Here is a 102,909-nt window from a genome sequence, read left to right as displayed (position 1 = left end):
TCAAGGAATACAATTATAAAATTGTTTTTTTTGTAGATGTTTTTACGTGTATAATTTTGTCTTCATGGAATCAATGCAAAAAAACTGGACTGTCTATCGCACTCAGGTGGTGCATCGGGCTCTATAATCTCACCACCAACCGTCGTCACACTTTGATTGGTTGTGAGAATCTTTATCTTCGGAATGAGAAAACTTCTTTGAGAGCTTAATCCTGGAAGTTCCACATACCTACAGAAGGTAATTCACGAGCCTCAGCCACCGAGTCTGAGTGAAGTCTCCAGTTGCTGTGAGTCATTTCATAAACTAGTTGCCGCTGAATGAAGAGCAAGCCATGACATGCTTCGCCCAAGCGCACACCCCGAGAGTCGAACCAGCGCCGCTTGATCTTGAATTTTATTCGGTAATAAAATCTGGCGCTTGATCAGAGCTACCACTTAACCACGCGCTCATGTAGAGTGGCATCCCTCTGTAGCGTTGAATAATAAACAACAAGTCAAGAGCTGTAATATTTGTCGTTACTAAATGGATGCATATCGTTTCGAGCACACTTTAACATTCGTGTTTTGTCGCTTCTACTTTTTCCCAAACCGGTGACGTAATCAGACTGGATGAAGACCAGGCTTCTTTGAAGCAAACTCGAGAAAGAAATTTTGTTTTGCATCTCTCTCGGCCATCGCCGACAGGTGAGACAATTTTCCACACAACAATTAAACGCTTAACTTTATTCCAATAATCACTCAAACAATGGCACAAGCCTTGCTGTGTACAAAACTGGCAAACAACTTGCAACCGGTGGTCTACAAATAACTAACCATTGAAAACGACATTGAAGTTTCAAAAATATAGCAAAGGAACAAATCGTCCAAATCTAAGACACAGGCTTCGAGAGCTTCCATGCGAAACCTACAGTTAGAATGCGCATTCCCGCGCGCGATGCAAACCTTCAAGGCAGGAATTGAATAGAGTCAAAACGTCAAACTACGTATTTTCATTTGGCTATTTCTCAACATTTTACAATCTAATGGAGCAAACAGCAACAGACTTCTGTAGAAACCACGACCACAAAAGACTCATCATTAAGAAGTCGCTCAAAGTGCAGTTTCCTTGATTAAAAGTGGACCTGCTGTTTTCCATGAGTCATGACATTACTATCCATGCTTATTAGAATATTTACATAAAATATGACGACATTTATGGTAAATCTCTGGCGACCGCTTGATTTATTTCGTCATCAGAGTTGCCAGATGGATCAAAAATATGCAATGTGTCTGGATATCATAAAATCACAACTCAGTAAAAAAAATAGTAAATCTATTATTCTACGTAACATGAGACACAGAGCAATTTTTTCAATCCGTTAAAGCTGTTTTTAAGACTTTTCGGACTTAATATAATTATATCATAACAATGGTGGAAACTACCTACTGAGAAAATAACTGTCACTCGGTGGCGGTAGAGTTGTGGAGGCGTTTAGAGGACTGGCAAAAATATGGAAACGTTAAAGCGACCACGTTTTTCAAGTAAGTTATATGCAACAAAATGTAAGTTTTAAAACAACAGTGATGGGAAATAGTAATTTGTGCTTATTTTAAACCTATCAGTCTGTATGAAGTAAATTGAATTTTGTTCGAAAATTAAACAAGTTATAGAAAAACATTTACCGCAGTTTTAAGGCTACACAGAGTACAGTATTGAATTATTTTTTCAACGTTGACTGTGTACCCAACTAAGGCATGCCGCCAATTACATGCAACTTCAACTAAACGCACGACATAATAGACCACTAACTATGCAATAAATTATTAGGCAGCAAAACTATCAGCCGATTTAAAGCACTGTGGGTTAACAGCACGAACTGTTGAGTTTAATAAAAAGCACAATTTCTGAAAGTGACTGATAGGTTCCACAGGGAATGCAGATTCCCACAGGGAGCAATCAATCTCATCTCAAAAAGATAATTCTCCCAATCAGCACTCAGAAGTCGCATAGTTAGAGAACAACATTTTATGTTATGTAAAAGCAGAAATTATTCTCTGTCTACTTCGGTGACTGGATCTGCGTTAGTAGTTCTAAACCTCGACGGGTATATGAAACCGCCAGGATAACATTTTAGGAATTGGCTTTTTTAACTGGAGAAACACATTCTCAGTCACAGATGCAAAAGTCTCATTTAGTCATCCATACCTCACATGGGCAATGGTAAAAATGGGAGGCTACAAATTTTCTGCGAAAACATGAACGCAATATCATTGTATGTTGAAAGAATGCAACTTTGCCATACGAAGTTTTAAAGATATAAAGTCATAAGGCGGCTCTTTCAATTGTAATGTTCCAAAATTGCTTCTCCAACCGTTACCTCGTACTCGGCAGCCGTTCCCATTGTTTCAATATCTTCCTCCTGAGTTTCAATGAAAGTGATCGCTCTCTGGGTCTCCATTGCATCTTCTTCCTCCTCCTCCAACTGAACTGGGACTTCAGTATGGTGCTCCTGGCGATGCTCCATGAGTCTCTTCTGGTTTGCAAACTGGAGGTCACACTGAGGGCAATCTATCAGCTTATGCTTCTCATGGCGAGGAATATGATCCTGGAGGTTCTGCTTCAAAACAAAAGCCTTGCCACAGATCTCACATTTATAAGGACGCAGGCCATCATGGAACTTCATGTGTCGGTACAAGGATTGCCTGGAACGATAAGTGAATAATTACAACTGTCCATCTCGAAGTACAGATAATTTTGCTATGTTCAGCAATGTTATAAAAATAACTAAAAATACGCTAAGATATGAGCAATCCTCATTACGCTAGTGCCTGACTATTCAAACTGAACAAAATATTTTGACTTTTGATGCAGTACTTCGCAAATCTATTTACAACTTTTTATTTAGATGTCACTTGTTACATAAAATGCTCTCTGCAATTCTGACGCTCTTGTCAAATCGTCGTATTTCAAATGTGCCACTGGCAGCTTGTCGTTAACAATTCTTCGCAACAGCATTATCTGTTAACCGGGTTATGGTGAATATTCTTGAATTGTTTGTTTTGGCATGTATGGTAATTAATAAATATGGACTTCTTGGTCTGACGCAAATAAAAAAATTACAAGCTTTCAATGAACAATGCCATCAACCAAATGGTTGTCAACAAAATTTTGAATACATAATAGATTGAAGAACTTCAACGTCTTGATCAATGGTATTGGTTCATTTAAAGATGTTGTTTAATTCCTACAACACTTAAAAATGCTCCGTCATTAGTTCTTGATCGTGCATATAACTGGCTGTAGCATCGCAAATACAAACCTAAAGGCGAAATCTTTTCCACAGAGAGTGCATAGGAAGGGACGTTCCTTTGTGTGAACTCTTAAATGATTCTCCATGGTTTTAATTTCCGAAAAACCGCGTCCGCATATGGAGCAAAGGAAAGGCCGCTCGCCAGTGTGAATCCTGGTGTGGAGTGCCAGCGCCGCTTTGCCCTGGTCGACGATAAACCACCAATGTTAGAAACCAGACCACAAATTGCAAAAAACAACTTCAATTCTACATTGATGTTCTAAACTCATAAACCATCGGGATGAGGTACTGATAAGAACTAAATCGGAGACAGCAATCTTAATTTCCAGAACGAAAGTAATCATTTATTATTTCAAGTAGTTTCAACTTTCATTACTTCATAACTCAAAAACGTATCTTCGCTTAAATCTAAAAAAAATACATACATTCATTTCCTTTCCGCAGTGCTCACAAATGTAACGCTTGATGGAATTATGGATCACTCGCAAGTGGGTCAAGTGGTCCCTCCTCTTCGTGAACACAAGTTCCGGACACAAGGAACAGTACCATTCATCAATCTTCTTCCTGGGCTTCTTAGGCTTCGGTACTTTGGGGACTTTCGGTTTCGGAGATTTCTTGGGCTTTCGTGTTTTTTCCTTTTTAGTAGAAGTCTTCTTTTTTTTGACAGAACCTTTGGTCTTTTTGGCAGGTTTGACTGCATCAGCAGTCTTTAATTCCAAAGCACGAACTAATAATTTTTTGCTACTTGTCGATTCATTGTCGGCTTTGTTTGATTGACATTGCCTCCTGATAATTTAATCAAATAATTAAAGCTAGTTACAACGCAAACCGAGAATGATGTTTCTTTTGCAGAATCAGACCTTGAGGTGCGAGGCTGCCACATTGACGATCCCTTACCAATGCCATCTTTGATAGCTTATAATGAATTGCATAAATTGAAGGTCAGCTGTTGTGCCCAGACATGCAAACTATAGCAGGAAAGGCTGACAGAAATTTCGGAAAAACCACAAAAAGTTTTCAAAAAAACCTGAGATGCAATATATTATCGGAATGGCCCGATTCGGCTAGTCCGATTCGGCTAGTCCGATTTGTCTAGTTCCTTATTCGGGTACAGTCTTTCTCGGCTAGTTCCCTATTCGGCAAATTTTTGAAAATCCAACCATAATTCTTCTGTAATCCAACAAAATCCTTAAGTAAATCCAACAAACCAGCCGAAAAAGACTGCAGCCGAATCAGACTAGCCGAATAGTAGCAGACCCATGTATTATAGCCTACGCATTACGCAAAGCATGAAAATGTGCAGCATATATATACTAAAGTTGATAATGTCTTATATATATGATAAACTATCAGTCAATAAATTTGTTGTCACAATCCTTCAAATGCTGCACACTTATGCGTTTGTTGTAAAATTACATTAGCCATGCATACCAGGTTCAAAAAAGCGGGCATACAAATTGTTGAAAAGTGAGGTTTAGCAGGACCCAGGTTTTGAATTTTAAAATATCAATGATCAAAAATATTGTGACTAACTTGAAGTTGAATTCAGATTTTTTTTATAAATGTTTTGATACTTATCCTGGAAGCGTATCATACTCAAACAGTTCTGACGAGTGTACTCAAATGGAAGTTTAATGCATTATAACTACTTTATTAATGATGCCAGGTGAGGTGATAGTTACATTCAAAATATTGTCTTGTGTACTAAGTTATTTTTGAAAACTTCCAGGCTATGCCTCAGGTCAAAAGCTAATACTAGTTCTCAAATTATTGATAAAAACATAAAACAAATAAAGTAATGCTTCGAAACCATACCTCATGTGAGCATTCAATGACTTTTCAGTAGGAAGCTTTTTCTTGCAATACTTGCATGAAAAATTCTTTTTGAACATCGGAATGCGAGCATTCTTTTTGATGGTTTTGGTTTTCTTACTGTGATGATTATCATCATCAGAATAATCATCATCATCATCCTCCTCGTCATTTCTGGATCTAGGAATCAATGACTTGTAGGTTTGTTTAACTTTAGATGATGCTTTGCGACGTTTGACGCCTTGGCGTGAAGTTATTGTTGGTAAGTCACTGCTAGGGACATCCTTATGAGTCTTCATGTGTTCAACCATCTCTTCACTATCTTCAGCATCAAAGTACTTTCCACAGAAAAGACAATATAGTGGAGCTTGGTTCTTCGCAGCCTCCGAGTAATAGCTGGTTAAACTTTCCATTCCTGCTGAATCAGAGCTGTCGTTATCCGCAAATGTATCCACCATGATAATTGTAGAATTAGTTGGAGAATCAATAGCATGATCTTCAACAGCATTTGTAGGAAATTCAGGTGACTCACCATCAACAAAACTCATTGACATGTAATCTTCTGCAAGCTGAAATATATATATACATAACAAATCACACTGACTGGTAAAGTGGCAATCGAATAGCCTTGTGGCAAGAATATGGTGCGATACTGATGAGCCCAGCCTCATGGGCAAAACACGGTGTCTATCGCTGTCAATTCTTACTACAAATCGGTTGCCGAGAAAACATATATATATGATCTTAGTTTGTATGTACAACAAATATATACACAATTGACACATTCATATTGACATTTGAGCCAAAACTAAACTAAGACAAGATATTATTTTCCAGAAGAGACATTATTAATTTGTAATGAACTTTATACAAATTTAAGAAAATGGTTTTAAGGCATTTTTTCAACAGCAACTATAAAGTATAAATGCAATATGTCAATCACAAATTCTTACACATTCAAATGTTACAAGTTATTAATTAATGTAGGTTATATGTTTACATGTATGTGATTTACACATGCAGTTACATACAATAAAGGTAGTATCTGGTTCTCGACGGATTTCAGGCCTCGAAATTCACGGCGGAAACGGCGGACATGTCCGCCGTCACAGCATGTGATGTCCGCGAGAAGTACCTTCTAGATCGGTCATATTTGTCCGCCGAGAAATATCGCAGAAACTGGCGATACAAATCGTCATTGCATAGCACAAACAACTGTTGCAAGAATATAATTTGCGCTGGAAATGCGAAATTATTGCATTCCAAGCGCGCATCTAGAAATAGTTAATACTGTATCTCTTAGCTTCTATTCAAGCAGAAAAACTTTCGAATTTTACATTGCTTCAACGATTGATGACATTGAATCAGCGTAACAGAGGTGAATTCTTAGCTAAGAATTGATGGGAGTAGGCCTACCGGTACTTCTACACTAATCACGCGCAACTTAGTTCAAGTCTTATGTCACAATGTCTGGCTTTGATCTCCGAGTAATATTGATAAGGCAAGGTTGGTTACAAAATTAGATTATAAGAGTAGGCTACTACAGCAAGATGCCGCAAAACGTTTTGGTATTACAGTAAGAAAGAAAAGGCCCAGGGAACTACTAGGAAATTTAGTGGTGATAGACGCATATATTAAAGGAACAACGAATGTAAGGATTAGCTCTGTCAAAGATCACAACACATCGTTTACCCCAAGCCATCAATTTCCGATCATCAAGGCCATCGACAATATGAGTGACAACAAAAAAAAAGTAAAATTAAGAGGTTGTTTGAAATCGCTAAAGGAGAGCTCGCATTTACGCTTTTCCCTCAACTAGCCGGTCTGGAGAAAAGACACGAAATAGATCTTGGTATCACGTATCTTAACGACAAGCAGTGATCTTGTGGAGATTGGCGCGACGTCTTTGAAGATCGATGTTATTGAAGCTCTTATCATGCGCATATGTTTGAATGGCCTTGACTGCGCTGATTATAACTCCGAGCCTGCCGTGGTCTCGTGGAATATTGATACTATTTTGGAGAGGCGACCGCATCACGGAGAGGGGAAAAAATAATTGTGCTTTTTCTAATGTTTTGTTTATTCATTTCGTCGCTTTCGCTCACAGGACACGCAAAAATAAACTTAAAGAAAAAAGCCTAGTGAAACTTTGCACATCAGAAAATAGTAGCGTTACGCGTTAGTGTAGAAGTTTTCTGACTCATGCTCAGAGCATTGTGACGCAAGAAGCTACACGACCTCGTTCGGTGGAAGTTAATCAGTTATGCGGTGGATTATTTTTTTTATTATTTATTTGCATCAGACACAAAAAGTCCATAGAATTTAGATTTTTAACAATCATCATATTATCATCATCAATCATCATCATATTTAGTAATAGTAGCTACACGGCGTCAAGCGCACGTTGTTGGTCTGATGAAAGCCTTTCAGAGTGACTTCGCTGAAATTTTAAAAAGCCTAAACCGTAGCTATGGTTCTCAAATGGCGAAGACTTTTCAAGATAAAGGGATTAAGTATGACGATCGACGTTAAAACTGGTGTGTCCGCCGTGAGACTTAATTTGTCCGCCGAGATAGCTGCTCAGACCGGACACGTTTGTCTGCCGTCAACAAAAACGAATTTCGAGGCCTGGATTTTACCAAGTATCCATGTAGGATTGGATACTTTCACACATTTAAATTGTCTGAATCTGACACAATTATGCTGAATGAAATAAACTGTAACATACCTGGGGAAATCCGCACCATTCTGCAGAAGCTAAAACATCTTTTGCTAATTCAGGTGTCACTTTTTCCCATTCAATTACGCCCAAATAGATGTAAGAAAGTATAAATTCAAAAGTTTTGGCAGTTAAAGCAGTTTCCTTCAGCTCAACTTCAATGGACGGCCTTCCTTTGATGTCAACCAACTTTTTGTTTTCTTCCATTAGTTCGTACAACTTGGGGCTGGCAGCAGCAACGATGCAGCCATGAACAAAAAATTCATCATCTTCAATTTTGATGACTACATCACAAAACGTCTTGCTTAGATGTTGTTGATACAAAGCAACTTGCTTTGACAATGTAAATTCTGTTTGAGATGTTTGAGACATCTTGCTAAAAGTTTTTATTTTAAATATGTGACTCTGACAATCTGAAAATAACAAATAGATTATATTTTTATATTCCAAGAAAATCATCATCATCCATAGAGTGTTAAGGGTTGCAGCTGACACTAGATTGCAAACTTTGTTAAATAGTTATGTCAAGCCCACCCACAATAACAGATAGGATTTGGTTTGGAATATCAGATTTTGATGCGATAAAACGTTTGATGTGTCTATCGTATACGTTAAAGCAGTATAGTATGCAATGAACCGATTTTGTCTGTAATCATAGGCTACCCCAAAAATGCATCAAAAAAGACTGAGGCAATAATCTCTTCATTATTTGAGCATGAACCTCAACTTGCACTTGATGCCATAAAGAAGAAAACCAAACAGTCAAAAATACACATGAAATACTTTCACAAAAATCAATATATACTACAGGCCTGCAAGTTTCCAGCAGACATGATTGCCAAAAAATCAATAAATGGTCTCTAAAACGACTGCTCAAGTAGGACATGTTTGGTCGCCCACTTTTTTAGTTATATAATATTCTCTATTTTCCTTGGTATATATACAAAACTTTTTTCTCTACTCATGTTCGCATATGAAACTCAACTATTATTTCAAGATGGTTAGCGTGGTCAACTGTTTTGGCAACTCCAATTAACAACTTCGACGCTTCTGTATTTTTTTCTTGATTTTTTCAAGGAAAAGTTTGCGCCAACTCTAAGTAGCGACTTCGGCTCTGTTGTATTTTTTTTTCTTGATCTTTTCAGGGGACGAAATAAGTTGCACCCAGCAATATTGCTGAGAAAAGTTTCGTAAAAAGGTCGATAGTCATACAATAAAAACTAGACTAGCTCTGCGTCTCCACTACTAGAAAAGCAGTGCATTTAAATACAACTGCAAATATTTTTTATTGCCTTGTTCTTACCTGAGCAAACGCAAAAACACAATACGGTATTAAGCAGTCTTAATGCACATTGGTATAAATCATTTTTGTCACTTACTAGGCCCTCACATTGAAGTAAAATGATTAAACCAAAGTGATTCATGTTTATCGACAGCTTTTGCAATTCCCTGGAGTCAATGTAGGCAAATTTCACTGATTAGTGTCAGTTTTGCATCACAAATTTTCATAGCTAGAGTATATGGTGAGTTTATAAAGTATGATCACTAATTTTAGTTCTACGATTCAACAATCAACAGGCATACAAAACAATGCTGTTCACTTATGTGTGCGTATCACTGTTGACTTCAGTGTTGTTATTATCTTGATTAATTTGTTTACTGTACCGGTATGTGATTGAAAAATGGATCAGCTCCCTGCTTTACAGCATCTCATTATTCTTACCTGGTTTCACACCTAGAAAAATATTCAATAAAACCTAGGCTACCAAAAGAGTTAAGTAAGTCAGTTAACTGATTTCCGAATCACCTCTTGACACAAACGATGCAATCTTTTTCTCTTCAAAAACCAACTTAGGTGAAGAATACAAATTACTGAATTATGCTTCCAATTTCACAGTTTTCGCGGATATTTTGTTTGAGTTCATCAAGGAAACATCAGTGTTGCCAAAATTGTATAGTTGGATAAAGCTAACAAATCTTGAGTGGAACCTGAGTTGTATTTGCACAAACAAACAAACCATTTATTCACGAGCAATATGCAGCATCTATACCAGTGCACTGCAAAGGTAATAGTTGAGCTTTCAACTCCCAAAATACTTAAAATTTTATAGGCACCGACGCTTCAAAACCTTTTAGGCGCGAGAAGACGGCAGCCATGTTTAATTTTAGAAGGTGACACCTGGCGGAAGTTTTGTTTTCAAACGTTAGTAAACTTTCTAAGATAGTGAAGGGACTGCAAAATCAAACTACTTTATTTCAGAACGTTGTGTTTTGACCAGGAATCGACCAATTACAATGATCACATTTAAATAAAATAAATTTAAAGCACTGTAAGCACCTATGGCTCTGAAATAAACGTTGCCAATGTATCTGCACCTGAAAATGGCACCGAAGTTTTCAACTGTAGGCCTACTTTTGCTGGTGTAGATATCTTGCTATTGTTTGGTTTGGTTTCAAATCTTTATCCTCGGACTGCCAAATCCTTGATAGGTTATTCCTGGTAGTTTCGCATACTTGTAGAGGTTTTTTGATGCAGGACCGGTTACTGAGATCGACAGAGTAAAGTTTTCCGATTGTTGAAGTGTTGTTGCATTGGGGTGATTCATGTCGTCCACCTCCACGTGGTGAATCCTAGCAACTGGAAACTTTTCCAGGCTAATGATGACAACCAGAAGCAGAAACTGCAAAAACTGCAGGTCACAGACAAAGAAGTCTGATATGCGTGACGCGGCTGACGCCTCCCCTGAGCATGTGCCCTTGTTAGGGAAGGTATATTCTAGCACCGTAGGGGAATCATGCTGCTACAGCTAAATGTAGTAAATTCCCCAACGAACGACGTTGCATTGGGGAATTATTCCATCCAGTGCTGCTGAATGGAGAGCAGTCCTGAAATGCGTTGCTCAAGCACACACCCCGAGAGTCGGACCAGTGCTGCTTGATCTTGAAGCTTTTTATTTTTAGTCAAGCGCTAACCTACTGACGAGTTATCGGGCGGACTATTTAAGTTTCATTACAGACATGCCTACAGTGTTTTGAATTAATTTCATTCAAATGTGACTTAGGTTAGGGTTATTATATGTCCTCTATGAATTGTTCAAGGACGTTTGAAAATGCTCAAATGTCCTCATTTTCACATTGTTAAGCTTCTTCGTGCAGTTCAGTATATTTTCATTTCTGACCATTACCGTACATCGAAAAAAATATAGCTTATAGCCTAAGTCAAACAAAGAAGAGGTTTATAAAAAGGTAGAAGCGACAAAACGCGAACGTTATAACGTGCTTGATACCGAAACAGAGTAATCAGTTTAAAATATGACATGGTAGAATATGGTAACGCTTTGATAGAATTTTAAAAATTTAGAAAAATGAAAAGAACAAAAAAAGTGAAATTTTTAAAGGGGACCTGAAATGAAAAATTTTTTGGTGATTCTTTAGTGTTTAAGTATTATATTTTTCGAAAAAAATTTTTGATATAAGTTACTTTTTTGTTTGGGAGATATAACCAAATGAAAATCGGCCACCTGATGGCGCTATGTGTCTTGTGACGTCATCGGCGGGCAGCCAAGTAAACAGTTTCACGCATTTGCCTTAGAAACGTCGCGTAGGTCATTGTATATTGAGTGATAGAAGATCAGCACAAACAAGATGTCTGAAACGAGACAAGGATTTCTCTTTGAACCAAAAAGACGGCGACTTGACAGCGAAGAACATCATTCTGATTTGTGCTCTGACAACACCAGTTCGGACAGCAGTCGGATGGAAAATTTGCATTTAAACAAATGCAGGAAAATAATTTGCTGAAACCAAGTGGTTTATGTCAACTAAAAGTAGCCTATGTATTCAGAGTTGCCTACCCTGCCAATGTTTTACTGTCCTACTGACCTGTTTCAAAGTCTTGTTGTTTTCTCGCTTTGCTATTCGATCCAAACGCCAGATCGTACTCACAGACTTGTACCTAGGTCGATCAAGTTTTGTGGGTACTGCATTGACAGTGGCTTTTACATATCTTGAAAAGTCAAAGACAGAAGAAACAGCTTCAGGGACAGGGGCGTTGACAGGGGGGTCTAGGTGGTACTTTTGGACCCGGGCCCGGAATATTTAGGGGGCCCGGATTTAAAAGATTCCCCGCGACTTCAAACATTATCAAGATCTTAATATAATCAGATCTAAAGGAATTGCCATCAGAGGTTAAAACAGCCACTTCAGCCGTCAGATGGTAAAGTACCGGCTCCCCTTCCGGGTATAGTGATTTCCCTAACCACAATTTTTTTTTCAATAACACGAAATATTTTTCTTTACCCACTCTTTAATTCTGAATATATATATTTTTTGGTGGTAGCCTAATCACTTCTAGCTACTTGCAAATCATAGCCATAGGAGGTGGGCGGGCAGGGGGTGGGGGTGGTTGCTCCCCCGCTGAAAAAAAATATCGCAAGTTTGGGCAAAAATGTCAAGTTATTTGGGCAAATCAATCTTATCACAATGTTTCGATGCCTCACCAGTTAAAAAACTTTACATAATTGTTGAAATTTATGAGATACCGGTAGCCTACATTAATATTTTCCAATGACTGTAAATGTATTATCACCGACTTTGAAAACTGTTGCATGTGGTATTGTAATCTGGGCAGAATAAGTTTCGATTCGACAACTGCAAAATAGAACACTCTTTAAAAATACAGTTGGGAAACAGAGGTAAGCTTATTACTGATATTCACAAACATGTAGGGCTGTAGGCTGCATTTCTTCATGGGTAAGATTTAAAAGCCTTGGCTACTGTGTACTGGTAACTTTACGAGGTTTTTTGTTTTTTCTCAATATCCTACTAATGTAGTTGATTATAAAAATCATTTGGGCAAAAATGTCTAGTTATTTGGACAAATCAATTTTTACCATAAGTTTTCAACATTCTACCAGTTTAGTAACTTTATAGTGTTGCATTTGGTATAAAAAACATTTTGCTTTGAATGTAAAACAGAGTATCGACAATTTGAAAACTTTTATATTTGGTATTAAAATTTGGACAGAATAAGTTTCAATTCAGTATTTGCCGAAAAAAATGCAAAATAATGCTTCGACAAGCTGAGATAAGCTTATTACAGATATTCATTAGAATGTCACACTAGCCTACATTCCTTCATTGGTAGAATTTTGAAACCTTGCTGGGTTCTGGTGAACTTATGAAGTTTTTGTTTTTTCTCTATATCCCACTAATGTAGTTGTTTGTAAAAATATTTGGGCAAAAATATCCAATTATTGGATAAGTCAATTTTACCATGAGATGCTATGCTCGCAAAACTTGACTTAAATACTACAAAGATAGCTTATCATTTCTAGATATGGTCAAACAAAATAAGCATTTGTTATAAACTTTAATAAGCAACAGTTGTGAGGCCACATACTGTATACACCACTTTTGTGAGCATTGATCTCGGCCACTAACTGTAGTTATGTACAAAGTGAAAAAGTATATTAAATGAAAACAACTTGTGAATTTTCCTGGATTTAATTTCATGTTTTTGTGAGCTATATTTTAACTGTTTTCTGTATTGGATTTTTTTGTATAAACTGCTGTTTGTCTTTGCCAGTCCCAGGGTTGATATGCTCAGCTATTTACTATCTATGACACAGTATTAGAGCAACAACAATCAAATATAAAGACACATGTTATGTTGTTTTGTCATCCAATTCATGCAGTTAATATATCAGGCAATGTAAACAGTGCTATTTTTGTGTCATGTTTTGGTAATGTGGTCTGTATTTTGTGGCAACGATTGAGTTTGAAGCTATTATCTGGGAGTCATTTTTCTTCAGTGCTTGTGATTTGAGTAGGCCTAGCAGCTTCATTGTGAAGTAAGATTATCTTTGTAATGATCTTCTGAAAAAACATTGACTATGATTATATTGTAATATAATATCAATATTTTTGGTATCAAAACTAGTTTTGTTCAAAGGTGGAAGTTTGATGCACATAGCATGGTAAACTGTCTAATTCTTTTTAGGCTGTAAGATTTGAAGCAGCATGGATTAAGTAATGTTACTGGTTTGATACGTAGGCCTAAGCGGATTGTCATTTTAGTATTTTTCAATGCAAATTTACAAATATTGAGTCTTTGGACTATCTTTGAATTGAAAAGATTGACCTACTTTTGGTCAGGCCTTTTATTGAAGTTGGGCTGGAGATTTTCATATAATCTGGTGACATGAAAATTCAGCAATTATTGTTATCCAGTTATTGCTGAAGTCTCAGTTCAAATTTTTTTGAATCCAGATAGGCTTAATATACTGTATATTTTTTGTGATACATAAGAATGTTTTAATTTGATGGTTCATTTAATTGGGACACAGGCAGGTTTATGAACGTAGATTAAAGTAAGTTCAGCCTTGTTTTGCTGTTGTACGTGTTTTTGTTTTGCTTGTATTTCGTACACGGCCAAGTTGATGACTCTCAGAGGTTGTGAATAATTTTGTATTTTTGAAAATATATATACAAAGACAAAATTTGGGAAAATTATTTTCGCCCCCCAAAAATGTTTTACTCTCCTACGGCTACTCTACTTTACAAAGAATTAATTTCAGTCGAAAACTCCAACAATTTTAAACATATCGACGAAGATCGTGATTGAGAGCAAGGATTTTGCAGTTTATGGAGAAATCCCTAATGCGTAATTGCACAGTTGGGGAAATTCGTGGATACAACAAATCTTTGAGAATATATAAATGATATTCCTCTTAATTTTCTACATTGAACGGCATGTGTCATCCTCATTTTAACAGCACATCAATAAAATTTTGTACACAACCTTTATATTCATAACATTGTCAATAAAGGGGGCCCGAAAATAAATGGGTACCGGGCCCGAGAAATCCTGTCAACGGCCCTGTTCAGGGATGAGCAGGTGTTTGGACTTGGTGCCTTGTTGCTCTGCCTGTAGGTCACGTTGGTAATCGCTGGTCAGAAAATGATTGCTGCACACACGGCAGTGCTTGTTTACAGGTGGGTTTTTGAGTTTTATCGCCGAGATCCTTTTCTTCAGCTTGTCGTCATTATTCAGAGGTAAACGATGAAAGGATACCCCTTTGACGATTCCCCGGTTAGTACAACCGGGAGCCATACAAGAAGCCACCGTTTTAAGGGCGTAAAAACTCCCTTAGCACAAAATTGTTCGATGTTTCGGTAGCCTGTGACGCGATTTGTTCCTTGTGTTTGCACGCAAAACAATAGACCTTGAATGAGGCTTTGCCAGCCAATGACGTCATCAAAATTTTTGACCAATCAGAATCATTAAATTCAAAAAAGTTTTTTTTAGGTTTTTTAATTAATGGTAACACAAAAAATAAAAAAATTGTTGAAAAACGTTTTATTTCAAAAAGATCAACAAATACAAAAGCCATGTATTTTCGTTGCAGTGCACCTTTAAAATTTATACAAGTAGGCCTATAGGCTAACTTACAAGAAAAAAACAAACAAATAATAGCCAATAGCGTTATCAAAAGTGCTGATGGTCGTGAGGGGAACGCATAGTCTACTTGAAGCGTAATTAAGCTTAAAGCTATCGTCACGTCCTCTAGAGGATTCGTCCTCTTTTCTCAAGAAAAATGACTTTTCTTACGAGTAGGCCCTACAATCGAAAATGCTTTAATGTCTTCCTTTCTAGCATTTTTAATCGTCTTGCTTAAATTTTCAACAGGAAGTTAGCTTCAAGTGACTCTTCGGCGAAAGCTAAATATTAAATAAGGCTAAGCAAGACCACCTGGAGATGCGGCCTGATTTGTCACATTTTGCAGATTTCGATTACCGCTACTGCTGGTGTCTGACTGACATTTTCTGAGATGTTTTTCCTTTTTGCTGTCTCTTAATGGTATAAATGCATTTTGTTGGCTTGGGGAAGCAGTAGCAAATGAGAAAAAATAAGTTGAAAAACGCTCAGTCAGACTGTTCGCTCAGTCACTCAGTCAGACTGTTATTGAAAAATTAACAGTCTGACTAAAATCTTCGAAATCAAATTGTCTTTGTTTTTCACCATCTGATGATGTTAAAACCTATTATGTCGTCTGAGGAAAACAGTAAATAAGGCAAAAAAATATAATTTTTGGAAAAATTCATTTAAACAGTCGCCCAAAGTTGGCATAACCTGGAAATTTCTGCAAAATGTGACAAATCAGGCCTTATCTTTAGGTAGCCATGGGCTAAGCAACAACCAAAAATAAGAATTATGTTTTCCGTGACTTGCAGCAGAAGAATTCTTGTTTAAGAAAAGGGCTTATTGACTTTGGAGTTGAATGCATTACTTGTGGATATATAGTAGGCAAAAAAGGCTACATTTATTTCTGTGGCAAAAAAAGGCAGTGCATCTGCAAACAATCTACAGGACTTATTAAATTCTGTTGTCAATAAGAGCAAAGCAATGGGTTTAGAGATTCAAGAAAAACAGAATGCATGACGGTATCAAAAAAGAAAACTTATCCAAATTGCAGCTTTACACTGAATGGTGTTACAGTGAAACCAGTTGATAAGTTGATAAATTTAAATATCTTGGGTACATTATAACTTCCGATGGCAAAAGTGACACTGAAACTAAAAAGAGAATCGCTATGGCAAAGGATAATTTCAGTAAAATGAGCACAGTCTTCAGGAATCGCAACATGACAATAAAGACCAAAATTGGAGCTTTCTGAGTTCATTTGGAATAAAGTGAAATAAAAATGTTTTCTTGAGCGTATTAACATCCAAGTTGAAAGTAATTTATAAACACTAGAAAAGCATTAGACCTAAATGTCTGAATAATCTCATATTTCATCAAATTAACTGTTTGTCTGTTGATGTTGTAAGATCACAGTTTTTCCAAAATTATTATCCGTAGTTTTGCTTGTTGCATATTTACTGCAGTAGGCTATGTGTTGAAAATGTTTAGTGTTAGAGAGATAAATATGCATGGGTTGCAAGGTAGGCTACAAAACCTACATTTAGTTGACAAATGATGATCGACGATACATTATTAAGCTTACAGTATACGTTTATTAGTTATTGCTTTGCTATGCACTGAATGGTTATTTCAGCAACTATAGTGGTGACGTGTCTTGTAGCATAAAATTATGCATTTAAAGGAAGAAAGACAACACATTACAAGTTAGGAACTTAGGATGCTTTATTAGGCCTATCTAAGGACCAAAAGTGCTATAAGAAGTAGGTCTAATCAGCCAGTATTGTATAATCACGGTTGGAAGAAACGACTAGTTGTCACTATTCGATAGCTTTATTTGTGGCTTTCTGAATATCGAATGCTTATACCCATTCCTTTAAAAATAAATATAGAATGTGCGTTATTCACTGTTTTTTTATGCAATCAACGAAATCATTAGCCTATTCGTTTTTGACGAATCGATCCTTGAGAACTGCTGAATCATTTTTTTTAATAAATCTATTTTGTAAACTACTTTTCCAAACAGAGTGAATCTGTCGCGTAGTGAAATACTTTTGTAATAAAATTTCAGACATAAAATTATCGTACTTTGAATCTGTATCTGATCTAGATATGAGATGTCTAGAAATGGCCGGATTCGGATCTCAAAAAGCAAAAACATGATCTTAAAAATCTTAAATCCGTAGGCTACACATCTGCTATGGCCTACTTGCAAATTCATGATTTAAATTTTTTATTGAAATTATTAAATAAAAAATAATAATTTTTGGAAACAAATTTTGCTTTTAATGAATGTCTTTAGGCTCCCAAGTTGAAGAAGGGGGGTCAATTTGCAACACCAGGTGTCGTTAAAGAGACAGTCAAACAGAAGTAACCCCAACCCTTTGTTAACTGCTGCACATTGAAACTGCAATGTCGACAGTATTGGATTTTATGTTGATACAACGTCGTTTATCGTTGATATTTCGTCATTAAACAAGCAATCCGTGTAATGAACAATTAACAGATAACATCAATGTATTAAAACATAACATCAAATAACAAAAATGTTCAATCATTGATTCTTGTGCGTGAGGCAGTTATCATCCCAGCCGACCGAGATCTTCAACTTCTGTAAAAGACAATGCAAATAATTGAATTATAGAAATTTCCATTCTTGGAATGCTTTACAACCCTTCAACTGTTTAATTTGCGTTGGTCACAATTAAGCTGTAAAATCAATGGCTGTGGAGTCTGGGGGATTTGGCATGTCCGGTGTCATTAAAGAGGCCAAATCTGACTTGATGCAAAATGACGAACAATAAAATTTTTGCAACAGGTTGAGTTTTGCTTTTAGCAGCATGATCGTTGCTTACTTTACAATGTAGATTTTAACGACCTGCTTTAGCCTGATGCTACGAGTATGCTGTGGTAATAGCAAATTTGCACTTGCTTTTGGAACACTGTTCCCTAGCCATGTGCTATGGCGCAAATAAAAGCATGATTATTATTACTATTATTAAGTAGTGCAGTACTGCAAAAGTAGACTCCGTGTACAAGTGACAAATCCCTGGAGAAAAACGATAGGCTACTGATCTGGTATTACAATAAATTAGAGTAGGAATGCTGCAACGCTGTCAAGAAAGCGTGTTCAACAGCGGCCAATTAAGAGGTTATGGAAAACGCGTAAGGGAACGTTCAAATATTACGTAACGCCTTCGAGGGGAGGGAGAGTTTATGCAAAGCGTTACGTTAGGGTCACATCGGGGGGGAGGAGGTTCAAGCAAAACGTTACGTAACGCTTTCGAGTACGGAATGGTAGTTTTTTTGTGCTGAATTTGTAGTGAAAAAGCGTTACATGGGGGAGGGGGGGATTGAAAAAAGCGTTACGTTGGCGTTACATGGGGGAGGGGGGGTCAAAAATTCGGAAAAAAAGCGTTACGTAATATTTGAACGTTCCCTAAGGCAAATGTGAAACACAAGATACAAACTTAAAGGGCAAGTTCTTACAAAAATTAAAAGTTTAAAGACACGTTTCAAATATTACATAAAGAAGGGAAAAATACAGTAGATCATAATTCTTGATGAACAATTTGAGTTTAGAATTGTTTAGAGTTTGATAGAAGTTGCGTTAGATAACGTTTATACAACAAACGTATTCTCACCTTATTATCAAACCTATCCAAGGCTTCCTGCAACCTGACTAGTTCCTCCATGTTCGGAGATCTCGACCTCATCCCATCTCCATCATCGAGGCAATTGAATATTTCAACTTTTTTCTTAACTTTATCTAGTATCTCGATGACGTCATGAACGCTGGATAGGTAGTTCCCATCGAGATACATTTGAACAATCTAAACACAATAATTATATTGTTATAATTCAACAATTAAATAATAATTATCGTTTGTGACGTTTTGTTTATTTGTGACAAATTATCAAGAATTGCCGAAAAATTATAAAAATTAAAAGTTGGAATCTCATTGGGACTCCAACGATAAAATAATGTAATCCAAAGTTGAACCAACATAACAACTCATGTTAATGTAATCATAGCTTAATTAAACGTTGGTTTAAAAGTTAAACATGACTTACTGATCCAGGCATCGATTTGATCGCCTCGATCCATGGACGGAATCGGTTGGAAGTCATTTTGCATCCTGACAGATCAAGGATTCTAACTTGCGTGGGCATCAGCTTGAGAAATGACGTCACCGCATGGAAGTCATTCTGAGTGTCGGTGGGTTTCATTTCTATTATCCCCCAATCAAAATGACTTCCTGCGGTCACAATCACTTCCTCATCGTTGCTTTCTCTCAAGATCCTGCTGATTGCGAGAATGAAACGATCATCATAGTGATCTAATAATGCAGGAATAACATCAATCAATATCATCTCGGCTAACCAAGCTGTAATCTAAAACACAGTTTGGTTTGTTCTAATCATAAAAAAATCAAACATTCATCACAAGTTGTTTATTCAGAAAAAAAATATTAATTTGTTTAGGGCTCTTCCACGATTTGCCTTGCAGGCCAACAAGAAAATGACATCACCAAACGTCAATGTTGGAATCGACCATTAAAAAAGAGCAGAAATGGTGTGACAATGCACTACTAATTTAGACCAGCCATTACAGCACTAATTATTTAAATTTACCTACTTAATTTATAGCACTGCTTATATTTCATAAGAATAACAACAATCTTTCTCTTTTTGTTTTGCCTAATCTTTGTCGTTTCACGAACATTTAATGTTGGACAAGTCTTATGCTATCAACCGTTGAAAGTCATTTTCCAAAAAAGCGGGAGGGTAATACTAATATTCTTCCTTCTGTAAACTCTAACAATATACTGTAACAGAGACTTAGGCTACCGTACTGGTTTCTCTGCTGTAAAATACTGTAGCATTCCAAATGATGATTAACAATACAAAACTCTATGGATGCAGTCTAAGCTATGAAATTGAAATGTTCAGGTTTTTGTAGCAGTATTGTCACATTTGGTATTTCAAATAGCCAAAAAACACTGTACCAGCCACATATGAATAGGCTATTGGTGGACCCCTAAACAGAGGTGGGCCTCCCAACCTGAGGTTTTGAAAGCGGTAAATACGGCCTTACATGATGAAAGTTAGTGAATACAGAGCTTCTGTACCCAAAAACATTAAACAAACTGAAATCCCTAAACAATCGCCTCCCTCCCGGCCGGTGAGTTTGGTGGAGGGCGGGCAGTAAGGCCGGGCTACCTTAGACCCAGGGGGGTCTAGGTGGTACTTTTGGACCCGGGCCCGGATTTAAAAGATTCCCCGCGACTTCAAACATTATCAAGATCTTACTATAAACAGATCTAAAGGAATTGCGACCAGAGGTTAAAACAGCCACTTCAGCCGTCAGATGGTAAAGTACCGGGCCCCCTTCCGGGTATAGCCTAGTGATTTCCCTAACCACGATTTTTTTTTTCAAAAACACGAAATATTTTTCTTCACCCACTCTTTAATTCTGAATATATATATTTTTTGGTGGTAATCACTTCTAGCTACTTGCATCTACAATTCATAGCCGTAGAAGATGGGGGGGCAGTCGCTCCCCCGCTGAAAAAAAATGTCGCAAATTTGGGCAAAAATGTCCAGTTATTTGGGCAAATCAATCTTACCACAATGTTTCGACGTCTCACCTGTTTAGAAACTTTACATAATTGTTGTAATTTATGAGATACATTTATATTTTCCAATGAATGTAAATGTATTATCACCGACTTTGAAAACTGTTGCATGCGGTATTGCAATCTGGGCAGAATGATAAGTTTCGATTTGACAACTGCAAAATAGAACTGTAAAAAAGCACAGTTGGGAAACAGAGGTAAGCTTATTACTGATATTCACTAATATGTAGGCTGCATTTCTTCATGGGTAAAAATTAAAAGCCTACTGGTTACTGGTAACTTTATGCGATTGTTTGTTTTTTTTCAATATCCTACTTATGTAGTTGATTATATAAATCATTTGGGCAAAAATGTCTAGTTATTTGGACAAATCAATTCTTACCATAAGTTTTCAACATTCTACCAGTTTAGTAACTTTATAGTTTTGCATTTTGTATAAAAAACATTTTGCTTTGAATGTAAAACAGAGTATCAACAATTTTGAAAACTTTTATGTTTGGTATTAAAATTTGGGCAGAATGTTAAGTTTCAATTCAGTATTTGCAGAAAATAATGCTTCGACAAGCTGAGATAAGCTTATTACAGATGTTCATTAGAATATCATCACACTAGCCTACATTTCTTCGTTGGTAGAATTTTGAAACCTTGCTGGGTTCTGGTGAGCTTATGAAGTTTTTGTTTTTTCTCTATATCCTACTAATGTAGTTGTTTGTAAAAATATTTGGGTAAAAATATCCAATTATTGGATAAGTCAATTTTACCATGAGTTATGCTATGCTCGCAAAACTTGACTTAAATACTACAAAGATAGCTTATCATTTTTAGATATATATACTGTATATACAAAATAAGCATTTGTTATAAACTTTAATAATAAATCAACAGTTGTGAGGCCACATATACACCACTTTTGTGAGCATTGATCCCGGCCACTAACTATAGTTATGTACAAAGTGAAAAAGTATATTAAATGAAAACAACTTGCGAATTTGCCTGTATTTAATTTCATGTTTTTGTGAGCTATGGTTTAACTGTTTTCAGCATTGAATTTTTTTGTATAAACTGCTGTTTGTCTTTGCCATTCCCAAGGTTGATATGCTCAGCTATTTACTATCTATAACACAGTATTAGAGCAACAACAATCAAATATAAAGACACGTGTTATGTTATTTTGTCATCTAATTTATGCAGTTAATATATCAGGCAATGTAAACAGTGCTATTTTTGTGTCATGTTTTGGTAATGTCTGTATTTTGTGGCAACAATTGAGTTTGAAGTTATTATCTGGGAGTGATTTTTCTTCAATGCTTGTGATTTGAGTAGGCCTAGCTGCTTCATTGTGAAGTAAGATTATCTTTGTAATGATCTTCTGAAAAAACATTGACTATGACTATTTCATTGTAATATGATATCAATATTTTTGGTATCAAAATTAGTTTTGTTCAAAGGTGGAAGTTTGATGCACATAGCATAGTAAACTGTCCAATTCTTTTCAGGCTGTAGGATTTGAAGCAGCATGGACATTAAGTAATGTTACTGGTTTGATAAGTAAACGGATTGTCATTTTAGTTTTTTTCAATGCAAATGTACAAATATTGAATCTTTGAATTGAAAAGATTGAGCTACTTTTGGTCAAGCCTTTTATTGAAGTTGGGCTGGAGATTTTCATATAATCTGGTGACATGAATATTCAGCAATTATTGTTATCCAGTTATTGCTGAAGTCTCAGTTCAAATTTTTTTGAATCCAGTTAGGCTTAATATTGAATATTTTTTTATGATACACAAGAATGTTTTAATTTGATGGTTTATTTAAATGGGACACAGACAGGTCTATGAAAGTAGATTAAAGTAAGTTCAGCCTTGTTGTATATACTTTTTTTTTGCTTGTGTTTCGTACATGGCCAAGTTGAAGACTCTCAGAGATTGTGAGTAATTTAGTATTTTTGAAAATATATACGCCAAGACAAAATTTGGGCAAATTATGTTTGCCCCCCCCCCAAATGTTTTACTCTCCTAGGGCTACTTTACAAAGAATTAATTTTAGCCGAAAACTCCAACAATTTTAAACATACTGACGAAGATCGTGATTGAGAGCAAGGATTTTGCGGTTTATGGAGAAATCCCTAATGCGTAATTGCACAGTTGGGGAAATTCGTGGATACAACAAATCTTTGAGAATATATAAATGACATTCCTCTTAATTTTCTACTTTGAACGACATGTGTCATCTTCATTTTAACAGTACATCAACAAACGTTTCTACACAACCTGATATTATTATATTCATAACATTGTGGATGAAGGGGGCCCGAAAACAAATGGGTACCGGGCCCGAGAAATCCTGTCAACGGCCCTGCTTAGACCACTCTCAACCTATATCATAAGCATGATACAAACCCCATCTTTCCCTCGTACGCCACTGATAGCACCGATAGGCTATGTGACAAACATCATCTGTTTTTATGGCTGGCTCGACAAAAAACTCTGTCAGTTAATTTTACATTTAGGCTACAAACCAGAATGCAGTCTTGTTACGTGGTTGTCTTATCCAAAGTAAACGCATTAGAGTAGTGGTCAAGACTCATACTGTCAGTTTCGACGTTTTCAATTAACTAAAATACAAAAGTGAAACTCTTTTTTTTTAATTCAACGTTTGCGACGTGCAATAGTAATATAACTTCCAAGACAACATTAGACGTTGTTGAACAGCACAGTTTGTTTTCTAGTAATTATCATTAGAAAGTATTTAACAAGTAAAATTCCAGCCTCAAAAAGGTTAAGTTTTATTTTTACAAAATATTTGTCTTGTTTCGCACAGTTTGATCAATCTGGACCGTTGAGAATCTTGATCAAGTGTATCCCTTCTTGATTCTTTGTTTTCAATAAAATGGTTGCTTAAGAAAAGTCACTCTATTCTAGAACCTTCGTATTTAGGCTTTTTGAGGTTCATTGCAAGGAATTTTTAAACAAGCCTAACTTCAGCCATTTACTTACTTGCGGCAACTCTCCAAGTTTTTTTATACAGCTTCTTGAGAAATAGTTTCTTTTTTTGAAGCTTTTCGTCTGGAATAAATGAAATCCTCATTAAAATTAAATTACGACATTCAAATGTCGCTTTGATACGATACAGGACTACAAAACATGCATTTATCTAACTAAACCTTAAAGCTTTGATTTGAAAGAAAAATGAAGAGCATTGGAAAGATGAAGCTGAAACCAACGTGAAACAATTATAATGTTTTGAAAAATCTTCAACTTGTGAGAAGAAGAAGCACTGATTCAACAACTATCGCAATCATCATTATCATTTTCAGCCTGTGGTAGCCCAATGCTGAGAGAAGGCCTTCCCCTTTTCTTGCCATTCCAGTCGATTGTGTGTTTTTATGTAGGCTACCAGTTTGTTGCTCCACATTCTTTGTCAGTCTCGTCTCTCCATCTCATTTTTGGCTTTTCTTCTTTGCGTTTGTCTTCCCAGGGTGTCCAAGTTGCTTAAGAAAATTTGTTTATCTGTTGTCCTGATGTCTTTCTATGGTTGCTTAAACCCTTTGTTGGGCCAGAAATGGACCAAAAATGGACAAAGAGCAGGATATATTGATATTTAAATTAGTTTTTAGTCGAGCGGAGAATACTGTATGTTTAGTAGTCAGATTAAATAAAACTCAAAAAGTTTTAGGTTGTTAGCAGAATGGATTTTTTAAATTTGAAAAATAAAATTGCAAAAGGGTCCTTGACCCGTATGGTAGTTCTAGAGTTCAGCTAACAATTAAGTTACATTTTAGTTTGTTGTTCAGTTCAGTTCAGTTGTTTTTATTTCTGACCATCATATCAAAACAATACACATCAGCATAGCAAAGGTCGAGAAAAGGGTAGAAGCGACAAAACGCGAACGTTAAAACGTGCTTGAGACCGAAGTAAGTTATTGAGTTGTAAGAAATTTGGCACGGTCGCAACACCTTCAGAAAAATTTAAGATATAAAGGGAAAATAAAAATAGAAAATGTTACAAAACAAAAACAACATATATTTAGGCTATAGCTTTATTAGCCCACATAGCTTTAGCTAATATATTTAAGATTTGTATGGACAGTTGCTATGAAGATCGGCCATGGTGCGTTATCAAGAGTGCTGATAGTCGTAAGGGGAACACGTCTTGATGCGTTTAGCTGGTTTAGCTCATAGCAAAGAAGAGTTGTTCTTTTGTTCTTTGTCACTTTGTCAGTTGTTCTTTGTCACTATCGAGAAACGCTTTACCACCACAATAAACTTCAAAAACAGCAATGAGATATCAGTGTATAATTTGTCACTTACCGGTAGGCTTACGTGGAAATACTTTTGTCATAGTTGGAAAAAAAGACTTGGGTTGTAAGAAAACTGAGGAGTTATGGGAAGATGAAGTTGCTGTAACAAATTTGAAACTCATTTGATATGAAAATTAACGAAGTGAGGAAATCCAGAACTTGTAAAAGGAATCAACAATTCGTTAAAAAGAAAAAGCACTCGTTTGACAGCTTTTGTACTGTTGCATCTTTCTATCGATAATCACTAAATGTGCCAGCAATAGGTTCATATTTATTTTTTATTTGATAACATTACTAGATGTGCTTGGTTGGTTGGAAGATGATGACGTTTGAGCGGAGGTAGATGCCCTTGAAGGTTGCCGGATTGCTTTGGAGGCTGAGTTGTCTGTAAAATTGTCATTTTATGATTTAACGACATTTTTTTATAAAAAGTCTTAAGTTGTTTCAGCACAGAAACATTCACTCCATCAATATTTTTATGAGCAATTTTCGAGACAGAATGAAAGAAACGAAATATACTAAAAAATGACCTGTATTTTGATAAAAGCAAGATAAAATATGACCAAAAAACAATAATAACTTATTTCTAAAACATAACTACCTTTATTCATGTTTGAGTCCAACAGAAGTCCAGACAAAAATTGAATGACGACTGACCAGTGATGAGCCAGTAGATTAGTTTGAACGAATGATGCAAAATATTTTATCGGCATTTGATGAATTATATATAAAGCACTAAAAAACTCTTGAAATGTTTGGTGTGAAAAATACAATCGTCGGTTACCCTCCAAAAGACCACACTTACTATTTGAACCAAATAAAGTCACAACAAGTGCTTGGACTTCTTCACTTGTAAGGTTTTCTTCATCAAGATCGTCGGTTGTGATTAATACTGTTTTATTCTTGGTAGCTTGAAATGCGAGTTTTGATAAACTGATAACGATTTGATCCGAAAGAGAAACGGCGTGATCTGATGATTTGAGGTTTTCCAGCACACGATGAAATATTCTTGTTACTGTCGAGATATTTACAATTTCATCTGATGAACCAAGAGCAGCTCTTAAGTACAATTGTAACATCAAAGGATTGTGACACATTGATTCTAGATGAGGAGTTTCTACATTTAATTTGTCTAACATCTCATGTGATTTTCCTTCATCATTGATCAAGGCATCAAATAACTTTTTCATGTTTTCAGACGTTAAGTCTACAACAAAATACGTTTGCTTTGGGCGACATCTTTGAGGAACTTTAATCATGGCGTGTGGTCGTGAGGTGAATACAATGTGGCAATTAGGTAAAAAAATTCCTAGACAAAGATTCGACACAAGCTCCTGGCAGGTGAGTGAAGTGTCGTAATTAGATTTTTTTACTTTATCAGTCAAATTCCAGTTCACCTGGTCGAATCCGTCAAGGATAAAAAAACAATTTTGTGTGTGATTTTTAATCCAACTAAGAAGTACATTTTTCTCTTCGTTTTCCAAGTTAAGCCTTACATCTCCAAGCAAAAATTCTGTTAGGGTTAGTTTTTCGTCATCCCAATTACTCATACTCATAAAAGGTATCCTCAGAACGAGAAAGTCCCTATTTTGGTTTAAACGTCTAGCCAGACGCTTTGATAACGTTGTTTTTCCCGCCCCAGGGTAGCCGACAATTGATATGAAATTTTGTTCTTGAAAGTGACAAATTAATTGATCAATCGAAACTTTTTTATCGGATTCTTTAAATTGAATTTGTCTGGTTTTGGGATCATACTGGTCGTCGTTGGGAATGAACCTTCCTTCGTAGAAGTCAATCAACAGAAGCTCCGGGTAAACTTCCGGCAAATTCGATGCTGGATTATCAAACTTTGACAAATCCACATCGAATTTGCGATCATAAAGTTCTCCAGTGGTTTTCTTCAGTTTGTCGAAGGCTCTGTTTGGATCTGAATATAAACAACACATATTGAATATAAGTTAACTCTTATGAAATATAAAATAAAAATGCCTTTTTTTGCATAATACTTCTAGTTACTCTCAGCTATGAATTAAAATTTCATTTGTAAGATTAATCCAGTCAGTGCGTTTGTAACACCAATGACTGTATGTGACTTTATGCCAGTTTATGTTTTTGTGAAACTGCAAGGCATATAGGCTAGGCCAGGGGTGTGCAACCTTTATTACAGGAGGGCCAGATATAAATAACTGGGTGAAACCGCGGGCCGCATGTTTATTTAATATATGATTTCTAGTAGTTGCAGGCGCAAAAAAGTAGTTTTTTCGTTGATCATGTTATTCTTATGGCATTATTAGGGGTTATCTCCTTGCAGAAATAATAAGTTAAGACGCATAAATTTCTGAAGAAAATTGCCATTCAAATTTATTGTCACACCGTCCTTTTAAACGAGTTCAGTGAGAAGTTTGCAGCTGGCTTATTTTTCCGACGGATTTTTCCAAATTTACCGTACTTGAACGGAAGTGTTCGCAATTCGAAGTCCATTTTCTAAGTGTTCGTCTGTCAGAACCGATCGATAGGGAGATTTCATGACGCCCATTTTAGAAAAAAATTGGTCGCACAAATACGTTGAGCCAAAAAGAGCCATTTTTGAAGCAATGGATTTTTTCCAATGTGGAAAGTCATCTTGGTTGAGATGTTTTCGGTAAAAATCGCCAAGATTCATTTCTAAATACTTTGCTTCTAAATCTGTTTTCTCTTGAAGATCAATCAGTTCAAGTTGGATATCATCAGGTGCTTTGTTAATGACTGTGTCGAACGGCGAAGAAAATATACCAAACAAATATTCATGAGATTTGAAGTCCTTGAAACGAGCCAAAAATTCATACAACAATTTTTCAAATTTAGTTTTCTTCTCAGGGTGCATTCCAGTCTCTCAAAGTTGGAAAATGGAAAAGATTTCTTAACTGTATGTGAGCTTTCCAAAGTCGTAATTTGTTCATAAAGCCTTTTATGTGACCATACATTTTTACGTTCAAAATAATTAAACACAATGGATTAGCGGTGGCCGGTGGGAGATTTCTAAAATGGTTTACAGAAGATGCGAAATCTATAATAATCTACTCCACAACGAGTTGTTTACACGTACCAGACTAAACTAAATCATAAACACGTTTCGTGGGCCGCACACAATTCAAAATTGGCACATCTTTGCGGGCCGCACAATTTTTCTTCGCGGGCCGCATTTGGCCCGCGGGCCGCACGTTGCACACCCCTGGGCTAGGCTACTCTCTACTAATGCAAGTGCTAGTAAGAGGTTTATTTTTGAAATCTACACAAAATTTCAGTCTAGAAACACTTGTCAAACCTTACTGACCCAGACAGTCAAATAAATCGACCTGGCTCCCGCTCTATTAACATCCTACTCTTGTAACCAAATGTTGACCCACAAAGTTCGAACAATCTGTATTTTAGTACAGGTTAGGAACTACTACTTCAAATGACAACAAGTTTATTTGCACCCGTCAATCACTGTGGCGTATTGTGCTTATTATTGCTATAGCGTCATCTATATAGTCATGATTTTTTATTTAACAACAAAATCACTAAAACTATGCTCATTAAAATGTTAGCCTATTTTAATGCACTTGTTTCTTAATCCATTTTATCATTATTATTACAAATTTATTCATCCTTGAAGTGAACATGAATATTTCACAAACCATCTTCATCTCCCGATCGAACATTGATTGGTTCGGGTTGAAGAATTATTCTGGTTACGTTTTGCCGCTTGTCAACCTGCACCACTTGCTGATGGTAATGATACTGGCGGTTGTCCTGCTGAATTACTTGCGCATGAAGGACAGTTATGTCAGCCGGAGCTTGTTCTGTAAGAAAACATCGTGTCTTGAATTTAACGTAATAAAACTTAGAACACATATCGTTCGGACCAAGCATGTTTAGTACTTTTCAAATATGACACCCAGGCCTCGAAATTCCGGCGGTCATGGCGGACATGACCTCCGGAATGACCTCGAATGTCTGCCGAAGCCGACTCATTGGTCGGTCATAAATGACCGCCGCATAATTCTTGACAAAAATAGTGCTAATGCAGCAAAAAGATGTTTTAAATTTGAATTGTTACAATTGTTTGTTTAACGCGAACAAATACGGAGCTGAAACAACAATAGTACAGGCAATTGCTTTAAAGATCACATTAGAGTGGCGTGATTAACGAGCTGATGGCAAAAGTAGCCATTTTTACATCATTTCAACGCCTTGCAATGTTGCTTTGAAATAAAGTTGTCTGAACTTTTTGGCAGGATATGCATTCTAATTTTAACAATGAGGATTATTGCGTTACATTGATCGTTTGTTAAAAAGAAACGTCACAGAGAAGCAAGTCTCAGCTGGGTTCCTCACGTGCTTAGGCGAATGTGGCGACCTTATTCACGCTGATACTGATAGAAATAGAATTTTTGCACGGAAGGGAGCGTGTTAGACTAACACTATTGTGTTAGTTAGTTAACACTAACACTATTGAGGGCTAACACTATTGAGTCACTGATGCACATTTGTCTGGACGGTCCTGAGCTAGAGATTTACTGTGACGTTTGACGGTATTCGCAAATATGAGCAAAAATTCATCAGTTTTTAGTTTGGTTGTGGTAAAGAATGATCGTTTGTTTGCTCGTCACTAGAATTTGAGAAAAGGAAGAAATAAAACAAAAGATGCACAATTGTTTTTATTTATTTTTATAGCGTCAAAACCTTAAAAAAAAGAAAATAAGGAAGAACAAGCCGTTCGCGCACATTACAACCCCGCGCCGGCAGTAATCGCTTGGCACAACGATTCTATAACGGGAAAACCACGGAATAAGTGATCGTAGTTGCATTTGTAATAAGGAAATTTGGATTGTTGTTTTCAATTGTGTTTATTGCGTTATTACACGACTGTCATTAACGCACTGATTTATTTGCAAGCAATCTGCTCCAGTATACTTCAAGGTCGGTTAATTAAGCCATCAACCATTGTTTGTTTGTCATATCTTTATCCTGCATTGCAGGAAAGCAGACTTGAGCGCTATACATCGGTGTACGCCTTCCGACGTACCCCTGACCCACGCTGCAGTCGACTGCAATGTCTATTTCCAGTTGTCTACTCTACTTATGATTTAAATTTGGTACTACCCATTACTCGAAATCGATCACTGGGTAGAGGCAATTATTGTAAAGTTTCTTGCCCAGAGAAACAACAGCAAGTGCGGGTGGTTGGAGGTGAACATGCAGGCTCTCGACTGCGAGCCCAACGCGCTAACCACTCGACCACTGCTGCCGACATTGCAGAGTTCAGTTATTCTGTTGTAGAAAATCTTCTACAAACACGACTACACAATACTGTAGTGTGATTTTGCGCAAAATCTACATGCAAAAAATATCCGGTTGAGATATTAAATGTCCGCTGAAAGGGCCAGTCCGGTAGGACATGCTTGACCGCCGGAAAAAAGTACAAATTTCTAGGCCTGACACCATCTTCTTATTTTGTCCCACATGGCGGCACTAAGCTGTGTGTCTTTTGGAAGCTGGCGACAGGCGGTTAGAGATTTACAGTGTATTTTTACATTCGATATGAGTCCGTTCTCACATTAGGCTGAATGTAGCTGACTACATGTAGATTGACCACATGTAATGACCACATGTACATTGTAGATTGACTACATGTAATGTAGATTACATAGATGACCTTACAGGTCTTTCGTTGCCATCCTGTTGTGCTGATAGACACTCAATTTGTATGTACTTTTTGTTTGTTTATCGCCAGCAAAACAATAAACTGAACTGAATGTTAGCATGTTTAGGCTTGAAAATAGTTTTCAGTAAATTTAAAAACGTGACATAACAAACTACAAAATCAATCAGTTTGTATGTCTTAAGTTAATTAGGGCAATTTATTCACAATTATCTCAAAACGGCTAATATTGTAGGCTATAACGCGAAAAATACTTTGTTTGCTAAAGAAAAAAGTATTTTATTCAATATATTACTTTTGCATGTTTGCTAATTAACAAAAACAAAATTCGAATGAACAAAATCAAATGCCAGATAGAGTTAAATCTTTGGAAATACAAGGAAGCCAATCTCGGTGTCCACCTTCAGACTCGTCGTTAAGTGTCTTGCCAAAATAACAACAGCGTGCTCTTCAGCTGTGTCCAACCGGCGTCCTTGCGATTGTACAAAGGTTTTCACCACTCGGCCATGCAGCCAACCATAAGCTACAAAAGTAATATGGAAGTTCTGACGAACACCAGAGGGCGTCATACGATATTTGAACAGTCTCTTAGACAAATTTTTCAAAATAAACTTACCAAGATTTCCTGGCAAAGGTTGGTCAGTATTTGTTTCCTCAGCTGAAGTCATTCTGTTTTCTTGAGTTTGGGGGAAATACATTTGTATTCTTTTGTTAGTTGTTAAATAGTAATTCAAAATAAAACTTAGTAGGCTACGATAGTTGATGCCACAAAACACAATTGTTCCTCATAAAAATCTTGCTTCTTTGTAAAAGTAAACGTGAAAACAACATAAAGTTTATTGGGCAAACCAACATAAACCCAAAAGTAGTGTACAACCTTTGGGCCGTTTTAAACGGCAGATTTATAAATAACGACCTTTTGTAAGCATTGCCTGTTCAAAGGGTAAGCGGATTTTACCCTGCAATTGCAAGCAGAATGGGATGTTTTTTGTTAGCCTGCAATATTGATTTATTATAGCTGAATATGATGTTTGCAATATTAGAGGTAAAGTAATAGCTCAGCTTTATCGTGTTACGGTTAAAAATCCAATGTAATCTGTGGTGGGGTGGTAAATGGGTTTTCGTGGGCAATACTTGCATAGTGTCATTATTTACAAAGTAATCATTGGTAACGATCTAAAGGTCCTGATTTATGTTGGTGGTTGTGAAACGACGTTTAATGCCCGTTTCTACAATCGTAGTTGTTCCTTCACAGATAGATCAAAAATAAATTGCGCCGAATTATTTAAGGCGATTTGGGACATTAAAGACAGTTTTATTTATTTTATTTTCATTATCTGATGTCGCGAATAATTGCAAAATAAATAGATTTTTTCAGAAAAAACGCATGTCTAAGTCAGGGAATAGAAGCGTAAAAATGCATTCAAATATTTTTTGAGTTTTAAGAAATTAATTCAGATAACAAAGAGTTAATGATTGTTACGGACAATCTTCAAATCAAACGTCACATAGAACCGTTGTCTACTGAACCTGACGTCTTACGTCATGGACTGTTGCTAGAAATAAGAAAAGATTGCATCACCTTTGTCACACCTGTGAAATATTACATGATCGTTGAATCTTGAATTACGAGATAGGGGAAGGTTTGGTTAGTTGAGCCGGGTAACGGTTGATCCATCCGGTTTTATCGCAACGTCGTGCATGATTAGTCAACCGTTTCATACCAAAAATATGGAAAAACTTGAAGTCCATCAGCACATGTAGTTTTAGGGATTTTCTACAAGCAGAAAAATTGTGAAGCAGTTAAATGTAAAATGGTAGGTAAAAGTAGTTTTGAAAAAAATAAGAAATGTGTTATTTTTTCCTACGATGCTTCATCGTTGTCTTAATGGAAATACTGGGATAGGTGAGGGTAACTTACTCTTTGTTTTAGTAGTTCTCGTTGCTTGATTAGCCAGTTGGTTCTTGGCAATTTTTCATGAATTTTGAAAATGGCGGCGATGTTAACAGTTGAGCCACTTGCAATGTTCACGGTTGAGCCATGCCTTTATCCTAAGGAATGTAGTTTATGAGCCGATGGTCCTTACGTACTGCCCAAATTTTGCTGTACCGTACTGTAATTGATGCGTAGAACTGGTGTCCTAGCCGGGGGCGGTCCACTGCCCCCCTTAAACTTCCATAAGAGTAGTTTTTTTTGTAATGCGCCAGTTTGAGGGTAGATTTTTTTGACACTACCCCCCTTATATTTTTCTCGATTGCAACGCCACTGGTTGCTAATGTTCGTTTTCTTCACAAACCTCGCGAAATCGTTTCAGAAAGGTAAAAACACCTTCGTGCAAAGTTTCCTATTCAACGATTCTCAGTGTTTTCAGAAATATAAATTTCTGTTCGTTCAGTGTTCACTGTTCTTTCATTTTAAGACACTAGACACAATACACAGTTTAAACTTTTTTTGATTGTTTATTTGCAAGATGTTCAAGAGAAGAGTTTATTGTGTTTGATGCAGATTGAGCTCTGTTTTGGGATATCTTTTGGAAGCGAAATAATGGTGGATCAACCGTGAACAACGGGTGGCTCAACCGTGAAATTTAGGGTATCATTTGAGCCGGCTAAATTTCAATTTTAAAATGCCGATAAATGATATAAATCGGGGTCAGTCGCAAACACAAACATGTTCACAAGAACCGCATAAGACTGAAATTTATCATGATGGATTCGGATTTTTGGTAAAGTTTGTCGTTAAATTTTTATTGCAGAAAAATCGATTTCTGGCTCAACTAACTAGACCTTCCCCTATGGTGTAAGCCAAATTTAACAGGTGCTTGAATACAGGGCCGGATTAAGGTTTTATGGGGCCCTGGGCTGAGCTGAAAGTGGGGGCCCTTATCAAGTGACATTTTTCGCTAAAAATTAATGGTGGAGTGGGGCTACGATACGGGCCCAGTTGCATGTATCGGTTTCACGGAGTCCCAAACAGCGGACCAGTGGCGTAGCCAGAGAAAAATTTTGGGGGGGGCGAAATATTTGATGAATTGAAGAGAACAACAAAGTGTTTGATTTAAAGCCATCGCTACTTGATGTGCAGTGGCGTATCCTGGTGGGTTGAAGCAATAAAAGTGGTAGGGGAGTTAGAGCGTGCCGAAGGCACGCGTATTCTAGGGGGGTCCGGGGGCATGCTCCCCCGGAAAAATTTTGAAAAATTACACTCAAATAATGGATTATAGCGCTTTCTGAAAACACTTTTAGGGTAATATTTGTATGAAATTTATTAGCAGATAAACAGCTATTAACTTATTAAAGATAGCTCTTACACACGAACGGGCAAAAACTGCGGCTAAATAAGAGAACACCAAATATTCAGCTACACAAAAACTCAATAACTACACAAAAACCCAACAGAGTAAGCCATTCTGAAATTGCTTCCACAAGTTAGTTCAAAGAAACGTAAATCGCGTAAATTTTGCGCGATTTACGATTTGCAAAATTTATTGGTGTCTTTCTGTGTGTCTGAAACAAATCCTTGGGGGTGTTAAAAGCCAGATGTCTTTGAAAACGATATAAATTTCTACAAACTTTATTATATTTTCAACAAAGGGCTCAACTTCGAAATCCAAACTTGGAAAATTTGGGGGGCATGGCCTCTTTCGCCCCCCCCCCCCCCTGGCTACGCCTATGCAGCGGATCACCTTCTTGTTTGCCCTCGGCTTGCCACCCGGTGCAGTAGGTGGGACCTGTCAGTGTATAACTCCGTTGCGGAAGAATGTGTCAATCTGTGGTGTATCAACGAACTTTAGAAGACTCGATAGAAGAAGAAGAACTGCATTATATCTAACTGACCATCTTGTATCAGATAATGTCTTCAAAACAGGAAACCATCTAGGAATTTTGGATGGACTTGCCAACGATGAGTAGACGAGACGAGCCATGAATAAAGGCTTTGCAACAATTCAAAAAGCTCAGCGGCAGAACGGCATGTTTCTACAGGACATTTAGGCTACCGATTAAACTAAGTGAATGTGCTGTGCAAGGGACATAATGAGCTACACTACATTTCTCGCACAGAAGAGCTTGAAGACCGTTATACTTGCCACTCATATTGGCAGCATTATCATAACTTTGACCCGTAATCCGTACCATTTTCGGATATGAAAGTATCAAATAAATATGTTTTTTGTTAACAAAACGAAGAAAAATTGAATAACTGGGGCTGGGCAGGGGTGCTGCAGCACCGCGCACATATGGGTGAGCCGCCCTTGCTTGTTTGAGATACGAAATAAAGCAGTAATCTCCAGCTGTGCAACTAAAAAAATTAGTAGATTTTTTTCTTTGAGGTGGGGGCCCCCAAAAGTGGGGGCCCTGGGCTTCAGCCCAGTCCGCCCCCCCCCCCCTTAATCCGGCACTGCTTGAATAGCTTCATAATGCTTATCATTATTACGTCACAGAAGATGGTTACGTGCATTTGAAATATCGTAATTTATTCTCTCATTCTTAAAATTGTTGCTTGAAAAGTTGGTCTCACATTAAAACGGTTTTGCTTGTGCTTACCAACTAGACGAAATTTCCGTCTTTATCTCAGTAATTTGTATTGTAGTGACAAGTTTTAGTGGGTACGGTGTTGCCTCCATCCTTCGACAGTCTTGGGGCTATTTTTACAAAAATACAATTCTTGAATAGACTTTTTCAGAAGAGTGTTTCTTTCGGTGATTGCATACAAACGAACGGATCCGGGAAATTTAGGCCTATGTTACAATTTTCCCACAAAGAGATTATGGTTTACCGTTATGACCAATGATATCAGGTGTACACCAGTCAATGCGGTTCGAAACGTCGTTGTGTCAGTTAGAACAGTTACAAGTTGCACAAAAAGCAATGTGAACCTACTGTAGAATTTTCAGTCGGTAGGCTTGTGCTGAAGTTGTATAGTAACTGAGAAAAGTAATAAAATATTATTAATGTTTTTATTTTTCTTCGTTTGAACCTTCTTCGCCACTCCAGGGATCGAGGGGCTCTGCCTTTTACCACCCTTGGGCAGTGGCGGCGACGCGGTCTAGATGTTTGGGCAGGTGTCGAGCAGCCATTGAATTGATTCGTCATTCTGTTCACGCAAACCACGCACACCATTTGGCGCATGCGGAAGAACAGTCACCTTCACGCGGTCCCCCCTGTAAGTAGCATTATAAAAAATGCGAAACGAAGACTGCCAAAACTATATCAATCAATCATTTTATTTTTCGTTCTTAACGCGTCCGGAACGAAAAAGATACTAACTACAAAAGTCGATATAGACCTATCAGCACGTTAATTTTGATGTGTTGATACGTTGATAATTATGTTGATTTTGTCAGCCATAAAAAATGAAATTTTCTTGGATCTGAGTAACCTTTTCATAAAACTGTCCAATCATCAATATGACGGAGTTGATTGAAAATCAATAAAATTCTTAATTGTAATTGCTTTTCTAACTGCATCTTGCTGATTTGGCAGCAAAAAAATACCAAATCATTTAAATCTGATCAACCTGTTAATGCAAATACTCCAATCAACATAATATAGTTGCCAATATTATTGAATAGGCTCTACAGGCCCTTGCTCTTTGGACAGCTACTAAATGATTTAAACTTGACAAACACATTATGTGTTCATTCATTGTTTCTACAACTTAACAATCTAGATTCTAAGTTACTGATTTTTGCACTCACAAATATCTCCTGTTATAAAATGTAACATGTTTTTAACCAGTCTCCTTCTGAATTCAAGTTCTTTGTTCAGTTCTTCAAGGCAAATTTAAACAGTTTTAACTTGAAAAAACTTGAAAGGTAAGTTGAAACTGCAGCCTAGTAAAATGTTGTTAGAGCTGTTTAACACAATATCGAAACAGTTGTTTCAATGACTACTTATTTGGAAAATTTCAATAAAATTGTCTGTATGTGTTCGGACCAATTTTGTTTCGAAAGAAAACTCTTCATTTTCTAAAACTGCTCTCCATCCTGATAGCTCAGTTGGTTAGCGTATGACGTTGTCAGCGCAAAAGCTTCAAGATCAAGGGGCGCTGGTTCGACTCTCGGGATGTGCACTTGACCAACGCCTTATACCCATTTAGCGGCACCTAATGGATGGAGTAATTCTCCGCCAACAACACTTCAACAATCGGAAACTTCACTCTGTCAATCTCGGTCATGGGGCCTGCGTCAGTGGTGAAAATCTTTACAAGTATGCAAAACTGCCAGGTTTAAGCTTTCAAAGAAGCTTTCCTAATCCGAGGATAAATATTCAATCAATCAACTAGTGTTTTATTTGGAAGCAGTAGTTTTCTATTTATCCCGGCGTCTTTTTTTGTTAAAGCAAATAATGAGTCACTCCACGTTTTTCATGTCTTTAGTTTCTGTTATTGGAAAGTGTCACGACTACAAATTTTTGGGCGAGTCATTTCATTTGCACAAGAACCACGCTATTATCTGAAAACGTCCATGTCCACAGCACTTTACTGAAACTAGTCCCAGAACATCTGACATTTTGTTTAAATTGAAACAAAATTGAAAGCCTTTTATGTTGTGTAATGAAATGTCACCACGCACAAAATACATTCATGATCGTCTTGCGATGTTTTCTTTCACATTTTTTACACAGGAATAAGCTTCTACTTATTAGCTCAATACTAGCGCAACGTTTCAGAAAAAGCAAGTTATGCATTTGACAGTTGCGGTGCATTTGCCTGAGGACGCACTGCAGCTGCCATCATGTGGTTTGTATGTGTTGCCAAAACAACAACTAACACCAACTTCTGATTACTCCGGAATAAGTTTACGAACAATTTAGCCTACCTATAACCGTTTCATGCGAAGACATCAACACATCAAAAATTTCATCCTCGGAGTTGTGAATGGTGTTGGTGTCACTCTTGTCGGTATCAACGTGGCTTGATGTTTCCCGCAATGATCGAATGATTTCTGCCTTGATTTTTTTACGCATTGTTTTCATAAAAAATATCCAAAAACAAGTCATTCTTTTCACTTTAAATTGAAAAGTAGCGGGTAGTGGAAGTATGACCGAAAGAAATGTAGCGCCTTTAGCTGCTGCTACACTAAAAAAAAGTAGCCGCTACTCCAAAAGTAACCGCTACTGCAGCCGCTACTCCAACAAAAATGTAGTAGCGCTACAACTGCCAAAAAAGTAGCGGCACTACAAAATGTGGCGCGCTACTACAGCCTACCCACTTCTGGCAAAAAAACTTCCTTACAGCAGAATATCCCTTCCATAAATTTATTAAATCTTTTTAAAAGCCATGTTGCCACATAGGGAATATCAAGGTTGTGAGAGACAAAAATTTGGAATTTCTGAAACTTCATGTTTTATGAAATTGTATCTGAATTGGTTAATCAAACTAGAAAAAAACACTGGGCGCGAAAGAGTTAAGCTTGGAGATAAATTGGGAATTCGCAAAATTACAATAGCCTATCTGTGAAGGCATTGAAGTCGCCGTCATAATCAATTCAATGCTTTCAATGCTCCAAGTGCTGAGTTCGCAAATGTGCCAAAAAGTGTAATAAAATTAGATCCTGTTATTGCAGCATCATTGTGCAAGATATGACTCAAATTGGATTACCAAGAATAGAGCGTAGTGAGGCATCTCCACCACAGAATAAGAAAATATGCCACGGGATTTCCACCATTATTTCAAGCTAACTCAAAACAAATCGTGATTGTTGGGTAGTTTCTTAAACACACCAAACGAAAGGAGATATCTTGGAAATATTTTGCTTTTATTTTAGCTCAAATTACTAAAAATGCAAAACAATCAAAAGATAAACAACAACAAAAAAAGAGTTTAAATAAACTCAATAAATAATTAAGTGAAGAAAGCTAAGAACTTCCAACAAAGTGTCATTTTCTATTGAAAGAAAGCAACACAAAGTATTTCCCCAAAGGTTTTATTTTACTTTTAGTTATAACGTGTATAAGTTCAATCTTGAAATTCATCATGGTTGTAATTTTACGAATCCAAACAATATTTTTTAATTGTTGCAACAATTTGCAATGTCCGTCCGGATGCAGCCGCGCAGTTGCCAGATGTGACTCAAGCTGAAGTGGATGCAACAGAACAGTGTTTCTCAAACTGTGGCATGCAAGAGCCTTCCATGAGCAACGTAAGCAACATGTCTAAGTAAAGACAAGTCACAACTATGTCATGACCTTAAATTTATTGTCGACTATCTTCATACCTTCAAATGTTTATTACATAACACCTATACATTGCTCAACAGAACACCAGCTGCCAAAGCCAAGTAGGATATTCACCTGTTGCCTGGAATCGATGCAAGATAAATTTTATAAAAATTTTACGAGCTAGTTTTGACTCTTTCCGCTAAAACATTTTATTCGATCATATGTGACGTCACAAACTACCAAGAATGCTCTCCAAAAAACGGTCCAAAATATTAGATGGAATTCAAAGAAAATGAAGGGGTGTAGTAGTAAGCATCTATAGGATTGGCCCATGATACAGGAGAAGAATCCACAGAGGAATTGATATGCAAAAATCAACAAGTGAATAAAAAAGTTTTAATAACCTTTCAAGTACATGTAGCTCCACACAAAGTGAACATTACATGGACTTTAAACTCATTTCTACTTGTTAAAAGAAAATATTTAAAAAGACATTGTTAACTGCGGACAGAGATGGGCAAGATCACCAGTATTGGTGATCTTGAAGATCAAGATCAAGATCACCAAGAATAGGTGATCTTGAAGATCAAGATCAAGATCACCAAACTATGTGATCATCAAGATCGTGATCTTGAAGATCAAGATCACTTTCAAGATCACTTTTTGTGTAGGCTACTTGAAAAAAAAATGAAGTTTTTGATCAATGATGTTGCAAAAATTAATTACTATGAGCAACCTGGGTAAAGGTATATAGTTGGTATTGCTAACTTTTACTTTTAACTACTCGATCGCTAGCCTAAGAATTGTAATAAGTTAGTGACTGTTGCTATTAGGCCTATCAATTGTTGACGTAGTTTACGTAGAATCGCAACGTCACACCCAAAGCCGAGGTTAATTTCAGTACTAAAATTCAAAGAAAATGAAGGGGTGTACCAGCAAACATCTATAGGATTGGCCCATGATACAAGAGAAGGATCCACAGAGGATACAAACTGATATGAATGAATCAACAAGTGAATAAAAAAATAACAGTTAACCTCTCAAGTACATGTAGCTCCACACAGAGTGAAATTTACATGCCTTTTGACTCTTTTTTATTTCTTTAAAAGTATTATTGACTCAAAAAGAATGTCTAAAAAGACATTACGAAAAGTAACTACGGACAAAGTAGTTTTAATTACAAAGTAGTTTTAATTAGTATTAATTACAGTAGTTTTGAAAAAGTCGCAAAATTTGCAATTAGTTTTATACTTTTTTATTTACAATAAATAAATAAAAATAAACTTTGAACAGCATCTTTTTTACCGAATTTTTTGTCTGGTTCATGTGGGAGTTTTTATTCGTGTTACTAAGTAGTTTTAACTTTTACTGTTTTATGTCAATGTTTATGGCACCATTTACCCATCTGGCAACATTGATACTGTTGTCTGCTATCAAAAAAGTTCAGAGGTTTGCTGTCCGACAAACCGCTCCATACTCAGACCCTAAACAAGTCTTGGTCTGGTTGATTTGCTGCAATAAACCACTTTACATGACCAAAGTTTGCTAGAATCCAGATTTTTTAACACCGCCATTCTAGACTTTTGAAACATCTAAAATTGGGTCAAAGAAAGCAAACATTTCTTTAAAATTCGCACTTGGAAATTGTGAACAAAATTAAATCATTTTTTATTATGCGTCAACATAAAGTACACGGAAGTTGACTTCTTTATTATGACCAACACAGAAAACATCGTCTTTTGTTGGGCACATCCCAGCCAACAAGCCCATATGGGCCCCATATACTATTTTAATGGGCTTGTGGGCATGTGGGTTTTATGTGGGTTTTTTTGTTTTTGCCATATGCGCCCAATATGGGCTTTCTTGCAGAATGTGTTGCTAAATGACAAGGTGGAATATAAAACTTCCAATCTTCAAATGCGTGATCATATAAATGCATTTTAAGAAATTTAGCCACATAAAATTATTGATCATGGGCTAAGCATGAAATATTGATGGGCTTCCCACTTTGTTTATGGGCAGACCATGGGCTGCCCACTTTGTTTATGGGCAGACCATGGGCTGCCCACATTTTTTATGGGCAAAACATGGGCAGCCCACATTTTTTATGGGCAGATCATGGGCTACCCACATTTTTCATGGGCAGGCCATGGGCTGCCCACATTTTTTATGGGCAGACCATGGGCTACCCACATTTTTCATGGGCAGGCCATGGGCTGCCCACATTTTTTATGCGCAGACCATGGACTGCCCACATTTTTTATGGGCAGACCATGGGCTACCCACACAGTGATTCAAAAGGTTTGTGGGCAACCCATACTAATATGATATACACCTCGATCAGCATTTGTCTAGACTTTGAGATTTTTTAGTTGCCTCAAACGACTTTTGTTGATCTTTTAAACAAACACAAAATGAAATTGAACAAGCAAAATTACTGGAGGCACCTTGCTATGCATTGCGCAAAGCTCACTGCTTGCAGTTGGAGCACTTTGGCAAGGTTAGCAGTAGTACTATTTTTTGTGCTTACGTACCACAAATAGGAAAATGTCACATGGGGCCATATACCTACTCGTGCGTTGTTGATCAAAATAAAACAGTTCATCATCGTGTGCACTGTCTGCAGTTGACGCTCTTGGCTTACGCCGATTGAGCACTTTACTGGGGGCACCTTGCTATGAATTGCGCAAAGTTCACTGCTTGCAGGCATCTGTCTGCAGTTATATACCTGATATACATATGGGCAGCCTGTATTAGATTTATGGGTTACATATGGGCAGCCCATATTAGATTTGTGGGTTGAGTGTGAGCAACCCATAAATGAATATGGGCAGCCTATATGGGGGCAATGTGATGCCCGCGGACACAATGTGTATGGGCCCCATATGGGCATCTCACATGGGGCCCGTACATCAGCCCATATGGGTCCCCATGTGGGGCCCATATAGGCTTGCTGGCTGGGATATCATATTAACAGTGGCTTAATGTTAGTAGTTGCCACTAACTTCTTTGTACAGTACGAGTTCTAAAAAAATGCCTCCATCTAGAAAGTAAAATTCAATTTTAAAGTGATCTTGATCTTATTGTTCTTCAAGATCAAGATCGCACAAAAAAAAGTGATCTTAGATCAAGATCAAGATCACCAAAAAAAAAGTGATCTTCAAGATCAAGATCACGCCCATCTCTGACTGCGGACAATGTCCAAAGTTTAGATTTGATGGATCTTCTCAGCGCAGTGAAATAAGAGTAGAGAGTTGTCTTGAAGTTTCGGATAAGATGATGGTTTCTAAGAGTGATTAATAAGCTAATGAAAGCTGATTCAATTTTTAATTTCGGACTTTAGTGAAACGCAATTTTACACCCAATTAGGCTACTGTACAATGTGTGATTTTTTTGACAAAAGTTGTAGCCTACTGAGGAATTACTAGAATTTATTAAATGTATGTGCCGCTAGTATCCAATTTCTTGTATTTTTGATTCATCTCAGATGATTGTTATGTCCTAGCTTAGTGACAAATTCCTGTCTTTTTTTCAAGTTTTTATTTTTAACAAACTCCATTTATTGCTTAGCACAACTTTTCTCAAACAAAATCACACTTTCTAATTGACGGTAAAATTACGTTTCGCTGGAGTCCGAAATTAAAAATTGAATCAATTCTCATTGGCGAAATTAAAAATTGAATCAATTCTCAGAAAAGGACAAGATCTGCATCGTGTGCTTATTGACCTAAAAAATGCTATGCTCGCGTGCCAAGACAAGAAATTTGGAACTGCCATCGAGTGAAAGAAATGGAAAAATATGTCCATCTGATCCAAGACATGTAGGCTACCAAGGAAGTAAAACGCAAGTGAAGTGTGGGACAGGAATCATGCAGTAATTTGAGGTAGCGGTCGAGTTGCATCAAAGATTTGCACTTAGCCGTTCCTTTTTTCTTTTATTATGGATTGCTTAACAGGAAACATCCAGAGAGAAGCACCATGAGATCTATTGTTTGCAGACGACGTTGTGTTGTGCGCAAAAACGAGAGAAGAAACGTAACAGAGGCTGGAGACTTGGAGAGCAACGATGGAAGATAGAAGCATGAAAATAAGCAGGCAAAAGACTGAATATCTCAAACTCTAGAGGTCAACAAAAAATAATGACGAAGATAATGAGACAGAAATAGGCTACAACTACAAGGAAAACGGTAAAACAAGTTTCAGAATTCAAATATCTTGGTTCGACAGTTCATGATAACGGAACGAGCAACAGAGAGGTGACAATAAGATGCTAGGCAGGATGGGGAGCGTGGAAGAAAATGACAGGAGTCATGTGTGACAAAAATGTGCCAGAAAAGCTGAAAGGAAAACTTTATAAAACGATGGTAAGACCAGCAATGTTGTACGAAAACACAGGAAGAGAAAATGCAAGTGGCAGAAATGAAAATGTTGCGATGGTCTCTGGTGCTAACAAAGAAGGACAGAGTAAGAAGTGAAATCATCAGAGAACGAATGCAAGGAGAGCTGGAAGAGAGGCTGAGAGACACGCCTTAATGGTTGAGTCATATCGTAAGGGGAGACGAAGATTATGTGGGAAGAAAGATTAGACAATTGGAAGTTGGTGAAAGAAAGCGAGGAAAGCCGAATAGAAGATGGAGAGATTGTGTGACAGAAGATATAGAAATAGTAGAAGTGAAGGAAGAAGATGCTGCTAACAGAGTGGTATGGAAGACTGCAGTCTGCACCGGCGACGCCACTTGAAGTGGAAATAAAGCCAGAAGAAGAAGAAAAAGAATTTGATCCAGTAAACATCTCTAAAAAAAAGAGCACTTTACAGAAATTCCAGCTGTGGGCAAGTTAAGTGGTTGTGTTTACGTTAGTTCTAGGCAGTAAACTGAGTAGGCTAAACAAAGAAATTATTGAAATCCTTCTGTGGTTGGAACAAAAATTAAAACGTAGGCTAGTTTCGATTTCAAATCTAAAGTAATCACCAAACTTCTACGGAAATCCAGTTTTTATTTGTGCGGGTAAATGCAGAGTGTAGCCTATGCCCAATTGCCCATACGTTTTCATGAATAGGTTCACCCGTTGGAATATAGGGCCCAAAAAGCGGCCAAAACAAGATAGGCTATATGGTAACAATGAATGTTTGTACGCAATCAATCAATGTTTTATTTGTCAGTAACAGGAATATAGATACATGTTTGAAATATGCAATTAATATACACGATGCAAAAGTTACACAAGTTCCCATACCGACAAGGAGACAACGAGACGACCATACGGTTTACTAGTCAATTGCCATCCTACGGAAATGACGATTTTGCCATTTAAAATAGGCAGGCGATTGTAGCAAGAATGGACAGCGATAGACACTGGTGTTTCGTGGTGTGTAGCTAATGCGAGCTTTACCTATACGTCATTTCTACGTATTAATATGCACAGAAATTGCACTGGGACCTCAATTGACGAAGTTATGCTACGGCCCTGATTGAATCGCAGTGCAGCTCAATAAAACCATGAAAAATGCTTCCTTTACAGCAGTGATAGCCTACCTCAAATAAGCTATAATTTTATAGCCATTATCTATATTTCTATTCCAAGTTGGTTTAATTTGGCTAAATTAACGAACTTGGTGAATAGCATTAAGTTATATGTCCGTTTGGCGTTTGACAAGGCTTATCAGCAGGGGCGCCGGAAGCGGGGCCTCAAATTTTCTGCAGATGGAGGGGCAGGGGGGGCAATGGTGCCCTTTTAAAGTCATGTAAGCTACTGCACATTTTGCAATACAACAATTTCTGCTATTCGCTTTTAGCCTAATTATAATCTTTCATTTTTGCCTCAAAATAATATTTACGGCACAAAATTTTGCAACACAGTACAGGCCTTAAAACTCGTTTTTTTTTCGGCAGCCATCGTGGCCTACCGGGAGCTCCTTCTCGGCGGCCAAATCTGCGTGCTTGGAGGCCAAAATACAAAATAAAAATAACGATAGCACAAGTAAATAGAATTAAACTTGCAACAATGCTAAAATGATCACTTAGCGTTGTTGAAGTCTGGGCCTGGGCGACGTCCTACAATAGAATCGCTGCACTATACGCAATAACTGCTTTATCGGGATTGTAATCCAGTACTATCCAAACGACACTCGCACGAGTGTCTCCAATGTGGCTGATTTTATAAAAGTTCGCTACTCCCCTAGAATTCTTTTTAGCAACGAAAAACAACGTTCGACATGTGTTGACGATGACGGCAAGGTAATAAAATAAGTATTTCAATGATTAAAACATTACTTGTAGGCTCTGCCCTTTATCAGAACTGACGATGCACTAGCAAGTGCGAAATATTTTTTCTGTTACATCTACTGACATCTGATCCTGTTGCCTTCGCAATTGAGGTTTTAGCTATTTCAATGATGTACATTACTAAAAGAAGCATAATTTTTGCAAAATATGATCAAAAAATGTTTTCCCCATTGATGTCAACTAACTTTGTTCTCCTTTTTAACAACGGTTCAATGTCCGACAACATCGAATCGACATAAAAACGACAATATTGCCAGCCGATGTAAATTAGCAATTCGGATTAAGACTTTGTTAAAATAAACGTCGGGAATTACAAACAAGACTTACAGCGCTGGCGATCGCAGATGGATATTCCATCAATAACAAATATTCCCCACACAATGCAACAGTGGCGATTATGACGCGCGGACCTAACTTTGCGTCACTCTTTGATACTGCATGTTTTCGACAGTTAATCCACGATCATTGTAGACCTATTGCGAAATTAAATAATTGGCTAGGAGAGACCGGCGGCCAAACTTGGCCGATTGAGAAGGTAGCATCGGCGGTTCATTCAAGCACTACTTAGCGGCCATGGCCGCAGGCTGCTTTAAGGCTTGACAGTAGGTTACATCATTATAAAATAACATGATGCCCTTCTTTGTATACCGGACACTTGTAGGCTATCATTACTCGATACATAGTGAGCTGATAGATTAGCATTATCGCTATGTCTTATCTTAAAACTTGAAAAAAAGTTGGCCTTTTAGTAAACAAAAGTGCCCTTTTTTCGTAATCTTGCCCCCCCAGTCAAAAATCGTTCCGGCGCCCCTGCTTATCAGCCTACTCCAGTTGTTTCATATTCCGTGCAAATAGGCCGTGAGTGATAGGCTACATTGTTTTTACAAGTAAAGAAACAAAAAAGGCTACAAACGGAAACCTACTTAGTCTATAGCCTACGACCTAAGCCTATAAGACTTACTGTAGCAAATAAGACAATAATTTTCACTTATTATTTTATGTAAAGACACAGTAACGTAGAAAGGAATTTCAAGTCTATCAGAATTGTAGACCAGCAGCAATTTTTCTTCACAGTAACACATTACCAGCAGTTCTTTCAAGCGCCATAGCTTATGCACAGCTATGAGAGCCCATTAATAAGTTGCTTATCATTGTATCATTTGGCCTGTTTTTCTTACAAAAGTAACTTGAATAAAATATAACGATCAGTCCTTTGTTTGTTAACGTTGATTCTACGTTTTACGAAGATTCTACTAACTCCTAAACAAGTTAATGCCAGCGTGATTGTTTTCCACGTCACGCTTCATTGCACAGATCTGCGGGAAGATCTATTTAACGCTGAACACGAACCAAAAAGAAGATTCCGAAAATATTTTTTTTGAATTTCTCTTTTCATCGCTTATTTATACTTCACTCTGTCAATCTCGGTAACCGGCCCTGCGTCAAAAGCCTTTACAATTATGCGAAACAACCAGGAATAACTTATCAAGGCTGATATAGTCTTTCGCTGCTTCCTGTCTGTTGTGGTATTTAGATAGCTATTTTATTCGTATTGTCGCAATTGTCGCAACAGACAAAAGAAAAGGTTTCTCTCTCTTCTCTCTCTCTCTTGTAAGCTTAGTTTAAATGGCAAAATCGTCATTTCCGTAGGGTGGCAATTGACTTGTAGACCGTATGGTCGTTTCGTTGTCTCCCAGTCGGTATGGGAACTTGTGTAACTTTGCATTGTGTACATTAATTGCATATTTCAAACATCTACCTATGCTCCTGTTACTGACAAATAAAACATTGATTGATTGATTGATTGTCAGTCCGAGGATAAAGATTCAAAACCAACCAACCAAACGAATCTATGTCCAACCTGTGACCAAACCAACCATGACCAACAAATTTATGACTAAACCAACCAACCATAACGTCCGGCTGTTATTGCTTTTCGCTTTTATCCTGTTGAGTGTTGTTTACAACACGTTTTTTTACTGATTATTTTATTAGGTGGAAGGTGGACCGCGCAGAATTATATTTATTTTGTCAAAATGACGGTGATATGCACGCCCTGTCACCGAGTTTGAAAGAGTGAAGTTTCCAATTGTTAAAGTGTTGTTATCTGTGAGTTATTCCATCTACTAAGTGCTGCTGAATGGAGAGCAGTCCCTGGTATGCATTGCACAAGCGCACACCTCGAGAGCCGAACCATCACTGCTTGATCTTGGAATTTAGTCAGACACCTAACCAAAACCAATTGAGGTACTGGTACGGACATGATTGGATTCAAAGGAAGAGCTTTGTTGTTGACCAGTGTAATGAATAGCCTGAAGGTGTTTGGTCATGTACCACCAGTGGAAGATCAGCTGTGAGTTTGGAATCAAATGTGACACTTTTTTTAACTTTTTTTTACAGAGCATTAAAAGTATGTAGGTATTGCGTGTTCTGTATTAAGCTGCTTTGCATTATCTGTCAGCCTGTTTGATTAGGCATCTTTAAATATCGCAAACCTTGTATCATACCTAGTTGAATTGATAGCCATGAAATTTTTTTAAACTTAAGGTCTTGACCTTAATATCTTAAGCTTTATTACCTTTAACCTATAAAAGCTTATATTTGCCCCAATAAGAGCCTTCTACAATCATAACTGCAGCCTAGCCTATTTGAGCAGTTGACTACTAGATGCCTAAATTGTCTTTTGCTGCTCCTGGAGCGTCCTTATGCATTCCTCTATGTTTATGAATTGCATATTATTGTGATGTAAGATTGTGTACTGTGCTATTACCGGTATAGACTTATCGGCACTTTCTCTCTAAGTTATTTCTCCCTCTCTATTCTGTGCCGTGTGCAGGCTAAGAAAACCTCAATTTCGTATTATTTGTTGGGCTGTTTACTCGTCTATAAAACTAACTGTTTTAAATTTGAGTTAGTTAGTGCATGGTTTTATGTCTTTCTCCGTTATTGCGAAGGTTGGGTGTGGGTCAATGGGCCAACTTTTAAAATTGGCAATGAGGACTAGATACTGAAAAGAGATCATTGCTTATTTTATTCTTGAGGAACTCTGATCATCATCAAGCAGAAGACAGAAAGAACTGTTTTGTCGATTTTCTTTCAACACAAAAGATGATTGAAAAAAAGTACAATATTTCAGGTAGCGAACAATTTTTCACAGTCTATCTGTGTGTAGGGGTGTTCAATTTCGATTCAATTTCGATTAAAGTGATATTCGAAATTCGTTTTTTGTGTCGGACATATTCGAAGTTATAGCCGTCCTTTCGGCTGAACGCGGTTGAAAGTAACTCGAGTGGGGCGAAATCTGTCTTGTCGCATTTTGCAAGTGAAAAAAGACTTCGACGCGTGCACATCGTCGATCACGTGACTATCACACGCTCTCGCGGGTCGAACAGCCAGTCCCGCACCAGGGATGCCAGGTTGGCATTTTTAATGCCAAATTTCTCTCATGCATGAAGATAGCTAGGTTGTGCAATAGCAGAAAGTGAAGGCTGAGCTTTGTCACAGTTTTATCCATTTTTTACCAAATCCATAGATGCCTAAGCCGTGGGGGCAGGGCCGTAGCCAGATCGCAGAGCAAGGGGGGGGGCAACTTTTTTTAGGGGGAGGGCAAAGAAATTTAAATGGGCAAAATCATTATAATTGTAGCTGTTGCTCGAGAATGTTTGAGATTTTGTCAAGGGGGGGGCAAGGTCCCCTGGCTCCCGGCTGGCTACAGGCTGGGTTTTTTTTTTCACTGAGACTTTTCGGTCATTTGTCCGAAATGACTTGAAAAAATTTGGTCATTTTTTATTTATTTCGGTCCTTTTTGGTCATATATAGTCAATTGACTACATATTTTTTCGGACATTTTGACCGAATTGACTATATTTTTTTCGGACAATTTCCAAAAAAATCGGTCAATGACCGATAAATGACCGGAAAAAAAAACCCAGGCTACAGGCCTACGTGGGGGCCAGGCCCCCCACATATTTCTGTGTGGGGACAGCTTTTTATGCTGTATTGTTACATAAAACAATAGATGAACTAGCGATCGGCAGCAGGAAAACACTTTTTGAATGCAAACCGCAACAGCTTCGCGGTAAATAATCACTATAGAACGAGTTGCGATGCTACAATCCAACACCAGACAACAAAATCTGTCATTTTTACACTGATTTAATGTCTGCAGACGTTGAATCAATATAAAAATAACTGATTTTGCTGCCTGGGACATAGCAAAAATCTACCATTTTGCGTCGATTCAATGTCATCAGATGTTGAATGCACCCAAAAACAACATAATTTGCTACGTAGATGGAGCGTGCATTTAGCTTTATGCACTTGCAAACATACTCGATGTCGCTTTCGAGTCGAAACCTCTGCACTCTACAGTGAAATGTCGCGGCAGTGAAAATGAACTTGAAGTGTTTGTGATCCCAGCGACCTCGGCTCCAGCGGAGCGATCGTTTTCAAAAGCTGGCCTAACCGTCACGAAGCTGAGATCCCGACTGACGGGTGACCATGTCGATCAGCTTTTCATAAACACCAACATGGGCCTGGAGCTGTAGACGTTATTTTGTGTTTTTTTTTTTCGCAAATTTTCATGACTTTTTTTTGCGTTTTCTAGCGAATTTTTATGTCGTTTCTTTCAATAAAATCACATTTTGCAGTGTGGTGAATAGTTGTGATATTTGAAATCGAAAATAAATTGAATTTCGATTTTCGAATATTCAAATAATTGAAATTGAACACCCCTATCTGTGTGCTATGCTACCTTTATAATAATAGCCTAGTTTATGGGTCATTTCTTGTCAAGTTTTAAAATTTAGTTTTATAAATTTTCAATTTTGCATACAATTTTTTTTTTTCTGGGGAAGACTATTTTTCATTCTTTATGCTGTACACAATTTAACAGTATTGCTTTTGTGTTAACAGAAACACTGAGAAGAAACAAAAAAAATCTTACTAATTTAATATCATAATGTTACACTCATTTTAAAGATAGACATTAACTTTGTTTCAAAGGAATCCATGATGCTTTCCTTGGAGAACGCTTAAATGCAATCGACATATTGGTGATTGTGGCTTACTTTCTGATTGTCTTAGGAGTTGGGTTATGGGTAAGCTTGATCTGTTAACTTGCCATCTGGTGGTTTTAGACCAGGGGTCACCAACCTTTTTTGCATGCGGGCCACTTTGGCATTAAGGAGAGCTGTGGAGGGCCGCACTAATAAAATGTTAGGTAGGTTGACTCTTATGGTAGAAAAGAACGCATTTCGTACCCAGTATCTAGCGTTACATAATGTTCATATTTATGTTAGAATACCGCAGCAACAAAATTAATGGAACAACACTACTGCCAGGCCAAGCTCCTTTAACAACACTTTTGACTTTTTTAACAATGCCTAATAAACGAGCCTACGAGGCCACTTGTTTTGTGCACTTATAGCGAGGCGAGCGGTTTTATCAGAATATTCATCGCCAAGGAAGAGTGGTGTTGTTACTTCGCTTCAAAAAAGATATCTTGCAATTAACAATTTCAGTAAACAAGGAAATGTTTGACACATTGCAATACAGGCAACAATAGTGACCTGCAAACATATTAGCGAAAAATAGGCTCCAATAACAGGGAAAAAGAAACCAGGCAACATGAAACAAACGCTTGTGGAAATCATCGAAAAATCGTAATTTTATCGTAATGCATGAACAGTCTTCCCTCTAAAAAGCCATGAGTTGGTTTTTCATCCTTTATGTGAGAGTCTATAAAATCGATTTTCTTTTATTATAGACAACTTTCGCTTGCGGCGCTTATCAGCGTGGCAAGAATTTGTTAATTTACAACATTTTGCAATACTTGCTTCGGCAGTACATTATGCTAAAATTGGAGCCATACAGAGAAGATTAGTACGGCCCCTGCGCAAGGATGACACGCAAAATCGGTCGGTTGGTGGAATCGTATGCAAAGCGAAAATATGCTTCCCGGAAAGTATTTTTTGCCTTCGTGCTCTTTAACTCCTCAAGAAAAGTATTTTTGGTTATACTTGTACGCTGATACCTTTCGCGGGCCGCAGCGATACAGCGTGGCGGGCCGCATGCGGCCAGCGGGCCGCCAGTTGGTGACCCCTGTTTTAGACCATTGCTTTTTGAAAGTCATATTTTGCACTACATGGAATCTGTACAACTAAATATAACAGAATATATATATTATCCTTTTTTTACAGTATGTACGTTTCTCTTACCGGTGCCATCTCTTGAATTTACTGGTACAGGTTTTCACGTTAAATCTCTTCATATAGCAACTCTTAAAGTCTTAGTTCAACAAATAGGATATGGTACCTTTAATACTTAATTAAAAAACATTTTTCATTTTGTTGATAAAACGCTTAAATCTAATCAGGGCTTATCTTTAATTGGTTCATATTTTCATGGTCATATCCGACATCATGTGTTTGGTTCTTTAACTATTATATATCAATTTCACAGGCTATGTGGAAAACCAACAGAAGTACGGTTGGAGGTTATTTTCTTGCTGGAAGAAGTATTTTATGGTGGCCAGTAAGTAAACTGTTGCAGCATTTAAGATGTGATTTACTTAAAATAATATAACTTTACAGCTTTTATGTCATATAATTGTTGCACATCCATGCCATCCCAGTATATATCAATAAATCAGCAAACAAAGAAATATACTAGCCTACTGTACAGTACACATACCAAAAAGTACGCAATTGCACAGTCACTGCAGTGTAATACGTCTTTTGCATAATACGTAATACAAATCTTAATTTTTAATTTTATCACCTCATTTGCTATCAAACAAAGCAATGACACAACACATGTAATAAGACAAATCTACATACATACCGTACTATGTATTTTATTTTCTGACTTTCTGAGTAGACAAACTGAAATACTTGTGTCAGTGTCTCTATGGAAAGTAATTTGAAAGTGATTTAGTAAATATATAATGTCTATGCATTTGAAAAGTTTTGAGTTACTCTTCTGAAAACAATTGCTATATTTTTTACTTATGTGAAGTTAACGCAATGAATCATTGATTAGGTGGTCAATAGTTGTGACCTTGTAGAACTATCTCTTGCCCTGTAAAGCAGTCAATTAAATTGCATCGAGAGTCCTCTACTTAAAAAGTGGGTTGTACACAAATGTACAGCTTTATTTTCTACTTGTGATAAACGATTTGCAGTCTTGCAAATCATCATTCAAACTCAGTTTTCTCAACTGTTCTTTCTATGTTCTTTTTAATCGTTCCCATTCCCTTTTTCCTATCTACCTTTAAAATCAACGTTTCGAAGAAAACTTCCTTTTTCTTGTTAGGTGGTAATAGAGATGGAGTGATATAATAGGATGGTAGTAGAAGTAGAGTGGTAATAAAGATGAAGAAAGCATTCTTGTTAAACAAGGTTCTCATAAGTAAGCGTTATCATTTTTGACAGTCAGTTTCTTTCAGGTTGGAGCCTCCTTGTTCTCAAGTAATGTGGGAAGTGGACATTTCATTGGCTTGGCTGGATCTGGGGCAGCCAGTGGGATCGCAGTTGGGGCTTATGAGTGGAACGTAAGAACTATTCAGCTGTGCCAAATGTGCTAAAAAATACAAAACTTAATTTTTTTTTAAATTTTTGTATTTTTAACTGTGATAAGTCATAATATTGAGTGAAAGTGTCATTGCAGACAGCTTGACATGCAAAGTTGATCCAGAAGAGTTGAATGTCTTTCATTTAACATAAATTAATTGCAATACTACTGTTTTACCAGGCTATGTTCATTGTTCTTCTACTTGGCTGGGTTTTTCTGCCTGTCTACATTGCATCTGGAGTAAGTTGAGATAGTAAATGTCATGCTTGATTTAATATCTACTTGTTATGAATTTTACTCACAGCTATGTCTATGTTTTAACCATGGCGATCTGTATACGCAGGCCTTGGCAACGTACGAACTGGAGGGCTGACTGAAGGCCGATGTATTTTCAATTTTGAAGTTTAAGCTAAATTCACTTTATATTCCTTTTAAATGGTAATTTAAACAATTTAAATAGCCAAAGTGGGATCACTGAATCTCAAATCACTGCAAAACTCCTAAAATTATGTTGACAAAATGACAATATTTTCCGAAATACTGGTGTTGCCAGACGCCCTTCGAATTTCCAGTACAAGTGCCAAAATCTATCCCGTTATTTGAATGGTAAAAACAGCACAAAAGTAACTCAAACTCTCACAAAATATAAACAAAGACTCTATTTATCAACTAATACTCAAACTATCAACTTATACTCGCGATTTTGGCTACTAACAGATCGGCCTTCAGTCAAATTTTAAGCTGCACGTTGCCATGGCCTGTGTATAAAGGTGGCCATGGTTTTAACACATGCAAAGCAAACAGTAAACCACGTGCAAATAAACAATATAATTCATTTCATCACCGTGTGTTGTTTTTGATTCATAGTTTGGCTTTCATATGTACCTCAAACCTCGATTTCACTTCCTCACATGTTTAGGTTATTACAATGCCTGAATACATGTACAAACGATTTGGTGGAAAACGAATCCAGATGTGCATCTCTGTCATCTACCTCTTTATTTACATATTCACCAAGATCTCTGTGAGTTCCCTTCATTTGTTTCATGTTGTTAGTTGTTCGGTGGTTGCATTTATGGAACTGCTACAGTAGCGTGTAGCTGGCATTTGTGCAGTGGCTGAAGAGGTTTGTAACATGACTTGTAGGGCAGGCACAGTCACATAGATGCCCACACTGGGGCGCCGAGATATGTTTATGTCGCTGCACTGTGGTACTTTTTGTTACTTTTTTAATTGCAGCTTATTAATAAGTATATACATTTAACCCATCACAGTTTTTGGTGTAATTTTAATTGCTTCATTCAAGCTTTCAGAATACTAATATAATAATATTATAATTGATACTCATACAATAAATTCAGGCCTTAAAACTCGTGTTTTTTTCTGGCAGCCATCGTGGCCTACCGAGAGCTCCTTCTCGGCGGCCAAATCTGCGTGCTTGTAGGCCAAAATACAAATAACGATAGCACAAGTAAATAGAATTAAACTTGCAACAATGCCAAAATGTTGTTGAAGACTGGGCGACGTCCTGCTATAGAATCGTTGTACCAGGCAATAACTGCTTTATCGGGATTGTAGTCCGGTATTGCGGGACCATCTAACGACACTAAATTGTTTCAACTGCATACCGCCTTTCATAAAACCTGAGTGACCATTTATACCGTTATAATGTCACCAAATTGAAGGTGTGAAGTCACTAACACACAGCGAAAACATTTCTCAACTCTGAAGACAGGTTTTTCCCCTCGGATGTCAACTAACCTACCCAGACAACAAAATCCGTCATTTTTACATTGATTCTACGTTTGCAGTCCTTAAATCAAGGTAAAAATGACAAATTTGTTGTCTGGGTAGTTCTCCTTTTTAACAACGATTCAATGTCCAACAACATTGAATCGACATAAAAACGACAATATTGCCAGCCAATGTAAATTAACACTTCGGATTAACACTTTGTTAAAATAAACGTCGGGAATTACAAACTAGACTTAAAGCTGGTGATCGCAGTTGGACATTTTCCATACAATAGCAAATGTTTCCGCAGAATACGACAGTGGTGATTATGACGCGCTGACCTAATTCTGCGTCACTCTTTGATACTAGACATTTTCGACAGTTAATCCACGACCATTCTATTGCGAAATTAAATAATTAGCTAGAAGAAACCGGTGGCCAAATTGGCCGACCGAGGAGGTAGCACTGGCGGTCATTGAAGCACTACTTAGCGGCCATGGCCGCGATGGCCGCCGGCTGCTTTAAGGCTTGATAATGCAGTAATATGATAACACTGCAACAAAGATGAGAAGGGTTTTCGAGGGTGGGAGATTTGCAAATGAGTTTTCCCGTATCAAATCTGTTTTTTTAGCCATCACAAGTTTAACGTGTGGTGATGGCTGCAGTGGAAAAAACAGATTTGACACGGGAAAATGGACGAAAATGCGGTCCGTTTTTCCGTATCAAATCTGTCGTTTTAGCCATCACAAGTTTACGTGGGATGGCTGCAGTGAAATAAAAAGATTTGACGCGGGAAAACGGACTTCAATTTCAAACTCAGCGACCCAAATTTACCCTAAAAACAATCTTTTTGTTCAATATTCAATTGTTCATGCACCAGAAAGTTGGTTGCAAATTGTTGACCTGTGTAATTTATATAGCAGTAATAATGTATATTACTTAATACTCTTGACAAACCTACCAAGCAGAAAATCAATCAGGCCTAAAGATATAATCAAAATGTCGTAATATATTATAGGCCCAACCAAAAACACTCTGCAAAATACACTGTGTAATGTGTATGTAATAACGCCTACATCGCCGGTGACACTGTGTGGATACTTACCTGGCGTGTGCCCACTAGTCGTGCTCCGTGGTTGAAGGATTAAACAAATTCGATGCTTTCAACTCTGCTTCTGCAAAAAATATTTGAATTCGGTGTGCGCTAGTTAAAATGTTTTGAATTTTTCAGGTAGATCTATACGCGGGAGCTATATTTATAAATCAGGCATTGAAGTGGAATTTGTACTACTCTATTTTGGGCTTGTTATTCGTGACAGCTGTTTACACAATTGGAGGTAGGATTGTTTGTAGGACAGTCTTTTGGGCTTTGAAAATTATTTTTCGATTTGTTGAATGAAAAACAAAGTCTTCCTTGCTTTGCCTTGCGGCTCACCTTGACACAGTAGCTACAACTTAATTTGCATGGAAGGAAAATGTTTGTCAATTAGACCCGCATTTATGGTTTACTGCTGCATTAACTCTCTGGGTTTTTTTGTTTTTTCATCGTAGGCTGTCTCCGTTGGTCCCATATTTTTCAGATTAGATTTACATTAACATCCTCTCTTCCACAGGCGGTCTTGCCGCAGTGATATACACGGACACTTTGCAAACGGCAATAATGTTGGTCGGGGCATTTGTTCTCATGATTGTTGGTAAGTGCACTGTCACGTCATAATGATTTACGGAAGTTTGGTGCCAATCATCTGGTTGTTGCTTTCCATCATGTTGCTTTGCTTGCAGCAGGGGATGGCCTTCACTTTTTTATTGTTTCTTTGTTTATGGATTTGTGACTGCCAGCTACAGATATGTGCCTTATCATCCTCTTCACGTTTCGCGTTTTAAACCATCAAAGGTTTTGGTACCTGGAAATACTAGAATATCGCTGATTGTAGGTGATGTTTGTTATTCTTCCCAACTCGGACACGTCTGTAACAAAATAGAAATTGATATCCCCAATGTTCATTTTGTATTGCCCGTGATGAATGTTGCGAACATAAAACTTTAGTTAGTGCAGAACTTGACCTTATTCTTGTTTCTGTTATTGATTTGTAAACACGGTACAATAACATTTAAGGTTTTGTTGATATTGGTGGCTACAGCGGATTGGTCGAATCTTACATGACGTCTGCACCAACGTTCCGGTTGGCTAACCACTCCGAGTGCGGGTTGCCACGCAACGATTCGTTCCATGTCTTTAGGAGTGTCCACTCAAGCTTCCCATGGACTGGCGTTGTCTTTGGGATGCCGATCCTCTCTGTCTGGTATTGGTGTGCGGATCAGGTATTCAGTTATGAAACCCAAACAACTCTTACGATCTTTCACTGGACAATTATTCACCAAAAGCAGGCAATTTTCTTCCCGAAGTCTACTTTTTACGGCGTAATTTCAATGTATTTCACATCCTTGCAATCGCAGGTGATTGTTCAGCGCACACTAGCAGCAAAGAATTTGACGCAAGCCAAAGCAGGAACAATACTTTGCAGTTACCTTAAAGTCTTGCCGATGTTCCTGATGGTGATGACTGGGATGATCAGCAGGGCCAAGTTTCCGGGTAGTTACCTGAAAGTGTTTAGTTTATTAGCTGTGATGCATCCATGTCTGCTGCTGAGCTTTCGTTGATAGTTTATTATAGTAATATTATGTCGCCCTTATGTAGTATTTTTTCACTGGATGAAAACTGGACTACTACTACTACACCTGATGTACAGGAAGGCCTAAGTATCATTTGGTTGTTGTGGCAATTTTGGAAAAGAAAGGAAGTTCTTTCGCAGAGATTTAAACTCACAACGTAATATTTTCTAGATTAAGATTTGTTATATTTCGTTAGACCAGGTTGGGTGTGTTGTGCCAGAAGTTTGCTCTGCCGTGTGCGAGAACCGCCACAGCTGCTCAGACATCGCCTACCCCAAACTGGTGATGGAGCTTCTGCCACCAGGTTGGTTGCTAAGTGGACAGAGTTTTATTTAAGAACTAACTTGTATCACAAACACATCACACAGGCAAATGGCGATGACTGGCGCACCCTTTCTAGCTTGAACAAATACCAGACGGTTGTTTAATGTTTAGTCGTCCTCAAAACAATAAGAAACAAAAGGAAATAGCTCGAACATTTTTGGCTTTCTTGGAGCCTTTATTATGAAATATGGCAGTTAGAAAGTTTAAAACTTTCTGTGCTTGGTTTTCACTTATTCACATGAAACTTTGTGCATAAACGTGATGTTGCAACTGCAGCTTCCTTGGCTTTGCTGGTAAATGGTTCATATACTTGTTATGAAAGCAGAAAAATTTAACTGAGTTGAAAACTCGCCTAAAATGTTTTTACTATTTCTTGCTACCAATACAATTTGTTGCGTTGATTGTTGGTTGTCGACGCCAGCAGGAGTCTTGTTGGTTGTCGACGCCAGCAGGAGTCTTCCATTTTTGTATTTTTCGTAATTAATTTCTAGAAGTTAACTTTCTATTGCTTGGATTTTGATCGAGTTTTGTGAAACCCTTTCTGACATCGGACCATAAACTTCACTCCAGGAGCGCGAGGCCTCATGATGGCGGTCATGTTGTCGGCTTTAATGAGCTCATTGACCTCCATCTTCAACAGCAGCAGCACAATCTTCACCATGGACATTTGGAATAGACTGAGGAGCAAGTCAACAGAAAGAGAACTGATGGTGGTTGGAAGGTAGATATTCAATAACTGGGATTTCTAACCGAAACGTTATCCCTGGATTTACTTGGGTTCGGACTGTGGTTCTGAGACATGATGTTTTATTTACTCCTATACTTGTATTGGCGATTATTTCGAGAAAACCCAAGTTTGAATTATGTTAGTTTTTATTTATATAATCCCTTAGACAACTTGATCTTGTTTTACTGGATTTGCCTTCATTTACACAAGATTGGATATTCCATGTCATTGTATTCATTGAAATGTGGCGAAAGTCTTGTATTTGATCGGCCATGATTCTGTTCGTGTTTGGAATCACTAATTCATGAGTCGCACTTCTGGTCGATCTCAATCGTAAGAAAATGCATTAAGGCTCAATAGAATGGATGAAGAGTCTTTGGAGCATCCGCATCATCTTTGTACGCGGTGATCTTAAAGTCCGGGATTTACTGTGCTCCTGGCTTAAAAGTTAATAAGCGACTTTATAAACAGCGGTCTTCATTTTCTGTTGCAGAGTTTTTGTTTTCGCGTTGGTGATTTTAAGCATCGTTTGGATCCCCATCATACAAGCGGAAGAAGGAGGACAACTCTTCAACTACATCCAGAAGATTAGCGCCTATCTCCAACCTCCCATCGCAGCTTGCTTTGTCCTCGGAATGTTCTGGAAGAGAGTCACTGAAGCTGTAAGCAGAAACTGTGTAAAAAGCTTACATCCCAGTTGAGGTTGTGCATCAGCTCAAAATATTTCTTTGATATTTTAGGCATGAGCCGCATATTGCCTTAAAACTTTAGATCAAGTACTTATCATAATTTATCATCATTTTCTGAAGCCAATAGTGCACTGAGTATTCTGCAATCATTTGTTCTCACCGGCTTCGATCAGCAGCAACTAATTTCACCACGTACATCCTCGCAGAGGCTGCTGGAGTAAGGTTTAGGATTTCTTGGACTGAAAAGAAATGTAGTGACAAAATTGTGGGTTCTGCAACAACAGAAAGGATGTCTATGTCTATAATACAGTCAGGTTTAGAATATCATAATCGCCAACGTCTGCATCAGGCACATAATCATCGTCAAGTCCTCTCCCTCGTCTGTTATGTTATTCGACCAGTATGTTCTATCTTCAAGTCTTTTTCCTCAGACTTCGTTTTGTATAATGGCACTTGCTAAAAGATAGTATCTTCATTGAATTTTGTTTTAAAATGAGGCTTAATTTCAGGGGGCGTTTTGGGGCTTGTGTTTGGGCACATTGGCCGGCATCATTCGGTTGATTATTGACTTCGTTAAAGCCGACCTCATCTGCGGGGAGGATGAAGATGGGTTGCTTGTATCACGTGACCTCCACTACCTCCACTTTGCAGTGCTGCTGTTCGTCTTCACTGTTGTCGTCATCACTGTCATCAGCTACCTCACCAAACCATGGCCAAATGACGTGGTGAGTCGTGATTGGTTGAGGTATTGTAGATTGTGTAAATATTTCTCTGGTGTGGAATCAGTTTAAAATTGATAGTCACAATTTGTGCAGCTCCATTGCACCAGTTAGTTGCCCGATTTGGTTTTAAATGTCGCAATGACACATCAAGGTGTTATCTCTTATTTGTGCATAGTTTGATAAACAGTGAACTCATCCACAGTTTGGAGGTCCGACGTGGTGGACCAGACATGAGACGCTGGCCTCTGACCCAATGCATTTACGGGAGGCCGACCAAGCTACCGAGCAAGCCCAGTTAGTCAGCAATGACCAGTTAAATGAAGGAATTCTTTATGGAAACTCTCGTCCTTCGGCCGAGGGACTCATGGATGATGACCAACAACCCGGAAGCACCACTTTCAACGACATAGGTGAGCTGGTGTGCCACAGCCTTCCATATCGCTTCTTGCATGTGCGTGAACTATCGTGGCCTCTTTAGCGAAAACCATCTGCTCAGAGTCAGCTTTGCTTTGCGTGTTGAAACGTGATTTGAAAAGCTCGGATGTATCCCAAGTAAAACTAGCATTTTAGTTTCTATGTCGGGCTGTACAAAAGTTAATTACGTTCACTTGCTTTTCAGATTTAGGACAATTTTCCAACTTCAAGCCCCCACAGCAATGTAAGCGCAGTCTACCAGGTCCTGCGTCCGTGTCTTATGACAGGAGTGGTGTTCGCTTTAACATATCTCAGCTAGATAGCGCACACGTGCAACATACGGCCGAGTTCAAGACAGGTTTGTTCATTGTTCTTCTGTAAAAACGTCAGTGACTCTTCAGTCATCGGTGCAGCACTTGGCGACTCACTGCTTGACGAAGGTTTATGTCGTTTCTATCAGATGTGTTTTCAGCAAGCCAATGTTTAATGGCATATCTGCCTTCATTTTTGCTAAAGAATAATACGCATCCAGGCTTGTGCGTTATATTGTTGTTGTTTCAGTTGCATTTGCAATTTCATGTCGTGGTTTAAATGGAGAATGACCGAGAGTAGTTTGAGTGTTGTTGATTTCAGGGAAAGTAGGATCCTCTGTATGAATCCGATTAGATGTTGTGTAGAAATACGCTAAGAAAGTCACATTTGTTGGGTGATTCCCAACAAAATCTTATGGAAGTAAACTTTGAATTGCGTGATAAAATGTGTTGGTGGTTTTGCCATCTAAACTAGTTCTAGATCTCTAACTCGTGTCTTGATGGTTGTTCTTCCTCCAGAAGAGACGAAGTTCTGGAGGAAAGTGCTCAGCTTTTTGTGTGGGTTTGAAGGAGCGTCCATGCAACCAATGAAGAATGTAATTACTCAGAAGATCGACTCCTTATCTGAGGATCCGTTCTGGAGGAAGGTGGTCAACATCAATGCGCTCGTTTGCATCTTCTTCGCTCTTTCATTGTGGATTGCGTTTCGTTGATGATGCGCGCATATGTCACGATTTTACGCCTTAGTTTTAGCTCTGCCGTCAACTTTATAATTCTATCCAATTATTTGTTTTTGTCATCAGGGCATAAAGTTGCAAGTTTGCAAAATGCACCTCTGTCATAACCTAAACTAAGTAATATTTAGTACAATTGCTGTTCTGCTCCATCACTTTGTTGAAATGTCCACCCCATCTTGCCGTTACGACCAGAGTGGTAATACTTGTTCCAATCATATACAAACGATCATTTTTCCATTTTATTTAATATTTCTATGCAGACAATAGTTGCTTTGTTTCATCGATGGCTGCTCGGTGTTGACGTTATCACACTTGTACGCACGAAACAGCTCGCTCAGCCAATAATGACGATTGCTGCTTCCTCTTGTACACCGTCTAGCGCTTGGTATTTTTTGTTCTCTACCAGCACCAGTCATTTCACTTTGAAATGTACAGCATTGACCGTACACCTTAACCTTTTAAACTTAGTTTCGTGCTGGCTTTTCGTCAGACGCAGATCTTTCAATGTTTAACTTACATCAAAATACATCTCTTTTTAAATCACCAAAGTCATAATTAGGCACTGATGAGTGCAACTGTGCCTGATTCAAGTGGTGCTTGAATGAGTTGGATTTGCACTACCACTTGAATGAGCCGAGCTTCTACCGCAGCTCTGTTCGCTTAGAGGACGTTCACTGCTTTATTGGTCGGTGTACTGTGACGTTTCTGATTGTTACGCACTTGTTTTCCAAAGTTGCCAACTCATTACCTTCTGCTTTTATCTCCTACACTTACTGCATTTACCGAATCACTCTGCCAAATGCCAAACAAGGCGTGCAAGTATTTGTACCTTCGACATATTGCATCATATCGTACAGCACTTACCATGTTGGATCATTGTTTTTGTACTTACCGTTTGATTCGCATACTTCCCACTTGACTTACTTACGCCTATTGTATGGTCGTCATATGCTTCACTTGGGAGTGTACCTCATCGATGCCGCCCTTCCATCAAGTGAATCATCATAAAGGGGGTGCACAATATCTTGTGATGCTATTTTCTTGCTCCCCTAAAAATGCTGTATGCCACCGACCTATGCAACGCGATACGAGGTATCTCCATATAATCCCTAGGTAGCCTCAATCTGCATGCTTCTCTTACTGCTTTAGAATGAATGTGTTTTACTTAGCTATACTTTAGATTGCTTGCATTACAATCGGCTACTGGTGTTAAATTTTTAAATGTTGGTCATATTTCTTGTATATTCTTGTATTTAGAGTTACTTTATTCCAGTGTTTTCGATGCTCCCTTGTGTGCTACATAGTGGCAACCTCACAATGTTATCAAATGCTAATGTTCTATCGATATATTTGGTGAATCTTACTAGCTTGCCCTTGGTGTGGTCCCCAAGCAACTACAGTCTTTGTGTTGTAAGTTTGTTGAATTGCACAGGTGCAAGTTCAGCCTTGTCCTGCGAAGATAACAATAAGCGATCATGAACTTTTGCCTCATTCATCATTACAGAGGCTACACTATGCATTTACAGTAGTTTGTCACTTGGTGTAGACTGAACGAAGTATGCGTAAGTGATTACTGCCAAGTAGTTTGCTATCTTTCCATGTTATTGTCAACTTTTTAATGCTGTGTGTGTTGTATTGAATGTTAAAAGTGTTGATTTTGAGCGGAACTTAATTGACGTACTGAACCCAAACCAATTAACGCCTGTGATCGCACAATAGCCTATTTTCAAAGCCTTCATATATGGCGCAGCAATCCAGGCCTGAAACAACCCATTTCTATGATCAAGGTTTTTGATGTATAGTATTTTGATGCTGCTGTATGGTTTTGGTCAAACGACTTTGAATATCTTAATTTTGGTAAAATGTTTGAAATATCAGCACCGTGACAGCACTAGTGTCGTGCATTGGCTCAGGCCACGCATTTGTGGAACTTGTTTGCGAGTCCACAATTGTTGGTGCCCCACTTTAATCCTTTACAAGGCCGGTCATTATTTTCTATTGCCTCAGGTTGGTGTCGACTTCATGGTATTAATTTGTGTCTATGAATGTCAATTACAATAAATTCACTCTGGTTTTTAACTTAATGATGATTCTTGTTTGTCTGAGGTCCATCCTTTCTCTACGTTACGTTGTATGCCTGGGCTGCATTAACTATAAAAGAGTCAAGTTCCGCCCCGTTAGCTTTATATTGGTTACGCGCCTGGCTCAAGATCGACTCTCAGGGTGTGCGCTTTAGCAACGCACTTTCAGGACTGCTCTCCATTCAGCGGCACCTAGTGAATGGAATAATTCCCCAGCAACAACAATCGGAAACTTCACCCTGCCAATATCGGTTACCGGCCCTGCGTCAAGAGCCTCTACAAGTATGCGAAACTACCAGGAGTAACCTATCAAGGCTTTGCCTGTCCGAGAATAAAGATTCAAAAACCAAACCAGTCACCCAATCTGCTGTCTCATCCAAAGCGAGTACTTATCTATCAAGTAGCTATCTAGTCACACCGCCAGTTGCTTAAGGTATGCGGAGCCACCTGATTTTTTCAACTAATTCATTTATTTTCAACTGTTATCTTTGGTGGCCGTGCTTAAATTTGCATCGCATGCACGTTTTAAACTTCTGTGGTTTTGCCGCCGTTTCCTTTTGTTGGTGTTGTTCACGTAAACTATTGGTAACTTTATCATTGCTGTTGTTTTCCTACAAAGAAAAATAAATTGAATTGGCGCAAACAAGAGAAGAATCCGCGAAACGTTGTTGTGAGATGAGAGGTTTGAAGGCAAAACGACAAGAGCAAATGAAATTGGTTCGACTCTCAAAAGTAGCGCACAGCAAATGTAGCTGTTTCTTCAACTAAGTTACTGTACAAGCACTTCAAGTTGTCGATCTTGATGTCAAAGGTTCAAATCTTCAAAAACGTTAACTCTTAAAAACAGTGCTGGACATAAACCAAACTACACACCCTGATGTCCTTCATTTATTTGTCATGTACAGTGAACAAACGAATAAAACTTTTTAGAGTAAGAGCGAAGTTTATTGTAAATATTAAATGTAACACACACAACGCCTTGGATAAACGTCAGTCACTCGTAGACCTGTTTTGCGTAGCTAAAATGAACCAAGCGGGACAACACTCTTTGGAATCTGTCCAATCACAAATAGGCTACTTTGAGTAGCAATCAGTGCGTTGTGGCGATATCGATAGAGGAAGCTGTTGATCTCACTAGATGCAAAGGATGCCATTAATCGTCTCAAGATCTTGTGACCAAATCATACTTTTTTTTCGATGAAACGCCGAACTAATCATATTTATCTCACGCTACAATCGCACTCGTGTGTCCATGATGAACCCAGTAGCATCGGCAGAGGTTATTTTTGGACCCGGGATAATTTTAGGGGCCCGAAACCTTTTCAGAAGGAACAGGAAGAACTTGGCATTGGTGTTTTGTTTTTGGGGACCGGGAATATCATTAGTACCGGGCCCACATCAGCATCTCAACGCCCCTGGATGAACACATCCACCCACAAAGGCACAGTTGGGACGGCATGCAGCCGAGGTAAGGGAAGCACAATTTACAACGTAATTGCATTAAAAACTAAGAAATCAACTCAGTTCACTAAATCAAATCACTTCTTCAAGTTAAATATCTTGGTTGGTGCGAGCCGTGTCAAAGTTTGGTTGAAGTTCAACTTTCATCTCACGCTAGCATAGAAGTAACGAACAGGTGGCCTGTAGAACGATATATTCTCATACGAGCATACTTGTGAGAAGTGTGTTGATTATGATACTGGTATTACAACAGACATTTCACCATTTTGCAACGATTTAGCATAAATATTCGCTGTTAAAATATCAAAAATAACTTTAAAATAGTTTTCTAACTTGTTACTACGGCGGGTGACAGCAAATTGTTTTCGCAAAAACTGATTAAAAATTGATAGTAATTCAGCAACAGATAAAGCAAGTACGAAATTAAAGTACGGTATTATTAAATATTCTTCAATAACCTTGACTGCAGGTCACGCGATAGTAGATAAGCTACCTAGACGTGATGTTGACCAATGACCATGTGTTGAATCGGTCGCTTGGTCAGAGGGTTCGTGGAAGGCTGGGCTACTTGCCACCAGGCAAAAACAAAAGCACAGTTTGTTCAGACTTTCAATATGCTGCTGTTTTATTTACATCATTCTTGTGATTCAAATATAGCCACAAAACGCGGTCTTCGCCTTGATGTGGATAGACAATTTGCTTGCATAGAATACCCTCCAGTGTGCTTGGAGCTAACGAAAAAGAATGATCAGCACTGGAAGACACAGAGGATACTGACATCACGCTACTTTGACGTCACCTAGATGTAACAACGTCATGACAATTTCAGACGAAAAACATCATCATCATGACGCCACTGAGAACCCTGTTACGTCATAAGCATAGATAACGAATCGCGCACGGGATGGAATGTCAAAAGTAGTTACGTGGTAAAAAGTGAAAAAAAAATTACATCAATTAAATGTTTAAATCACATATTCGCTGTAGATTAAATCAAAACTATCATCTTTTTAACGTTTGAAATATCCCTGGTTAGTTCGTCCTTGACCAGCTTAACCTTTCCATTGACCAACCGGTTGGTCGTGTTGATGCTTTCCTTGACCGACTCGAAGCCGTCGCGGTACTCGCTTTTCAGCCTCATCAGTTCAGTGTCCATGGTAACCGCCATCTTGTCGAGCCTGCGGAGGTAGATGTAATCAATCTCTATCATGCCTGGAAAGTTTGCTCAAATCGGTGCTGAATGCTGAGAAAAGTTTTCTTTTACGAAATTGTTTTGGGACTCAAAATCAAACGATTCTGAATTACCTCGGAGGGGCAACTTTGTTGGAGTTCACTTGGTGGGCTTGCATATGTTTCAAACTTTAAATGGGTTTAGAAGAGACGCAAGACTAAGCTGATTGAAGTTGGGAAACTTACTTTATTAGTGATACAACAAATTATTAGCTCAAGTGAAATATTCCGATAGCAACCACTTACAGTGAAATGTATGAACGATGCAAAGTTGTGCAGACAGAGTGGTCTGTACAATACAAAGACAGCGCACGCAATAACCATCGCACACAAATGTCGAAGCAGGGGCTGACCGCACAGTCACCAGGATTGTTATGAAACAATCAACAACGAGTTGCGTCACTCACCTCTGCGCGGTCTCGGACTTCGATGCTTTCTCTTTCAACTCCTCCTTGCATCTCCTGCACTCTTCCTTGCAATCTTCAACTGATCGTTGTAAGGATTCTATGCGGTCCATGATCTTTCCCTCAAAACTTTCCTGGCAAATACAAATATAACAACGTAAGAAAAAGTATTTAAGTAATTCAGCTATCTGTACCACACAGCGGTGACACAAACTGTCTCATCGCCACTACTGGCTTCACTGTTTGAGAGACGTTTATAATGTACTTCATTTTGTTAGCCAATATTCGTATCCACTTTCAGGTACGCTGGTAAGTAGTTAGACAAAGACACAGCCACATACTCATGAGCAGAGTCGAACCAGCGTCCATTCGAGCGCCGTATCAAGCCTCTCACCACTCGACCATGCAGCAGACAACACCCCACCACAACTCAGTGCCTACTGAACGCAACATTGGATAAACGGCATGTTTGCCAGATGATGAGGTAATCTCAACAGCAAAATAACAAATGAAATATGAAGCGTCATTCCATCATTGCTACCTGCTTGCTTTGAGATATCGATGAGTTGAGTTCGACAATTTGCATGAGTTGCTGTTCGATTCGCAGACGTTCGTTTTCAGCCCATCTCTTGTTGCTCTCCACCGTCATCCGGATGTCTTCCAGGATGCGCTGGATGTCAATAAATCATGATCCACCACGAGATGCAACTTACATCAAGGAGTTTGGAAAAGCTCGACAGTTTATCTTCCAACTAACTGGACAGTTAATGTCCAAGACGGACAAGCAGCAATGCTCTCGATTTCATGCCGGGATCTGTCATTTGTTTTAAATTCCACATAATTTGTTGAATTAAAATTTCTGAATTGTTGAATCGACAGCTGAGGTTGCTGAATTGGAAGCGGTGAGATTTGAAATTGTTGAATTGTAAAAGTTTTTTTTTTTTTCAGTAGGCCTAGTACTAAAGATGAAAACAGTTCAGTTTTCGAAACGTTTGCTGAACATGAGTTAAGTTCCACATTTTGGGCTTAACTTTTTTATTAGATTGAATATGAAGAATTTTACAAGCCTGCAGGCAATCTAATAAATTGAGATTCTGTGGAAGCGTCTCGGTCGGGACATTCCCACGATTGAACACTCAAAGCGAATTCTTATAATACGGATCTCGGACACACTTTGATCCTGGAATCGATTTCCTCCATCTGGATGCTGCTTGATCCTTGGATGGTCTGGATCTTTCCTTCATGGTCTGTAGCTAGCCGGTCCATCCTCTTTGTCAGCTCACTCAACTGTGGAAGATGTTGGAATCTAAGTTAAGATCTTGTCATCAACATAATATTACATTTAGATAACGTTTCTTCACAGTCGTAATTGAGGAAGTTACAGTACATGTCATAAAAACAAATTATTACATATATTGTAATTTATTTACTCTTTCAACCATGGCTGTGAATTTGGGAGAAAAATACACCACTCCGACTCCTCGATTTATAAATGGCCAACTCCAGACACGTCAAATCCCTTCGACTCCACAGCCCTGCTTGTAACTACCTTAGACCTTTAAATTATTATTTATGCTAATAATTTATTTTTTATAGTTTCGGGAGAGAGTTTGCTTTCTTGTACCAAAGACAGGCACGACACAACAATACAACATGGTGGTGCATTATAGCAGTATATTTTACATATTTACAAATAGTATTAACAGTGGAATGTTTTTCGGCTTAACTTAAGCCCTTATCAGGAATCTATGATTGTATTGTTGTTGTATTGCTCAACCCTGTTGTATTGTTGTGTCCTGCCTGTCTTTGGTAATTTATTAAAGATAATTATTTTATGCAGCGTTATCTCTAAGGCAAAATTCTTCTAAATTGTGGAAACACCACAAAATAAAATCAGTTTAGTATCTAGTCGTTGCATCTTTCAGGCCAACCTGCTGTTCCATCTGTTCAGCCTTGCTCTTGTTAGCATCGTAGGCTTGCCTCAAACGCTCTGTTTCTAATTGTGACGTGGCTCCAGTGCTGCGGACATCTTGTGCCAGTCTTGCAATGGAAGTGTCACATCTGCAAGCAAGATTCAATACCTCTTGGTTATGTAAACTTGTGGATTTCATTAGTATGCCCGCAGCCGGTCATGCAGTACCAACTCAGACATGCGAGTGGTGAGAGCATGTTGCGACCGTCGAAGGAGCACCGGTTCGATACCACTCAAGAGCATCCGGCTTAGGGTGGCTCATTTTCCTTGATGTTCTTTAAATTTTTTGTCAGTTTGGAATAATGTTCCATTTTGCTCACTGATATTTGTAAACCAAAAATTTTTGTTGGGTTTTGACCTTTGACCCTGGTTCACCCAAGGAGAAATTCTGAATTTTTCTGAAAAATTAGTAAATTTCGAAGTGGTTTAGCAATATCTGAAGAGGGGATTTCTCAAAATTTGACCACGTGATTTTGACGTCACTTCCTCTGTTACCTTCCACATGGAACATCTTCACCCTACTCCTAGTCTGAGAGTCACTAATAGTGCATGCTTTTAGTGTCATTTTAGTTGATTTTACAGCCTTTTCGCAGTCAGTGAATTTATAACACAGACCAACAAAAAAAATTTGGCACAAAAGATGAGAGTCATTATAGAGTATTTCAGGGCACCTGATTCCGAAAATGCACTTAGTTTTTTCGAATTGGCTTTAGTTTTCGAGATATTCGACAAGGAAAATATTTTTGAAATCGTTTCTCAAAAGCTCTCAATTTGCAAATCACTTATTTTCAGCCCTGTTTACCATTATGATGTCATAGTTCCACTTGTCTAGTTCAATTGGTTCATATTGCAGGCAGGGATATCTAAAGAAGGGGATGCGAAGGCTCACATCGATTGCCTTATTCTTATGACACTACCAGGGCGGAAGTTTGTAGTGCGTAAAACATGCAGTTCTTTTCACAATTGCAGAAAGTTTTGTTGTGCAACTGGTAGGGATGGGCAAAATAGAAGAATAAACTATTCTAGAATTATTCTAGAATAATTTTTCGAATTTAGAATTTCGAATACCTATTCTAGAATAATCTTTTTTAATTTCAGAAAATGTCAAAAAGCTTTGTTTTTATCGTGGTTTTATTGAAGACGCATAATTGAAAAGTGGCAACGAAACGAAAAACAACAGTAACTGCCTAGGAGAGTAAGTCTTTGTTGCGATGCAGGAGTGGCTGAATAGTAAATACTTTCTGGCAAGATCAAACCACAGCAGGAACTTTTTTTTATTTTTGTTCCACCATTCACTTGCAGTCTTGCATCGCTGTTTGGCACTTTTGCCTTAAGGTACGATCGGATTTCCTCGGCAGCTGAAAGCTGTTCATTGTCGTCGTTACTAGATGCTAAAGTATTTGTCGCTTCAACACAGGAGCTATCATCCATTTCATTGCTGCATTGTTGTGGAACTTCCGACACTAGGTGTAGCGGTAGCCTCATCCAGAGTTGAATTGTGCTCCATGCTTCGTACGATAAAAATAAATGCAAATCCACAGCACAAGGGTCTTCCGACGTCCACAAACCGCACTGTTAGAGAGCTGGCTAGCCGTTTTCGCTAGAGCGAAGAGCTATCGCTGAGCCGAATGTAATTGATCAGCGAAAAATCGATAAAAAATTTTGGTAGTCGGAAAAGGGGATTTATTAATTTCGGTTTGGAAAATTCGATTCGAAATGTCATTTCAATTCGAATAATTAGATATTCGGATTGCAACTATTCGAAATTCTATGTTGCCCATCCCTAGCAACTGGTACAGTCAGCTACAGATGACAGTTAGTAAATGTTACATAGAGCATATTTAAAGAATTCTTGTTTAGAAAGACAGTTGAAAAGTTACAAGTTAGCTGTTTTTCTTAACAAAGTCTTTGCATTAAGCCAGATTTAAAGCAAATAAACGGGTAGTTGAATTAACAAGTAACCATGAGCGTGCAGTGAGTATCCAGGCTTGATGCTGATAGCGCAATGCATGTTATCATAACAAGAGTTATTAAACTACTAACAGTGCCAATTGTCAGTTTACGGTAAACAGAGATTATTTACGATAAACAGAAGCCCTTCTATTGTCAGACATATTAAAAGCCTTCATATCCCCTTCTCTAGATATCCCTGATTGCAGGAAAGTTCAAAACGCAAGCAAAGGTTGAAATGAACTGTGTTTAACGTAAGGGAGACATAAATATTCAATGAAAACAGTTGTGAATCAGTAGGCCTACATCACAAAAACAATAACCCGAAAGTCATGTGTTTATGAATGCAGCTGTATATTGAATAGGTAGGCCTACTGAAATGGATACTGTACAAATGAAATTTTATTCTAAAGCCTTTGCTAAGGCCAAGTCTTTGCTGCAAGAAGTTTTTTTCTGGTCTATAGGCTAAATAAATGGCATATAGGCTAATAAAATATGCCTTTGACAAGTAGGATGCTGTACAAACAACCCAGATATATTTTGCTGCATGAGGCAACGCAGAGGAGCAACGCATTCTGCGATAGATACAGCGCTATATAAAAACAAGCATTATTATTACTTTGACATGAAGCTGGGTGATCAAGATAAGTCCTGGGTTACTCCTATAAAGTATGCAAACATTGCACGCAAACCCGCTTCTGGGCTCAAGGCTAAGAAGTTCAGAGTGCCATGGCATCACTATGAAAATTGATACTTCTGCACGGTGAGGATGTTCGAAGGAAGTTGGAACATTATGTTTACATGGAGTGTGCAAGGCAGTGGACGTTGCTATTTCTGTTTTTTGTTTGCCCTCTCTAGTTTCAAGTGGTGATTTGCTTGAAACAATAGGAAAACGGGCATGACTGAGAGTAACCTCAATACCTTCAGTAGTGTTTTGGAGCAAGGTCAAGTTTTTTTCTCAAAACCATTTCTACCACCTACTGTAGTAGAGATTTAGTTATCAAAAGTAGTAGCTGGAATCTTGGCTCCTCATCTCGATCAACATGGCATTCTTGACTCCAAGGCCGAGATTACGTTCTTCCGCAGCAAGGATAAAATTCTAAGCAGCTACTTTACTGAATAACATAACTTTGTATTCTGTAATTATATAGATGGCCTTCATACCTTGATAGGGTGTTGCTCAGTAGGCCAATCATAATAAAGAGTTGCGTTTGTTCATCGATAGCTTTGTTTTGCTTATTTGTCTAGTTTGTTACGGTAAGCAAAACAATGTATGCATTTTGTTTGTACTTAGTAGCTTACTTAGTAAGTCTGATACTGTTGAAGTCAACAAATATATTAATGCAAAACGAAAGTTATATATTCTACATCTTGTATCCTCAGGCTTACTTCACATCATATTTTGATTGTTACTAGGCCAGTAAACGTTAAATAGCTGTTTGTTTGGGTTGTAATCAACGTGATTGGTTCCAAATAGCGTTTATACAACTCAGAAATGTGCCTGGGATTACTTCCAGTTTTGTCTATGTAGTAAACGACACGGCGTTAAATCTATAGCCTCAAAATTACGAAAAAAATAGTTTTGCTGTAACTCAACAACTAGAGCCAATTCGAGAAAACTTAGTGCATTTTCAGAATAAGGGCCCTCGAAATACCTTAAAATGACCTTAAAATGCCTGTCTTTATATAAAAAAAAAGTTTTGTTGGCCTGTGAAAATCGATAAACATCGTCAAATGATTCAAGAAACTGAAAGCAGTATATATTTACTACGGTGAAGGGTGCACAAAGAAAATCATGTCTGAAATGTGGTAGAATTCGATATTTTGAGAGTTATACAGGTGTCAGTGTTCATGAAGTTGCTAATTAAACCACTTTGCTTGCTACAAGTTTGTGTTACTGCCTCTTATTGTGTCCATTAAGTTGCTAGAGTGCATTGGAAGATAGCGGGTGAGCAGTTTCGGGGATAAGCAAAAATTCGATATTTTGAAAAAATTCAAACCAGGTGAACCAGGGTCAAACGTTAATATATTTTTGTGAAATTTGGTGTAGGAGATACATTTACCAAAAGGAACAATATTCCAAACTGACGAAAAGTTTAAAAGAAAAAAAAATTTTTTTCGAGATTTTGCGCCAGCCTAATGCGGCTGTGTCTTTTGTAGGACACTTTGTGACATGCCTGAAGGTGGAAAAGAAGATTGGCTTCCTTGCCTTCCCGTCCACTTAATCTAAATCACCAACCAGACCAACAGGGCGTAAGCCTAGATATCACAAGATGTACAGGCACGTCTGTTGTTGCACTGGATGATAGTTATCTTAGCTACAAATCAAATCAAACCAAGTTGAATCGCAAATGCTGAGAGAAATAGAAGTAACACAGTATCATAAAAGCGTTGACAAAAGAAACGCAACAATTAAAATTAATATGCAATAATATGTTTTCACCAAGCCGCGAGAACTATCACGTTTGTGTGAGCGTTGTCCGTGGTAGAACAACAGCTGGGCAGCAAACAATATTCCTTTCTGTTTTGATAGCCGTCTCGACAAAGCCAATATTGTTTACAATATAGAAGATATATCAACACTGTTTTCGTACAAAAGATATTAGTTTTGATAACAGCAATATGCCAACAAAGAAAACTATGCTGTCCAAAAGAAAAATGAACACTGACATTGTAAACTATGGCAATCTATCAATGGCAATCAGTTTCAATTATACATTCTAGTCGTTCCACTCACCCTTAGTCACACTTCTTCCAAAAGTAACAGAAAGCATGAAAATGAGAAGCTGTGTAGCAAATTTGAACCAACTATTATTTTGTTGTTACCATCAAAACCATATTTGACAGATAAACGAAAATTGGTTGAAAAATTCTGCTACCAGGAGATGTTTTAAGTGAGAGCTGCATGGATCAAGAAAGTGCCTGGGATTTTGTGTGAAAGAAAGCTCATACGCGCCGACTTCCGGGGGGGCCGGGGGGCGGCGCCCCCCGTAAATTTATGGTTGAGGGGCAACAAAAATGGTGATTACAAGTGGTGTTTTAAAGATAAAACACTTCGCGAAAGAGATTTAGATAATTTAAACGGACTTAAAGAATGCCGAAAGCAAGAAAAGCCTACGTTGCTCTTGCCCGCAAAACAGCAGCTGATCGCTTGGCTTTCTCATACGGCATGGAAATTTAAAGCAGATGGTAGAGTAACTTACGCTGCTGGAATAGTCACGTAACTATTCACGGCAATATTCAGTAAACCAGCTAAATTAGACGCGCTATTTTCAACGAACGAGGTCTTCCCGATGTGAGACAATTATGATTCAACAGAACGCATTGTTTTCTTCGCAATGTGTGAGAATTAAATCGAAAACCGATAAAAGAAAAGGTGGTTAATGGTCTTGGTCGCAGATATTGCCAGCATTAACGACGTCTCTTACCGCTATTATCACCTAGCTAACCTAGCATCATTGTTTTATGCGGCCGCTAAGGTTTGACATCGACTTAACGATCATGGAATGTTACGTACTAATAAGAACGATTATATCCTACACGCAAAAATAAAAAAATGATCTCTTAAAACAGCTCTTTCGGTTTTGCCTCGTGAGCTTTGCATATTACTCAACAAATGCATGAAGTTTAGAATTGACAAAAAATCATTGAATTTGAAAATTAAGTTTGAACCACTGCAAATAAACGTATTCAAAACTTTTACTTAGGCCGACGCGATTTCACACTCCGTAATCTACGTCGACAATGATTTTTAGTGCGTTCATTTTGAAAACTGCCGAGCTGGAGACAACAGCATGTCCTGTGTTAGTTGAACCTGTTTTTTTTTGAGGTGAAAATCACTTGCGAACATCTCGACCTTTACTCAAGTATCTAGCCTACTCTATTCAATAAAAGACTACAAACACTTTCGATAAAAAACAGAAGAGAAAACACTTTGTCGTTGTCAATGCTTTAAAAGTAAGTAATTAGCGAAACGAGGTTAATAAAACTGATAGCGGGTTTCCACTCTGCTTGAGATCATGATTTTTTTGCGTTTTATTTCGATAACTTCACTCACAGAATGAAAGACATTGTGTGTAAGACATGTGCAAGAAGCACATCGTGCTACGGAGCTGACAAATAGGTTAAGCTCAAATTGAAAATAAATCTAGAATAGAAAAAATAAAAATGTTCCCAATGATATGTGGAACAATCCTGAAGAACAAGCTTTAGGAACGAAAGTATCCTCTAACAGTCTAGCTGGCTAAAGCGGACAACATACGAAAACTTCACAGAAGCCGCAGTCTGTGTTGGTATGATTATTTAGAATGAATGAGTGATGACAAAAAGCTCAAGATGTTGCAAAAATAACTTCTGTTCAGGAAAAGTAAATCAGAAGACTAAAGAAGAAATAACTAAAGTTGTTGAAAGAAGACATGAGAGTAAGAAATCCGTACAGAATGGATCCCAACCAGGAAGCATGGCGAAGAGGCTGCAAGAAGGACAAGGGCCGCATCTCACCCATTGATGATGGGAAAAATAGATGATGGTGACTAGACAGTAGACATGTCATAATTTTCAAGTCAAATGTTTTGTCACCTCAAAGGGACACTTTGCACACAAACAATCGACTACATTAAAAGAGTATATAAAATATGAAAAAAAACAAGAGATCCGAACCTCACCACCCTCCCACGTAAGTCTGACATCCCGGCCTGTGCCAATTGCTCCACACTTTTTGTTTGAAAAGTGGTGTCTTGCGCTTGTGAGTCACGCAGTGAAAGCTAGTAAAAGATACCTCACATGTAAATTGACGCAATGCATGATGCATTGCTTTTGGTAAAGCCGTAACCTTTGCTACTGTACAAAATATAAAACGAAACATACATCTATCTTGACGCAACCACAGTATGTTTGTTTATTAAATTCAGGTACCTTGTTTCTTGACCCTTGCCGAACGTCTCACACAAAACGAACAAACTTTAAATTCATTAAGCTACTAAAATGTGGTAGTCTACTGTCAAAAAGTTGTTTAGAAATACTAAAATTTTTGGCATAACCCATAGACAAAAATTGATGTTTTGGCAGTCAATAATTTACCTCATATTTAACGGCATCAAGGTCTCTGCTCAGCTGCTTCACTGTGCTGGTGATTGTCCGGATATGCTCATGCCACAACTGCTGTAATGCTACATCCATACCAGAAGGTTGTATTTTGTTGCTAAGTTTTTCTTTTAACTGAAAAAAAAATGGTTTTGAGAGTTTTCTTTTCACTCTTTTTCTATCTCAATGACAACAAAAAGATCACAGAAAGCATGAGAGGCCATCACATCAAGTGGTCATGTTTTATCTTAAAATTGCTTATCTTTGCTTATTATATCAAACACCAATCAATCACTCAATCATTGGGTGATCACTGAAACCAACAAATGGGAAAATAAATTAGAATAAAACATAACTCAACAAGTTCATTCGATTGGAATCTGCTGATTGAACTGCCATCTACTCCATAAGCCCATACATTAATATCATGCCCAAGATTGGTAGAAAAGTTTCCATAATTTATAAACGCTATTAAAGAAATGATGAAACATGTTTATTCAATTACTGGTGCGGATTACAGAACAAAACTTGATGTTTTGAATTGAATTAATGATAGCTGAATCAGATCATATCTATCCGATAAACTGACTGTGTTGTTTATATCAAGTTGAGAAGCATCAGATTAAAAACGAAGCATAAATAAGCAACCTATTCTAGCAGTTATCTTGATACATGTATATCTTACATCGTAAGCTCTTTCTATAAGGGCATGAGTGGTTTTTTCTTGCTGGAACACTCGATCTTCAAGATCATTCATTCGACGTCGTTCCACAGAAGACCTGCAAATTTCAACAAACACAACAAAAAGTCCAAATTATTTGAATTTCTTCAAATTTTAAGTAATTCTTTATTTTCATTCTATTAATTATGTAGATATCGTTAAGGTTCTTCATGTAATCAATGATGAATAAATAATGGCCTTACTATTGATAAATCTGAAAATCATTTATCTGTAAGGAATATGCCAGCGTATCGATTGGGAGAGGATGCTGATTGCTGAATACAAATACTGGTACTATAAAAAAAAAACTATTTGATTTGCAAATTGTTGCTCTTATACAAAGAAGTACAATTAGGAGCTGGTATACAAGTTTCCACCTTGGTCATAAATACTATGATGTGAATATATGTTAAAGATTGGAATGGATCAAAACATACAGGGTGAAGTATATAAACACTAAAGCAAAGGTAAAGTAGTTTCACCCTATATTTTTGGTCATTCTAATATATGACGTTGTGGTATTTTTGACCAGGGCAAAGACTTGTATACCAACTCCTACAATTTAAGGTACCAGATACAAAGCGCAAAAAGCAGTCTGAATAGTTTACTTACATGAAACTATATATAACAACAGAAAGTTAAGGCCTACCTTTTAACAATCAATTTAGGTCGATCTCCAATATACTGATCAGAAATATCTGACATAATTTTAAGCAGTATATCAGCAAAGCAATTGCATATGCCAGCCTAGAGCAATAGTAATGCTGGAAACCACCTATAAACATCATTGTAATAGACTGATAGTTTCTTTTTAAAAAACATGTTAGAACATGAGAACGTTGCATTGACACTGGCTAAAGTAAATACAATCTAGTACTTGACCTAAAGATAATAGAAGTAAGGAATCGCTCACTGAAAAAGGAGGTGAACCATTGGATGCAACTACAGCGTTTAGTTTATCGCCATACGTCGCATAGCCAGGTGCAGTGACCTGTCCAAGAGTCCACATTTGTTCAAAGTGTGCATCACTACAATAAATATATTGAAATATTCAACGTTGACATGTTTATTTTAATATTATTCAAGTCATGACAATTCAGCAGTTAACTTTGCACTACTGTGGCAACAGGAGGTAGGCTAGTCCCACGCTGTAACAGTGACCTTCTGTCGATATTATAGTACCCAAATTTTCAAACAAAAACATTCTCAAGCAGTTGTGCTGATTTTTGCGGCAAGTCTCCAGCTGTCCACATTGCAAGAAAAATCAATATAAAGCAAGTAGTCGTGGTATTCTACTTATCCCAAATAAAATCATGCTAAAAAGTTAAAAGAATCTTTTGGTATTCTTTTGGCATCTTCAGTCTGTGAAGGCTATTGGATAATTAGCAAATTTGCATGGAGGCGTTGTATGAACAACGTATGCGAGGATTTGCAGTTGGCATATCTCAGACAGTATCTACTAACTCAGATTATGATCGGTGACCGAGTCATCATCATCATCTACCAATTTTGATTATACAGGCCATAAATTTATCCTCATGTCGAGGGTGTGGCCTGTCTGTCTGTCGCGAACAAAGTCTTCCCCTTAGCAAAGTCTTCCCCTATAACTTGACGACATGAAAACAATGACAAAAACAAACTAGCAAAAACAACATCATCATCTTGCGGAAATTCAATTTATACCCAGGGAAGTTATATCTTAAAGATATCAAGCGTGCTTTGATAAAAGTTGCGTTGATAAAGCGATAATTTTAGACCCCAGTCAGCTAAACTCGTCACCTCCACACTGGTCCAACGTTAGCAAACGTTGAATTAATGCAAAAACAACAGGCATCGCCAGCTGGGATGTAGTAGTGGCATGTCACAGTAATATGATAAATTTGGGTTACCGTATGTTTTACACGTTAAACCATAACAACAGTGAAAAAAAAATCCAATTTGGCTTGTTAGAAAAATAAAACAATCAGACAATAGCATGACGATCCAGTCCAAGATACTGATATAAAACAACTGGTTGGAGCACATTGCCACCGCTTCACCGAAAGATGGCGATTGGTCGAAGAAGATGGAAAAACTTCTGCAGAATCTGTAGAACTTCTGTGGACAAAACAACACAAGAACCAGAAGGCCAGTAGGAGTACTTACAACCTTACTATTTTGCTAATAAATCTACACACATTGGCCTATCATTTCTGGGCAAAAAATATATATATATTAATAAGTTTGGTGCATGTTATACTTAGATAGGATTATTTCAAGGAAGATTTAGCTTGTTCATTTTTGATTTAAAGCCTTTTACAGTTTTGCATTCATTTCTTATAGTAGGGGGAAGCTTGTTCCAAACTGTCATTAGTTGTCATCAGTCCTCGCAATACGGAACAGGAGATGTTAATTCGTAGATGTCGAGTGGCTGTATTTAGAATGTTGGCAACTTTGTCTGGTGCTAATGAATCAACATCAAAAAACCCTCTGCTTGACACTGATGTAGCTTAGCCGTCCCTACCCAGAAACCCCAACCAACTATTGCTCAAGCTTTTTTGGTAATTGTTTGCATTAAATCAAGCTGTTTTTAAAAAAAAAAGATGCTGAGATCACTCTGCTTCTGTGCTGGTTTTGCATCAGCAAGTTTTTGTTTTAGGCCATCACAGACAAAATAATGCAGGTCCAATAGAGGCCAGAAAATAAAAAAAAAAATACGAGAAGTAATTATCTAAATTATTTGTTTGTTTAAGCTTTGTCGTTTTCAAAAATGAGCATAGAATTTGAATTAGGAGTGTTTTGTTCAGTTGTTTGAAAGTGAACTGTGTGGTCGATCCGTTTGGAGAATCCATTTCTTGTGCAACTACAATTTTTTTGGTAATATGCGACTTGTATAGATCAAACAGGTGCAAGCACTAACACTTTTCTGGCATTTGATCTTTTTTTTAAATTTAAATCTGGTGACGCAATGTTTTTTGTTGGGCCCCCACACATTATTGTATTAATATTTTTAGACGTAAACAATACATCTTTTGGAAGAAAAGAAATGTTTTGATTAAAAATTTAATTGATTGTGGAAAAAACTGTTGTTTTCAACAACCTCTGGCAACCTTGCTGGGCCTATCTGGCGGGAACGACTTTGGCTAAATCAGGAAAATTGGTTCGTTTTCGATTTCGTTTTTAGAATGGAAGGGAAGTTCAATTAATTACAGTTTTTTAAGACAATGGCGGAAGTTATGGAAGTGCAATCAACTTCTTCTCTGAAAGAACCAGCTGTTGAACCAAAGAAGTCTAAAACCGGATATGAACTTCCCTGGTAAAAACATCAATGTGTTTGTGTCTATTATGGTTTGGTTTAGTTTTGAAGTTTTCCTTGGACTGACAAAGCCTTGATAGGTTATTCCTGGTAGTTTTGCATACTTGTAGAGGCTTTTGACGCAGGGCTGGTTATCAGGATTGACAGAGCAAAGTTTCCATTTGTTGAAGTGTTGTTGCTGAAGAATTACTACCGTACATTCACTAGGTGCCGCTGAATGGAAAGCACTCTTAAAATGTGTTGCTTAAGCCCCAGAGGTGGGCAGTAGCGCGCTACTAGCGGCGCTACTTTTTTGGTAAAAGTAGCGGTAGCGGCGCTACTTTTTAGTTGGAGTAGCGGCGCTATTTTTATTCCAAAGTAGCGGGAGAGGCGCTACTTTTTTTCAGTCGCACTCCCGCTACCGCTACTTTTTAATTTAAATTGAAAAAAATGCTTGTTTTTTTGCAATACTGGTGTGGTCAAGCAGCCATATAATCGGCTTGGTTGCAAAGTTTCGTTCTTTTCTAGCTGACGTCAACTTCTTCGGCGAATATCTCCGTGTGATGAAGCCTATCTGCCAAGCTTTAGACATTCTCCAGGGCGAGTCCAAGGCATATTACGGAGTCTTGCCTCCAACCATCACGATTTGCAGGAAGAAGTTGACCGAGATCAGTGATCTTGTGACCTGTGAGGAGTTGAAAGTGAAAGTCCTTGAAGGGTTGAAGAAACGATTCAACAAGTGCTTCAACAACATGAAATGCGTTATGGCATCATGTCTTCATCCCTCCTTCAAGACGTCGTGGCTAAAATTTCTGCACTACGTTTCCATGGATGATGCTGACGCACTGCGAGAAAAAGTCAAGACAGATGTAATTCGACTGTTGCGGGAGACATCAAGCCAGGTTGATACCGAGAAGAGTGACACCAACACCAGTCATGACTTCGAGGATGTATTTTTTTGAGTGTTTGCGCCATCCCGTGAAACGTTGATGCAGAAGGAAGCAACAATAATTGTGGACGCTTTTTTTCGGACAAGAGCAAGTCCTTGAGCTTTTCGAATACCGAGTTAAAACATCTGTTCATTAAATACAACACCCCCATTCCTTCCAGTGCTGCGATGGAGAGACTTTTCTCTGTTGGAAAAGATGTGCTTAAGCGAAAGCGGGCAGGAGTTAGTGACTCTGATTTTGAAATGCTCGTGTTTTTGAAAGATGTGTAACAATAAATTTCCCTTAGAATGTGTTTTCTATAATGACGTTAAAATGACAGCGTAAACGAATGATAACATTCGTTTTCAAGGTCATTTTTGCGTCACTACGGACTTGAGTGTTTCCTAGTGTCATTTTAGACAAAAGTAGCGGAAGAAGTAGCGGTAGCGCGCGCTACTTTGGCCCGAGTAGCGGTAGCGGGTAGCGTGCTACTTTTGTAAATTGGTAGCGGGTAGCGTGCTACTTTGAAAGTAGCAGGTGCCCACCTCTGTTAAGCGCACACCTCGAAAGTCGAACCATCACCGCGTGAACTTGAGTTTGAGTGCGTAACCACTGAGCAATGACAGTAGAGAGTTTGTTTTGAACAGTATGACTTTAAACTTTGACACAATGTCAACAGTCAACAGTGTTAGATGGAAAAGGAATGCCAAATGAATGGAAGATGAGTGTGGTGATACCCATCTTCAAGGGAAAGGGTGATGTAATGGATTGTGGGTCATATAGGGGAATAAAACTGTTGGAGCATGCAATGAAGGTAGTGGAAAGGGTGTTGGAGAATAGAATACGATCTGTGGTGAAGCTGGACGAGATGCAGTGTGGATTTATGCCTGGGAAGGGAACGACAAATGCTATTTTTATTTTGAGAAGGTTGCAAGAGGAATATCGGGACAAGGGTAAGAACTTGTACATGTGTTTCGTGGACATGGAAAAGGCGTTTGATAGAGTTCCAAGAAGAGTGATGGAATGGGCAATGAGAAAAAAAGTAATGCCAGAAGCTCTCGTTCAAGCCGTAATGGGTCTTTACGACGGTGCAAGGACGAGAGTTTGCGTTGGATCTGCCCTCTCAGATGAGTTTTCGGTGAAGGTCGGTGTACACCAGGGTTCTGTCCTCTCTCCTCTAATCTTTGCCATTGTGATTGATGTGATTACCGAATGTGTAAGAGAAGATTCATTAATGGAGATACTGTACGCCGATGATTTGGTTTTGTTGAGTGACACAATGGAAGATCTGAGAGGGAAATTTGAGAAGTGGAAGGAGTCGTTTGAATGTAAAGGTATGCGTGTGAACATCAAAAAGACAAAGGTCGTAATAAGCGGAACGGAAGGGGAAATCACAATGAGCAAAATTGACCCATGTGGCGTCTGCGGAAGAAGAGTGATGGCAAATTCTGTTACATGTACGAAATGCAAGAAATGGGTGCATGGAAGATGTGCAAAGATGAAGAGAGTGACATGCAGATCTGGAGATGGTTTTGAATGTGAAAGATGCAAGAAGATTGAGGAAGGAATGATTGGTCCTGTTGAAAAGCTGAATGATGAAGTTGAATCAGTAAATGCCTTTTGCTATCTAGGAGATAGATTGAATGCCAGTGGTGGTTGTGAAGCGGCAGTGACTGCAAGAGGAAGGTTTGGTTGGGTGAAATTCAGAGAGTGTCGAGAGTTGTTATGTGGTAGAAGATTTCCGTTGAAAATGAGAGGAAGAATTTATACTAGTTGTGTGAGATCTGCAATGCTGTACGGAAGTGAGACATGGTGCTTACGGGAAAACGAATTGGCGATTTTAAGAAGAACTGAGAGAGCGATGGTGAGAGCAATGTGTGGTGTAAAGCTGATGGACAAAAGGAATACCGAAGAACTTATGAGCTTGCTTGGGTTGAATGAGAGTGTTGATAAGTTGGCAAAAGCGAATGGAGTGAGGTGGTATGGGCATGTTTTGAGAAGGGATGAAGATGATGTTTTGAGAAGAGCGCTGGAGTTGCGAGTGGAGGGTCGGAGAAAACAAGGAAGACCAAAGAAAACATGGAAAAAGCAAGTTGAGGAAGAAAGCAGCAAGGTGGGCTTGACAAGAGAGGACGCGTTAGACAGATCGATGTGGAGGCAGGGTGTGAAGACGATTGCGGCACTTGGAGGTGAATCCGGCCACCCTCGGTAACGGGGACATCACCGGATAAAAACTGGACTACTACTACTACAATGCTGTTAAAAAACCTTTTCTGTAGGCTATTAATCTTTGTCAATGTTGTACAAACAAGTTTCAGCGTGGGACTAACTGTATTTCTCCTTGTTTTTATTTGCAAAATTTGGTAATACCCTAAATATGGACTTCACATTAGGCCAGCAACTTCACACAATTGATAAAATCTGGTTGCTATAGATGTACCGTAGTAACTGCACAATGGTTAATCAACAGAAACTCTAATATGCCATTCTTCAGTACAAGAGTGAGAACTTCTATGGTAAAAATTTTTGTACTATAAATTGTGCGATTTCCATCAAATTCAGTACGGTAACTACTGACAAAAGACCTTAACAATCTGTTTCACCGTTATTAGTGTCACCAGCAGGTACGGTACTTATCTAAATAGAATATTTTTGAATTGAAAGCAACAAAACATTCATGCAACAGGTATGAGTACTCACTGCTCAGCAACCTTTGAAGGAAGGTGTGAGTTCAGCTGCTGTGTGTTGATGTCTGAAAAGCATTTATGTAATTGGGGGAGGTTAGAGTATCTGGGATTTGAATAAGTACCTTTTAGTGATCCTAATAAGCATGAAACAGGCTGTTAAGGATTTTAGTGACTAGTAACTGAAGTGGATATAATTTGCTCTGCTTGGCATTGAGCACTTTTTGTAGTATTATATAGCATACCGGTATTTAATTGTGCGATTTGTATAGGTAAAAGAGGCAACTATATTATTGATGCAAGTGTCAACAACCAAGTATGCAACTAATTGTAGAAACTGTTGTGGATGTTTATTCTTATTTGAAATAACTATCAAGTCTTAAAGAATGCTATTTTGTTGCAGGGTGGAGAAATATCGTCCAACAAATCTTTCACAAGTGGTCGGGAATGAATCAACTGTCAGTCGATTAAGTGTTTTTGCTCATGAAGGAAATGTTCCAAACATAATCATTGCAGGTCCACCCGGGGCAGGAAAAACAACCAGCATCTTGTGCCTTGCACAAACTATGTTGGGATCAAATTACAAATCGGCCGTCCTGGAACTCAATGCTTCAAATGATCGGTGAGTTTTTAAAATAATCAATGTACTTGATCATATCTTGTCGCTTTCAGTCTATACAATTCTGTGGAGCTAAAATTTGATTTCACTTGCAATGTTTAGTGGCATTGATGTTGTGCGAAACAAAATAAAGATGTTTGCTCAGAAGAAAGTAACCCTCCCTAAAGGAAAACATAAAATAATAATTCTTGATGAAGCTGACAGCATGACCAGCGGAGCGCAGCAAGCTTTGAGAAGGTTTGTTTATGATATTTAGATTTGTTTTTTGTAATGTTAGAAATTGTTATACAGTAGAATTCGCCTATAACGGCACCTCTAGAGGATTGCAAAAACTGACGTTATAGCCGAATTGACGTTATAGATGAACTACCGCAAACTATTCCAAAACTGTGTTTTGATTAAAGAAAGAGGTGTATAATCCGGTCAGGTTTACTGTGTAGTGTGTACCATCAAACTGACAAAAGTCACGCAGAAAATACAGTAAACAAAGAAACTGTTTAAAAAAAACCTACAGCAAAAGGTGGGTCTGCTACTGAGTCTGATTCGATGAGTTCCTAACCTCTAACCCTAAAACGGCAATAATAATTAGGCTACAGTACCCGATAATTTAAAAAAAAAAAATTTAAATCCCCCGTTAAGGGATCGGACTCACCGAAACGGGCCATTCCGGCGAAAGGTAGCCTACAGGAAATTTGCGCAATACAGCTCGTTAAATACAGTAGTAGAGAAGTTCATTGTTTATTAGCAAAAAAGGCATTGATCTTCAGCTGTTTCGGTTTTGAGCTGCTTTTTACACGTGATAGTTTTTCACGCGGGAAAAAAGTTAATTCATTTAATTAAAGTCCCTGCTGCAAACGACGTAGCAAAATAAAGGGAAGACATTTTGCAAGCAGCAGCGCTAACTGGATTAACAGACTGACCGTTCGTGGTGAAGGTGATGGCTTAAAGTGACGTTATAAACGAACAAAAGACGTCTGGGGACCAATAAAGGGAGCTGTTACATGCGAATTGACGTTATAGGCGATGCTGTTGTAGCCGAACTTCAATGTACGTAAAAGATAGGAATTCTGCCGGGACCGAGCGAAATGTGACGTAATAGGCGAATTCTACTGTAATTGTGATTATTTTTGTCATTAAAAGATATTGGTGTTTTAAAACAATGAAAGGTGCTGAAAAAAAATTCACAAAAGGTTCTTATACTGGAGTTCAGTAAAAGTATTTTTTTCCACAGTTTTATAAAAAGTAATCCGGTTTCTGTGTTTTATTTTCACTTAATCAACAACAGAACAATGGAAATATACAGCAAGACAACCAGGTTCGCCCTCGCTTGCAACCAATCTGATAAGATCATTGAACCTATCCAATCACGTTGCGCGATCTTACGCTATAGCAAACTTTCTGATACCCAGGTAAGTTACACAACATTTGCATGCTGTGACTATGACTAGTAGAAAACTTCTTGAACAAAAGATCGTAGAGTTATCTTTAATTTGTAATAACTCTGTGTTATTTGATCCGCTGTAACGGACATAAGCCTGCGTGCGCGTCGCGTAAATGTCAGTCCTCGAAATTAGCGACGGCACACGGCAATTGCCGTGGTAAATGCCGCCGCAAACGTCATAATGGCCATTGTGCTACGGCAATAAAAATGCCGTCGCAAAATGAGCAAAATTATTCGGACAAAAATTGTTCAAAATTTCTTCCTGTTTGATTTACTCGCAGCGGGAGTTTAATCAGCAGAAACATCGCACCAAGACCTCACCTCGGACTATTTTACTTGCTGTGAACACACACACAGTCTTCGAAATTAGCACATTTTTACTTCGCAAAAACGTTGACGAGGCCAAGCGGCAAAAGTTGAAATTGCCTCGGCAATTGCTGTGAACGTTTACGAAAAAATTGTACCAAAACATGTAAAACGAGAAGAGAAAAAAATAATCGAATAGTCTATCACGACCGCACTGTTTGATTTGTTGTGATATAATAATACCAAAAGTAGCGATAAAGCGAGCAACGCGATACGCACGCTGTTACGGTAATTCATGTGAAATAACTCAGAGGGAAAAGTAAGTTAATTTTGGGTTGATTCAGCGTTCGAGTCAGCACAAATCGATTTAATTTTCCCAGTGAATTATATCGCGTAACAACAATGCCCAATAAGAAATTTACGTTTGTTTTACATTAATTCGACATCTAGCGACGTTAAATTATCATGACATAACGTTAATTGCTCAATCAGGTAGGCTACCGATAACAAATCAATAGCTCCCTGCGAGAAGATTGCCTCGATTTACGTATACAGTACACTAACATAATTTCAGCACAATTAGGATACTGCGAGCAACACAAAGTCTGTTGGATAAAGAACTAGTCAGAATCGGAATCATCGGAGGATGAGGTTGTCGCCTCGTCACTGGAATACTTGAAGACGCAAAACTGCCCGTTAATGAATGCGCGATGCCATATGATCGGAAGCATTACTTTTCTTTAATGCCGAAGAACCATTTATCCAATTTTGTACCACTTTTTATATTCGCAACGACACCGGTCAACAATAAGCATTCGATAAAAGAATAACTTTTGCGTAACAATTAAGCCAGTATTTATAAGGTTGCAAACTTTTTACAGTTCACAAGAGCATTGTCAGCGCATAAAATAGCGTGCGTGCTGCTCTGGGCTACCGCCGTGTGACACACGATGATGAAGAAGCACATAAAATTTCGTTTGATTAAAGCATACGGCAATTGCCGCCGCAATCCAAGGTTTGTTGATTTGGCGACGGCAATGTTTTTGCCGTCGTAGATGGAAGCTAATTTCGAGGGCTGAAATGTACATATTTTTGTACAAAGATAGTTTTGAATGGCAAGCTACTTTTCATGTTAACATTTTACGGTGAATAGATATTAAAGAGAATAATGGAGGTGATCGATAAGGAGAATGTGCGGTACACAGATGATGGTCTTGAAGCGATCATATTCACAGCGCAGGGAGACATGAGACAGGTTTGCAAATCAGTCATCTATGTCGGAAAGCACTTCTTGCGTTTCGACCAAATGCTTGTGTGACCTTCCTACGATGTTGTCCAATGGCGATTGTTTAATAATATAGCTCCCGGTTTCAGGCGTTGAACAATCTCCAGTCAACTTACCAAGGGTTCGGTTTTGTGAATGGAGAGAACGTGTTCAAAGTCTGCGATGAACCTCATCCCTTGCTGATCAAGAACATGTTGGACCATTGTGTCAAGGGGGACTTCGATGAGGTGGTTAGCTGAATATTTACACTCGCTGGCATTTGTAGCTGAAAATTTGGTTGTTTATTTACTTACGATATAGTTTATTCCAGTAGAAGAGCGGATGTGTACAGACAGAGATGGGCTTGATCTAAGATCACTTTTTTTGTGTGATCTGAAGAACAATGAGATCAGGATCACTTTAAAATTAGAGTTTACTTACAAGATAGAGGCATTTTTATAGAACTCGTACTGTGCAAAGTAATTTGTGGCGATTACTAACATTAAGCCACTGTTAATATGATATGTGTGCAAGAAAAGTCGATTTAAAGTTTCAGTAATTTGGTCAGTGTTGCCATTTTTAAAATTAAATTTTTTTTCTGACTTAATAAATAAGTCAACTTCCGTATATAGTTTATGTTGACGTTTGATAAAAAATGATTCAACATTGTTATAATTCTGTTTTGTGAATTTAACAAAAAAATTTGCTTTCGGCCTAGTTTTAGATTTTCAAAAATTTAGAATGGCGTTGACAAAAAAACTGGGCTCTATAGCCCGCTTTGATTATGTAAAGTGGTTGCAGCAAGTGATTGCAGCAAATCGACCAAACCAAGAATTGCTTAAGATCTGAGTATGAACAAATATATTAAATGAGAAAATACCTCTTTTTTGTATACTGTAGCTTTTGCATTTTTGTTTGGAGCGGTTCACCTGACCGTAGGGCGTAGATCTAATGTTTTTGATACCGGTAATAGACAACAGTATCAAGGTTTCCAGATAGGTAAATGGTGCAATACACGTTGACGTTGATATAAAGCTTCCAATATGAACCAGACAAAATGGTGAAAAATGATGCAGTTCAAAGGTTTTCTTTATTATCAAACAGCACAAAACTAATTGCAAATTTTGTGACTTTCAGCAGTTAGCAATACCAACTACCTTTAACCAGGTTGCTTATAGTGAATAGTGATATCCGGTTTTTGTTTGCAACATCATTAATCAAAATCTTCATTTTTTCAAGTTTAGAAAAAGTGATCTTGATCTTCAAGATCACGAAAACTGGTGATCTTTTCCATCTCTGTAGTACAGATCATCATGTAACACTAGCGCTTACTGCTTACTGACGACCAGTGGCGTTGACAGGGGACTAGTTTGGGACCCCGAATGATTTTAGGAGGCTCGGGAACTTGTAGAAACCCACCGCGTTTTCTTTGGAATGTCTCGATTGGTCGCCAACCACCGGTACTAATGTTTGACTGCTTTTTAAACCACTGTGCATACGGTTTTAGGCTTATAAGGTCATCCATCATTTGTGGAGCATGGGATATTCCCCGGATGACATCATTTCCAACATCTTTCGCGTGGTGAAGACGCACGACATGGGGGAGTACCTGAAGCTTGAATACATCAGACACATCGCCCAAACCCACATGAGAGTTGTGCAAGGCGTCAACTCTCTTCTGCAGCTTTCGGCGCTACTGGCAAGACTTTGTCAAACCTCCTCCAATCAATCGACCACGTGATGGGGGTTGCGCTTTCTTGTCGGTTGAGTTCAACCCCAGCTGAAGTATTTTTTTTAAATTGTGGTTAGACTTTGCAGGGAAATTGACTTTCTAAACAATTAACACTGTCACTTCGTTTCGTGTTCCCCTCATGCATTCTCCACGGGGCATGAGCAACAGCTGTTACAAAATGCTTATACACTACAGCTACGTATTTGAAGTATTTTCATGTTTGAAATGTTTTTCCGCGCCCGGCGATACTGAGCATGTAGAAATTCAAGAACAACATCCATTGAAACTGCACCCTGTCAATCTCGCTAACGGGCCTGCATCAGTGGTTCAAGCATGCAAAACTGCCAGGATTAGGCTTTTCTTAGTCGGAGGGCAGGCATCTCCACAATTCATCCTCGTTACGAGAATGGCACAAGTACAGTCGCTTCATCGCATCTACTGTATTTTTGCTGCTATCCCTTTTCTGAAAACAACGGCTTTATTATAAATAGTTTCTGCATTGCTGGTTGTAAAGAGTTGAACAAAAGGAGGTTTTAATAAAATTTATTTCTAAAGATATATTAGTTTTCAAAGAAAATGTTTTATGACCAAATAAGTACACAAACATACAACAGAATCACAATACACAGGATTGTTACAGAAACGTTTTGCTCAAATAGGTTGGGTGGAAAGCCACTTGACGGTGGGTAAGTAGTTTTGTGAGCATTACAAAAGCTACCACCCGGAAATTTTTTTTATAGCATATCAGCAACTTCGTTGGGAAATCTAGGTCGCACGGAAGCGACTGTGTTTCCATAATCCCACCACATACGCTTTTGTGTAGCTAAATATAACCATAAAAAAGCATTAACAAGAAAACATTGCAAACGGCTGTCGATTTGAGACTATTCAAATATCATATAACACCTTTTTTGCCTATTCCCTAAACCCCCCCTCTAGCACGCTAAATATGAAATTTGCCGCCAACGTATGTTTCTTTGTAACGGTGTCGTGTGATATTTGAACATTTATATTTTTGCTCTACTTTAAACAAAGACAACGTTGGCAACACTAGACGAGGTGGGCTGGTTTGGCTCTGGCCTTCTGCACGGCTTGTTGGCGTTTCCTCCTATCCGCTATGTTAGTGTTGATGCTGTGCTTGAGAGCAGGAAGACTGACTTTGTCTGACGTGCTTGAAACAGACCTGCATGATGGCACAGTTGATGAGGCAACTATAATCTAATAACAGCGGCCATTGTTTTGTATTTGTCATAGTCACAACACACACTGCTATACATTCGCCCAGGTAGGCAGCATCCCTAACAGTGTAGAATGTTATTACTCCAATTTCACTCCCACGCTGCTAAGCAGATGCGAAATTGAGTAACTATTTGTACCAGGTTTTGATATAAATCGAACCCAAATTTCAGCATTACCCTCAGCGAAGGGAACAGTGCCAGTACGTTAAACACAAGTACGTACGTAATGAGAATAGTCATTGGAAGCACAATACTGGCTAATTTTCTACAAAAAATATGTTTGCCCGGAGAACCTAACTAATCGCCGTCACATAAATCATCAATTATGTGCGCACTCAGCTAGTTATATGACGGTCGTTGAATCAACGGAAAGAATTATATTGATAGCTGGGTAATAAGTTTAGTGCCTCTGGTGAGTAGCTGATGTTTTAATTTCATTATGTAGCCTGGACTGAAAACTCACTGAGCAGAATTATGAAGAGGAAGGTTTTGCTTCAACGACACTTTAGGTAGTTTCATCGGTTCTTCGCTCCTGCAACGAATAAAGATTGTTAGAATGTCCCAGAGTGATAGTCCCAAGCAGTGATACCCGTGATTACTCTTACGGCGTACAAATGTTAAGATCGTTTAGTTACTATTCCTTACTTGGCCTCAAACCGAAGCTTGGCACTCCTGTTGACCTTCCCCGAATAGAGCAAATCCTTGAGGTCGGACTTCAAGAGTTGATTCTCCTCACTTTGTCTGGCGCTTAACTGCGAGACAATGAGTTGAAATACCACGATGCCTTAGCATAAGTAATTAAACCATTTAGCAACAAATCCCTGGTCTTTGCCAGCCAAAATCATCGAGACTAGAGGCTCTGCCTTATTTCCGCCCATTGTGCTACGGTTTGTACCAGCAAGCCACACCCCCAACGCGTGGAGGCTAGCGCCTTCATTGGTGCATTTCATAAATCATTTATAAAATTAAAAATGATTTATTTCAACAAGATAGGCTTTCCACACAATCTTCAGCATCAAATGTGAAATGAAAGAAAGTGTTTGCTCACCCTGTGCAAGTACTTGATTATGACCTCACATTCATCAATGGTGGGGGATCGTGGCTCAGCATCCGGGTCACTATGGACCTATATATAAATATAGATATCTTGCATCACACTCGGTGGCAGCTAACATTTTTGTTACATCTTCAACAACGTAACCTCACCGCGGCAGCTGGAAAGCTCCGGCTGATTGTCAATCAGTGAGAATATGGTTGGAAAACCTTACAAATCTCACCTCAACGCAGAAATACTTTTCTTAGTGTTTAAAAGTCAATACTAGACTTTAGTGCTTGGTTATTTAAAAATACACAACTTAAACGTAACTGGAGATTTCGACCTTAAGGTCTCCTCAATGCAGTAAATCGTACAGTAGGCAGGAATAAGTAATTCAGCGTGGTGATTTTTTCATTTGTGGTACGCAAGGAACCACATTTGGATACTTCCACCCATCTTGCCAGAGTGCTCAAACTACTGGAGCGGTGAGCTATGCGTTAACCCTAACTTAAAGGTAAGTATTGTTAGAGTTGCAAAAGAAGCTAAAAAGTCACTGAAGAACCTGTGTTAACCTGAATTAACTTTTACAGCCCCGTCAAACAAACACAACAAATAACGCAAAATTTATGCTAGAAAAGCACAAGTGCCAACCACCCCCCTTTTGGGCTATTTTATCTAGTGACCTTGAGTGGGTTAAGTGTCGCCCCAAATGGCAGAGGGCGCTGCCCATCATCAACCAGGAGGTAGGAGGACTCTTGCAAGTGGGAGCCCTGACCAGCCATCATCTCCTCAGCATCCGTGGACTCGGGAGAAAAGATACTTTCGTTGGTGGTGGACGCGACTGATTGGTTTTTGACGTTAGACGATTTTCTAAAACACAAATCCTCACAATAGTAATTCATTACAAACAATGCACGTAGATGTACACCAACATCACACCATGTTGGCCTACACTACTAAAGCTAGTACTTGCATGCTGATGAAGCAAATAGGCTACTTTGTAACCATGACCAATTGAAGATTTGATGATAGGCCATACGTACAGGGATTGCAAGGGCCGGTCAATTAATATAACTCTGAGAACACGCCAGCAAGTTTACAGCCTCACAAGTAGGAAGGTTGACGATCCGGACTTTAGGTTCGACGCAAGTCCACTAGAACGCTTTTTATGTCCTTCATCTTTCTTGCTTCGGTTCCAATACAATCGGATAACCTCACACAACCAACCTCAGGTCCACTTTTATGAAGCGAAATCGCCAAGGTCTGTTTAACATCCTTGCTACCGGAAACATCGTGAATCTGGGATGGTAAAATGATAAACCCTCGGCTTCAGAGGCTCATAAGACGACGGCACAAATGAAGTAGACAGCCTGATCATCTCACCTTCGTCTACTCTGCACTTGCAAAGCATGCTGAAGCAGAGTGTTGCGACCATGAGCATTTTTAAGAGCGACTTGGAGGTCTTTGACTTCTTCTTGGAGGAGGATGCTCTGAATGTCTCCAACTGCAAAGGTTTAATATTAACGCAATATAGCTCAGTTTGTTACCCAACAAATAGACGATGACTGGAGTCTGATTAACAATGTTAACCTCAGACAATTAAGGAATTTAAGGCATATAGCAAGAAGCACTCGTTGGAAAATTTAATGTTGACTGGAATGGTGCAAGGCAAAGGGGCGACAAAAACGAAATTTTTTGACAATATCAAGCAAATTACAGGGATAAAAAATATGCCAGAAGTACTAGCAAAAACAGAGCAAATGGAGGGAGTTCATATGGAAGGACACAGCTGATCAAATACTGTATGATCAATCTGTTGAAGAAGAAGAAGCTCAGTTTGTTTCACAGAGAAAAATAACTCCTGCCAAACATAGCAGAGGTCCAGAAAAAAGATCCATAGAGATGAAATATTGCTTGGGGTGACTTGTACTTCTATGCAAATGTGTATTTGACAAGTGATGTAGAAGCACAGGCGAAGATGTTAACAACAAACGGAAGCTTTACTTAGTCAAGGAATTTCGGGCCAATGTTTGTCCTTCACCAAAGATAGATGAACCGCCACTTGTGCTTCTGTGTCTGCAAGCGTGGTTGATTGGTCATGTCAAGATTAATTTTTGGGTCAGGTGTACGTCGGAAGGCGTGCACCGATGCATAGCGCTCAAGTCCGCTTTCCCGCAATGCAGGATAAAGATAATAAAACAAAAAACAAATTTTAGCAACATGACCAATCACGTTATTACAATTAAAAACCTCACGAAGCAAACACGGGAAGCAACCGAAGATGTCAGCAGCAGTGTGGCTGTGCTATGGTGGAATAAGAATAACACACAGGATGGTACAAGCTGGTGTTCAGTAAAACTGTGTTAGAAATATGGGTCAGCCAAAAAATGAAACCTCCATGAACAATCTGGGCACGTTTGAAGTACCTAGTTAGCGAACCACGGTTTTTACATCGATTCAACGTCTGCAAATAGCTAATTTGCTAACTGGGTACTTAAAAGTGCTCTGGCGCAGAGGCGCTAATTGTCATAGCAACGTTTCAAGTGGCGTTCAACAAGAAAGCGATAGACTCCACTTTGAACTTTCTATCCCGCAAGCACACAACACAATGCCTCATAGATAAACTAATTGCTGTCACGGTTGAAAACGCAAAAACAACTTAATTGTAAGAATCCGTGAAAGATTGGAATGAATGTTGATTGGCAAGAACACCATGAAACAAACTCAACCATAAATTCAATACTGGACCTCAAACCGCATTGAGTTGGAAACATTGTAAACAGATAAAACCATTGATATAAAAGATAAGATTTGTCCTCCCCGATAACTCAGTTGGTTAGCGCATGACTTCGTGAACGAAGAAGCTTCAAGATCAAGCAATGCTAGTTCGACTCTAGGGGTGTGTGCTTGAGCAATGCATTCTAAGGACTGGTCTCCATTCAGCAGCACCTAGTGAATGAAATAATTCTCCGGCAACAACACTTCAACAATCGGAAACCTCAATCTGTCAATCTCAGTAACCGGTCCTGCGTCAAGAGCCTCTACAAATATGCGAAACTACCAGGAATAACCTAGCAAGGTTTTGTCAGTCAGAGGATAAAGATTCAAAACCAACCAATAAGACAATGCATTTATATACAATGCCAACTTATTAACCAATGCAGCAAATACCGGTTTCATTGTCATCTCCTCGATGCACACCAGCGGAGGTTTCCCTGTCACCTGCAAATTAACACTTTCAACTAAAACACTTTTTGAGTAAATTTCAAGACAAGCAATGTTCTGGTTCACAAAACCAATATTTAAACAAAAATACACTAAAATAAAGCAGAAGTACAGGAAAGCATATAATTGGATTTAAAAAATATCATAAAATCGTGTATGTGAAATTTTTGTGCATCGTATTTCATTTTCTTTTAAAATTGTAAGCACAAAATACATCACATTTTTCAGTCTTTACCTAAACTACACACGTATTAACCCTTTATGATCCAGTGGTTAACTGATTAAACAAAATAAGTTCAATAGTTTGACTTTTGGATGATATTCATCATTATCATCATGAATTTTAATTCTTAAACTGAGTGAAAAAATAAAGCACACAAAGCATTCGAGTTGTAATGATGTAACTGTTGTAATGTAATAACTGCAGCAATGGCTTGATGCAGCATTTTTTTGCATTTGATATAAGTTAACTCCATCCATGCTAATAACTCCATGTTACAAAAGTACAAAGATGAAAATTAAATATTATAAACACAGCAATACAATATACTAAAAGAAAGCAAACTTACTTTGGCTTGAACCAGAATTTTTTCCCATCACAAACTTGAAATGAAGATCTAAAAAGACATACAGTATATGATATATTGCTTGATTTCAAAGGCAATACATCATCAAGCAACAATGAAACAAAGTGATTTTAAATCAACAAACCTTTGTTCTCTTGCTTCAAACAATTTATTTCTTCATGCAGCTTCTTCAAAGTATCAGCATGTTGTTGCTGTAAAAACTTGACACTTTTATTGTAATACAGCAGTCGCTGTTGTTCGCCAGTCGACAAGTTCTCAAGGATTTGAATGTCCATGGGTGCAGAAGTTTGTCCTGCCTCACTGACGTGATCCCCAGTTGGGATCAACTTACCTCCAGGGGCAGGAAGAGCTTGTAAACGATCTCTTAAAAATGGTTTTGGGTATCTTGACCGATCAAGCGTGGAAACGCGAGACCAAGATGGTAGATTTCCTAATGGGGGTAGAGCACTAGATGACATTTTCAAATCTATCGAGATTTCATTGAGGCAACTTTAAAACTTTCAATGCCTTACATCATTTGTTCCTTTTAGCCAAACACCATTTTATTACACATTACAAAACCTGTAATAATGCAAGCAAAAAAATTGTAGGCCATTATAATGGTGAAATATTTCCTCAAAAAATTTTCTTTACAGATGTGTTACTTGTTACAGTAAGTGATGGTTACATAGTTCCTACATTGGCAAGACCTTTGATGCATGTATAGACCTAAAGAAAATTTCTTTCCTACTAGGTCTAGTTGCATTGACAACATCTAAAAAGTGCAGCTGCTCACAGTTTTTTGGCTTTGATTTCAATTTAAAACACAATAAATGCATTAAAAAAGTTTCCGTTCAGCTAGCTTAAAAATCATTGCAAACAAGCAAACTTGACTGTTACAAGTCTTTTTGCTTTAAAAACTTTTTAACATTCAATCATAAAAGATACGGTATCGTATTAACAGAGATGGGCGTGATCTTGATCTTCAAGATCACTTTTTTTTTGGTGATCTTGATCTAAGATCACTTTTTTTTTGGTGATCTTGATCTAAGATCACTTTTTTTGTGTGATCTTGATCTTGAAGAACAATAAGGTCAAGATCACTTTAAAATTGAAGTTTACTTCCTAGATAGAGGCATTTTTTTAGAACTTGTACTGTACAAAGTAGTTAGTGGCAACTACTAACATTAAGGCACTGTTAATATGATATGTGTCCAACAAAAGACGATTTAAAGTCTCCATCTAATCTGGTCAGTGTTGCCATTTCAAAATTGAAAAAGTTTTCTGTGTTGGTCATAATAAAGAAGTCAACTTCCGTGTACTTTATGTTGACGCATAATAAAAAATGATTTAACTTTGTTCACAATTTCCATGTGTGAATTTTAAAGAAATGTTTGCTTTCTTTGACCCAATTTTAGATGTTTTAAAAGTCTAGAATGGCGGTGTTAAAAAATCTGGACTCTAGCCGACTTTGGTCATGTAAAGTGGTTTATTGCAGCAAAACAACCAGACCAAGACTTGTTTAGGGTCTGAGTATGGAGCGGTTTGTCTGACCGCAAACCTCTGAACTTTTTTGACAACAGACAACAGTATCAAGGTTGCTAAATGGGTAAATGGTGCAATAAACATTGACATAATACAGTGAAAGTTAAAACTACTTAGTAACACGAATAAAAACTCTCACATGAACCAGACAAAAATTTGATAAAAAATGATGCAGCTCAAAGTTTATTTTTATTCATTTATTGTAAACAAATATTATAAAACTAATTGCAAACTTTGCGACTTTTTCATTACTACTGTAATTAACCTTGGTCTTGGTTGTGACGTTGCGATTCTACGCAAACTATGTCAACAATTGATAGCCTAGGCCTAATAACAACAGTCACTAACTTATTACAATTCTTAGGCCAGCGAGCAAGTAGTTAAAAGTAAAAGTTAGCAATACCAACTACTGTATATACCTTTACCCAGGTTGCTTATAGTAATTATTTTTTGCAATGTCGTTGATAAAAAACTTCATTTTTTTTCAAGTACACATAAAGTGATCTTGATCTTCAAGATCACGATCTTGATCTTCAAGATCACATAGTTTGGTGATCTTCAAGATCACCTATTCTTGGTGATCTTGATCTTCAAGATCACTGTCACAATCAATGTGCAGGGCCTCGCGTCGGGCTGCTTTGCGCCTTGACAGAATGTGCTGTTTTCATTATGGAATTTCGAGCGATGTGTTATTATCGGTTATGACCTGAAGTAACCTTTGTATGAGAAATCTGTATTATGTAACGTATTTCTAGAATCGTCTGTAAGCATGCAATTCTGGAATGTTTTGTTGTTTTTCGTAATTTCTGAGCGTCGTTTGTCATGACGTCATAAGGTTGTTTATCAGTAAATGTCCAATTGCGAAATATTTATTATGTAAGAGTCCTCTACTCCTACGTGACATTACGTAACCTTCTCGATGTTACTAGACCGAAACAACTTTCTATAAATAGTGGTGTAGTTTGCGTAATAATGATTATTGAGTTGATTATGTGATTATGGGAGTTGTATTATTATGAGTTGATTATGAGAGTTGTGTTATGAGTTGTGGATTGGTAGTTGGTGCAGAAATTATTGTTGATTGAGAGTTGAAGAAATCGAATACAAGTAGATGAGAATTGGTGCTGATATAAATTGTGTTCGAAATTAGAGTTATTTGAGAAGCCGTTCGTTAAAGTCCTTCAAGAAGTTAGATTATCATTTCACTAGTAGAACCATTCGACATTTAATTGACTGCTTTTCGGTTTGACCCATTAAACTACGTCATTGAACGTTTCCAAGTCTTTTTCCTGGTAAGAGATAGAAAGAAATCGTGACAATCACCAATACTGGTGATCTTGCCCATCTCTGCGTATTAATTCAAAATTAATTTTTAAAATATTTAAAACCGAATTTCTACTTTTCCAAAACTTGCCAACAAGTTCTAAGGCAGCCACATACACACCTAACGGAATAAGACCTTCTGATGATCCGTTAGGTGAAACAATTTCCTAAAGTATATATAATCCTGCCTTCTTTTGCAAGATAAAAATAAGGCTGTGGCTATATTTACACTATATAGTGTAATAATAGCCTCAATAGCGTTGCCAGATAAGGAATTCTGCCCTAATTTGAGAAAAGGGAGCTGGTATACAAGCCCCCCCCCCCCCCCCCCCTTGGTAACTCATGACAAAGACAGGACTCGACCAAACATATGATATAGGGTGAAACTACTTTACCTTTGCTTTACTGTTCACACACTTCAATCCACATGTTTTGGTCAATTCCTCTTTGTCATGAGGTACCAGGAGGGGGACTTGTATACCAGCTCTGAGAAAAGTTTAAAGCTGTTGAAAACAAAAACTTGTATATTGGAATTTTTTTTAGTCCTGGGCAAAGATTAAAACCCTAATCTTATTTCTAACTCTAACCCTTACCTTAACCGTTCCTAACTTTAATCCTAACTCTGGCAACACCTGATTGTAACCATGGCAACAAGTGTGTGAAAATAGCTACTTTTAAAAAATAAAGCAATTTCCGTAAATTTTTAAAGGGCCGGGAAATCCGGCAACCCCGACCGTGCTCGGGATAGGGAATTGCAATTGTTTCCCTCGAACTTTCAAATTTCTCCAGAAATTATTGAGATAAAAAAAGAGAAGCGCCAAAGTTTCTTATCGGAGTTCTACAAACAATTTTTCAATTTGAATTTCCACTGAATGGAGAGGTGTCAGTGCGTCTCTAGGAGACAAACTTCTCAGGGATCTTAGAGTGTCATTTCAACAACATTGCAATGTGGGAAAATACTGCATTTCATAATTACTAGGATTTAAAACCTAGTCAGACTTATTAGTTCTGCTGATTGACAATATAATACAGTCAACCCCGCTTAATCGGCCCACGTTTAATAGGACCACCCGCTTATTCGGACCATTTTGCACTGGTCCCGAATCCAAATCCATTTTTCTGTACAATTTTCCCCGCTTAAACGGACCACCACCCCGCTTAAACGGACCACCCTCCGCTCTAAAATAGGCCTTTATGGTTAACGTTTTTTACTTTTTGTACATTTTTTTGCGAGGTGACGCGTGAAGAGTTGTTGATGGGCAACGTGCTACGTTTTCGCTAAGCCATTTTAAAGTGAAGTAGGCTACAGATAAACAAACGCTTGTTGTCACGTCATAAGGTCAATTGTCATCTTGGCAAGAATATCGTGGCAAGGCATCGCGAAATTGATGATGAAGAAGAAGGCAACGACCAAGAAGACGAAGATGATGAGGCCGAACCTTTGCCTAAGGTTACCCATCGTGAAGCCAAGCATTGCGTTGCAATAACCCAAAAATATTTTGTCGAACAAGGAGCCGAGCAAGACCTCCACAAGCATTTGGATGTTTGTGTACAGACAGTCCGAAAAATCGCTGATAAAGCCAAAAGACAGACGACCCTTGATGCATTTTTCCAGTGACTACTGTACAGTAGGCTACTGTATTTTGTTTTGATTGTTGATGGTGTTTGGGTTGTGTTTATAGCCGCAATTGTAGAATGCTTAAACTATTTTCAAAAACGATGAAAAAATAACGAAATTCGTTCTCCCCGTTTAATGGGACCACCCGCTTAATCGGACCAATTTGGCTTGGTCCCGATGTGGTCCGATTAAGCGGGGTTGACTGTATATGTATTTAAGAAAAATGTGAACACTATAATATAAACGACGACCTTTTAGAGTACATGTCAATTGTATAAGTACCTTCATAATTTGCAGAAAAATTGTCATTATTACTGCTCGTAGACTAATTTGTTTCTTGGCAACCACATAACATTTTTAGTCATTTTTTTAAAGTGAACTGCTGTAAACTTTACTGTACTATGCTGTTGATAAAAGTTGTACTGAAGAGGGTTCAATACCCAAAATTGCGTGATATGCAACATAAGAATTTCCAATTGGAAAAATGCAACAGAAGTATTTCAAATTGGACTTTGTCTCACTTTTATGCATGTACTCATACAATTAACATGTACTCTAAAAGGTCGTCGTTTATATTATAGTGTTCACATTTTTCTTAAATTTTTGATGCTTTTGTATCTGCTTTACGCGGATCCTCGATTGACTTTACGTTGATACGGGTTTAAAGTAATCGCCCCTTTTTTTAAATAATATGTGCAACACTAAAAGGCGGAAATGCGGAAACATGGAAATAAGCTGAAATAACTTTAAAATTAAAACAGTCATAGTAGTTAATGACCTCACAATTGCTTCTAAATAATATCTTTCAATGATATTTCAACATAAGAAAGTGTTCGGCATTGAGTTGTGGCTAAAAATCGCATTTCCGCCTTTTTTCTATTTCAATAAATTCCATTAAATTTCGAAATTTACTCCAATAACTGTGGAATTAAAACAATCAAAGTATTTAATGACCTCACAATTGCTTCTAAACAATATCTTTCAACAATATTTCAACATAAAAGTAGGTTTGGTAGTGAGTTGTTGTTAAAAATCGCATTTCCGCGTTTTTCCTGTTTAAATAAATTCCTTTCAATTTTCGAAATTTACACCAATAACTGTGGAATTAAAACAGTCAAAGTATTTAATGACCTCACAATTGCTTCTAAACAACATCTTTCAATGATTTTTCAACATAAAAGTAGGTTCGGTAGTGAGTTGTTGTTAAAAATCGCATTTCCGCGTTTTTCCTGTTTAAATAAATTCCTTTCAATTTTCGAAATTTACACCAATAACTGTGGAATTAAAACAGTCAAAGTATTTAATGACCTCACAATTGCTTCTAAACAATATCTTTCAATGATATTTCAACATAAAAGTAGGTTCGGTGGTGAGTTGTTAAAAATCGCATTTCCGCCTTTTTCCATGTTGCAACATTTCATTCTTTCATGATGAAGTTATCGCTATGTTAAACAATATGGACGCCAAGATCGTATTTCCGCGTTTGCTACATCGGCATTAAATCGCTATTTCTGCGGACAATACGCCATTTCACGCCCGGCTTATTTCCGCCTTTTAGTGTTGCCCAAATAATATATATGTATATATGATTTCTGATTAGCATTGCTCTCTATTGCTTGTGCTGGTAGCAATGTTGTCTTGAAAACGTAATTTGAATCTTTCCTGTAGTAGAATTATTTCATCAAAATACAATTTTAACTTTTAGAAAAGCTTGTAAGAAATATCTGTAGTCAGAAAACCTTATCCAACTGCAAAGGTATGCCTAGGCCATACTCATGAAACAGCAATAGCTTAATTGGTTAAGCACCTGACTTCATAAATGAAGAAACTTCTAGATCAAGCGACGTTAGTTCAGCTCTCGGGGTGTGCGCTCAAGCAACGCATTTTAAGAGTGCTATTTATTCAGAAGCATCTAGTGAATGGAATAACTTCCCGGCAACACTGTTTCAACAACTACCGGAAAGATCATTTAGTCAGTCTTGGTGGCTGGGCCTGCATCGTTGGTTCAAAGCCTTTACATGTAGGATATGCGAATCTGCCAGAATTTAGCTATCACAAAAGCTTTCTCAGTTTAAGTACGTTGAGTCAATCAATCCATACCGTGATAATCAAATATCAAAAAACAACGAACTAAACTGACTGTCTAAACTGTTATGGAATGCATTACAATATAGGACACTACTTTTGTTTAATTAAGTTCTTATTTTGATTTTTCCTAACATCTACGTGCCTACTCCTGTATTGTTACTTTGCAATCATCACCTAGAAAATTCCAGTCGATTAATTTCCGTATTAGTAACTGTACTGCAAATTTCGTTAGCCCAAGGTCACATATTACATCATTGAATTCCCTTTTAGATGAAAAGTGAGCGTGTTGCTTGCATGAAAAAATGAGGGTCTGAACATGTTGCTTGTGCGACTTCTATATCAGAGAAAAAAAATTTGAAAAATTATCAAAAGGCAGTAGCGCTTCCTTTTCTAGGGGTTCTAAAATTTTTGTTTCAACTCTTTTTCAATTTATCAAACTTGTTTCAGACTTTTTATTTGAACTATGATAAGGAAACCTCAATTTACACAACAACAGTCTTGAGAAAGTTCAATGTCATTTTGCTTTTATTGTGAAGTAAGCTACCTTTCTAAGCGGGTTGATTGAGCGCGTAACTTATTTATGCAAGTAGGTCCAATGACAGTTAACGATCGACGATAGAAAAAAAAAAAAACTAATCACATTTTTAGAATTAGCTCCTCGAAATCACCCAGGAATGTTCAGCGGATTCTACGAAGTCATGGAAACAGACGCTTTACAAGAGACGGCACCATTGACATTTGGGGTGCAAAAAATATTTCTAAAAAAGAATATACAATTTACATGAAGATTGTGCTGTTAATTTTTTTTTTGTCGTATCCAGGCTTACACCCGGTGGTTGAAGATTTAGATTAAGTGGACGGGAAAACAAGGAAGCCAATCTTCGTGTCCACCTTCAGGCGTGCCTTTCAGTGTCCTGCCAGAGACACAGCCCGCATGCTCTTGAGCGGTTTCGAACCGGCGCCCTTTCGGTTGCCGTTCCAGGGCTCTCACCACTCGGCTATGCAGCCGACGTTAATCAGAACGTGCTGTTAATCAGCCGACGTGCTGTTAATCAGAACATTTCACTTGTATTAGTTTTATTTAACTTTTAAGTAAGATATCTAAATACACAACCTAAATACATATGTAAACAAAATAGAATATCATTACTCTGTACTCAACACAGGAACCTACACCGGCCAACAAACTTGCAGGGGTTTATGGTGTTTTAATCTAAAGTTTATAATCCCCTGAAGACAGCAGAACCGCTGCTGGCGTAACTGTGCTTCGATGACACAGAGGTAACGAAATGAGTGTCAAAGAATTTATTTTGTGAGTTCGAATTGCAGAATTTAGAACACCAGTTTTTGAATTGGAGTTTTTTAAAATGAATAAGTCTTGAATTGATTGATTGAATGGTTTGGTTTGGTTTGGTTTTGAATCTTTATCCTTGGACTGACAAAGCCTTGATAGGTTATTCCTGGTACTTGTTTGCATACTTGTAGAGGCTCTTGACGCAGGGCCGGTTACCGAGATTGGCAGAGTGAAGTTTCCGATTGTTGAAGTGTTGTTGCCGAGAAATTATTCCATTCACTAGGTGCCGCTGAATGGAGAGCAGTCCTGAAATGCGTTGCTCAAACGCACACCCCGAGAGTCGAACCAGCGCCGCGTGATCTTGAACCCGGCTTTATCCTCGGACTGGGAAAGCTTCTAGCAGAGCTTAATCCTGGCAGTTTCGCATAGCCTACTTGTAGAGGCTTTGAATCACTAACGCAGGCCCGGTCACCGAGATTGACAGAGTGAAGTTTCCGATTGTTGAAGTGTTGTTGCCGAGGAATTATTCCATCCACTAGGTGCTGCTGAATGGAGAGCAGTCCTTAACGTGCGTTGCTCAAGCGCACACCCCGAGAGTCGAACCAGCGC

The 102,909-nt window shown here is 38.0% G+C and overlaps 6 protein-coding genes and 1 non-coding gene across 7 annotated transcripts; 4 read left to right on the top strand and 3 right to left on the bottom strand.

Moving 5' to 3' along the window:
* Window positions 1–707: 707 nt before the first annotated feature.
* On the bottom strand, window positions 708–8,229 carry LOC145775961 (uncharacterized). The gene is made up of 5 exons (XM_082587370.1): window positions 7,830–8,229; window positions 5,105–5,670; window positions 3,715–4,075; window positions 3,299–3,471; window positions 708–2,681 (listed from the first exon to the last, which is right to left on the bottom strand). The coding sequence occupies exons 1-5, from the start codon at window positions 8,190–8,192 to the stop codon at window positions 2,318–2,320; spliced, it is 1,827 nt and encodes a 608-aa protein (XP_082443496.1). The 5' UTR covers window positions 8,193–8,229; the 3' UTR covers window positions 708–2,317.
* Window positions 8,230–43,328: 35,099 nt separating this feature from the next.
* LOC145776277 (uncharacterized) lies at window positions 43,329–43,770 on the top strand. The gene is made up of 2 exons (XM_082587679.1): window positions 43,329–43,501; window positions 43,584–43,770. The coding sequence occupies exons 1-2, from the start codon at window positions 43,329–43,331 to the stop codon at window positions 43,768–43,770; spliced, it is 360 nt and encodes a 119-aa protein (XP_082443805.1).
* A 3,524-nt stretch (window positions 43,771–47,294) lies between these two features.
* Window positions 47,295–63,931, top strand: LOC145775805 (sodium/myo-inositol cotransporter 2-like). The gene is made up of 17 exons (XM_082587175.1): window positions 47,295–48,450; window positions 50,319–50,413; window positions 51,777–51,848; window positions 52,762–52,866; window positions 53,067–53,126; window positions 53,806–53,910; window positions 55,852–55,957; window positions 56,234–56,314; window positions 56,737–56,942; window positions 57,078–57,213; window positions 57,490–57,597; window positions 58,188–58,338; window positions 58,838–59,006; window positions 59,543–59,758; window positions 59,958–60,165; window positions 60,375–60,527; window positions 61,000–63,931. The coding sequence occupies exons 1-17, from the start codon at window positions 48,423–48,425 to the stop codon at window positions 61,191–61,193; spliced, it is 2,193 nt and encodes a 730-aa protein (XP_082443301.1). The 5' UTR covers window positions 47,295–48,422; the 3' UTR covers window positions 61,194–63,931.
* LOC145776422 (U6 spliceosomal RNA) lies at window positions 51,144–51,252 on the top strand. Its single transcript, XR_014290223.1, has one exon. It is a non-coding gene; the product is annotated as a U6 spliceosomal RNA (small nuclear RNA).
* A 245-nt stretch (window positions 63,932–64,176) lies between the features above and the next one.
* LOC145775652 (protein FAM81A-like) lies at window positions 64,177–76,893 on the bottom strand. Its single transcript, XM_082586980.1, has 9 exons — window positions 76,768–76,893; window positions 76,083–76,176; window positions 75,395–75,532; window positions 74,975–75,078; window positions 68,325–68,454; window positions 67,567–67,680; window positions 66,935–67,063; window positions 66,397–66,527; window positions 64,177–65,937 (listed from the first exon to the last, which is right to left on the bottom strand). The coding sequence occupies exons 1-9, from the start codon at window positions 76,821–76,823 to the stop codon at window positions 65,748–65,750; spliced, it is 1,086 nt and encodes a 361-aa protein (XP_082443106.1). The 5' UTR covers window positions 76,824–76,893; the 3' UTR covers window positions 64,177–65,747.
* A 2,333-nt stretch (window positions 76,894–79,226) lies between these two features.
* LOC145775298 (replication factor C subunit 2-like) lies at window positions 79,227–89,300 on the top strand. Its single transcript, XM_082586562.1, has 7 exons — window positions 79,227–79,413; window positions 83,409–83,627; window positions 83,727–83,861; window positions 84,910–85,033; window positions 86,525–86,626; window positions 86,746–86,883; window positions 88,143–89,300. Exons 1-7 carry the CDS (start codon window positions 79,322–79,324, stop codon window positions 88,374–88,376), a joined length of 1,044 nt encoding a protein of 347 aa, XP_082442688.1. The 5' UTR covers window positions 79,227–79,321; the 3' UTR covers window positions 88,377–89,300.
* Window positions 89,301–89,406: 106 nt separating this feature from the next.
* LOC145775297 (coiled-coil domain-containing protein 74B-like) lies at window positions 89,407–95,010 on the bottom strand. The gene is made up of 9 exons (XM_082586561.1): window positions 94,578–95,010; window positions 94,436–94,483; window positions 93,813–93,863; window positions 92,025–92,145; window positions 91,325–91,511; window positions 90,654–90,731; window positions 90,251–90,357; window positions 90,069–90,137; window positions 89,407–89,550 (listed from the first exon to the last, which is right to left on the bottom strand). Exons 1-9 carry the CDS (start codon window positions 94,909–94,911, stop codon window positions 89,418–89,420), a joined length of 1,128 nt encoding a protein of 375 aa, XP_082442687.1. The 5' UTR covers window positions 94,912–95,010; the 3' UTR covers window positions 89,407–89,417.
* Window positions 95,011–102,909: the final 7,899 nt, after the last annotated feature.

Source organism: Aplidium turbinatum, chromosome 8, assembly GCF_918807975.1.
Source record: "Aplidium turbinatum chromosome 8, kaAplTurb1.1, whole genome shotgun sequence".
Lineage (NCBI taxonomy): Eukaryota > Metazoa > Chordata > Ascidiacea > Aplousobranchia > Polyclinidae > Aplidium > Aplidium turbinatum.
This window is presented reverse-complemented; position numbering and strand designations above follow the sequence as displayed.

Coding starts and splice junctions, on each gene's coding strand:
- LOC145775961 (XM_082587370.1), bottom strand. CDS start 8,192: ATGTCTCAAACATCTCAAACAGAATTTACATTGTCAAAGCAAGTTGCT. Junction 4,076..5,104: donor TCATTGAATGCTCACATGAG/GTATGGTTTCGA, acceptor TTAAATTATCAG/GAGGCAATGTCAATCAAACA. Junction 3,472..3,714: donor ACTGCGGAAAGGAAATGAAT/GTATGTATTTTT, acceptor ATCGTCGACCAG/GGCAAAGCGGCGCTGGCACT.
- LOC145775297 (XM_082586561.1), bottom strand. CDS start 94,911: ATGTCATCTAGTGCTCTACCCCCATTAGGAAATCTACCATCTTGGTCT. Junction 91,512..92,024: donor CAAGTGCAGAGTAGACGAAG/GTGAGATGATCA, acceptor TTTGTGTTTTAG/AAAATCGTCTAACGTCAAAA. Junction 90,358..90,653: donor TAATCAAGTACTTGCACAGG/GTGAGCAAACAC, acceptor ATTGTCTCGCAG/TTAAGCGCCAGACAAAGTGA.
- LOC145775298 (XM_082586562.1), top strand. CDS start 79,322: ATGGCGGAAGTTATGGAAGTGCAATCAACTTCTTCTCTGAAAGAACCA. Junction 83,628..83,726: donor CTCAATGCTTCAAATGATCG/GTGAGTTTTTAA, acceptor TGCAATGTTTAG/TGGCATTGATGTTGTGCGAA. Junction 85,034..86,524: donor GCAAACTTTCTGATACCCAG/GTAAGTTACACA, acceptor TACGGTGAATAG/ATATTAAAGAGAATAATGGA.
- LOC145776277 (XM_082587679.1), top strand. CDS start 43,329: ATGACAGGAGTCATGTGTGACAAAAATGTGCCAGAAAAGCTGAAAGGA. Junction 43,502..43,583: donor AAAGAAGGACAGAGTAAGAA/GTGAAATCATCA, acceptor TCATATCGTAAG/GGGAGACGAAGATTATGTGG.
- LOC145775652 (XM_082586980.1), bottom strand. CDS start 76,823: ATGTCAGATATTTCTGATCAGTATATTGGAGATCGACCTAAATTGATT. Junction 76,177..76,767: donor CCTAAATTGATTGTTAAAAG/GTAGGCCTTAAC, acceptor TGAAATTTGCAG/GTCTTCTGTGGAACGACGTC. Junction 75,533..76,082: donor TTATAGAAAGAGCTTACGAT/GTAAGATATACA, acceptor TTTTTTTTTCAG/TTAAAAGAAAAACTTAGCAA.
- LOC145775805 (XM_082587175.1), top strand. CDS start 48,423: ATGATTGAAAAAAAGTACAATATTTCAG. Junction 53,911..55,851: donor ACATATTCACCAAGATCTCT/GTGAGTTCCCTT, acceptor TGAATTTTTCAG/GTAGATCTATACGCGGGAGC. Junction 57,598..58,187: donor GATGGAGCTTCTGCCACCAG/GTTGGTTGCTAA, acceptor ACTTCACTCCAG/GAGCGCGAGGCCTCATGATG.